Genomic DNA, 117,075 nt, shown 5'->3' on the forward strand with positions numbered 1-117,075 from the left:
ACCCTATGATGGCTGGCTGAATGTCTCCTTCAGTTTGATGACAGGGCTGAACCATGAGATCAGAGTTCCAGTTTTGGTGACACGGGCAACTTCTGGAGTCCCCATAATTGGGTACAACGTCATAGAAGAAATCGTTCAAAGAGATACTCTCCATTCAACCCCTACTCAAGCCGTGAGAGCGGCATTCCCATCAATGACGAGAAGAGCAGTGACAGCCCTTGCAAACATTATTCAAGAAGAGCCACCAGAAGACATCTGCCGTGTCCATGTAGGTAGAAAAGGAGTCACCGTACCCGGCGGAAGCGTCATCGAGGTAGCCTGCAGAGCGACATCATATCTACTGAATCAAGACACTACCGCTGTCTTTGAGCCTGATGTGGACACCCAGTGGCCAGAAGATCTTCATCCTCAACCATCAGTTGTTCGGTTGAAAAGGGGGCCATCCAGCAAAGTCTTCATCTTGGTGCAAAACTCATCCAATCATGATATCGTCCTGCGGAAACAAACCCAATTAGGAACACTGCAGTCCCCCCTTTCAATTGAAACCATTCCCGAGAGGCCTATACCAGCGTCACAAGATAAACGTACATTTGTAATAAATGAAGTCTCCACTGCACACTCTGCCGAAGAAACCCCCCAGTTTGACCTCAGTCACTTAACAGAGGCTCAACGCCGAGATGTTAACAAGATGTTGCGGGAAGAGGCAGGAGCATTTTCAAAAGATGATAGTGACATGGGTTGCATCAAAGACTTGAAAATGCATATACGTCTGAAGGATGACCAGCCAGTGCAAAAATCGTACATGTCCGTGCCCCCGCCACTCTACACTGAAGTGAAAAACTACCTGAAGGACTTGATTGGCCGAGGCTGGATCGAGAAGTCAGAGTCTCCCTACTCGTCGCCGGTAGTTTGTGTCCGGAAAAAGGATGGCTCTCTCCGTCTCTGCATAGATTACCGCGAGCTGAACCGTAAGACAATTCCCGATAGACAACCGATCCCACGAATTCAAGATGTTCTAGATAGTCTCGGTGGAAATAAGTGGTTTACGACACTAGACCAGGGTAAAGCTTATCACCAGGGTTTCATGGCAGAAGAGAGTAAACATAAGACGGCCTTCGTCACCCCTTGGGGTTTGTATGAGTGGAATCGGATTCCATTTGGTTTGACTAATGCGCCTGCAGTGTTTCAACGGTGTATGGAATCCTGTCTTGATGGTCTAGTTGGAGAAATCGCCGTAGTCTACCTTGATGATATACTGGTCTACGGAAAAACATTTGAGTCACATGTTGAACACATACGTCAAGTCCTCAGACGCCTCCAGGACCGTGGTATCAAACTCAAGCCAAGTAAGTGCAACTTATTCCAGAAAGAAGTGCGGTACTTGGGGAGAGTTATCAGTAGTGAAGGCTACAAGATGGATCCTGCAGACATCAAAGCAGTTGAGGCACTCCGTGAAAAACAACCGAGTACCGTGGGTGAAGTGAGGAAAATCTTGGGTCTACTGGGCTACTATCGTCAGTATATCCAGAACTTTTCTACCATCGCTAAACCATTGTATGAACTGCTGAAGAAACCCAGTCCGTGCAGTGATGACCAACCTAGCAAAACTAACCCAATGAAAACATCGTCAAAGTCACGAGGAAAAGCTGCTGTAGGTAAAGGTGCAGGACAAGTGTCGTCAAGACAACGCATTACATGGGAAGCTTCTCATCAGAAAGTACTGGAACACTTGCTGAGTTTTCTCACTTGCCCCCCAGTGATGGCCTTCCCTAATCATCAGCAGCCTTTCATTCTGCATACAGATGCTTCAAATGAAGGACTGGGCGCTGTCTTGTACCAGCAGCAGGATGGAAAGATGAGAGTGATCGGCTATGGCTCGCGAACGCTAAGCCCTGCTGAGAATAACTACAATTTGCATTCGGGAAAGCTAGAATTTCTTGCGCTGAAGTGGGCCATCACAGAAAAGTTCAAGGATTATTTGTACTATGCTCCCTCCTTCACTGTGTATACAGACAATAATCCTTTGACCTACATCTTGACATCAGCCAAACTCAATGCAACAGGACATCGCTGGGTTGCTGAATTAGCTGATTTTCATTTCACGATTAAGTATCGTCCTGGAAAGTCAAATGCAGATGCTGACGCCCTTTCTCGTATGCCCCTTGACATAGACAGCTTTAGAACCCAGTGCACAAGCGAGATCAGTCCAACTCATCTTAGTGCCACCATCGATGCAATCAAGGCTGATAATTCTGATCACTGCCCATGGATTGGTGCCCTGACTGCGTCTACATCAAGCCCAGATGACAGTGTTACAAGCTCCCACCACATCACCAAAGAACAACTGAGGGCAGCACAGCGAGATGATGCAACTGTGGGTCCTGTTATTCAGTTTCTTGAAAAAGGTCACCGCCCGAGTAGACAAACCAAGATGACCGAACAGCCTAACACTGTTGCTCTTCTTCGGGAGTGGGATAAGCTGGAGTTGAATAGTGAAGGGATTCTCCATCGTGAGTCTGGTGATAGGAAACAGCTTATCCTCCCTCTAAAGTATCACAGACTTGTCTACAAAGAACTACACGAAGATATGGGTCACTTAGGTGCAGAGCGGGTAGTTCACCTTGCCAGGGAGAGGTTCTTTTGGCCTCACATGCAAAGGGACATCGAGCACTATGTAACCAGCGTTTGTAGATGTTTGCAGCAGAGGAAACCAAACCGAATAACCAGAGAGCCCCTTCACAGTATAGTCACAACAGCCCCGTTTGAGATAGTCTCCATCGATTTTCTTCATCTCGAGAGAAGTGTTGGAGGGTACGAGTACATCTTGGTTGTGATGGATCATTTTACCAGGTTTGCCCAAGCATATCCAACAACAAACAAATCCGGAAAAACAGTTGCAGACAAGATTTTCAACGACTTTGTTCTACGGTTTGGATTTCCCCATAAACTCCATCATGACCAAGGGAGGGAATTTGAGAACCAATTATTTCGACGACTACAACAGCTATCTGGCATCACTCCATCTCGGACCACTCCATACCACCCACAGGGGAACGGTCAGGTGGAGCGATTTAATCGAACTCTCCTGGGTATGCTGCGGACTCTACCTGAGAAAGAGAAGTCTCGTTGGAAGGAATCTCTGGGCAAAGTGGTGCACGCTTACAATTGCACTCGCTCAGAAGCCACAGGTTTTTCTCCGTTCTATCTTCTTTATGGACGCCCACCTCGACTTCCAATTGATCTGGTTTTTGGTTTGGCAGGGAAGCAGGAGCCCCCAAAGAACCATCAAGAGTACAGCCAGCGATGGAAAATACAAATGGAAGAGGCTTACGGGATAGCAAGGAAAAACGCCAACAAATCATCAGCACGAGGAAAACAACAGCATGATAAGAAAGCACACAGCACAGTACTTCAGCCAGGTGACAGAGTATTGATAAGAAACCTGAATGAAACTGGAGGGCCAGGCAAGCTCCGAGCATACTGGGAGAAGGAAGTTCACACGATTGTGAAACGGCTTGGTGACGACTCTCCCGTGTACCAGCTACGCCCTGAGAGTGGAAAGGGAAGACGTCGAACTCTTCACAGGAACCTATTGTTACCCTGTAGCAACCTCATAAGTGAAGAGCAGACCGAACATAGGAAGCCCCCACCAGCACCAATACCCCAGACCAGGAGGAGGACAGCACAGAATGTTAACAGGGATAGCAGTGACAGTTCGGAAGACGAATATCTCCTTCACACACCGACTCACACACGACCCTCCTTGAAACCACACCCCCCTACAGTAACTACTCCAGCATGGAACCAGGAAGCTTCAGTCTTCATCCCAGATGAACTAGTTACTGCTCAGGACCGTAATGAACCAGTTCTCATTCCAGATAACGCCACTCAGGGAGAACCAGACCACAACCCAGACCACGCCTGTGTTCCTGATGCAGTAATCATCCCTGAGGCAGCCGCCGCTCCTGAACTGGTAATCGAGGCCGACCCAATTCCACATCCGGAACAGCCCATTGCTTCAGAACCTGTGGTACCTCAAGATGTTGTTGAACCAGTCCCAGATGTTCACCAGCAAGCCCCGCCCCCTGCCACTAATGCAGATGAAGCCCCTGCACCCGGTCTTCTTCAGGATACCCAACATTACCCCCAGAGAGACAGGCAACCCCCACAGCGGTTTGCTTATGATCAGTTGGGCCATCCACAGCACAGCCCAGGTGGAGTTTATGCAATGTCAGCTGCAAATTCACATCTCTACCAACATCCATCAGCACCCTGGCCATACTCCATGATGCCACCACAGGGACCACCGCCGATGATGTGGCCTCAACCCTCCACTCCTTGGACCAACCCCGTGATGATGCCCTGGCCCCCGATGCAGGCACAACCATGGCAACAGTGGTATCCAACGGCAACCTACCCACAGCAACCAGTGAGGATCTAGTGATTCAAGTGACTGTTTGGTATATCTTTGAACTTTGAAGTATTATAGTGGTTTTTTTTTTTTTTTTCAATGTACACACATATTGTGAGTGGTCAGTGTGACAGCTGAAAGATATCCAAATTTAGTTGCACCTTATGTCATTGACGATTTGTTTGATTTTTTTTTTTTTGAAATTCTGAAATGTTGAGGACAACATTTAATTTTCAAGGGGAGAGTGTAGAGGTCGCTTATGCCCCCTCCTAAATTTTCAAGTCTTATGCCCCCTCTAATTTTTCAATAGCTGCTTCATAACCCCCTTGTTTCAACAGCCGGTTTAGACCAATCAAAAGGTTGGAAATACTTCAGTGAGTGGGTATGGGTCTCACCCCCACAGATGTCCCCCCATACTGGATGATGTGATGGTGAGATAAAGACACATGATTAAAAGTACTTAAGCACCCAACTCACTGTGATCCCTTATTCCATCCTTTTATACAGGTATGTGGATTTTAATTTGTTTAATATAATAAGTTCATAAACTTGTGATTGACATGGTATTATTATAAACTTGTTTTGACTCAAGGATAGGAGAGCATTATCTCCTCAAACTTAGCTACTTTCACCATGAACCACGATGTGTGTAGGCCTATGCTTTACTATTGGGTTGAAACATGGTTAAGCTCAAGAGTGTACTGAATTGATTTAGACTTTTATTCCATTTCCTTATTATGTTTTGATTAATTAACTTGAGTTTCTGATAGCTCATATTCTATAGAACTGTTTGATGCTAAGAATTGTGTTTTATGACTTTTCCAACTTTGCATATTTCTAGAGGAAAAGCAGGGGTAGTTGCCCATCTTTTATAAGTTCAGTTGTACAGTACTTAATGTATGTGATACACGTGTACAAAAGACCACCCTGGTCTGAGACAGTAACTCTTAGTGGAGACTGAAAGCCTGGTAGGGTCATTAACTTAAACCCCTGAGGGCTTGGTCAGCAGTAGCTCTTTAATAGCCAAGATAGCCTGGGATAGCCTTGCTGCCTGAACAACCTTCTTTGTTTTATTTGTTAAGAGGCAAGTGCCAGGTTAGAAAGTGACCTTGCCTAGTTTTAGCCAAGTTGATTTTGTTTATACCAGATCCAAGACTTTGCTTATGTTCCAGTAGGGTTTTGTTTACGTGTTTCTTTATCCTTTAAAATTAATGTGTTTCTTTGTTTTGACTATTTGGCAAAACCACTGGGATTGCTTTACTTGTTGAGTTTAGTTTCAGTAGTGAACAGATGGAGTCAGTATTAATAGATTCTGACCTACTGTATATTATGTTTATTGACACTCAGAGTATTTGTTTATTGCAAATGATACTAGGATTGAATTGAGGCAGAGAAAGTAATTAGTGCCAAAACAATGACAAGCTTCGAAGTAAATGTTTAAGTGTTATTATTATTATTGTTTAAGTGTTATTATTATTATTGTTAAAGATCTATACTGGATGATGTGATGGTGAGATAAAGACACATGATTAAAAGTACTTAAGCACCCAACTCACTGTGATCCCTTATTCCATCCTTTTATACAGAATCTTCATTAATGTACACCGTGGAGTGAACGTTTAATTCACGACGGGTGCAACACATGCACTAAATCCAAATACACACTGAATACAACCTGTACTTACATTACATTGGCAGAAAGGTTTTATAGGATCTCCTTGCACAAGGTCAGCCCATTACACAGTAGTCTATCATCAAAATGCCTTGTCCCTACACAGTACACAGCTATGAATTCCATTCACTTTCATGTTCGTTTCACCAAGTAAGTTTCATCCCAATGCCACAAATCTGCCCAGAAATCGTTAGGCCTATCTTTTGGCTGGCGAAAGGCAATCAATGAAGATGCAGAAGTAGCATCTGAGATGCTACACATGTCATCCACAAACAAGGAGATGGGATGTATTAGTGTGAACTATACACGCTGCCCCCTGCATTGATGTACAGTAGCATGTTCTTTTATCTACACAAACCCCCTCTTATGAATAGTGGTTAGACCACAGGCTAGACAGAATGAATTCATCTGATATTGTCATATAGGTATCAATATTGGACTGTACCATTATCAATAGATAGGGGTGCAATTTGATACCCAACTCAATACTGTAAACAGTACATGTATTTACTTTGAATACAACATTGTGGTGTCTGCTGGGAACAATAGGCATCAGTTCTTGTAGCTGTGTTGTCAGATTATGGGTTCAAATCCTGGCCCAGCCAGTCACAACACAAGCCTGGGTCAATGACCCCTTGTTATCAATTTTAAAACTGTCTTGCTGCACCCAAATGGGTAATCTACTAGTGTAGAAGTGTATTGCAATCGATACCCAGTTTCACCCATTTCAACTTCAGGGTTTTATATTCCAGTATCATTGGGAACACTTTCAGGCCTGGAATTTCCTGGAGGCCACGGCCTGCATTGAACTGGTCTTGGCCTTGGTGGCTCTTTTAATGTATCCCATAGACTGTAAGATTTTAAAATAAAAGTTTTGCCCTTTTCAAAATGAAAATGGCCTTGCCCTCTCAATAGATGAAATTACAGGACTGCACTTTGGTTTGATGAACAGCCATACATTGTGTGACTGTGTCCATATCAAATGCCTAGACACTAGGCAACTTGCTCCCTGAGATGCTTGTCATTGTCTTGGTGCCTCTTGAACAGGATTTTCTAGTTTTTTCATTTAAGAGCACTTTACCACAGATAAACAGCCGTGCCTTTTTGAGTATGAAGTATCAGGCCTGCACATTGTATGTAACAGCATACGTTGCAAGAAATACACTTGGAGACAATCGTGTATTTGTTAGCCCTCTTTCTATGTTTAGACAGCGGAGTGCAAGGAAGTAGTTTTATACGACCTGATCTGAAGTAGACAGCCACTTTAGTTTGAGTGCATGTATCCTGCCCTAGATGCATGTCAAACAGGTGCAAGTAAACAGTTTATAGGCCTAGAGCTATCCAACAAAATATGGACTCTATGTATCCAGGACACGATCACTGTCACCAAGATCCCTGTCAAACTGGAATACCTTGTGTACTTCATGTACAATTGGAGTCCTATTCTCCCACTTGAAGATTTACAGTAAATTGTTCCCGTATGGGCAACCCTTCAACGATATCCACATGTCCCTTCTGCCTGATTGGAATCCTCTCATCCCAAATCGAGGTATCAGTGGTCTTCAATCGGGAATTCCTTAACAGTAGTGGTCTGCTGGCCAATAGCCACTTACACCACATTCGGACTCGGTCAAAATGCCGTGGTCCTGCTGGCCATTTCACTTTTGAATAGCATCACATAACTACATGGATATGGACTTGTGAGAAAGCGTTCAGACTAGTGAAATGACAAGCTAACTATAGTCCAGCTGCAAGTCCTTGACATAAAGTCAAGTGGAAACCCTTGAAACGCTTGAATTTGAAAACAGCTTCCATTGTGAGTGCCTGTATAAATGGTGCCCAACAATCAGGGAAACCTACATTACCATGACAACCCTCTGTGTCTATAATCATACACTAGTCGCTGTTTTCCATGCTCTATGCTGTGTGAGTGTGCGTTCAGTAGATCATGAACATTGCATTAATACAGACTTAGTTAATGTAAACAACCTTTTCAGCTGGAGAAATCTTGTCAAATGGTGGCGCTATACTACTTTTAAGAAGCACCACAAAGTGAAGCTGTGTACGTTCCTGTCCATCATGATACATGTACAGGTAAATATTTCAGAATGAAAACTGGCTACAGCAAGATTTGATAGCACTATAGAAAGATTTACAATTCATGCCAATTTACTCATTCATCACAACATGTGAGGTACAAAACAGTTTATAACAAGTTACTGAAGTACACTAGCCCAGAAAAATAAATATGTACTTATGCTGTACATATATACAACATTTTGTTGTGACATTAAATACACCTGTATGGGTACAGGCATATAATTGATGGTAGCATTTGAATTGAGCAACTTCTCATTAAACCTTGCTCTCGATGTATAATCCTTCTCTTGTGTTTATTGATTGTTCACATAATTTTTGGTCAGCCCACTCTGCAGGTAGTGGGGTTTGTTTGTCTAGTTGTACAATTTGCATGACAAGACTGACCAGGGGTGGATTTCACAAAGGTAGTCCTAACTTTGGACTAGTCCTAGGCAATGCTAAGAGATAGGACCAGTCCTAAGTTAGGACCAGTAACTCATTCCAACTTAGGACCAGTCCTATCTCTTAGCATTGCCCAGGACTAGTCCTAAGTTAGGACTACCTTTGTGAAATCCACCCCAGATCCCACAGGACTTGAAGGTCATCACCAATTGTCCTCAGTCAGTTTCACCTTTACTGTAGTGTAAGAATTGCTCTACAGTACTTAATGTATGTATCTTGGTTCTTGGATGGTTTTCCTTCAAAATACTCCATAAAAGAGTTTTCACTAGACGGAGGTGGCGGATAACAGGAGAGTAGTTTTTGATGAGAACAGCAGCTTTGTGTTGTTGTGAACAGGATCTGTTAAAGGTTGACAGCTTAAGTTATTCTTAGTCTTAAAGGCAGGCTATACCTTTGGTAACTACTCCAAAAAGACTTTACTTGGTTTACCATTTAATTCCACACATGGAGGAAAGAATAACGTGTAACCTACAAGGTAGTAGGCCTTTAGTAATACTCAGGCCTTTTTCTAATGGCTGTGGAAAGAACTAATGGTTGGCTCATTTTTTATGGCCACAGATCTTTTTCTTACGCCACACCGTTTCTTTGGAATAGTCTTCCTGTGCATATTCACCACGCTAATTCTTTACAATGTTTTAAGTCCCTGTTGAAAACTCATTTGTTTAAAGCTGCTTTTTTGTAATTTGCTTATTTGTATCTTGTATCTTTCCCTCATTGTTTATGTTATTGTTTCTCTTTATGCACTTAAAGGATTTTTGCATTAGGCGCTTTACAAATGTCTTATTATTATTTTTACAATCAAGACAATATACCCTGTAGGGTACATTACTTTTGTTCCCCTGAGCTGTAATGCGTCTTTGTAGCACATCACCTGGTTCTTGACCAATACAGTTCACAATCTGTTACTTGGATACAACCAGGAGTTTTGAGCCCTGTGTGCTAAACTTTACATCACAATTTACATTACGCACAAGTTTTAAATTGTCAAACTGTATCCTGCACACAAACCAAGTACTCCCCGAGATACCATGTCTTGCACTGTACAATATTTAAAAGCAAAATGGTGATAAATGGCAATTGTACTACCATAATACACTGTCGGAGGAAACAAGTAGCTGACTACATTTGTGCTGCACTGTCTGATTAAATTTAATTCCAGTGATGGCCCTACATCAATGTAATGTACACCCAATGCATCTTTTATTGAGTACATTGTGTGTACATAGCCTACATATACGACACAACAGTTGTTAGTTTTACCACAGAAAACCAGGACGCCAAGTATCACAATTTGATTATAAATCGATCATTTCCGTAGTAAACAAACATCGCCAACCTTCCCCACTGCATACATAAACAGTGTACACACCACCAGCTGCCGCTGGGTGTGGGAAGATTCAGGCCAATGAGCCGATAGGGACCATGGACTTACTGACTGCTCCACCAACTCAATTCAATTTAGTTTCAACATACAGAATATGTCAGGATGATATTGAAGTTTTTAATTTGGCTTTGCGGCAATGTGCACAGTGAGCTTATAAATAATATTAATAATAATAAAGACGCAGACAAAGCGCCGAATGCAAAAGCCTCTTGTGGCATTGATAATAACTGAGAGTTCTAATACATGTAATACAAACAAATGCTGGCCCAAAATGTTGGATGAGGAGATCATTCGAGTCAGTGATATGTATATTGTAGCATGCTCCTTAAAGGCAGTGGACACTATTGGTAATTGTCAAAGACTAGCCTTCACATTTGGTGTATCTCAACATACTGCTTACCCCAAAAAAACTGAGAAAATTTGAGCTCAATCGGTCATCGAACTTGCGAGATAATAATGAAAGAAAAAAACAACCTTGTCACACGAAGTTGTGTGCGTTTAGATGGTTGATTTTGAGACCTCAAGTTCTAAATTTGAGGTTTGAAATCAAATTCATGGAAAATTACTTCTTTTTCGAAAACTATGGCACTTCAGAGGGAGCCGTTTCTCACAATGTTTCATACTAACCTCTCCCCATTACTCGTAACCAAGAAAGGTTTTATGCTAATAATTATTTTGAGTAATTACCAATAGTGTCCACTGCCTTTAAAGGTGCTCTCTACCAAGGAAAGATGCTTCAAAAAAAAACAAAGCATCAGGCCTGTTCAACACTTTAAATCGGTTGATTCAGTTTGGTAAGGAAGATTGCTGCAATTCTGCGTCACATGTTGCGTGGGAAAACGGTAACAGCTGGTATGCAAGTATGGTAACAGCTGGAGGCATTATTTTGCAGCTAATTGTATGAATTGTAATAAAATATAATTTTTTACTAAAAATATTCAGCGGCTCAAGTGCTATTTTCGACTGAAAAGATACTTTAAAAATAGTGAAATTGGCTCAAAAATAATGTTATACCAAATTAATCAAAGTTTTTACCCTGGTTAAATACATGTAGTGTTTGTTTTGGTTTTGTAGTATGTACCTGTTTGAAGTTTGCTCCTGCTTACTAATCTCTACATTTTGTAAATCCTGTTTCATTTTTTAATCGACATACATTTTCCTAAACTTTTCAATTCACTATAATTTTCCGGAAATTAATTGTTTAGACTGTGCTGGACTGGACATAAAGCTTGCTCGACATTGTACTGATGAAGTGGTTGTTTCTACAAAAAGTAATTATTTTACCGGTAAAGTGCGGAGATAGACTACATACAACAAGTAGCTTAATGAGAATATGTAGCTATAACTGTAGGCCTATTGGACGGGCCCTATTTGAGGTTAACATCCCACTCTTGTTGCTATGGATCGACCAATCATAAAATGATGTTTGCTTGTAGGTAACAAACGGCTCTACTGGCTCGGGTCAGCTGATTCCTTCAGTTTTGTCTAAATTGTTCGAAAAAGTATATTGGTCTTAAATGATTGTACATACCAAAATAATATTTGGATTAGGATGGAATCCCATGGAAGCACACAATAATTATGTTATTTTTATTCAGAAAACTTTATTGATCAACAATAAATTAACCAAAGCAATCCTGGTAATATTGATTATTTGGTATAGTATACAAAGTACATCACACAGCATAATATCAATCAATCTGAAGATCTAGCTAATCAGGCCACTACTGACTATGCTACATCGCACAGCATCAATAATTGAAATAGAAATATATTCCAACTGCTGCCTAGAGGTACCAATCTCATTAAGGTCTGCTGTATGAGTTCACAGCTACCAGGTACATTACATCAAAGTAGCCCGTATTATCTTTTCAGATCGGACTAGGGATTTATCTTAGCTCAGACTCTAACACACTGGAGTTGACTGTAAATAATATCCAAACCTTTTCTCAGATTTCAGCCTTTAAAGTTGTTCATCCATATTTCAATACAAAGCTGGTATGATAGTATGATTTGAGGCCAGCTTCGATGTGCATCATTACTTTGTAATCACTTTTCCACTTATTGCATCCATCATTCTTTTTTTGTCTGCATCAATAGGCATCTTTGTCTGTATGCATACTGCGCATGATACATGTACCTACACGTATGTGAGCACATTTGCAGACCAGCAATGGTAGAAAACAGTGACCAGGTTCAAGTCCCACTCTACATGTACCTACATCCATGTACAGTCAATTTTTCTTTTTTTGTAGGGAAGGTAGGCCTACACTTGGTAATCACTCTTTAAATTAATGCCAATAACAACTTTCTTGGTTTAGAAGTACAGCAGCTTTCAATAGTATGTACTTAAAAGCGCTTTGAGAAACGTTTCACTTCGAAGTAATTTGGTTTAAAACAAAAAAAATGTAAAATATAAACAAGTTTTTATGCCCCCAAATTTGAATCTGAGATAAACGTTTCTCAAATTGTAAATTTCTAATAAGGGATTACAATACATGTACATGTATTCTTCTTGTGTAGACATAGGCCTACTCTCCGGATTTGTTGGCAATATCTCTCGTTCAACCCAAAACTAATGTATTGTTAAGTTTCCCTTGTGGTTTATTTTTTAATCAAGAACATCGAACCCATAAATTTTTAGCAAGCTTGTTTTCATCCTATTCTCAAAACACAATCAACACTCAGCAGACCATTCAGTTTCACGTTTGATGACTCAAATTACCCAAGGCAAGCTACAGTAGTAAAGAGCAAGTAGAATTAATTAGCTCAATGTGATTGATTGTACAGCTCATTTTGTATGCAGCGAGAATTCAAGGCAAGAATTGTACTGTGCTAAATATTTTAAGGGAAAGTGAGGTGAGATTATATCATAAGATAAATTGCCTACACAATGTGTTATTAAAGACACTGGCCAGTCTTCTCACTTGGTGTATCTCAACAAATTGAACATGCACAAAATAACAAACCTGTAAATTTGAACTCAATTGGTTGTCGAAGTTGCGAGATAATAATGGAAGAAAAAACACACTTGTCACAAGAAGTTGTGTGCTTTCAGAATTCAGATGCTTGATTTCGGGACCTCAAAATCTAATTCTGAGGTCTCGAAATCAAAGTCAAATATTTTAATGGAAAATTACTTCTTTCTCGAAAACTGTGTTACTTCAGAGGGAGCCGTTTTGTCACAATGTTTTATACTATCAACAGCTCTCCATTGCTTGTTACCAAGTAAGTTTTTATGCTAACATTGTTTTGAGTAATTACCAATAGTGTCCAGCGCTTTAAACCTTAAAATTAAACCTTCTTTCAGTTCAATAATCAATGTTAAAAAATCCAGGTTTATTTTTGAAATTGTTTTGACACACCCACCCACCCCAAGGGTGATTTTAAAATAATGAATGGCTTTATATTATAATCTATACTGTAAAGAACAAAGTAATGGCTCAAATGAACCAGGTGTTTTTTTTTTTTAGATCAAAGGTCTCCAACATCAGTAGTTTTCAACAGTTCTTCCTGGACGATCTTGGCAGCCCACAACTGGGTATTTTGTCTTATTTTTTTCAGGGGTTTGATGTATCATTGTCCAATGAAGCTGGTTTCCCCAAGTTTGGAGTTTTCCTCCCACATCTAAAAACTGAATTTTAAGTTATTACTTTTGACCCCCCCCCCCCCCAACTCTCAACTTCGAAGATTTTTTTTTTTTAAACATTGAAAACTCTGAAGGCCCCCGATTTACATACTGATAGATGTTTCGTGGGTGGGATAAATGCCCTTAAATATTACGCTTGAATTGCACTCAGTGGTTTAAGTGGAGAAATGAGTAATTTAACTATCTTACAAGTCCAAACTGTCATGTTTGAAGAAACAGGGTTCAATTTTGGGGTGAAATCTACAACACCACAGGGCTTAGTACATTAGCTCAAAATGAGTACTAGACCAGAACTCTTTTAACAAGACAAGAATCGAAATGAGAAGAACAAAAACCTAATTTTTATTCTTCTCATTTCGAATCTACAACAGTTTACAACTTTGTAAACTGTTTTTATTAAAAAGAAGCACTTGTAGAAGATTTCTCTCATTTGTGCTACGGGTAAATTACACTTTAAATCATCAACAGAATTGAAGGATATTACACAGTAATGTACATACAGTTCTGTTCTAAAGGTTTTTAACGCAAGTTTACCGGCCCAATGCTAGAATCACTGGCCTGTGGCCCCAACTTCGAGCCCGAAACAGTGGAAACACATTGGGTCACGGGGAGGATTTAACAGTTTTCTTTTGACTCTGAATGAGTGATTGAGCTTAAAATTGCACAGGGTTGTTATTTTGAATGTTAGATGCAATAAAGTGCAGTATTAGTATTTGAAAATTACAGTAGCTACATGTATGTGATCCATGTGATTTCATCATTGTATTTTTAATGTTTTTGTTGTATTTGAAAAAAAAAATTCTAAAATAATTTCAATTTATCCAAAATATAATATTTGATTTTGTTTTACATTTATAAATATTTGCTACATTATTGTACTACCAGGCGTGTTTCTATTTCTGATATAAAGTAATGTTTCATGTATGATGATCATGCCCATTATACTATACAAATTTTCCCTGTTGTCGTTTTTGGAAGTTAAATCAGATAAAAATAAATTGTTATTTAGTGTTGGGTTAATTTGTTTTGTACAAAACTTTATACAATTTTAAAAGTGTTTCATTAGAAATCACTTATGAATGTGTAAATTAGATTACAAAGAGTCGCTGCCTTATACCAAAGACAGCAAATAAAGTAACGCAGCTGTTGTAATAACAGCACCTATAATTTAAGAAATTGTTACTCATATTCTACAAATGAAATACCAGGAGACGGACAATTTAATTACGGTAATTTTGACAACTTGTTTGTTACAATCGGTAACGGTATGTGCTTACAGGTGAAAAGTGCCAATTACCATTGTTGCAGTATAACTCCTATTGACATGATTGATCTCTCCTCTGATTCCGCGTGAAGCTTATAGCGGGAATTTTGAAAAGCTGCTCTTGTCAATAGGAATTACTGCAACAATGGAAATTGGCACTTTTCACATGTAAGCACTTACCGCGACAACAATACTCGACCGATTGTTACAAACAAGGTGTCAAAATCACCATTATTAAATTGTCCGTCTCCTGGTATTTTCATTTTTAGAATACGAGTAACAATTTTAAAATTATAGGTGCTGTTACAACAGCTGCGTTACTTTTTTTGCTGTCTTACATACATGTACATTGTAGTGTAAGAATGTACTGGGGGGGGGGGTTGATTCATGGGTTCCAAGGATCTTCTAAACATTAAGGGTGAAACATCATTACACAAAAATATATCATTGTTTGCTGACTCTTTCACTCAGTTTTAGCGTCATCAATTATCAAAGTTTCAGCAACAAAAGTTCAAAACTTTGTAAAAGTACTGAATCAAAAACCTATTCACAGCAAACGACGCCAAAGCATGTGCAAAAGCTCGTCCCAACACAAATTTGAAATGTAAAACATTTTTTTAAAACCTCTAGTTGGGCATTCGACAGAATTAAATCAAAAATTGTGGGGATCTCGGTGGTGCGCACACACACCTACCAAGTCTCACGCATTAGGCCTCTGTCTCACGCTCACCAGACAGCAACCATTTTCTCACGCATTGGGGCCAGACCGAGAAAAAAATAAAAATTAACGACAATGCATTGCCAAATCGAGCCTGGTGTACAAAAAACGCAATCTACAATGTTTGCACAATCTTCAGATTGCATGCAGTTTATTAGAATCATCAAATTGAGCTGCCGTACAAACAGGAGCGCAAATTTGCAGATTGTGCATGCTTTCTCACTCCCAGCAGGTTCAGCTAAAATTCGGCAGAGCGCAAAACGCTTATTGCGCACAAGTTTTTCCCGATTCGTTCAGCAAATTCGTTAAATGCGCTCCACAAGCGAAGACACAACAGGCAGAAGAAGTGAGCGGAGGATTTTAGACATAATTTTTAGTCGATTTTTTTTTTATTTTCAAGGGGGAAAATAATCTGACACAATCGTACCTCCACATTAACCATCAACATCTCCTGTGTACCTCATGTGAGTTTTAATTATTCTGAAGAGGTTTTTGATGCATTTTGGAACACTTTTTTGTCCACAATTAAATTTATGGGTTTTTTTTTTGGGCAGCGATTTTGAAAGGCCTTCTAAAACTGTCAATTTTTTTTCTTCCGGGGGGGGGGGGGGGGGGGGGGGGGGGCGGCGGTGAGCTTTGAAAAATCTCACGCATCTGGCCTCTGGACTTGGCATCTTTGCGCACATGACGAATTAACAATAACATGGACATGTGTAGGAATGTTCAAGGATAACATTGTTACACATTGATATGTTGATTCATGGAGAAATACCATGGGCCATGGTTGATTGAAGAAACTGCCCAAGCATGAGCAAGTACTACTTGTACTTAAAAGTTAAAGTTTAGATTAGTTTAGTTAGTCATCTATTCAAAATCAAATTCAAAATCAAATCTAAAGATGTGGTGAAAAACACTCACAGTGATTTATTGTATTGTATTTGGCATCTGTGACTATGCACCTATGAAAGCACCGTATTGAGGTACGACTATATGACCCCGAGACGACTTTAGAATACCATGAATACACGAGTACAATCAAATTCATCTTTACACACTCACTCAACTGTCACTGTGCACAAAATACATACCAAGCGTTTTCCGACCTCCACTCTTTTTTTTTGAACTGGAAGACACCTGTACTTTGGTATTTTGGTCAGTCACGTCACTCAAACGTTTCCCAGCTGTTGGCTTATGAGCCATCTTTTCACTCCAAACAATCCTCCACTTGAAATTGCACAGATTCCTCGCAGCAACAAGAGCGATTTGGTGAAGATATTTGACACAATTGTGACCCCATTATTCTCAAAGCAATCGATTCTTCAAAATGTTTTAATGCCTCAACCTCTGACCCCGCCCTCAATCGTTAGCCGCACCATGTCTAGTCATGGACACATTATCCGTATCTTTTGAAGCTTTGTCTAGTTCGTGCATCAGACTAAAAAAATATAAACATAAACTTTACCTAGTTCACTGCAGCTATTATTGAGCACACCATAGCATCGCTACGCAGTCCCTGCAACTAAAATAACGGCTCGACTTGTTTTGAAATAAAAGTTGAATAAACTGAATATTCATTTTTAAAGTTCAATATGCATGAGGGTCAAACAACTTTTCTGTCACAAACATTTGTTTTTTACTGCTAGATATGTATCGTTATTAAACAATTGTTACATTGAATATAATTTATAAACAAAATTATGCGAACTTACTTTTTTTAAATGTACGATTTTGAAAAACAAATGATGTTTGTATAAAATAAAACTTTATGAATAAGAAATATCTAGTAGCCGGCAATCACATGACACTAACATCATTTTTTGGACAGCAAGCATGCAAGTACAAAATGGTAAGATAATTGTCAAAAAATACCACTTGTGTTTCAGTGTTTTTTGGTCAGTTGGTACTCAATAATGAAGTGTATTTTAGTTAACATAATAGTGTATTTGCAACCAAATTGAAGGAATAGATTGTAGACAAACACACTTTCTGGCGACACGGATATTTTGTGAGGCGGTCATGTCACCCGTACGGACGTACCACCACTAGCACTACTACCAGCTGATTCGCCATTTCGGCACGTACAAACAAAAAGTGTCATACTCAGTCATACTGTCAAGTGAATACAATTTGCATTTATGCGCATTTCAAAATTTGCAGCCGGAATAGACACCAGTATTCTATTACCTTTGATTTTAGGACATTCATCGATTGGAAAATAACATGAAGTTAGTTTTACTTTCCACTTTCTTATTAAATAAAACAAACTGTCTGACTGAGACTCTGCTGAACTGATTAAAATTTTGTTGAAAGTGTCTGAAAAAGTGAAACTGAAGAAATAGTGCATTTAACCTGGCGTGATTCGTGACTTGAGTTTAGTTGAGCTTCATCCCATTATTATCGGATTAACTTTGTTAAATTTTAAAACTAAGGCCGACCTATATATATTATCAAAAGACGGATAGTATTAAAATATTTGTTTACCTTTTTAATTTAGTTTTACAGGAATTACGGGGTACAACTTCCCACCAGACATCAGATAGATGGACAAACTATATATTTTTTAGGCATTTTAATTACATAGCAACAAATTTATGGTGATAACAGAGGATGTAGCATGTTAATGTGCACAATCGCCTGCTCCAAGTTTTTTTTTTCAGGTGCAAGGAAGTCTATAACTTGTGGGAGTTTTTACTTTGTGTTTACATACATAATGAGAGTGGACGCCCTTTACAAAATTGCTGAATTTGTTAGTGTTTGTTTTTAGTTTCCTACCCTTTTGGGACGCCAGACATCTTGATTCTTGTTTATATGTGGTTGAAATGCATAATTTTTTAAAAGGTAACACACTAAATTTTATAATTTCTGATTTATATTTTTTAGTCTTTTGAAGACGACGAGTTCTCCGGCGCTTACAGCGCCCTGGTTGGTTCATTTCCTAAGGACTTTGGTTATGGACCAGATGATCATAATGCTGATGTGGGAGCTTCTGCATCAGATACCAAGCCAAGAATCTTGCTCATGGGACTAAGGAGGTATCGTAAAGCTGCTATCTCATCCAACTCTACACTAATGCTAAAAATGAAAACCAAGGAACCCGGATCTCAAACAAACATGTTAAAGGAACATTACAGAATTGGTTTTGCTAGCAAAACAAAAGCTGGCAGTGTAAGCACTTAATGTAATCTACCTTAAACATAAACTAACAAACCTGTAGAAGTTTGAGATCGATCAGTCATCTGGGTCACGTGAAAATAGTAAAAAAAAACGATTACACTTTTTGCATTGCATCGATGCCAAAATAAAAATGAATAAAATGCTCACTGAGCGATAAACGTCAAATGCAAAGTTAGATTATTTTATTCTTATAAAATGTGACATTTTAGGCAGAAATATTTCAAGGGATGTTTTCAGCTATCATCATCAATAGATCGTGTAAGTTTTATGTAAATCTGTGATCTTCACGATTTTGTTTTCTTACCAATTCTGTAACATTCCTTTAAATTTCACTAACATGCTATCTCTTTAGAACTCCACACTACAAGGTCTTTGCCTTGGCGCCTTTTCAAGGTATCTCATTACTTTATTATTTACCAATGAAAGTGCCCTTTGCAAAATGAAAATGGTCTCTCAAAGCACCCAAAGATGAAATTCAAGGCCTGACACTAATGCTAAAAAAAAAAACAGTACCGGATCTCAGAAAAATAAGTCAAATTTTATGGTAATTAAGCTAAAAGTTAAATAAATAATTAACTGATTGTCTTTTATGACATTTTTTTTCCCCTAGGAGTGGCAAGTCATCAATACAGAAGGTTGTATTTCATAAGATGTCACCAAATGAAACACTTTTCTTAGAGAGCACAAATAAAATAATCAAAGATGGTAAGATATCAATTCATTTCTTGAACCTTTTAAAAAGGTATTACACAGGATTCTTAGAGATTACAAAAAAAGTTGCAGAAAGTGTTAATGTTTTGGGTACTAAAAAAAGCTGTCCTGCTACTTAAGTACTATGAGGGGGGAAGGCGGGAGTAGAAATCGCCTGGGACTAGTATTTCTTGAAGTTGATCTACTTCACTGCTGCTAATGTGACTTATTATTGGCCTCAGGGTTACTGTTGTCCTCAATAAATTAATGGATGTTTTCCCCAACTTTTATTTTCCTTCCTTGGGTTTTGTTTCAAATTGAGTCCTGTTCCTGACTTCCTCTACATCTTTCCATCATGCACTAATTTCATCTTATTTTAAACATTTATTCCAATACAGATGTCAACAATAGCTCATTTGTGCAATTCCAAATTTGGGACTTTCCTGGTCAGATTGACTTCTTTGACCCAACATTTGACTCGGAGACAATATTCGGCGGATGCGGTGCCCTGGTCTTTGTAATTGATGCTCAGGTTTGTACAAATCTTCTTTACATTCGTGTATTGCCATTACAACAGCCTATCTTTCTCACACAAATATTGGTTGAACATCTATGATGAACGTTCAAAGAATTTCGATTCAGTAACTAAATTCAGTCAAGTTGTGAAATCGGCAGTTAGCTTGACCAGATTTGATCCCAAAACCTTGAAATTGCAAGTCCTGCAGTCTAACCACTGAAAAATGTCAGGTAGAAATTAAGAGTATTTTCAGTTGGTCACCAAAAGTATTTCATTTAACAATGCCATCAGCAAAGTTCGTAAGTGTTTGTGGTATTGATTTTTGCATTATTTGTCATGGAAAAATGAGTAGCCCAGCTGTAAATCTGGTAGTCACGGGCTAGCTGGCCTAGTGGCAATTTCGACACCTGCCACGTTGACCATGTATATATATGTTTTCTGTAGAAACTTCCTTCGTCTCAATCCACTGTAACTCTTTCCCTTTTAGGATGATTATATGGATGCTCTTGCCAAGCTTCATATGACAGTCACCAGAGCGCATAAGGTCAACCCTAGCATCAAGTTTGAAGTCTTTATACATAAAGTAGACGGCTTATCAGACGATCATAAGATTGAGACTCAAAGAGACATCCATCAGAGAGCTAACGATGATCTTGCTGATGCTGGACTAGACTGCATACATCTCAGGTATTAAAGATAGTCCTTGAACTTTTAAACTCCAGTAAAGTAGCTCACTGGGCTAGTGAACCTGCTGAAACATCCTGCTTGCTAGTCACTGAAAAAGTTATGGGCAAACCCTGCATGTATTGTCAAAACTTTATCTTTCTCATTGGGAGTGATAACACCAGGTAATTGGTCAAACTATTAAAAGGTTGTTGACAATCTATTGTCCACATTTATGACCGTTATAAACAACTTTTTTCTAACAGTTATGTGTTGCTCACAGGGAAAGATGAGAAGTGGTGTTTACTAGACCACAGCAGTTCTTCAGACAATGTACACCAAGCTAGTTTCAAGGGCTAGGCCTAAATGACAATAAATGCAAAATTTAAAAAAATTAATCATGACATTTCTTTTCTTTGTGATATTAGTTTCTACCTGACAAGTATTTATGATCACTCCATCTTCGAAGCTTTCAGTAAAGTGGTCCAGAAACTCATTCCACAGCTGCCTACGCTGGAGAATCTCCTCAACATCTTAATATCGGTAAGTTGTTAAACAAAACTTCCACCTTACAAGTGCCATTTTCCCCCGAGGGTGTACAAAACCCATGAACCCCAAATCACAGAGTGCAACAGTTGTTTTGTTATACCTTGGTAACATGATTATTCCTCTTCTCAAAGTTATGTTGTCATCTTCAAACATTATAACGACGGAGTATGCATAGTTTAATAAGCAGACGAACAGTTGCTCAAATAGGAAACCATTCTTCACTGTTCCCTCGAACCCGCGGCCGTTTCGTACTAAGCGTTGGAAATCGACCAACGCTGGGAACGATCAAGGTGATGTACACCGGTTAGCATCACTTATGTTACCCGCTGCGCTGTACAGCCGTGGTACCATGCGTATTTGTTGCACGGCATGTGATTGGTTCTCGACAAATCAAACTTCACAGTTTGTTACCGAGGTATAACAATCATAGATGATACATGGCGCTGCTTAAACACAAAACATTTCTGCTTACCAGAATAAGGTTACCATCCCAAATACGACCATCTTACATGTATCCTTTATGACTGGCATTCTGCTTATTTTTGCTTAGCAGAAATCTGTTAAGCAATTTCTTCTGCTTAGGCAGCTCTAAATCCCATCTCACATGTACCCTCTGTGATGGGTATTCTGCTTATATTTGTTAAGCAGAAATTTGTTGAGCAAAACCTTTTACTTAAGCAGCTTATGAAATTTGGCCTTGGTTCATTCCTCTAAAATATTATCAGCGCCCGCATGAGTTGGACCAACAGCAAACATTTTGTCTCTAGTCTATTCTGCTTATTTTTGCTCAGCAGAATTATGTTAAGCAAAACTTTCTGCCTAAGCTGTTCTTTGAAATGGAGCCTTGGTTTGTTCCTCTAACATTATGATCAGCGCCCTCTAGAGTCCAATAGTAGCAGTAAACATTTTGTGCTGTCTATTTTCAGAACTCTGGTATCGAGAAGGCCTTTCTGTTTGACGTTGTGAGTAAGATCTACATCGCTACAGACAGTTCCCCTGTTGATATGCAGTCATATGAGCTATGCTGTGATATGATCGATGTCGTCATTGATGTATCATGTATATATGGGTAAGCAGATGTTTTCTTGTACCACTGAAAGCAAGTTCAAGTGTGCACCATGGTTAACTAAAGGTTGACTCTTTTGCACTCAATCCGAGGCTGGTCGACCATTGGTTGACTACTGTGTTCGACCATCTGGAACCAGCCTCAGGACTGTGGTTTCTTCCTTGGTCCCAATAGCCGGTTCCATGGCTAACATGTGTGAAGCACAGAGGGGAACCAGTGACACTATAACGAAAAGGTGGAAGGCAATGGAGTGTTGTTTTAGTGGTACTGATGGTTGAGTTGTTGGAGTGAGTGGGTCACTGCGCATGTATGGTGGCTGGTCAGTGGTCAATCATGGGTCTACCCGAACTTGCTGTAAGTGCAACAGGCAGGGTTTTAGGCAGTCATTGGTGCAGCATTCACAATGAAGATTACTTGTGATATTGCTTTTGCTATAACATCTATTGAGTTGTTGCGGTACCCGCTGCTAAAATATAGGATTCAAACTGCCTCTAGCCACCGGGCAAGCTCGGTGGTTTAGTGGTAAGACATCTGCTCTAGCAATGCAAAGTCTCTAGTTGCGCTGGTTGTATTTCCAGAGGCAAATCACTGCTCACAAATTACAACACACTGTAGGTGTTTTAGTGCATGAACAACTTTTTAAAAAAAAGATGAGGAGCAATTCCAAACAGCAAATCGTTGAGAGGTTTAAAGGCAATGTGCCCTTTTAATGGTTTGATTTTCTCCAATGCTAGGTTACCAGACGATGGTGAAGTAGCCTACGACACTGACTCCAGCTCCATCATCAGACTCAACAATGCAACAATCTTATACCTCAAGGAAGTTAATAGATATCTAGCTCTCGTCTGCATCCTTAGAGAAGATAACTTTGATAGGCAAGGTGAGTCTTAAACCAAGAGTTAAGTGATTATTGTCTGTAACCAAGAATTAAGTGATGATGACCAAGTGGTTGGGTACACTGGATTCAAGTGTAGATTCAAGTCCCGTTTTTGACACTTGTGTTCTTAAGGCACTAGACACATTTGGTAATTGTCAAAGACCAGTATTCTCACTTAATGTATCCAAACATATATGCATAAAATAACAAACCTGTGATAATTTTGGCTCAATCGGTCATCAAATTTGCAAGAGAATAATGAAAGACAAAACACCCTTGTCGCGTTACTTTGCTTTCAGATGCATAACTAAAGGCTTCAGCTGAAGTACTTAATTTTTGAGTGAGAAGTTACCTCTTTCTCAAAAACTATGCATCTGCACAGAGATTTTTTTTTTTTTCATGATTGTTAATAATCACCTCTCTGGAGTAAAGTCTTAACCAGGGTGTCTTCTTCTACCACAGGTCTGATTGACTACAATTTCTTGTGCTTCAAGAAAGCAATAGAAGAGATCTTTGAGGTACGACAGAAGGCCCAGGGGCTAGGAGGCTCTGGTCCAAGCGGAGCGGCGGGAATGAAGGCGTTACGCTCACTCAGCAGTGATTCCACCGAGAGCCCTCACATGAACGGACTAGTGACGACAAAGTCATGATAGCTTTGAAGTCGAGAAGTGTGAGCTACTCCACTAAACACTTATGAGTCGTGACAATGTGTTTGGATGAGTGATTTTTTCTTCGGTAATAATGATTCTGAGGAAATGAAGAGGCAATCCACCAACTATGTCTACTTGTACTTTTTTGAAAGGGTATCAAGTGAATGTCGTCTCGCGAACACTCTGTGCTCCGAAGAACATGTATATACAGGAATGCATCTTTGATTGAGATGCATTGATAGTGGAAACAAGTATTTTCCTCACAAGTTGAAGGTAAGATTTATAAGAAAAAATAGTTTTAATGTTGTGGATCGTCAAGACAGGACTCGTGGGTGAGCAGGCAGGAGTTTTGGTTGCTGCGGCCAGGAGGAAAATGTTTAACATAATGGGCGGCAGACTGTGGCATTCTACAATGGTCATTCTACAAGTATAGAGAAATATATCACTGCTGCATCCAACGCGCAAGTCGATGATGTTGAATTGAAACATAGTTCCTTGATAGCCTGTGCAGTTAACTCGGCCAGCAGACTTGATACATTTTGTTATAATGGGAAAAACAACACAAGGCACAAGTTAAGGTAGCTGCTTTAGAATGGGGTGGGGTTCTGGATTCGAACCCCATTCCAGTCGAGTAATGTTCCTGTGGAATTGTTAATTTGCAGTACTCGGAAGAGCACTTAGTACTTGTCGCACTTTGGTAGCTTACATCAAAAACATTACTAAGTGATGTTTGAACTTAATGTTTGCAGAAAACAATGCTTGACAGATTGCTAAGCAGCAATTTAGAGGAGTGACAGTTCATGAAGATTTTTCTCATCAAGAGTTTTTCTGGCTTAAAAAATTGGTCTCCCTTTATGTACTTGTTTTTTTAACACGGACCAACTTCGCAAAGCATGGCTTAACTTCATGTAGCTGCTTAAACTGAAAATGCCCGAAACAATTCTGCCAAGCAACAATTAGCAGAAAACCAGCCACAGACGATTGTGTTATGGTTGTTTTGTTCTTGGCTGCATTTTGTGCTTATGTGGGGCTCACCCAGGGCCCAATTTCATAAAGATGGTAAGCAGAAAATTCTACCTAGCAAATTTCTTTGCTTACCAAGAAATTAGTGAGATACCAGTCTTAGCAGTGCAAACTGGTATTTAGCTGGTAAATTTTTTTCAGCTAAGCAAGATTTGTCTGTTCATGGCACGTTTTTGTGCTTACAGGCTTTATAAAATTAGACCTTGGTGAGCACAGAAGCATGCGTACATTTGTAGCACACACATCTTGCTCATAGCACAGACAGATTACCAGTCAAAAATGATGTGCATTTTATGACATTGGACTGGTGCTCCATAGTATTTCTTTACAACAATTTACATCAGTTACGGCAGTTTTTCTCAATCTAGAAAATGCTCAAGTCATAATGTACATACAATTTGACATGGTACATGTAGTATTTTTATACAGGCAGTTTACATGTATGTTTACATTGTTAAGAAGTGTAGAGGACTAACATTGGGTTGCGTAATAAGTGTTTCAATTTAAAATGTCTTGTAAGAATCTGCTAATATCAGGAATTTACAGAAAGCCAAACAAGAAGCATTAATATCCTCAATATTCTTGCGCATCTACATTATCTTATCAATTTGAATCAATTTACCTTGCTGCGAACAAAGCTTCTGCGAAATTCTGCTCTGATAAATAGTAGTGCATAAGCTAAATCAATCACAAGAACCATCTCTGCCCTCACAGTTCCCATTTAAACAAACCCTTGGGTAAAGTAGGAGCAAGTATAGTTAAGTGTCTTGCTCAAGGGCAGGCGGGGATTCAAACCCATACATAGTTTGGCCATAACGAACCACACCTTACGCTTTCCAAGATAAATCGGTAGATACAACTGTAACTGCCAGGAGCTAGAATTGAATCTATAAGCAAAACATTGTTTTTGTTTTCCTTTCTCCTTTCCTGTGTTCTAAGTAAAATGATATTTATAGAAATCTAGCGAGGGTATTATTTAGACACCTAGACATGGTCTTGAGTAGAAGATGTGGATTATTATAGAGAGTCGAGGCAGGATACTATGACGTCCTTGTAGCTGGCTTTTCCAAGCTATTGATACCTACATACGAAGGCCCAGTTTCATGGAGCTGCTTTTATTTATAAGCACAAAAACTAGATAAGCAAGACTAAATTATATTTACCAGAATAAAGGAACACGGTGCCTTGGATCGATCGAGTTGGTCTTTGAAAAGCGTTTGTTATGAAATGCATATGGGTAGAAAGATGTTGTAAAAGTAGAATACAGTGATCCACACTTGTAAAGCATAATGTTGTTGTGCTTGGCTACTTTTCATGCTGAAGCAGTTCTATGAAATTTGGACCAGGCATAGGTAAGGCTCTAATCTGAGTCTAATTTCTTGAAAGTGTTGGTTTCTCACACATGTACAGGTACATAATGTGTATAAGATCATTTCTGGGTAAATTAAGGGTGTTCTTTCTATTTCAAAGTTTCAAAGGCATACTATGTTTGGATGTTAATAGAACATGTCCTATCTCTGCCTCTTTTTACACTTTCTATCATCCCTCTTTATGGCAAAACAGCTTTTCTCTCGGGCCTTATATACTTTTTTGGAGGCAACAAAGGTCGTCTCAATGCTCCTGGTCATTGCCTTGGTGCCCTTGAATTTCCTCATAGGGTGCCCTTTACCGAGGAGAAAATGCCCTGGTGTCCTTGCCCTTTCAAAAACAAAGCATACAGGCCTGATCTCTGTACTTTTTTTTCTCAAATTGTCATTTTTCGAGTTAGGCTGTTTGCTATGGAAGGGGCATCATAGAATCATGCGCTTCACCGGTTTCAGTAAAATGGGCATTATTTCTGTGGTAAGCAGTGCCATGAAATTGGGCTGCCGTTGCCTGATGTAAAAGTAAAACACTAGTCAAGAGTCCTACAGGCTATTCTGAAGCCAGTAGGCTCGTCAAAAAATCAGCAGCCAGCCTGTATGAGAAAGTACAGTTGACCATTGGCAAGGCCTGCACCCAATTTCATGGCTCTGCTAGACAGAAATCCGTGTATGTACAACCCACAGGATTATACTTTAAGGACCCTCTAAGCACAGATTGTTTGTGGTAAAGCGTAAGCAGCAGTGCGTGAAATTGGGTCATGCTTTTGGTCTTTAGTGTGCCAATCCATAAGACTACTGAGTACTTAATGAACGCCTGTGAGGGTAAAGTCGGTTATGTGGTACACTCATTTTCCAATAGCAGGCATGATATTTTTCCTACTTGAGTCTGATTTCTAGCTGGGTTTTTTTTTCGATGGAAAAATCAATTAAAAATTTAACCAGTCAGTTTCCCTTGTGTTTTATATGGAAAATTAAAAGATCACAAAATTGACTTTTGACTTTAACCTTGCAGACACTCCTGGGGTGGATTTCACAAAGAGTTAAGACTAGTCTTCTCTCCACTTACGACAAGTTACTCGTCCTAACTTAGGACTACCCATACGCTTTTAATATGTCCTAGGACTAGTCCTAACTCTTTGTGAAATCGACCCCTGAACACTAAATTAAAATTTGTCAAAAGTAGTTTGCTGCCCTCTTGTGTTGCTTTTGGTGTTTAAAGCCTGGTTCTTACTTCCTGTGATTGCTAAGTAAAGTTTTGACGCTATATGGCTTTTTTCCTGTTGAATGTTTCACACATGAACTATTTCCACGAAGACTTTGAACTGCCTGTAAAATGCTCAGAAATGTTTTATTTATAGATGCTAAAATCATGTAATTTCAAATAAATAACAAATTTGTAAAATAATGTTTTCTAATGTTGTTTGAGAAACTAATTTCCAAGGTAAAATTGTCTGTACAATTTTTTTTTTTTTAATCTTGTTTTGATCCGCCAAGAGTTGTGTGTAGTATTATGGGTACAATAAGCTATAAGTTATTTATGAAAATCAGTTAAATAGTCACAAGAAAATCAGTGTATAGTCACAAGCTTTTCCATTTGAAAATCTCCTCCATGCAATATGAATATTCTCATTTTAATTTTTTTCCCATGACACTAACTTACTGGACAATATGTTTAGTTTATTAAGCGAACTGAAAATGTGCTTAGCGCGAACGAATCTTGCTTATTACAGGCAACCTGAATGCTTTTTGATATTTATGTCTCTATAAAAGGTTCTCAGTAATATTTTGCTAAGCAGAGAAATGTTATCCTTTTTTGCATCTGATCCTAGCTTCGTGTAGTCCAGTCTGACCAAAAAAATCTTTGGGCAATATATTTTGAATATTATTGTATATATATGTATCTGTGATTGTAAACTTCTTTTTAAGAATTAACAATACATCTTAATATTAAAAGAAGAGACGTTCATTAAGCCCCGCCCATTTAGCCCCGCCCATCATTTAGCCCCGCCCATCATTAGTCTATCATTGGTGCCCAAATTACGCATACCAGAGTAAGGTTACCACCACAGATATCATGTCAAATTTAATATTTGTGACTTGTGTGCCTATTTATTTTTTGCTGACCAGAATAATGTAAAGTACCTGCTTTTAAGCATTTTTTGCCTGGAATTTCGAAAGCAACAGCTTAAAATGTCAGAAACTTGTTATTATGTTTTACTAAGTTTTGTTCATGGGAACGATATACCATGGCCAATATGGGGCAGGGGTATACCCCCCCCCCCCCTTCCCCAGGTTCCCATAATTGAAAAAAACACTACATGTATTGTCCTCTTGCACCAAAGTACCCTCCCCTAAATGTAAAATGCTTAACCACGCCCCCTATTGAGCACCAAAGTGACTGCGCGTTTCGCAGTTGCTGATTGGTCAAAGTATTAATAAGAGGCGGATCTCAATAGATCGTCTGTTTTGTTGTGATAACAAATTATGCTGCGTTTTTTAGATGGGAAAGAACATTAAAACAATACAACATCTTCCACAATTCGTCTAGCTGTGCAAGTGTTTCTTAGGCATTAATTAGAAAAAAAGAATTGACATTTATTACAAACTATTTTTGTTTTTACTGTATGGTAACAAGCTTTGATACATGAATTGACATGATAATTGACTGTAGGTTCGACATTAACAGCGAACTGTCGACGGGTGGTGTTTGTACTTAAAAACATCACTGTTTTAATTCAATAAGTAACTCATTGCTGTTGAAGTTGGCGTAATTAAAGGCAGTGGACACTATTGGTAATAACTAAAAATATTTGTTGTCATAAAACCTTTCTTGATTACGAGTAATTGGGAGAGGTTAATAGTACAAAGCATTGTGAGAAACAGCTTTCTCTGAAGTGACGTAGTTTTTGAGAAAGAAGTAATTTTCCATGAATTTGATTTCGAGACCTCAGATTCAGAATTTGAGGTCTCGAAATCAAGCATCTGAAAGCGCGCAACTTCGTGTGACTATGGTGCGACAAGGGTGTTTTTCCTTTCATTAATATCTTGCAACTTCGACGACCGATTGAGCTCAAACTTTCACAGGTTTGTTATTTTATGCATATGTTGAGATACACCGACTTTGAAGACTAGTCTTTGACAATTAGCAATAGTGTCCAGTGTCTTTAAAGTCTGGACTCCTTTTGACGAAAAGTCAAATAAGCAAGATGTCCATGCTAGTGTCATTACTGTTTGCACAGAGAAATTTCTCGCTTAGCATAACGAGTTACTAATCAAAATAACATGAAATTTATTATTTGTAGCTGGTTTCCCTGCTATTTTATGCTTAGCAGTAAATGTCTCGAGCACAATTTTCTGCTAAATGGCCTATTTGACTTGGGCCTCTAGCTCCCACTAACACATTGCTGTATGTACACATCACAGGATTTTTATATAATTTCAACCTTTTCGATGAATGTCTCTTATTTTATTTTTGTTGTTGCAGCTGTTCACTGACCGACTAACATTCAAAAAAGATAATATTTCATCGAATCTTACTTTCAAAATGTGACGTTCCAAGTGCATCCCAAGCATAAAAAAAAAAATTCATAACAAACCCATCAGGTTAACTATCACATTGTACGTGACAGCTGCAAATCTGGGCATTTCAGAGCCAAATAAAGGCCAACGATTCTTTGCCTTCAAATATTTTTACTGCAATGTTTTCCCCCAAGCTTGTGAAGGAAATTGCATCAGCCCCTCGGGGCCAGGTCGAAAACCTTTCCCGCTAAGATTTCTTTCATCAGCAAGGAAACTTTATCCCACATAATAACTGGTTGTCTGTCCTCGAGCTTGTTAATTGTATATGGGGAACGGAAGACCCAGTTGCCAAATCCTTATAGTAACTGTCTCACCTTGCCTTGCTTTATTGCCCGCCCGTCTTATTGCTTCCATTTTCGGCAACCATGACCCAATTGCATAGAGCTGCTCATAAGCACAAACAGTAGCTAAACACAACAAAAATGTGCTTACCAAAATAAGTTAACCAGAATAAATACTACTCTACATGCGCTATCTGTGACTGGTGTTTTGCTTAGCAGGATCTTGCAATATTTGCTATATTTAGCAGCTTTATAAATTGGACACAGGACCCAATATCATAGACAATATTGCTTAACAATTGCTTGGTTGACAGAAATGAGCAGGATACCAGACAACAAAAGAGACATGGTGTTGTAGCTGGTAACTTATTCTAGTAAGCAAAATTTTGTTGTGCTTAGCTACTATTTTGTTTTCGTTCCACAGTAATGTTCTGCGTTTGTACGGTCAAATTGTACAGACACTAAATTGTATTGTAGCAATACCTGTCTATAATAAAAGTGTCTTGTTTGCTTTTTACTAGTGGTGATTATCTGCCACCACGGGGAGTGATACCGTCTTATTACGTGCCATCTTGTCACTTCCTCTCATACTGCCCTAGCTCATGTTATCACAACAAAACATAACTTGAACAACAAGTAGCATTGCAATGCCGTGCAACACACAAGTTCAAGAAAACGAAAGATGCAACGTCCCTTGAGGTGCAGTATTTAATATTATGTTCAAATTACCCGAGTTGTGTTCTGGCTAACTCAATTCTGACAGTGCATCGCCAATGATTGTGTATGTTGTAAAAATCACATGAACATGGTTTGCTGGAAACCTAATCAAATCAATGTTCATCTTGGGGGCTTCCGTCAACCTCTAAAGAAGCTTTCAAAAGGGACCTATAGATAATGTGACAGACGGGGGAACGCGTCAAGTTTGCGCTTTAAAGGCATGGACACGTTTGGTAATGGTCAAAGACCAGTATTCTCACTCGTTGTATCTCACAATGTTTTATACTATCAACATCTCTCCATTGCTCGTTAACAAGTACGTTTTTATGCTAACAATTATTTTGAGTAATTACCGATTATGTATGCCTTTAAAGAGAGTGCCCTTTTACAAAGAAAAGTATCAAAATGGAAATATCATATTATGCTTTAATTTTTTGAGTCTTTGAAAGGAATGGGCTTACTGGAGTCATCATGGTCAAAATAATGTTTGAAGATTATTTCAACGTTTTTTTTTTTGGTTTTTTTTTGGGGGGGGGGAGGGTGGGGGAATGCTAGCTTTTAACAAATAGGCCTATAATGGGTTACTGTTTTCATTAGGTTGGCCATATAACCATGAACTTTAAAATCAGATTACGTCTTAAACCAAGGTACACCTAACTATGGCACGTAGGTCTTACATACACATAATGCTTAATAGATAAGTGTAGCCCTCACTTTGATATAGCCGTCTGGCCTTGTGAATTGTGATGTTTAGACGATTTCTCGTTTCAGAAGGAAAAATTATGAAGTAGGCCTACTTATTAATACTTGCTGAATATGATAACACCTCAAGGCCGGACGGCCACTTCAAGGCGATGGTACACTCAACTGATTTGGGATGTTGACCCAAATTAAGTGTCACCATGGGCACATTGCCAACAAACTCATACATACAGAGCTGAAACATGGTTACCCCTTCACAGGGTCCAATTTCATAAGCTGTTAGCTGCTAAGCACATTTCTTTGCTAAGCAAAAATGAGTGGGGCACCTTGGCAGCAATGGAATTTTGGCTTGTACCCAGTTCGGAAGATTTTTTTCTGTGCTTAGCACATTTTTGTGCTATCAGTGGTTATGATTAGGATCATTCTTGACTGACGTTTTGAATGCTCTGAACATAGAGTAAGGACAGAGAAGGAGTTACAACTGCAGGGACTTCAAAAGGTACTATCTGTGTTACCGCGGTCGTAAAACAGCTGCTCTATGCTCTGAAACACTTTTTTTTGTACTGATTTGATTTATTCTACACTAAATATGACCCAGTGTTAAAATGAGCTAATCCACAACAACTATGTATTTTTTTGACTCCGAAATACTTAAAGTTTGAGTTTTGTGCACACAACTCTATATACCACCCGCGGAGCAGACGAAACTGAGAAAACTGGAAAATTCGAAGTTGTCACGTGGCTGGTCTTGACCAATGACATTCCAGTAATTTATGCAGGTACTTTACAATGTGTTGCTTCTTTCATCCCAACGCGTGCAGCCACTTAAAGTCTAATTTACATTTCAATTATGGAGGTGGAATTTGGTTTGGCCATTGTGCACTGTTAGCTCTTCATTTTGTGTAAATACAGGAGAGTTTTTAAGGCTGGTAATCTCGGAAGATTGGAGTTGCAGTTGGAACTTGGAGGTCAGAATGTGTGTGCATTCATTCATGCAGAACGCACATGGAGAATTAACTTGTGCAGCGGACATGACGTGAGTATTTTCTATCTCACTATTTATACCACGTTGATGTGTGAACTTCCCCTGGATAAATTGACAGTTCAACGGCAGCTAATTCTGCCTGACATACGACAAGTTCGCCGGGGGTAAGTAAATAAGTTGACAATTGATTTTAGACGAGAGTGGAGATGTCACATTGACTGCTCCTCCTTGGTTCAAATGGTTCAATTACATTTTACAGTCCACATGTGTTCCATATCGCTTACTGGTTAACGTGACTACGTTGTGTATAAAAGCGCCGTCAGCTGCTGCTCTTACTACATGAATTATTTCTTTTCTCCACAAAACCACGATAAGATTGAGAAGGAAAACTAACAATAATGTGACAGGCGTGGAATTATATGGTGTTCATTGTCTATGGTTTGCCCTTTGTCTAGGCTTTGGTCTACCCATCAAAATCTTGCCGTAAACTTTGTCAATAATTTTGATGTGGTCTTTGCCGTTTGCATTTCGCCCGCCGGGTAGCGTGACATTTGGACGCCGGGGCAAGTTTACTCTCCCGGGCATGTGCCCGTAGTCCTGCCTCCAGTGCCGAGACTACTATCAATACTTGTTGAACAAATATTTGTATGTTTCCTGTAGCCCTTTATTATTGCTAAGGATAAATGGAGGATTCAGGATTATTGTTAAAAAGAAAATGAACTGAAAGTACACTTGTACTATACAAACCCTAGGTCGACAATTGTAATAGTAGAGTGTGATTGCTCAAGTTCAACAAGTTATATAGGCCTACTGAAAACTTTATGTGCAGTAAACATTAATATTGTTTGTCAATAGGTAGGAACATAGGATATTGTTTACTATAGTTATTATCAGGACAATTTGTGAACAGCTTTTGCATTAATCACAGTTCAAAAATCTCCTCTGCAATAAAACTTTAACGTGATGTTACACCGTAGTCCTATACCATTGAGCGAGGGTCATACAAATACAGTGAACGGTATATGCCAAACTTACATACACCGAATTGTTTGCACCCGAACCGCAAACCATGTTGTCTATTATGTATTTAATCCCTCAAGACTGGTTAGTCAGTAACCATGGTAACGATTTGTTGTATTGGCTAACAGACAGGTGTTGTGATGTTATTTTTGGAAATGACCATGGTCTTTTGTTGTCTGGGGGAAATGTGACAATACATCTGGTGACGTCATGGACAATAGATTCATGAATTGTTCGCCTAATCTTGTTATAGAGTTACTGCCATCGCTGACTGCCACGGCTTCTAAAAACCTAGGGATAAGTGAATTTGACATTAGTATGGCATTTTCTTTTGTAAAGTGAAACGAAATAAGTAATCCCAGCTGTGTTGCACGAACGAACAGAAAAATGACCCATGCCCCATGGCCTAATTATAATTCAGGAATGTACGTTAAACTTTTTGTAAAATTTAATTTTGTCAGATGACAATGTAACCAAAACAACAATAAAGTGGAAGTATACATTGAGCAATTTTTTTTTTATCCCAGGCTTTTTTTTTTTTTTTGGGCTTTTAATAATGTCTTTTTTATCGAATTTCTTTAACGATCCATGACATTTTGACATAAATAAACCTTAAACCAAAAAAACTTGCTCTTCGATCTACTTCTAGTGCTCAGGACATGTTCCCACAAGCTCATTGAAATATTTAAAGGAACACGTTGCCTTGGATCGGTCGAGTTGGTCTTTGAAAAGCGTTTGTAACCGTTTGTTATAAAATGCATATGATTAGAAAGATATTGTAAAAGTAGAATACAATGGTCCACACAGTTATGTTGCACGGTTTTTCTTTTACCTCGACGACTAACACGGTCGGCCATTTATGGGAGTCAAACTTTTGACTCCCAAAAATGGCCGACCGTGTTAGTTCGCACAGTAAATGGCCGACCGTGTTAGTTCGCACAGTAAAAGGAAAACCACGCAATTTCGAGGCAAATGTGACGGATCATTGTATTCTACTTTTAAAACACCTTTCCAACCATATGCATTTTATAAAAAAAAAGGTTACAAACGCTTTTTATAGACCAACTCGTCCAATCCAGGGCAACGTGTTCCTTTAACTCCAGAGATTACTAACAGGTGAAAATACCTTAATGTCAACATGCCTCTACAATTTTGAGCATAGTTTTAGACCCTTTTGTCAGCCAAACTATAGCTGAGTCATGATATTGGGCCGTGGCCAGTGTTCACGGTGATAAATAGTCATGACCACTCGGTCCTGGATGGTCGCTGTGTTATCTGGAATTATAAACTTTTGCCATCTCACAAGGGCACTCTCTAAATTGATAGAGGGCGCTCGTGTGCTGTAACCGGATGGGAGTAAATAATTTCATGTACAGCCACATGCATGTTTTGATCATGACGACGCAGCCCTTTTAACAGTTTTCCAACACGTCAAATAAGCCCGTGTCCGAATAGGTAGCAACGGCTACGGCTTTTGCTAAGGGTACTGGGGTGGATTTCACAAAGGTAGTCCTAACTTAGGACTAGTCCTAGGCAATGCTAAGAGATAGGACTGGTCCTAAACTCATCCTAACTAAGGACTGGTCATATCTCTTAGCATTGCCTACGACTAGTCCTTTGTGAAATCCACCCCAGGTATGGACACCAGCGTCTTCAATACAAGGTCACGTCTAGTTAAGCCACAACCGATTATCCGGACTATAAATGGCATTTTGCAAAATTTGACCTCCTTGCCCCATTCTTAAACTACAAATATTGGTAGACGTTGTCATGGATCTCTCGAAAACAGTCTTTGCTTGAGCTGTACCGTAATTGTTCAGTAAAGCATAACGCATAATACGATTGTCATGATTTTGTGGTATTTTCTAAAAATCCTTTTGTACTCAATTTCGCACAACCCCTTTGTTTCCAGTTTATTTGTACTCATATCGATTCCACTTTAAGCATAATCTGTTAATGTAATTTTTTAAGTTTAATTAATTGTTGTACGTTCTGCTCACTTTCGGTTTACTGTTGTAATGTTTTTCAATGCATATCCACCACACAAGCCCTGCTCGTTGCCCCCCGTCCCCCCCCCCCACCCCCACCCCACACACACACCTGACATTGTATTTCCCATTAAGATTGTTTGGCTAATATACACTATTTATTTGTTTGGAAAGAAATTTTATGTGAATTTGAGTTGAGTACGTTCTGCGATCGACGAAATTAGAAACATTATTGAGAAGATTCTCTAAGTTTTTGTATGGCTTATTTGATCTGTAAAATTTAGCGTTTAGCGTAACCCAAACCGAGTTAAAGCCGTAAGAACTTTATCAGCCAACGTTTTCATATCATCAACATAATGAAATCAACAGATTGATATTTTTCTATGATACTATTTATAGACTATAAATATCATTAAAAAAACACCTGTTGTTGTTACCTAAACAACAAAGCCATTTATGACAAAAGGCGTCCAATCGGTCCTATTTTTAACTTAAACAAATTAAGGACATGAATTAATTTAAATAATGGTGTGTATTTAACGCCGGTTCATTAAAAGGCTGCCTAGCAGCAGTTACTCTTGATTAAATTAAGTTACATTCACAAACTCAAAAATAAATTAATACGGTTTTGAAAAGTATTATTGTTTATTTCACATCTGACAAGGAAGAAATATTAGTATTATAAACAAGCTTGCGCAGTTCGTTGCCCAAGGCAGTCTGAGAAGTTGACTAGCCCGCACCCTTTTACGTACACGTACGTCGTGCTTGTGTTGCCCTGGTTACAAAAACAAATTGACTCGTGACTTTGCCAATACAGTTTTCTTCTCTCGTTTTGAACGATTGTACAAAATCACTACATTCTCCTGAAGACGAGCAGAGTATACTGTTCGAAACGTCGAGACCACACCGGCTGTTTTCAGAGCAAACATTCTCACACAAGAAATTTACGCATGGATTTACCCACACGTTTGCTATTATTTTATTGATGGTTTCTTCCTATAAAACACATCGTCACGTCACCCACCCCACGTCACACATCACGTCACATTTATTGTTTTGCAGATTCGTTGCGATTATTTAACAAACGCATATCATTTATGTTTGGAAATAAAAAAGATCTATAAATAGACTGCACTATATACATTACATAAATCACTCACGTGACACACACCTGCGGAATTAAAAATTAATAACAAAACATGTTCAAAAACAAATCTACGCCTCCTTTAGAATTAATAAACTTACCATAACAAACGTGGTTGTTCGTTGAACCCTGCAGAGAATTGCCATGTTTTATAAATCAAACAAAGACTTTTGATTGAATTCTGTTTACAGTTACGGGCAGCTGTTTGGTAATCAGTTATTAACGTAGAATGTCAGGCTTTGCACGTGGGTTTTGATATTAACTAACTCTTTTGAGTTGACCATGTCACAGTTTGTGAAGAGGTGTTGTAGAATCTGAAAGAGTCGGCTGTGTGTCCTCACGTTTCGAAAGGATGATGTGGTAGTCGTCAGGGGACTCGATTGCAACACACTTAAAAAGCTACTGGGGCCAAATTTCATTTAGAGCTGCTCGAGCAGAAAACATTGACTAGAAATTTAATGCTAAGCAGAAATGAGCATGAAACCAGTTAGCCATTGCACCAGTTAAAAAATGTACATATGACGAAAAATATGGTAGCTTGGATGGTAACCTTATTCTGGTAAGTATGACTGTTGTTTTGTTCTTAACTGCTTGTTGTGCTTAACATGAAATTGGGCTCTCGTTCTGAATCCTTGGGTCAGACTCATAGCTGGATCAGGCTGAATGGAAAACTTGTTTCAACTTGCTATTTCAAATAGTGATTTTTAAACCACATTTCTGAACACTTAAATAAAAGTGTTCAGAAATGCGTTTGTCACTGATTCCGAGTCACACTGACCCAGATATGGTCAGGAATGCCACAAATTTTATTGTTTTATAGACACTGGACACTATTGGTAATTACTCAAAATAATTGTACGCTTAAAAACTAACTCAGTAACGATGGATAGAGCTGCTGGTAGTATAAAACATTGTGAGAAACGGCTCGCTCTGAAAAAACATAAGAGGTAATTTTCATTCAAATAATAAAATACTTCAGCTGAAGCCTTTATTAGGCATCTGAAAGCACATAAAGTTGTGCAACAAGGGTGTTTTGTCTTTAATTATTTGCAACTTCGATAACCAATCTTGAGCCATCATTTTCACAGGTTTGTTATTTTATGCATGTGTTGGGATACACCAAGTGAGAATACTGTTCTTTGACAATCATCCAAGGTGTCCAGGGCCTTTATACTGCATACTTGTCTTAACACATAATATTTGGATTTGGGGCAAAGATTGTCTTGTTTTAATGGAACTTTAATTAAATATTTGCTAGTTGGCTGTTGACGTCAGTAACTACATTTCTCAATTATTTTAGTCTAAGCCATTGCTGAAAACAAAAACAGGGCATTTGTCAAACTTAACGTGATTGAAAGATGAGATCTGAGATGTTATGGAGTAATTCTGAGACACAAAGTTTTGATAAGAAAAAGGTAACAAAACTGATCTGGGTTTTTTGTTCTTTGCTTTAAAGACACCGGACACTATTGTTAATTGTCAAATACTATAGGCTTCTCAGTTGGTGTATCTCAACATAATGCACAAAATAACAAACCTGTGAAAATTTGAGCTTACTATTGGTCGTTGAAGTTTCGAGATAATAATGAAAGAAAAACACCCTTGTCGCACGAAGTTGAGTGAGTGCTTTCAGTTGCTCGATTTCGGGCCTCAAAATCCAATTCTGAGGTCTCGAAATCACATTCAAATATTTTAGTGGAAAATTACCTCTTTCTCGAAAACTACGTTACTTCAGAGGGAGCCGTTTCTAACAATATTTTATACTATCAACAGCTCTCCATTGCTTGTTACCAAGTAGGCCTAAGTTTTAAAGGAACGCGTTGTCTTTAAAAAGCGTTTGTAACCGTTTGTTATAAAATGCATATGGTTTGAAAGATATTTAAAAGTATCCACACACATTTGCCTCGAAATTGTGTGGTTTTCCTTTTACTTTGCGAACAAAAACGGTCGGCAATTTATGGGAGTCAAAAATTTGACTCTCATAACTGGCCGACCGTGTTTGTCGACGAGGTAAAAGGAAAACCACGCAATTTCGAGTGATACTTGTATGGATCATTATATTCTACTTTTAAAATATCTTTCTAATCATATGCATTTTATAACAAATGAATACAAACACTTTTCAAAGACCAACTCGACCGATCCAAGGCCACGTGTTCCTTTAATGCTAACAATTATTTTGAGTAATCACCAATAGTGCCCAACGCCTTTAAGGAACTTAAAATCATCAACAGAATGACGTCACACAAAATTTAGCTTAGATTTTTTAAATAGGGCTCAAAACCCCATCAATCGCACAGGCCTCTTTCCAAATAATCTTTCAGATCTACACAAGTAATATCAGGCCTATTTTCAGGTGCAGTTCCAGACCCTCTCTTATATAAAAAAAAAAAGAATCCACATTTAATTTTAAGGTATGCCTCATTGGGACCAACTTGGTCCCAAAGTTCGAATACGCGCGAGACTTGTACGGTCTATTAATTGGCTAGACGGTGTATTGGCTTTAACTCAGACTCCGACTTGAGTCAAGTCTAACCGACAAGACACATGTTTGCACTATATGGTAATGGTATGCCCGAGTATGTTCTAATGTCTCATTTGATGAGCCGTTTCTCGTGAGATTTCCCAGGGGCAAGGCAAAATTTTCCTCACACCACTTCTTGTCGTCGTTTTCCTCCTTATTCCACGTCTTGTTAATTCAACTTGCGGAATGAAGTGATGAATAAGTAATGATAAAACATCAACACTGTGCAATTTGCGGCATACATGTATAATGTCTTCTATTTGGGCGTGTGTTTAACACTATATGGAGCACTCTAAACACTCCTGGGTCAGAATTGACCCTGATCCTGGCTCTCATGGGGCCCTGACTCATTTCCGGGTCAGCATTTCCGGGTCAGCCTGACCCGGAAAGTGTTTTACAAGTGATGTTAACTCGGATTCTGCGCCAATTGACCCAGAAATGGTTCATTTTGAAACAGATTCTGGTTGACGGTGACCAAGAAGTAGGTTGCTCCAGAGTGTGTGGTTTCGAACCCAAGACATATGGATTCTAGAGCAGAGTATCAGACATCGATGTAAGGGTTGAGCCAACATTAATACCCCCATTGTTCAGAAAAGTAAAAGAGGCTAAATTCGTTGATGTTTTATCACTAACGTGATGATGGGATTGGGTGTGTGAGGTCTGTAAAGAACTTTAGACTCATCCCCCCCTCCAGCAACCGCAGTGTATGGTGTCCATGGTTTTGATGAGTTGTATAGAAATACTCACATAGCCATTTGTGAAAGTCCAGTTTACAGTTTTAGCATAAACATCCCGCAACCCTTGAAATATAACGGGATATGCAGTCTATGATGTTTTTCCATGATGATTTGCAAAATACTTACGAGTCGAATTTTTTCAGATCAATCACCTCTCGTGTAAAAGTTTGTTGTTGAAATAAATCACTTCGGTAGAAGTGGTAATCTACAAGACCCATGAGCATTGTCAAGATTCTCTTCAAATCTGAGCATGATGGGTACGTTATTTTGACAGTGTACATCTATCAAACAGTTTAGTCTACAACAAAACGTGATTGGTTTGGGAGTAAGGAATACATTCAGTAAATTTTATGGCTTCAATAAAATGCAGGTTAATTGAAACTACCTGTTTTCAAGAAACGTAACTTCTCAAACCTGACAATAAAAATTGTTTATTTGGGACAGGTGCAGACGTATTCCTTGAAACAGTGTGAGATTGTCTTACACCTTAAATCATCAAAGTAATAGTCGTTTTGAATGCAAGTTTCTAAGAATGTTTACTTGTGGCAATTTCATCGCAGATGATTTGATTTCAATGTTAGACTCTAAGAAGGTCTTGCTTGTCTTACCAATAACAGCGCATCTATACATCAAACGAATAGTTTGTTTTTCTGGAGTCACGGGACTCTTGAATTTGAAGCTCAAAACGTGGTGAATTGGTTATTCCATGTTATATAACACCCAAGCAGATCCTTGCCATTTGATTGGAGGATTGTCCGTCACGTGATAGCAAATAAAAGTACCATTGCACGCTGAGTCACTCGCCGTGCTTTTTCGTTCCATCCGAAAAGTACCATTGCACGCTGGCACGCTGCCAGCGTGCAATGGTACTTTTCGGATGGAACGAAAAAGCTGAGTAAAAACATCACTGCGTGCGCGTGTCTTTGGTAACGCAGCAGGTGTTACTGCAAGAAGGCATAGTAAAATTACTAGCATTCGGCTTCTACAGTTGAAATTGTTTGTTTTGAAAGTTGTTTCTTTCAATAAAAATGACAAAGTTCTACTTGGATGTTATATAAAACAAATAATGAATGTTATTCATTCGTGCAATGGTGCGAATATGTTCATTCGTTGAAAGCTGGAATGTTCCATTCAACTCGGCTCCGCCTCGTTGAATAGAACATTCCATCTTTCAACTCATGAACATATTCGCACCATTGCACTCATAAACATTCATTATGTGTATAGTAATGTATGTCCGGGTAATGGGTGCAGCTGGGGGTCTGGCCTGCGCGTGGCACCTCACGTTGTTTGAACCTAACGGTCAAAATGACGCAGGCCACCCTGCGGCCATTCAACTCACGTATATGTAGTTCTCTAAAGTTTTCTGTGTCGGGTCAGAGCATTGCTGGGCAACATTTTTGATTGATACAAGTAAATCGCAGATGCCGCGTCTGGCTGGCGCGTGGCTCACATAAACTGCGATACAACTCACTGGACACAGCTCTCTGAAGTTTTCTGTGTCATTTGAAATATGGTCAGATCCAAATATTTTGTGGTTACACTCGGTTTAGGGCGTAATTTATGTATCCATAAGCAAATTAATCATTGTTGGTTTTGTAAGAGTGTGTACATTCCAGTCTGCTTCAGTTTTCTATAAAATCCATTATTCAGACCTTACATTAATACCAGTCACGTACAAGTAAAACAACACAGAAGAAGAGCGATTCATGTTGGGGCGGAGGTTGAGTGATGTTGAAGTACACGAGCAATAAGACATTTAGCATGAAGAATGTAAGACGAAAACATTCCCCCGAAAAAAAATCGGAACTAGAAGTGAAATAAATTTACATCAATATACTTCGTGGGGCGTTCCTGACTTCAGAAGAAAACACTCTGAAGTTAAACAAAATACATCAACCCAAGATTGAGTTTGCTTATTCTATGGCTGTTATTTGCGGAAGCGCATTGCCGCCACATGAATCATCTCCATCTTATCTAGTACAAATACATCCAAACTTATCGCGTACGCACATGTAGGTTAGCGTGTACGTTCACCATACATTCGAACTCCTTTTGCACGTATACACTAATACTTGCACGTACACGCTAAGTTGGAACTTGTCGTGTACGTACGCGATAAGTTTGGACTGATTTGTCGTGTATACGTACACGATACATCACAACTTAGTGTGTACGTACACTATCATTTGCACTTACACAATAAGTTTGGACTTATCGTGTACTTTATTGAGGTTGTTGTTCACGAAGACAGAAAAAGACCATTCCAGCAATTAATATTACTGTTATATCTCAATTTTGTTGAACTGCTAATTCCTGCTGCTGTGCTGCATGCTACTGCTTCTTCGTTTGCTGCATAATTCTGTTGCTGTTCCTGCTGCTGTCGTTGTTGTTGTTGACATCGTCATCGTCGTATCTGTTGTTGTCTTTGTCGTTGTCTCTGTCGTTGTCTCTGTTGTGTTGGGAACTGTTTAATTGATGACGTTCAGATGAATCACGGTACCGGTATCTAAACAGTTCACAATGAACTTGACAGACTATTCTACTTTTCTCGGAAACTCTTGAATCTATGCCTCATCAAGCTAGCGATTTTCACATGGCACAGTTTTTAAATTCTAATGCATGCTCATTAATAGTGTTCAAGCATGGATAAAAGCCTATTACAAAATATTACCAAATCATATCTCAAAAGATTACCAAATCATAGTCGAGTTGGGATGGGAATTCCTTTTCCCCTGCCTCCCTCGCCCGCCACATAAAACCGACTACAAAAGTTCATGACTCGATGTTAAATAAACTCACCACCCTCCAAAAATAAAAATTGCACTGTCCCTTGCCTCGCCGGCTCCCCTTTTGTTTTACGTGGTCACAATTTATAATTCTCGGAAATTATGCAAGCTCATAGTTAGTGTTCATGTTCAGGCACGTGTTAAGACTTTACGGAAGAGGGTTAGGAAATGATAAGACGTGCCACATGAAGCAAATATCGGGCATCCTCTCAGGCATTCTCCAAGAAGGAATTTAAGCTCAATGTCCAAATACTTGTTGATAGGGGATAGCGATACACACTGTATGGAATGCATGTTTCGTGTACTGCGGCATTATGAAAACTACCGGGTCAGAATTGTCCCGGATTGAGTCAACTGACAAGTATTCAGTACATTTATTTCAATGCTGTCATACAAAACAATAATACAATAGCGTACATTTGTGTCCAAATTAAAACAAGCAATATAGTATGAGGTATGATTAGGTACACAATACTTCAAAAAAGTAACCAAGTAGTAATTTAAAGACAACATTTAGGTGTAAGGTTAAGCAAAATGCTTTTGTGCACTAACCTATTGACAGACAAACATGATACTAAGGAACACAAACAAAGACAAAGACAAGGGACAACATGGTCAGACGATAGGTGTAGGCCTACAAACAACACAAAGGCGAGTCATCATTAAATGGACTCGTACTATTAAAGTCATGAATTATAGGGTTATAAGGAATATGCATTTGAGTAGCAGTTTTTGTAGTTTTTTCGAAAATACAGGTAGAGTGATTGCCGATTAAATTGTACATAAATTTGCCTAATATCAATGATGATAAAAATCAGAGAACAAAATAATGCAACAGTATGAAAAAAAACTGTAGGCCTGAATGTGTCAGTATGACCGGAATCTGTGCCAAAAGGGCACCAACATTTGGCAAAATACGCAGAATGCTGGTTAAAACTCCAAATTTGTAACCACTTTCCGGGTCGCTATTTTTTTCCCAAACGACGTTGTAATGGTTTGGTAAACGAGCAGGCCAATTTAATTATGACGTAAATTGATGGAAAGAGCCAATCACAGCGCCAGGGGAAAACATATTTCAATGTCGTTTGGGGGGGGGGGGATTGCCTCCGGGTCATGCCTAATCCGGAAACACATCCCAATGTACCTCATACACATCCCAATGTACCTCATACACATCCCAATGTACCTCATACACATCAACACCTCAACACCTCACTCCATCCCCTCATCTTATACCTCCCTCCATGTTGTTTCATCCATCCCGAGGTTACTAACCTCACCTAATGTGAATACAATATGAAGTTATTATTACTCTGAGTGGTACAATTATTTCCATGATCATTATTAGTGTATGATTGTGATTTATCAACCTGTGTTTATGTCACACTCTTTCAGTGGTGCAGCAGCTGAAATTATTGGTTTCATCAACTCGTAATCCAGTTATCCCTGGTAAACACTGGCAATCTGAGATAGATAATGCTTATTGCGTGACAACCCAGGCAACCCTCCTCCCCCAGTGGATTATACAGATTACCAGCGATGCTCGTCGGCATCAAATTGCTTCAAATGGAGACATTGCTAAGAGCGAGACATTGGCATTAGTACACGTTCACTCCTTATGAATAGTCAATCACCAATGAGCAAATGGACCCCACTTCAATTTCAATGGATTTAACTCATCACGAGTGAATGGTATGGGTGTTCTTGGGTGGATCTGTGGTAATAGAAACTCCTTCTTGAAACAGTAATTCAGTCGTTGATATTCCCCATCAGTGTATCGTTACTTGCACTTTGTATGCATTCATCCAATTCTATTGGCTCTACTTTGCGTAAGGCCACCCTTTGAAAAACAATTTAAACTCTTTTTTGAAACAACAGCAAAATGCATTAATTGATATTCCCATTCAGTGTTCCTGACCCTGCACTTTGTATCCAATCAGTAAACTGTATGTGATCTTACCTTGCGTAATGACAACTTTTTAAAAAAAAAAACCTCCTGAAACAGCAGCAATGCATTTATTGATATTTCCCGTCAGGATATCCATCTTTGCACTTTGCATGCCATCATCCAACTCTATTGGCTCTACCTTGCGTTAGGCCACTTTTGAAAAACAATTTAACTTTAACAACTCATTAGAATTGCACTCTTAACAGTAAACCCCGTAAAAAGTCAATTTAGTCTTTAATTGGAAATAACTTTCCTGCCACTGAGTTTAATTCAACCTCTTGAAGTAAGTTTCTATTCAAAGTCACTAAAACTACGTATTGGGAAAACCGTGGAATTTCGAGGCATATTTGTGTGGATAATTCTATTCTACTTTTAAAACATCTTTCTATACCACATGCATTTCATAACAAACAGGGGACGTACGCTTTTGTAAAGACCAACTCGTCCTATCCAAGGCAACGTTTCCCTTAAAACCTCCAGGCCGTATTTGATGTGTTGGGTCACATGAAGTGTCGATAACTTCAGTTATCGTAGAACGCAATGCAATCCTATGAAACCTTCATGAAATACGAGAGGTATAAACTCCTCCCCTTGAGTTATTTGAGCTCAGCTCTTTGCTCTACTCAGACTCAAACATATTCTTCCTCCATGGTCTAACAAGTGCAATCTAACACGATTGTTCTGACTATCCACGACTGTTCTGACTATCCACGATTGTTCTGACTATCCACGATTGTTCTTACTGTTCTTAATAGACCTTTAACATGGTGCAGCCATCTTGAATTTCTCCCATTGATCAATGTTACTAAACCGAGGCTGGAAGACCAAATTAGTTTGGTTCCTATTTGCAAAATGATTATTAGCATTCATTGTAGTTATTCGATACGAGGAACACGACAGTATGGAGACAGTATGATAAAGTCATGTATCTATTTGAAGCCAGTATGTACCTCTGATGATAGCTTGTGGTGATGGATGAGATTTGTGGTTTATTCGTCAAATAAAAGCCACATCAGTAGTTAATTTCCTCTTGTGCCGGGTCCTTTGGTTTCCACCAAACATTTCAAAGGCAGTGGACACTATTGGTAATTACTCAAAATAATTATTAGCATAAAACCTTTCTTGGTGACGAGTAATGAGGTATAAGTCAAGTTTTCGATGACCGATTGAGCTCAAATTTTCACAGGTTTGTTATTTTATGCATATGTTTAGATACACCAACTGTGAAGGCTAGTCTTTGACAATTACCAAAAGTGTCCACTGCCTTTAAAGACCAAGTTAACGAGTACAGAAAAGAGCGATTTCACTCCTTCTTATTTTATTGAAGGCCCGACCTTTGTATCTGTTTGAAGCGACAACCGCGCCTAGCCGAGACGGTGTCAAATATTTATGTTTTCAATGAAACAAAACAGCTGCGCTACATTCGCAGTTTTAATTAGGCCTAACTATCAAACTGTTTGTTATTTTCACTAAGACATGCAGTGTCTACCTACCAACGATGGTGACGGGTTAGGAACCATTAAGCCTCGCTCACGACGCCTTAACCATTAACCGAAATTCCGGACACTGAAAAACTCCGGTGTTCAATTTATTCTTTCAGGTATATTCATAAGGCTTATGTGACAGTATACGTAGTGTTAATTTAACCGAAGATGCGCTAAACTCCATTTTGGTCTACAATCTAACCAAATTAACTCATGGGGACTAAGGTAAACAAAATAACAAGAAAGATTTATAGTTGTCGAAGTAATTCATTTTTCTATAATAAAAAAAAAACATTTAACATGAGAATTTGTGCATATACCGTTCTAATTATCTGATAACTTTGGTGAGGCAATTCAGCAAAAATTACAACACTTAGCGCCAATATAAGAGCTGTTTTTTTGTATAACATGTTTTCGTAATTATGAGTCATTCCAAACGTATACATTACGACATTAGCGTGTTTTGTTTCCCCAAGTATGAATCCTTTGTGTGTTGAAGGTTGAAGGAGTGGGTATTGTTTTGATGAGGGCTACCGTAATTACTTTCAGTCTATTTCTGTAGTTGAAAAGGCTAGCACAGTGCTCTCGTTTCCGAAGAACCTCATTTTATGTAACCGATCTAACTCTTGGCTATTTGTTTCGTGCAAATCTACGAACATTATATGTTTACTAATACCAATGCTGTATAAACCCTTGAAAAAACACTATAACAGTGTCGTTCAATCTTAACTCATGGGGGACATATGAGAACAGAAGGAGTATAGTTTGCAGTTCTAAGTAATTTGTTTATCACTAAAATTAACAATTTTGTCATCAAACACCATAAAAGGGTGTTATTCCGTTAATTAATGACCATCCTTCCGAGAACCAACGCTGAACAGCTTTAATGTGGATTACTTCGTTTGCAGACAAGCAAAACAATTGTACATCACAGTTTCCACAAAATAATTTGGGTAGTATTCACAAGCATCAAGTGAAATCGCTTCGCCATGTGTTGGTTTGCGAAGCAATGATCGGCCGACCATCAATTAGTGAGCTTTTATATCTGCCTGTCACTTATTCAATCGTCACCATTTGCTCTCGTGTTTCTCGGCAGTCACGGACGCACAAATGTAAACGGGTACGACATTTCATATTAAATCCTACCGCTCAAATCCACATTTTCACTGAAACAAAAATACAGCAGTGATATAGTTTCCCTTCATCGAACATAATTATTTTTCTGATGTTACTGTATACTCTTGATAATTACACTTTCTTATGCTTCACATCGTTTCTCCTTTTGATTTGTAGAATCAACTGAAGATGTTTGACGTTCTTCTTTAAGCTGCCAAGCCCACTCTGGATTAAACCTGGAACGCACGTCAAGGAGGAGGTAAAGTGCAGCTTTGGTTTATAAAGTGCATCATTTATATACACATCGTTCAAAACTGTTAGCTTCAGAAATATTTGCCTGTATGTATGTCTTTCAAAGTGTTGCACATTAATTTGTGATTTCTCCGTGTGATGGCGTTCTTCTCTACTTGTGGGTTCACTTCCGGCCAAGTTATGATTTCACAATGACTCTCGTCTAGTAATACTATATCACTATTTTATTTCCTGAATGAGAGAGGTGGGCTGTTGCCAGCTTGGCGTTAGTAAGCTTTGCCGACCCATGTTCAAAAATTACACAGCCCTTAAATTTAAAAAAAAAACATACAAATTTCTGGAGGGGCTTATCCCCTGGAGTCGAATTTCCTAGAATGTTAAAAAAGAAATTTGAGTAAACAGTCATATTGATGGGACATCCCTGCGCCGTGTTCAAACAAATAATTCGTGGCGAGGTTTAGGATCAGCAGCTGCCATTTTAATTACCAAATCTAACTATGGTAACAATTACGCACTTGGTTGGTGGAGAGGGAGTGACCCAAACCACCCGAGAGGTACAATGTACCATTCCAACACAAAATTGCAAACAAGTTGCAGCATGAGCATCATAAGTAATTCTGCAAGCATCAACGGGGATAACTGTACAAAAAGAAAGTTTCGAAAGATGTGTTTCTGTCAAATCAGGATGCAACGTGTAAAAAATAATCCAATTAAAGATCCCCATCCTACTCAGAAAGAATAGAATTCCCAACTCGCGGTGCTCGTTTTTTGGGGGCATGGTATCCTATAATTGTGTCTTTATTGTGAGCTTGGATTCTCAGGAAATCTTTAGAGGATTGTATAGGGAAGGGGTGTACATTTGTACGAGAGGAATGTAGTGTGTTTAAAGTAGTAGGACATTTGGGGATACCCTCTATCCCAAAAGGGCATGATATAGAATAAACATGTAGAACATATCTATAATTGGTACACTCTCAATCGTAAACTTAATAACCAAGAGTTGACTGTCCGGAAAATAAACAACTTTCTTAGAGCAAACCGCATTTTTGTAGCATACAAAAATGCAAACAATTTTTGATTTTGCATCATTATATCAGTACGTTTTTGGATAATAATTGTATATACCTTTATCGGTATTATTATACAGGATTGGTTGAGCTGGGACAAAACGGTCACAGAGAGTGTTTACCTTTTTTTCTAATTTTGTTGTTTAACACTATACAGACAATGCTTCCAGTTGGACATGGGCTAAACCAAGGTTATTTAAAAGTTGTTGTGTACAACCAGACCTCTGCTGACCATACATAATAACAAAACTCACTGTTAAAATGTGGGCTTATTCCATTGTTTGAGTCAGGAGAAAATAATGAAAAACCATGCACAATGTTCAGCATGTAAACACATCGGTGATAACAACCGAAATCATGCGACTGTTGCATTTTTTGACTGTTGCAGGTTTTTCAGATTGAAACAATTTTCTTGATTATTTATTTATTTCATGTCGCTAGTTGAACAATATAATATTAGTAATAATAAACAACGCTTATAAAGCGCCTTACACCCACGACTAGACCCCGAGGCGCTGTACACATTAAAAATAGCTGCAAACAAGAGCAAAAACTACCAAAGAGCATAAACGATTTCTAAAGATACAAACCACAAAAATGGACCAGCCAATAATTAAAACCACAAACCCGCGAAATTTAAAAAGTTATGGAAAAGCACTACTAACTATAAAAAGATTAGTTAAACTTACAATACTTTAAAAAGGTGTCCATAGGAAATACACTTACAATTAACAAAGTAATGAATATTTTAATTAATTGTTTTCATAAATATAAATATCGCTGAGATAATACATCAATACGTTATATTTTTACATATTTTTGTTTACCCTTTGTTGTACAAAGACGCCGGATGATCTCAAAGGTGCAGGGCAAAGATATTTTGTTTTATTTTATTGAACTCGTTTTAACTTTTGTTCAAATTAATTACAAATTTTTTCAATTTGTTTCCAAATAAAAGCCAGGTTTAAGAGTCTGAAATGAATACCAATTAGTGAAACCTTTATAAATAAATCGACTACTTGCCGAGTAGTTTCGCGGTAAAGGGGCAGTCAAGTTAATTAAGTGGAAACAATCTAAACAAAAAGTCAATTCCTCGCGTGATTTATTATTGAATTACTGCCCCTCTTTGTCTCTATTTACATTGTTATTTGATAAAAACTTAAGCAAATGGGAGACTTTTAGGCGCTAGGTGGCAGCAGACTTACCAGGTTATTTATTGTTTACGTAGTTCTGAGCATGCGCACATGACCGAGAGCAATGGATTTTACCTGGTAAGTCTGCTGCTACCAAGCGTCCTGGAAGTCTCCTATTGTCCTTCATTTTGGTGACAACCGATATCAGCTGTTGCAGTTTTTCAGAAACAATTTATGACTGATTTCAGAGGGAAATATTTCACATGATTATAAAGCCGTTGGACACTTTCTGAACATGAAAAAAAAAAAAAAATTACAAATAACTTACAGGGTTTACAGAAAGTAATAGTGAAAGACTTCCATTTTAATATTATTCAATGAAATGCTTTACTTTTTGAGAAAACATTAAAACAATTATAAATTCTCAATATCGAGAATAACTGATTTATTTTGAAACCATGTCATGACACGGCGAACCGATTGAGCCTGAATTTTTACATGTTTGTTCATTTATATATAAGTTGTGATACACTAAGTGTGAGCTTTTGGACAATACTGTTTACCGATGTTGTGCGATTGCTTTAAAATGGTTCTGGTATGAACTTCGTACGTGGTAAAGCTTTCAAATTAAACACATCGGTGCAGTGATAAACACGAAGTTGTATCACTTGAACAATAAAACAAAACGTTATTTTAAACTATTTTTCGGTATATTATGTATGTTCGTTGTACACAGACGCTGGTACGAACACAAAAGTGAAGGACAAAGGACTATATAAAGCCTTTTTGTTTAGCGATATATTTTGTTCCGGGTACATAAATTACAGACATAAAAAGTCTCAATTTAATGTAGGACATTTTTATAACAAGTTCAATTATTTGCTGAGTAACTTCACACACGCATGTTAGTCAAATTCATTTATTGGAAACAATCTAACAAAAACGTCAATTGTGCACTAGATGTATTATTGAATTAAATACCTGTCCTTCACTATCTCTATATTTACAATATTTATTTGATAAAAATGTAAGCAATTTGGGAGGGTTCAAGGAAAGACCGATGTGTTGGTTTTAAAACAATGGAGGTCAAAATAATCTCAATTGGTCTTTTAATGGGTCCAATAACCTTGTAACAGAGTATTTTTAGCACTTGACCGAATACCTACCAGCATTAAAACTTAAAAGCGAACAAGTAGTTAAATACGAGTAAATTCCAAATTGCTTGGGTGCAACCCAAGCATAATGTTAAACGTCAGCTTCAGAATTAATCCATACATCTGAAGACAATTAGGAACTTCTGAGCGAAACGTCTAGTGTTAACAGAGAAATTATCACTATCCAAAATACCAGCAATAAAAACTAAAACCAAACAAGAGAGTTGAAAGAAGTGCCATGTGAATTCGTTCCGAATGGTTTTGAGAATCCCTGATGATTAGAAGCCACGTGTCGGCGTCTACAGAAATCCATACTTCTGAAGACATTCTGTAACTTCTGATCGAAACGTCTATTTGTTATATCACTGGATCCCCGGTTTCAGGATACAATTCTCATCCAAATTGCTTGGTGAATCCCATACTTTTTTTAGAAGCGACACAACGTACAGCTTCAGTATAAATCCATATACTTCTGAACACAATCTGATCTGGAGTCTAGATCAAAATCTGTGTCAAAGTGACCCAGAATGGGTCAATATCTGATAATGACGCATAATCCGTGATAACAATTCAACTTTTGAAACTATTTTCTTGGTCAGGCTGACCTTGAAATGGTCCAGCCGTCAATTTCACCAAACTCTTCCTAACCTACTCTTAGGGCTTAGCACTGTAAATTATTGTAAACCTTAAGATTAATCTCAAGTTAGGACTAGTTAAAACTCGTCGTAACTCGAGATAGGATTACGTGAAATTGGCTCATGCCACTCTGGAACTGAATCCGTGTCATCCGGAACTTGTTTAGAGTTTTCGGAAAGTCCATACGCCCAGTAATGGAATATTGCTGTGACATCTGGTCCGGTGCCCCAACATGTCACTTATCCTTGCGTAATAGGATTCAGCACCGAGCTATTTAATCTGGTAGGACATGGATGTGGCATCATCCTCATAAATCTCTTCCTGTTAGTGTCAGACGTTATATGTCTCCTTATTAAAACTCTTTTTATTATTAGTATGTCCGTACTAATAATGTCGTTCACTCTATGGCCCTTCTTTGCGCACCTTCACTCGCGTGCAACACACACTTTGCCGTATCGTCTCACACTTCTATGTCTGTTCAAAAGGTTACAATATTGTGAGATATACGGTACCCTTTTTTAAACGTATCTCCTGCATTTTGGAACTCTCGCTGTGGCTTAACTTGTTTCGCAATCCTGGCAACTATTTTAGTTTTAGGTGAATGTCAATAGATACCAGACCTGCTCTTTCTCTAAATTTTCTTATTTTGCCGTATCATCTCATCCCTCTCTGCGTATCTGTTCCAAGGTCAGGATTGTGAGAATTTTGTTTTACCATACTTCTGCACTTTGGAACTCCCTTTAGCTTAAATTGTTTTCCACCGTCTGGAAAACTATTCTAATTTTAGAGGAATGTCTTAGTTTGCCTTGAGCTTTCCACACCCGCCAGTCTCTGTATAATTTAAGATCCACTTCAGCTGTTGTATTGAATGCCCCACGATCACGTACCAATGTAGGATCTAAAGCTTTTGCTGCAACTGGGCCAAAATGCTGGAATCGTCTCCCTCAATCTGTTCGTTTAGCCAATTCCCTGAGTTCCTTCAAATCCCAATTAAAAACCCACCTCTATCCGAAGTTAAGATTGTATCATTGTTAATTGTATTGTTTTGTCTGTAAAGCATGTAGTTTATCTTTTGTTTTGTTGCTATTGTATTTCGTTAGCACTTTGTATCGCTTTTGTAAAAAGCGCTTTATTATTATTATTATTATTATTATTATTATTATTATTATTATTATTATTATTATTATTATTATTATTATTATTATTATTATTATTATTATTATTATTATTATTATTATTATTATTATTATTATTATTATTATTATTATTTCATTTTATCACAGCATGCAAAAGAAAGATCTCATTTTCCTTTGTGCCGGTAACTCCTCGAGTCGGGCTACGTCCCGTAGCCTTAGATCTCAAGGGTCTTTCTCAGGATCCTCGCTGTTCCCAAAAGCGCTGCCTTCTGTAACAGATCTACCCTCACATTTGTCCCTATTTCATCTAGATGTTTCCCCAGTGCTTTGGGAATGGTGCCAAGTGCTCCAACCACCACGGGGACTACTTTTACCTTTACCTGCCAAATCTTACGAAGTTCCCTGGCCAGGTCCTGGTACTTCTCGATCTTTTCCATCTCCTTCGAAGCTACCCTTGTATCACCTGGCACAGCTATGTCAATGAGATGACACATCTTCTTCGTCTTATCTAATAGCACAACATCCGGACGCCTATGTTGTATAACATGATCGGTCTGAATGTTAAAGTCCCATAGGATCTTGACCTGGTCGGTCTCTACAACTTTCTCCGGAACATGGTTGTACCATTTCGCAAGCACTTTGACACCATACTTCTTACACAGATCCCAGTGAATCACCTTGGTCAGCTTGTCATGTCTTCCTTTGTACTCCGTCTGGGCCATCTTACTGCATTCGCTAACAATATGAAATACAGTCTCCTCTGCTTTATTGCACATTCTACACATAGGAGAGACGTTTGCTTTCTCTATCCTTGCCTTCATTACATTTGTCCTTAGAGACTGGTCTTGCGCCGCAGTAATCAAGCCCTCTGTTTCCTTCTTTAGTTCTCCACTCTTTAACCAATTCCATGACTTGCTGCTGGCCACTTCCTCAGTACACCTCAAGAACCGGCCATGAAGTGGTTTGTTCCTCCAATCTTGATGTCTTTCCTCCTTCCTTTCCCTCTTGTACTCCTTCGGCCCAACTTCGTCTGCCCTCGTGTACCTTTGTGCAACTTTCAACAAGCTCTCCTCGGTCCTTCTGACATGACAATGCAAGCTTCTGCGCTCGATGTTAACACTGTCCGCCACGCTAAGCAACCCCCTTCCGCCCTCTGACCTCGGAAGATAGAGTCTACTAACATTTGACCGCGGGTGTAGCATGCCATGCATGGTCATTAGTTTTCTTGTCCTCCTGTCAGTGACATCTAGATCTTCCTTAGTCCACTCGACAATACCCGCACTGTACCTCATCAAAGACACGGCCCATGTGTTAATCGCCTTAATCATGTTCCCCCCGTTTAGTTTAGACTTCAAACATTTCTTTACACGCCTGATGTATTCTGCCTTCAGCCTTACCTTTGATTCCTTGTGAAGGACATGGTCCGATTCAAGTACACCAAGATACCGATAACTCTCCTCCTCACCCAAAGCCCTCAACTGTGTACCATCTGGCAGAGCAATGCCATCGGAATGTACCCTCTTCCCCCTCTTCATGGTCATTGAAGCACATTTCTCCAGACCGAACTGCATCCCAATGTCATCACTGAAAATCCTGACGGTCTGCACCAAAGAGTCGATCTCGGCCTCATTCTTCGCAAACAACTTCAAATCGTCCATAAAAAGCAGATGGTTGATCTTACATCCGTCCTTCTTCATTACATAACCTGCACTCACCTTCCTTAGAATCATCGACAGGGGCATCAGTGCAAGAACAAACAGCAGCGGAGACAGAGAGTCACCTTGGAAAATACCTCTTCTTATGCATACCTTGCCCAGATTATCATCGTTGGCTGTCAGATTTGTTCGCCACGTCTTCATGCTCTCACCTAAAAGACGTTTTACTGCATCAGCCACTCCAACCATATCCAGACATTCCATTATCCATGTGTGCGATACCATGTCATACGCCTTCTTGTAGTCAATCCACGCCATTGCCAAATTAGTCTTTCTGCTCCTGCAGTCCTTCAGTACAGCCTTATCGATGATAAGTTGATCCTTCGTACCTCTGGACCGCTTCTTACAGCCTTTCTGCTCCTCCGGAAACAACTGCTGGTCATCCATATGGCGATATAGGTCTTCTGCAATCATACTGGTCAAGAGTTTATACATCACAGGTAAGCACGTGATTGGTCTATAATTACTGGCAACGTTACCTTTCTTGACATCCTTCATGATCAGCACTGTTTTTGCCTCAGTCATCCAAGATGGGACCTTACCCTGTACTAGACAGTCTTGCAATTGTAGGGCCATTCGCTCATGCAAACTACGGAAGTTCTTCAACCAGTACCCATGCACATGGTCCATACCCGGGGCTTTCCAATTTGGCACCTTCTTTATCTGTCTCCTAACCTTGTCCACGTCAATCTGGAACCCTTCTTGCTGTTGTACCCCTCTCAATTCATCTTTCACATCTGTTAGCCATTCCGCTTGTCGGTTGTGTTTTACTGGTTTGTCCCAAACACCACCCCAGAAAGTTTTTGCCTCTGTTGGTCTCGGGCTCGCTTGCGTGCTGTCAGCCTCCCCATCCAATTCCTTAAACAACTGACGCTGATTGGTATTAAATAATCTATTCTGGTGAAATTGCCTAACCCTGTCGTCATACCTCTTCACTTTTGCAGCCTTAGCCTTAACCCTTTGCTTAATCTCCTCTATTACAACACTCACACCCTTACGTTTGACGTTGTACTTTGTCATAATTGTATTCCTTAAGTCTGAACTATTCAATAAACCCTTATTCATTTGTTCTATTCTACTGAGATCTCTTCGCAAATCTTTAATTTGACCCTCCAGGCGACGTTTCCACCATGGTGTACTGTTCCCTTGTTGAGACACCTCTACCCCTAACTTTTCCCCTACTACAACTGCCCCTGCAAAAATAAGACGGTTAGTTTCCGATAAATTATCCGTACTTACCGACCCAAGGACTTTACTTACCACGGCTGACATTTCTGTCAGCCTTTTCCTTGGGACCCGGCGCAAAGCTGGAATACTCCACCCGTTTGACCCCTTCGCCGCTTCCATCACCTCTTGAAGCCTATGCTTAATCTGCACTTCCTCCTCCGTGAACTCTACGCCCTCCTCATCGTCGATGCCATCATCATCCTGACCATTTCGCAACCCTGGCTGGTTCACCTCATCTTCACTCTGTGAGCTAGCAGCAGCCGCCTCCTCCGGATCCGGTACTTGGTGGTTAACAATATCTGTTCCATCACTTTCAGCTTGTACTATCCTCCTCATCTCCTCAATTTCCACATTGGTTAACCACTGGTTCCGTTTGATAGTACTTATCTGGTCTGCAAGACGCTGCTCACTAATCTCAAACATTCCTTTATCTTGCCATAGGCTTATCATTCTCCTTCTGTATCCTCTCTTGTCCGGTTCACTCTTAATATAACAGTCCATCGCAATTTTGTTATCGTTCTTACTCCATTTTCTCCTGGTTCCACCACGAATCCCGTTGTGAGCAGTTTGGATACGATCTGGTAGCACCTGCTCAGGCATACCAACCAGATCGGGTGAAGGACTTCCTCTCTGGGAGTTTGTCACTCTTTCACCGTTGAATTGATGCTCCATAGCACTCATTATTAACATCACAAAATTGTGAGAAAGTTTATAGTTTCAGGGAGAATTACATACAGCAACGCTATAGAATATCCAACCCTACGAAGACTTAACACTGGTTGTAATCAAGATGTTCCAAAGGACGCGGATGATGCGCGCGTCCGTTCACTGATTCAATGCACACGGTGCGGTCTACGTTGTAGAAAGTTTTCCGAATACGAAAAAAATCCAACCTTTTTGCACCAAAAATAGCAACAAGGTGTTGACTAGTTGCCTTCAAACTTACCCTGTGGTGTCTACCAAGTAGTACCAACAAGGAGTTAACTTTTGGTGCAAAACAAACAGCGGGAAACAATATTTATCTTCTATAGAATCGAGAGCCGATCTGAAGCAGTGTTCCTTGTCTCGTCGCCATTACCTTGTTATTTATTATTATTATTATTATTATTATTATTATTATTATTATTATTATTATTATTATTATTATTATTATTATTATTATTTGTCCTTGTGTTGAGCGATTGGTCACTACAAAAAATACCGTTCAAGTCTTGAACGCGGTTGAACTTGTTATTACTCACCATGATGAATATAGCAAACAAGAAGAAAAGGTTCCGTTTTAGTTGTGGGTCGAAAACCAACTGTCCATTTGGCTGTCCATGTACACTGCTGCTGTCGCAAAGAAACAAAACCGCACACTTTCACGGGTCTCGAATCACGAACATGCGCGAGAGCCATTATAGTGATAAAGCCATTATAGTCTGTGACGTCAAACTATTTAGTTGAAAAGTTCACTGCACGCGCCACGCATAACTCTCAACCAATGATAGGACTTCCTTTTGGGACGGGTGCCGTTTGAGCGTGTGATTTCCAATTATATTCATTCGATTTCCTGAGATAATTGAATACTTGAAGGGAATGCATCTTTCATCGTCTTGGCTAATAAGTTTTTTAATGTACTGGTAATTGCACCATATGGCCGATGGATACCACTTGTCACATAATATAATTAGTGCAAGAAGTCATTAAAGCAAATAACATCAAGTACAAATAGAATAATGCCAGCCCAATAAGAATTAACCATCTGAGGTAAACGTTTATGTCTTCAACATTATGGCTCCTTTCTACATTCAAAAGTTATTTGCTACATGCCCAATTCTCTATAAAATGTAAAACTTTACATTTTCTTACATTAAGCTGTGTGTAAATGCAAACTGTGATAGTGGGAAAGTTAAGACAAGTCTTATCTCGAGTAAGTACTATAGTCCTAAGTTAGGACTATCTTCGTGAAATTCGACCCCGCGTGTAATGTCACAGATAACATGGTCATACTTTGACCGATAGTTTACCCATAGGCGTCTCCTAAAGAATACATCACTTTTGCCTGTTTGTGTTTACCTTTAACACATGAATTAAGTATCCATAATTGGCACTTTGCAAAGTATCGAAAATGCTGTGGCACTATGTTTTTGTAATAGCGTTTTTAAAAGCAAATGGCTTTTGACAGGTTTCGAAAGGTTGAAGTTCTGAATGTGTGTTTACTTTTGTACGTGATGAGTAGAAGGTTTTGAGGCTTAGCGTTTACCATTTGAAGGCAACAGTGACACGGGTTACACTTTTAAGAGAACCTGTTGGATAATACTTAAACAGATTATCATCTTAGTTTTTGGGGGAAGGGTATTAGCCTTAATCCACGAATTTCTATAGTGTTTTAACAAAGAAACACCGTCCACATAAGCTACCGTCCAATTTGACAACTTGGTAGTTTCATAAAACGTCTCGACAGGCGAACAAACATGCAGGCCCATTGAACACAATTATTTTGAGTTCATTTAATAGATGTTAAATTTGCATCGGAGGTCAAGACTATTCCATTTGGTTTTACCCTTAAAACACTCTGGAATTGAAGAGTTTGTGGTTCGAATCCCGTCCTAGTAATATGCCCGTAATATTCATTTATGATCATCTACCTTTAATAAAATAAAACGCATCATAATAAGTACATGTCGTTTGATATTAATACAAATAATGCAGTACTTTGTACTTCGAAGTGAAACGATGCGAAATGCTTTATGCTTCTGTAGGCTAGGCGTCCACCCCAAGTAAATTTGACTGACATATTTAGAGTGTTTACCAAACACCTCCCCCTTTATTATTGAACACTGAACTGAGGTGCGTTTTCGCAACTGTAACCCGATAACTCTTTCAGTCATTGGCCAGTGATTATCTAATGGTTAGTTCAGCCGAAATGAGTTATTGATGACTTTAAAGGAACACGTTGCCTTGGATCGGTCGAGTTGGTCTTTGAAAAGCGTTTGTTATAAAATGCATATGTGTAAAAAAAATGCTGTAAAAGTAGAATACAATGATCCACACAAACATGCTTCGAAATTGCACGGTTTTCCTTTTACCTCGTCGACTAACACAGTCCGCCATTTATGGGAGTCAAATTTTTGACTCCCATAAATGGCCGATCGTGTTAGTTCGCACAGTAAAAGGAAAACCACGCAATTTCGAGGCAAACTTGTGTGGATCATTGTATTATACTTTTAACACATCTTTCCAACCATATACATTTAATAACAAACGGTTACAAACGCTTTTTTATAGACCAACTCGTCCGATCCAAGGCAACGTGTTCCTTTAAGTTTGTTCGTTTTGTACAACCTCTGAATACACTGCTCAGACGTGACGGTAGAAAAACAAATAATAGTTCACTTGTTTCTTGTATTGTTTTATGATCGATAATTTTATGAACTGAGCCCATAAAATTGCCCATTTTATGGCGTATACCTGCACAATGTCATTAACACAAACACTTATTGGAATACTGTCGTCATAAACGGGGGTGCCATGTGGGTGCCATGACGCAGATCAGCCTAAAACACATATTACTGACTTTGCTATTATAACGTTGGCAGGTATTAGTTAATGATATCTCAACGCCTATATGGACGGTTTTCAGTTATAACAATACTACATAATTAGCACATTCACCCATTCAATGTTCACACTCTAAAAACTCACCGGTCTGAATCGACCGGTTCAAGGTCCCGTGTGTCCTGACCCAAATTTACCAGGCCTACTTCACAGAGAAAACGAAGGAGATTGCCTCCATGCCCCTGTCATTGTCTTGGTGCCCCTGTCATTATCTTGATGCCCTTAAAATGCTACAGTAGAAATTGACAATTTCCTCATAGGGTGCCTTTTACCAAAAATAAAATGCCTTGGTGCCCTTGCCCTTTCAAGCATACAGGCCCGATCTGAAAACCAAACAACAATTCAATACCATGGCGTCTCATACCTTGAATTGGGCCATTGGAAAAGGGCCATTGGAAAATCCAAGGGGCACCAAGGCGAAGACCTGGGCGGCAGAGACAGTGCCTTCGTTGTCCCATGTTATTCCAGGCTTGATTGGGTGGATTTCACAAAGAGTAAGTCAAGCCTAATCTCGAGTTACTAGTCCTAACTTAGGACGAGTCTTAAGGCTTTTAATCCTATAGAGTCCTATATGACTATTCGCAAGTATAGGACTATCATAGTGAAATCGACCACGGTGTCTCAAAGAAATCATTATGACGCACGAACAGTTGAGTAGATTTTAAATTTATTTGTTTATTGTTTACATTATTAAATGTTTTTGTTTAATTTCGAAATAATCTGTTTCATGCTGACGGTTTTGTTTCATTCCAATTACTTAATATGGCCTTGAATAGCTTTTAAAATGCCATCAAACAGGAAACTTGATCTTGACATCAGTGAGTAAAGATCTAATCAAATGCAATTTGGATTTTTAATTTGCTCTAAACCTGTTTTAAAGGTTAATAGTACTTGCATAAAGTAATAAGCCAGTTAATAAAAAATATAAAAACTTTCATTAAAACATTGCTACCTGATATGATGGCGCCAGGACTTATACAGAAATGCCATTACCACTTAAGACAGTGAGGTAATTTATTTCGCCGAGTAAATTAAAATCCAAGTTGCCTTGGTCATTTATCTTGCTAATTAGTGTCGGTGTTCTTTCCCAAATCGATTTATTCCATATAATCTTATCGGGGAGATCAAGTTTCTCGCTACCACGCATTTCAAATTAATCTTTCAAAAACAAAATTGGAATAGTCTAGACTGTTCTATTTCAAGAATGTTCTCTTGTTTTTAATAATTATTCAGTTTGTATACAGGGCTTTATACACCATGTCTCAAAGCGCTTCCAACATTATTATCCTGAACCCTTAGGCCATTTCATTCCTTAAACTATCTCAGCTCCCTGGGATACAGCCTGTGCCGCCAAATAAAGCGCACTATTAGCTGAACCAACCACAAGAACCATCTCTGCACTCACAGGTCCCATTTACAACTGGGTGGAGAGAAACAAGCAGTAAAGTGTCTTGCTCAGGGCATAGAGCACCCAGGGACACAAGTGTCACGACCGCGATTCGAACCCACACTCTGCTGATCAGAAACACGTAGGTTGAGTTCGGTGCTTTTTTCGCTCGACCAGAACAGAGAGTTCAACACACACATTACAACATCACTCACATTTTGCTCTCACTCAGAGCATTGACAGCTGCTTGAAATCAACAAGCCATTTCGAAGTAAAGTTCAGGCACGCTTAAGGGCCCCGGGAAAATTGTATGTCGTAGATGCCCTCTGGTGCAACTACATCATTCTAAAAACTTACGGGAATGACTTTGTCTTTAATTTTTAATGCATGAACTTTACGTTTTAAATAGGTCTTAATATCTTAAATTGATGCATTGCGACCAAATTATGTATGTAGGGGGCGTCTTAGTGCACAAGGGTGTCGTACAGTTACGATGGCACTTGACTTTGGAGTGTCTGTTGTACATTTTAGCCAGACCGTTGGTTTCAGTATTATGGTCAGTAATATAACAGGCTATGGCTTGCAAACCCTCAGTCTTGTTTGTTGAGGGAAAACTGACATATAGGAGCTTTTTGTTCAGTCACGATTGGCCTGCGACTGCCTAATTCCTAATGGATTGAAACAGCATGACTTGAGTCCCGTCTTCATGGTTCGGTTGTAGTTATCTGCCAACATTATGGCCATCGGTCAACGCAGCTATATGGGGATTTCCCTCATGGTTGTGAAATGTTATTCAAACCAGAATACAATACGTTACCCCAGAGCTTAAAGGCAGTGGACACTATTGGTAATTACTCAAAATAATTATCACCATAAAACCTCACTTGGTAACGAGTAATGGGGAGCTGTTGATGGTATAAAACACTGTGAGAAACGGCTCCCTCTGAAGTGACATAGTTTTCGAGAAAGAAGTAATTTTCCACGAATTTAATTTCGAGACCGTAAGTTTAGAATTTGAGGTCTCGAAATCAAGCATCTGAAAGCACACAAGTTCGTGTGACAAGGGTGTTTTTTTCTTTCTTTCATAGTTATCTCGCAACTCCGACGACCAATCGAGCTCAAATTTCCACAGGTTTGTTATTTTATGCATATGTTGAGATACACCAAGTGAGAAGACTGGTCTTTGACAATTACCAATAGTGTCCGTTGTCTTTAACCACTGCTTTAAAGTAAAGTAAAACATCAAAAACAATAGCGACAACGACGACGACAACAACAAAAGAAGCAACACTAACTTCAACAAATACAAAAACAGCAACAGCAGCAGCAACACTGCAGCAGCAACAACAACGACGACGACAACAGCAACAACACCACCAACAACTGCAACATCACCAACAACTGCAACACCAACAACGGCAAAGACACCGACAACTACAGCGACAGTGACAGAGACAGTGACAGTGACAACGACAGTGACATGACAATGACAATGACAACGACATGACAATGACAACGACAATGAAAACGACAACAACACCACCAACAACACCAACACCAACACCAACACCACCAACATTAACAACGACGGTTGTGCGGCACCATAATGTAGCCCGAGCCCTAAATGTAGCCCGGACCTAAATGTAGCCCCAAACATACCCTAAATGTAGCCCGGACATGTAGCCCCAAACATGTACCTAAATGTAGCCCAGACCTAAATGTAGCCCCAAACATGTACCTAAATGTAGCAGACGGTCGATTACGTGAGATGAAAGATCAACAGAGCCAACCTTTAAAAAGTTAATTTACATCAAACATTCGCGGAATTAAACAATTTTCAGTCAGGCCGTAAACAACTATGGTTCGGTTAACGAGTTAACATTGGCAATACTTTAGTAAGTGATAATCATTTACTATATAACAAAAAACGAAGATCACCGAAGGCATTTCATTAATACAAACAGAGTGTAACATCAGAGCAACCAGTGAACGAAACAATTATGTCCGATCACGAACTTAATTAAGTGTTTCAATGTTTGTTTTTAATTACAATTTTCTTCGCCTATTACACACTGGTGGTTTATCTTAGGTTCTGCCATGTCGTGAACCATCATCACGCGAGATAATGACCATCGACCAATAACACAGACATTAAATTCACAAACGCGATCAAATCTCGAGAGACTTCATGTCTTAAGGTGTGAATATGCCACAACTAAACATTGTTAAAATTGTATACAGTTTGCCACCTGCGCGCTGCAGATGCATTTTTGGCACATTGTGTGGCATTTGTAACAACTTGTTTCAAATCAATAATTCAGTAAAGGTATGAATGAATACCTTCACCATTAAAGGCAGCGGACACTATTGGTAATTGTCAAAGACTAGCCGTCACACTTGGTGTATCTCAACATATGCATAAAATAACAAACCTGTAAAAATTTGAGCTAAATCGGTCATCGAAGTTGCGAGATAATAATGAAAGAAAAAAAAAACATTGTCACACAAAGTTATAGATGGTTGATTTCGAGACCTCAAGTTCTAAATTTGAGGTCTCGAAATCAAATTCGTGGAAAATTACTTCTTTCTCGAAAACTATGGCACTTCAGAGGGAGCCTTTTCTCACAGTGTTTTATACCATCAACCTCTCCTCATTACTCGCCACCAAGAAAGGTTTTATGATAATAATTATTTTGAGTAATTACAAATAGTGTCCACTGCCTTTAAAGCTGCCTATGACGTCTTGTTCCTTGTGTCCACTGTTTGGGTTGTGAATTTGATTCGCATAAGAGAGGAGTCTGACTATATTGTGACCCGCAGGCCTCGGTTTGGATACATAAACTGGATTTTTCAAAAAATCAGATGCGTGTGGGCTTTCCCTGAAAATGTAAACCCGCAAACTGGAAAACAAAATTTTGTCAAGGTTGGTTAAATGGTGTTTTTCTTGAAAGCTATAGAGGATTGGAATGAATGTACTTCTTAAAAAAATCAACTGTGTGGCATTCACTAAAGATTCTTGTATTGAAACTGTAGAGGATTGAAAGAATATTTTCTTTAAAAAACCGGTTTTACCATCCCTTTATGATGTGTTTTTGAAAACTAGATTATTCGAACAATGTATGTATACTCTTCCAAAAAACAATAACGTAGCATTCCTTTATGATCTTTTTAAAAACTATAGACGAGTTGAAAAACCAATGATGTACCATCCCTTTATGACATGTTTCTTGAGACTAGAGGATTTGAATAAAATGTAGTCTTCTAAAAACACAGTGATGTGCCTTAATTGCTCAATCCGTAGTCAGTTCATTTAATATTATGTATAGCTCTTACAACATTAATTACAACATCCCTTTACAATCCCGTCAGATAAAAGGGAAAACATTTTATTAAAAGAATGTCAGGTCAAACATGTTCAAGCAACCATCAAACCATCGGTTTCCAAAATAATTATGTTAACTTTTAGACCGTAGCAAGCACGTAATGGAATTTGAGACCCAGTATGTTATTACAACGTGTGCGTGCATAGTAACATGATTTTGAATGAGGGCTTATTTTCCCGGTTATATTGTGCACTCTTGTCAAGTTCGGGCATAACTTGAGAAGCATGTTTGCTTTGATGTTGTCCCCGCGTGTTCCTCCCCATTGACCGATAGTAGACTCTAGACAGACGATTAGTGCATATATAGGTGCTAGACAATGAAGGCATGATTCAAGATTCGAAAAATATTGGTTTAAGACACTGAACACCTTTGGTAATTGTCAAAGACATGTATTATCACTTGGTGTATCCCAACGTATGCATAAAATAACACATTTTTGAATAAATTGGTCAACGAATGTGCAAAAGAATAATGAAAGCAAAAACACACTTGGTGCACAAGTGCGGCTTCCAGATGCCTAAAAGGGACGAGGTCCGAATTATTTTAATATTTGAGTGAGAAATTACCTCTTTAAAAAAATACGCTGATTCAGAGGGACGCGTTTCTCATAATGATTTGTACTATCAATAACTATTATAATATTTTTCATTTATCATGGCACCGTGCAACATGCCACAAGTTGTGCGAAGCAATTTTGGTATGTTCTAATCTCGCACATGAGCTAGAAATATTATGAGGGGGCACGGAAATCACTTGCCCATGTTGTGATGCCATTTAAAACCATCTTCCGTTTAGACCAAACTGTCAACATATATCACTACCTTCCATTTCCAGTATACGAACAACTCATTAGGTCTGGAATGTAACGGCCCTGTGCTTAAAACACTCTGGCGCGAAAAAGCTTTTAGCACATACGCTGCGCACTTGACAACCTCGCCTTTATTGTTGTTGCTCACAATGTCAAAATTAATTTACATTTCTCAGTGTAACTCTCCTTTCACACCTAAACGCAACCCTCACCATTCCAGAAACGAGAGGGCCTGGGCCTGGACCTGGACACAAATATAACTATAGAGACAAACTGGAAGTGGAAGTTAGGAACAAATTACAAGATCTGGAATGTAACGGCCCTATTGCTTGAAACACCTGGACACATAATTATAGAGACAAACTAGAACTAGAAGTGGAAATTGAAACATGAATTAGAAATGAACGGTTATTAGAATGATAACACCCATAATTAATACTAATCAATTAGGAACTAAACATTGAGGGTTTGTAAACAAACTGTAGGTGTTCGGTTTCCGGGAGTAAAAGCCCGGTGTAAAAAACAAATATTGCACATTGCTTTGTGCTTAAGATTTGTAGTAAATCATAAAAATTGCAATTTTTTTCAAAACAACACAATGACATCATTGAAACATGAATTAGAAATGAACGGCCATTAGAATGATAACATCCATAATTAATACCAATCAATTGAGAAAAAAACTAAAGACAGCGATAGCTTTACAGACGGTGTCATCTAAATGACAGTTTTTAGGCATTAAATGATGAAACACAGGCTTCGTATATGAAGGGCAGTGTAGTTTTGCTTTCATACATTCTTAATTCTTTTTTTCTCACTATTTTGGAAACGAAAGAGCCCGGAAGCATATCACTGTAGATACAAATTTAAAGTGGAAATTGAAACGTGAATTAGAAATGATCTACAATCATAACTACTCCTTGGGATTCGAACCCACGACCCGTTTTTCACAGGGCTCGGGAAAGTACTAAGTATACATTGCTTAGAAACCTCGTTGTATGAATACAAACCAAAATTAATATTCTTTATCCCCGATGTAAATTTATCATCCATTAATACAATCAGAACGTTAGAAATCCATCTAATCAACTAAAAAAAACCTGAAGGCAGTGATTGTTTTACTTTGGTCTCATCAAAGGGACATCTATCAATCCTTGGAAGATGAATCAAAGGGTTCATATTAAGGGAAACCGGAAACTTATTTCAAGTTGCGTATTAAAGCTTTCTTATTATTAAGTTCAAAACAATACTAATTCCCAAGAAAATGTCGCCTCATTTAATACTCTGTTAAAAAGCAAGATCGACACGTGGAATACAACTAAACACACCATCTGCCTGCCGAGTGCCGAATGGTTCTGCTCAGCGGGGCAGGGCACCCCCTCCTCCCACTCCTACGTGAGAATCACCTCCATGAGACAAATTCAATTATTTGATTGTTTTGTAATACTAAAAGGCAATTAAGAGGCAACAAGACGCTCTCCAAGTAAAAACGCAGTCAATATTGTATCCATGTCTTCTCTAATTCATTCTAACATGGGTTTCTATTTTTACGTTTAGTTTCGTTTAGGTTCGTTTCGGTCGCCCAATTTCTTTTATAGACATTCATTCTATACAATTTCATTTAATTTACAGTTGAATTTACAGTTGATGACATTGAATGGTTGACCAGCTTTTTGCTGATGCTGATTTTTAATTTGAAAGATGTGTGCGTGTTAAAGACTCTGACGGATATTATTTTGTAATAATACTCATTTATTGTTAGCATAAAAGCTAACTTGGTAATGAGCAATGGAAAGCTGTTGATGATATAAAATGGCTCCGTCTGAACTAACATAGTTTTTCAGAAAGAGGTAATTTCTCACTAAAATATTAACAGACTTCAGCTGAAGCCTTTTTATGCATCTGAAAGCACACACAGTTGTTCAACAAGTGTGTCTTTTATTTTGTTATTCTCCTGCAACTTCGATGACCAATTGAACCCAAATTGTAACAGGTCTGTTATTTTTTGCATATTATGTTTGGATACACCAAGTGAGAAGATGGTCTCTGACAAATTATTACCAAACGTGCCCAGTGCCTTTAAACTGTTTGAATTCAATTGCTTCGCTTGACTGTTTAATGCTGATTCAACAGAGCATTAATTTTCAACGTGTATGAGCCAGGTGTTAAATCGAATAAATTTTTGTTGAACTCGGCCGGTACATTCAGAATCGTTGTCGTTAAAACACATGCCAGGTCTCATTAACATTAAAATTGGGAATGTTATTTTAATAATTTGTTTATTAATTATAAATGTAATTTTGACATGTTTACACTTCCGATTTGTTGTAACAATCGACCACAAAATCAGGCCTGAACCTCAAGGTTTTGAAAAGCTAGAAACACTTCTGCCGTTGCCGTTTCTGAAAAGCACCGTATCGAAAACGAAGGTTTCCAAAACGGTTGTTTTTACATAATTAAATTTCTGTTTAATCCCATGTGAACTCAATTTCCGTATAGATTTAACAGATTTTAAATGATTTTAAACCAAAAATCACCTGTTGTCGTTTTCATTTAAGTAGGTCGACAAAAAAACACAATGTTTACAGATTTACACTTGCACGGTTTGAATATAATAATAGTAGAAAGCTTCCCTTAAATTATTACTCCCTTAGGTAAATGAGAAATTAGTAAATCAATAGTATACTTTTTCACTCTCAGGAGACTAAAGTTATTTTAGCATGAACAACGTATTTACCAGTACTGGTATTTACGCGAATTTCCTGAAATCATCGCTCTGTGATTATTTTGCACTTTTTTTCTCTCAAAAACTTAACGACTTTAAAGGCCTGAAACTTCTACAGGTAAGTTACCTGAGATAACATACTTCATTCACAGTGCATGAGTAGGGATTCATGTCATGGCCAAACACAACTTTGACATACAAAAGGTATCGAAACCCTTTAGTGTGAAACTGTGTCAAATTTTACTATTCATAATACAAAATTATTGTTGTCAAAACCGAAACCTCAAAACAAATTCTTACCTGGTTTGGATCTATTTTAAATAATAATGGTTAAAACATTTCTATTTAGCGAACCACCGAAAGTCTTACTCACAACCATATTTAAATATATAGAGCACTAAAAGCTTTGTGAGATAACCATCATCAAAATAAATATTCTCATCAAACCACCCTGACCAACTAAAGATTATGAAACCTGTCCGCTCTACTCTCCAGTCTCCTAATGACGACTTTTATAGAGCGCACAATAGTCGAAACGTTGAAAACAAACCAACATTGCCCAATTTCATGGCTCTGCTTACCGCGGAATTCTGCGCTTTACAGCCACTAGAATTGCGCGCTTTGTAAATCGATGTAACGAATTCATCAAACAAATCACTATTGCAACACTGTAGTTTACCTTCATGCCACAGGCGACAACTAAACACAAAATCTATTAAATTATGAGAACAAATCATCTTGAAACATTCAATATAGTTTAGAACAGAACTTGTTCTTCCTTACAGAATAAGTGAGAAAAAACTCGTCTAAGATCAACAGATGTACACAAAATCTACATGGTCTAATGATGATAATGATTGAAAACATTCAGAAATATTTTTGTCTGAAATGTCATAATTGGGTGAGAAATATCTAAAACTAATTTCCCGTTTGGAATTTATCGCTTAATGACCATCGATGTCTTTAAAAATGTGTAACCTTTTTTCAGAATGTTGTGCTCAGGATGGCCGATTGATCTCAAACTTCTACCGGTTTGCCAGTAAATGTAAAGGGTGGATTACATCATAAAGAGCTTCCACTGTCAGCAACTGTTTTGTTGGGAAAAAAAATTCTGAAATGTTTCTTTAAGCTATTACAAACAAACCATTTTGATGGATTGATAACTCCTCCTTTGGCAATGAAGACCCTTCTGAATTACCCGATGCCCTTCGCTCTGCAATCCTCAATCGGCACCAACGAGCTTTAAGATTGGTACGCCTCTCCCAGTGATACGCAATTGATATCTGAGTATAGTCTTATGCCCTTTGGTGTAACAAGACATTCTCATTTGGAGAGGGATTGCAAGCTGGTGCAAGGCAGTGGCGTATTACTATGGAGGTAGAAATAACATGGTACTAAGGGAGAATACATGGGGAAGGGGTTGAGGTAGCACCTGTCCCCTAATTGCCCGTGCATCCCATCCCTAAATTTTCGTAATAAATAAATAAATACGTTAGTCAATAAATTAAACATAACCAGCCAAAGTAAAATGTTACATTGGTGATAATTTTAATGTTTTGACAATCTATGTTTCTATTTACACGTAAACATTGTTTTTTGTTGAAACTCATGTGAGATTATAAAATATTAATGGCATTTAATATGTGTTCAAAAGGCGGGCTTGTTGAAGAGAAATGCATTAGTTTTAATTGGGTAAAAGTGCTCCTCCTTGTTTCCCCATAAACGTTTACGCTATCGGTGCTGGGGCAAAGACATAATTTAAGTATTATTGTATCCTTTTTTAATCGATTTAGAAAAACAAATTCCCAATGAAAAGCCCTACGATAATGGCAATTTTGACGTACAGTACAAAAGATTTGCAGCCTAACACACGGGCATGGCTCTAATAACCGACTTTTGAAACTGACTTCAAAACATGGCGTTTACCTGAGACTGTTGTGGTGATGACGTCATGTGAACTGGGTCGATACAATCGTGTCGTGAACACAATCCCTGATGATTTGGACTCGTTCTCAGTGTCATCGCATGAGAACGTGACTTCCTATCTTGAAGTTATTTCCAGATGTTGGTGTTTAGTACCATGTGTGCTTCAGTCATTTCTGGCAAGGGTTTTGCATAGTTAACAACCCTCTTCTAACCACGCAGGGCCCAGTTTCTGGGAGCTGCTTCATCAGCTTAAAAAGTAGCTCAGCGCAAACTTGCTGCTTCATCAGCTTAAAAAGTAGCTCAGCGCAAACTTGCTGCTTCATCAGCTTAAAAAGTAGCTCAGCGCAAACTTGCTGCTTCATCAGCTTAAAAAGTAGCTCAGCGCAAACTTGCCCTTACCAATGTAGGCTACCAGCCAAAACACCATGTCATACGTACCATTTGTGAACGGTATCACGCTGATTGTTCTTAGCAGAAATTTGTTAAGCTTTAGAATATTGACCCGGTTCCGGGTTATGAGGCCTGATCAATTCTAGGTCAGTTTGACCCGGAACCTTTGTTAAAAACTGGCCTGACCTAGAAATTAGTTTGTTTAGTTTTTAGAGTGCGTAAATGACTGTCCTCTTCCTTAAACAACTGTGTCCCCCCCCCCCCCATACCGGAAAATGGGTACCAAGTATTAAAATAGACGCCCAACATTATGGTTACATCAGTACAGCGCCAGATTTTGCATCTGGAGGTTGCGGGTTCAAGTCCCGCTCGAGCCATTTTTCTTTGTCTAGCCCAAAATGTTGAAAATGTATCCATACAAATTTATCTGGATTTATTCGGAACTATCCAGAACCCAGACGGTCATGAGAATACGTCATGCGTAGCAAATGTCAAGTCGGGAACTTTGCTGAATTCCACTTAAAATGTTTTCGATGAATAAGGAAATCGAGTCATATGATTATAAATAGGTTTCAATTGTGTAAAAAAACAATCATTTTGTATGACCTTGTCCAGAGCTTTTCTGCGAGATTTGCGAAAAGCCCCGTAACGTAATCACTCTCAAAACGTCATAAGTAGATAAAGCCGCTTTGTTGCAGCGTGGATGTATAACAAAGCAAGCTCGCACAAATGACGTCAGCGGCATTGTCCTTTGACGCCCGCTCTCAACGGCAGAAGTGTTTTTAGTTTTTCAAAAAACCTTTAGGTAGGGGCCTGATTTTTTACTCGATAATTACGAAAAGTTCAGAAGTGTACACGTATCAAAATTACATTAAAATGGTGAACAAGTGCATTATAAACAAGTACAAATACAATTTCTGTTGAAAACATTCCGCTCAGGTAGCTGTTTAAACAAATGGGGAGTTGGGAGCCAGACAGGCTACGTACGCCCGATAAGAATGAGTTGTTTTCCTAATTTACGCTAAGTACGCTCCAACAAGGTGCTTAGCATGAAATTGGAGCTGGAATGTAAAGTTTAGTCTCCTTTCAGTTGTTGCTTGGTACAATGTTCCCTGCTCGTATAATTTCCCTGTAGAGTGCATGGATCGCTTCCAGCGTCTAGAGTTGCAATCTCGACAAAATGTTTGTGAATTGAAAGGAAACAATTTTTATGAATTTGAAACCCCCGCTGGATTATTATGATGAATGTGATTTGGGAGCAGGAAGACATTTTGGTTTTAAATGTGGGGTAAATACTCGAGTAGAGTCACTTCGTGAGTACAGTGACGGCACGTTAACGTTTTCATGATTAATTCATGAACAGGGCCCAATTTCATAGAGCTGCTAAGCACACAAATTTGCTAAGCATGAAATTTCTTCCTTGATAAAAATAGGATTACCATCCAAATTTCTATTTGTTGCATATTGCTTGATACTGGTATTCAGCTGTTGTTTGCTTATCCTGAAAATCACGTGGAAATCTGGCTGGTAATTCTGTTTTTATCAAGGAAGAAATTTCATGCTTAGCAAATTTCTGTGCTTAGCAGCTCTATGAAATTGGGCCCTGAAAGCAAAAAAGAAAAAACGCAGGGAAACTCACAAACAACAAGGTTCTCATCATGGACGAATATAAAATGTGTACAGATCTAAAGGTAGATTTCCAATGACATTTTGTAATTCAAAAAAGGACGTACACCCATCACTGTCAGCTCCTGAAAGGGCATTGAAACGTGTGATGTATTATGCTAATTGGACTGAGGTCTCCTTCCCGTTGTTGCCACACGCACGCACAGTTTAAAAGCTAGCTCAATTTTCTACCTTTTTCATTACAGGTGTGGAGTCAGTTGCGTTAACATCTTTGTAAATTGGATTGGGTAAGTCAACTTTTAATTTTATCCAAGTTACGTTTGAGAATATAACCACATTGGGTTTCAATGAAAGCCCTGTGTGCACTGGGTAGCATTTTTTTGTATGTACATCAAAGTTGCCACTGTCGTAGTGATTTTTATTTGCAACATTTTTTTCTTCTTCTAAATCAATCAAAAAAGGGAGTCCTTTCAAAAATCAGAGGATGTCAGTTCTAAACTACAGGACAAAACATCCAACAAGGCCTAATCGTGTGATCACGACGTGTATGATTTGCTCGTAAGAATCCACAGGCATACATGAAAGTTCTTGCTCTAGGTTTCATCAAAACCTCGTGTTGTTTACATTGCATTTAAAATGTGAGGGGGAAACCCCGTTTTGTAGCAACCATGATTAAAAAAGCCTATTGATAGCTCACGCAACTGACATTTTGTTTACTTCGTTTTAAAATCAATAAACGACGTTAGTTTTGCTCCCTCACTGGATCGATCATGTCTGTTTGACAACCTCCTTACCAGAGCAACTTGTTGATTGTTGAACTATAAAGTATTCTGAGAAAAAATAAAAATCCAATCTCAACAAATTACAGGGTAAAATATATCCCGTTTTAAAGATTAAACGATGTTTTCAATAAATAGTATGACACTACCAACCAGTAATATATTAATTTAATTTGTATGTCATCTTTATGTTGAAACAACGGGGAAATATACGACAGTAAAGTTAGTTTGATATTGGATGTTGGACATTCACATAGGTTTGTACAGTGAATATCAATGTTGCTTTCGCGATATTGGATATTGGACATTCCCGTAGGTTTGTACAGTGGAAGTCAATCCTGTACATCGCTATTGGATATTGGACATTCCCGTATAGTTCTCTGTACAATATGAAAATCAAACTAACTGTGTGAAACGTGGACGGTTGGTCAGGTATTTCGTCAACGTTAGTCACGGCTAGTTTCGATTGCGGCAATCATAAGAAGAAAGCGAATTCGTAAGTTCTACAACATAATTTATTCTTGAGTTTGAAAGTTCTTTTAAATAGAGTCAATTCTCTTGAGGACTGGCACTGATAAGAAATCTATAATCGTTTACTTTTTGGGTAAATCCTGATTGGTTATACAGTTGTGTAGTTTGTCCTTAAATTAAAACTAACGTCAATTACGAAAATTTGTTTTAGTACTTAACCTCAGGGGAAGCTGACAGGGCAGCTTTTTTATAATTTGGGGTTGAGACCAAATTGACTAGAAAAATGTTATTGTAATATAGTGATACCGCCAATATATGGATTGATAGCTCAGTTTAAGAGCGCTGGCACGTTAATCCGGAGCTCAGGCTCAGGTCCGCTCTTTATATTATTATATCTTTGTTCAATCCAAGAGAGTTTGAAAAAATATTTGATATAAAACCAACGCAAACATTTCTCCTTCAGTTGTCCCGAACATTTGTTGTGACAGACATGATGTTGGTTTTTAAATTATGTATTCGTTTGGTTCTCAATAAAGCGCGCTATTTTTAGTTTCAATAATTAATTTAATAATAATGATTATTACTACTCGTGTTTTTTATCTTTATTTCATATTAATCATCACGTACACAAATACACTCCATAGACAGAGGATATAAAATCACTGTTGCCCCCGGGCAAGTAGACAACGAAATATAATACAATCAATTAAATTCAATGAAATTCAATATTTGTTGTCCATAAGATGGAGCTTTGGTTTGTCGAACATGCTCAAAACAGTAGAAATACTTTTTTTCCAAACGCAGAATAGCAAATTATGCTGAAGTAAAACAATATTTACACTATGACAGTTAACACTGCATTGACGTAAGGGCATATCCAGTAATTACTCTAGAGGCCTACAACAAGAAAGAACAAGCGAGAAATACTCCTTGGAATAGTGTTCAATCCCTTAAAGTAATAATTCGTTCCCACGAAAATGTGTTTTATTTCGTTCACTCGCGGTAATAGTTTGGGGCAACGCAATATTGTTTTTAGGAACGAAATTATATTTACAGGGAACAAAATATTATATTTCGAGGGAATGAAAAAAAGGTAAGCACGCAGCTCATAAATCATTCATGCAATTTTCCAGAATAGTAAGTGTTTCAATTCGCATGCCACCTCATTAATAGCTTTAAAAGGTAACCACTACAGATAAATCACCCCCAAAGTAGTGACAGTTTCTGTCGAAGTTGACGGCTTGTGATGAATGTCCTTTGTCATTGACTTGTGTCGCGTGTACTGTTTCAGTTAAAACTACTAATTAATTAGTGCATCAATCTCTCAAAATTGACTGATTTACCTCTACTCTTCTATAGAGAGTCCTAATCTATTGCATTTTCAGGGCTCGAAATTAACGCAACCTTTAACGGTGGACAAGTCCTGTCGTATTGTGTTTTTCAATTGACTAATAACAGTAATAACTCATTGTCTATAGACTAAAGACAATGAGGTATTACTGAAGTCAACTGAAAAACGCAAGACCACCGGGCTTGTCCAGTACGTATTTTTGTGAACAATGTTGACGACAAATCTGATATCTTTCAAATATGTTGAGGATCGAAGTAGCAAATGAGATAGATCTTCTCTTTGTGCTTGTTCAACTCATTTTGAATCTGGTCTTGTCAAATAAATTGTGGCCCAACAAAAATATTGAGCTTAATTACAAGCGCTGTAGTCTTGTAGATTTCAGCCCTGATTTTTTATACCAGTTAATTTTAAACAAAACAAAACTCCACATTTTGTGAAGCCAACATATCAATAATTTGCTTAATCAATAACCTGTTTCAGGCTGATGTCCCTGAGTTGTTCCGATTTATATGCCATGCGGCAATTTACAGCCAACAGGTTCCATTGTCAATTACCCAACAAAAAAGAGAACCACAATAAAATATCAATTACTGTTAGAAATAGTGCGAGACTCTATATTAAAATGCATATTGTGTTACTGAAAATGATCCTTTTGAAATCAGTGCAGATTGTTGGCTTTTAGAAAAAGCTCTATTATAAGAAACAACTTGTATCGTGTGTGACAGGTTTACGATGCTTGGTCAAAAAGGTGGCTGATATTACATGACAAATTAGATTTAAATTACAATAAGCTCTTTGAGGGTATACTTTTTTGGGAGTAGAGAACAATTCTTCACTTAATTTCGTAGGTCCAACTATTAGGTCAGATTTTTCACGGTTTCATTGTATCCCATTGTCTCCAAAAGTAACAAATCCAGAATTTGTAGCACATCACTCATTTATGAAACCACAACTTGGATGAGGCTTATTTGACAACGGCTTTGTGATTTGAGTCACGTCAGTATTACACTTTGACGATGTGTGCGTTAAAGGGTTTATGTACCTTTTCTTACACAAAACACAGTGTCCACAGATTTACATCAAACTTATCCAGATCGAAGAGTATGATAGTAGAAAGCTACCCTTGAAATTTTACTTACCGAGGTGCTGTAGTTTTTGAGAAATGAGTAAAACAAATAATGTCATGGTCTCAGTTTTGGCATGTAAAAACGTGTTAACCAAATATGCTATGGTTTTGGTATAATATCATAACTGGTTTATGGGATTTTTTAGTGCTAAACGGTGTTCATCTTCCTTAGACGAACATTATTTTTGACTTGTTTTACTCATTTCTCAAAAACTACACAACCTCATTTAGTAATATTTGAAGGGAAGCTATAACATTATCTTCGAACCCTGTAAGTTTAAAGCCATTGGACACTTTCGGTCAACAGTATTGTCCAAAGGACCACACTTCGTGTATCACAACTTATATATAAAATAACAAACCTGTGAAAATTTTGGCTCAATCGGTCATCGGAGTCGGGCGAAAATAACGGGAAAACCCACCCTTGTATCCGCATGTTTCGCCGTGTCATGACATGTGTTTATAAATCAGTGATTCTCGATATCGAGAATTGATCTTGTTTTACTGTTTTCTCAAAAAGTAAAGCATTTCATGGAATAATATTTCAAGAGAAGTCTTTCACCACTACCTTCTGTAAACCCTGTAAGTTATTTGTAAATCTGTGAACTTTTATTTTTGTTTCTGAACCGAGAGGGTCCAATGGCTTTAATGTAAATCTATTAGTAAAACATTCAGACAATCATAGTGGAGCCTACAAGTCGGAGCAAAACAAATTTAATTTCTTTCTCCCAGACAAACAGTACATACAGAGAGATAAACACTTAAAATAAGACTTTATGGAGAACAAGGCTGCGAATAACTTAAAAGCGAAAATGATCACTATCAAAGGCAATCCAGATGAAAACAAGATTACAAAGGCACATAAAAGTAAAAGAGAACACACGTCTTTTTTTTTATTTTTTTTTTTTTATTATTACATAGAAAATATACTAACTACAATTATATAATCTATAAAAAGTACAATTATATAATCTATAAAATTTGTTTTACCAATACCTCTAATAAACCATAAAAGAAGGGAAGTATGCACAAATAACATCAAAATAATAATGAAGAGTGTGTTTGTGAATAACAGATTTATGTTAATGGCAGTTGGCAGCTTTTTTCTCTAATGGGCATGGGTAAACTATTCCACACAAGGGAAACACAACTCGAAGCTGTGATTTTATGAATGGTCTAGTTTCCTAGAACGAATGAAGAAATAAACCATTCAAACGTAGAGGAAATAATGGTACCACATCCGTTGAATGGCTGATTAGAATTCAAAGGAATCGTTAAAGGGCATTGTGATTCAAGTTCGGCAAACTTCAAGTTCATGGGTGAATAGAAAGAAAGAAAAGAACACAAATTTAAAGGTTAGGATCATTGGTTGTTGTCAACGCAATGATGATTGATAAGAAAGATCAGTACAAGTCACAGTCAGCTGAACACAGATAGTTGCTGATAACACCAGCAGCAAAACTGTCACGTTATTTCACACAAATATCGATCCACGTGTAGCGTAGAGGCTCAGAAATATGAGAAACGATTTCTCATATTCAAATATTTTGGATTAAGAATTATCCAAATCTATTGTATTACTTCGAAGGGAATCCTTATTCAAATTACTATATCAACAGCTGCAGTGCTCTTTGCCAAGTATTGTTCTGGTCATGAATCTTTGGAGTCGCCTATTGTAGTTTACCAATCTATGACCCACCTTTAATAAAGTTTAGGCTCGTTAACAATCATGTTTGTGGGAAGATAAACCATATCAATAATTGTCAATGGCAATAGACTTGATGCGATTCTCACTTTTACCTAAAACAACTGTCATCGTAGCGAGCGAAGAGGCAAGTTGGATTCTAGTTCTTTAATACGTTGTGGAGCTATAGAAAAACACTGAATCTGACTTGAGCCAATTGGACAGAATAGTCCCTACACTTGTGTCCTTAAGCAATACACTTAACCATTGCTTCGTCCTTCGGATGGGACGTAAAGCCGTTGGCCCCATGTGTTGTGTTACACATGTAAAAGAACCCAAATGAAGCACTTATCAAAAAGAGAAGGGGTTCGCCCCGGTGTTCCTGGCTGTGGCTGCTGTATGCGCCGTAGCACCTTGTAAACCCTTATAAGGTGCGTAATAATTGGGTCTCAAAATCCATTCACTGCAATTCCCTATCTTTCTGAAAGTTTGTATATACTCAGCGCCTTGAGTACCTTGTTTGGTAGATACGTGCGCTATATAAGACTTCGATATTATATTATTATTATTGTCAAGTCGAACAATGTTGTGAGCTTTTAGTGCACCTTAAATTTTTGAACTGGATTTCTTTGTAAAAAAAACACACCATGAGGTTAGGCCCAGGTTTTAAACAGTCGTTTACTGTAACATTGCTTTACCAGGTGCCAATGTCAAATTTGCGCTCTGTAGAATATTGGGTCGTATGAATAAAAAGTAGTATTTACTGACAAGTACTAGCAACAAGTAAAAGCATAAACTTCCAAGTAGAAGCATTCAGTAAAAGCATCTTCTGATTTTCGTATGAATAAACCTATTCTTTTACTGCAAAGTATTCACTTAATGCTTTGGAGTAAATACTTCTGATATTGGCTGAATGGCTCTTTAACAAAAGGTTTCCTTTGTATTACAACTCCCATTCACATCTACGTACGCGCCCACACACACAGCTTAAGCAGCATTTGATTAAATAGACACATAGAAATCTTCAAGTCAGCCATGAGGTTTTTATTCTGACAACATTTTGATGAAGACGACTCATCTGGACACCCAGAATCAAAACGTTTTTGTTAAGGTTTTGAAACTTACAGTGCTATATAGAGAAGATGAGAGCTGGATATGAGCATAGCTATTTAATTTAAACTTAGAAGTTTTAATAGTAACACGAACAACATTATATTGAAATGCATTTAACGGTTTAACTGAGCCGAAAAATTGCTTTATATCTTTAAAAAAGCTTGCTTTACTGATACAAAACGTGTTTTTACAAACGGTTTTATTTTATTCTCAGCAAAAAAATATAAACAAACTTGTTGTAAAGCAGTTTGAGTTTGTGTGCATTGTTTCTGTTGTGAAACACTGTGCATGTGTCTATTTAATATTTCAGTGATGTCTTTCATTTGGACTAAAACATTTATCCTGCGAGGAACATTCATAAACACCGTCATTTCTTCAGATAAGCCTTTTACTTCTGTGTCCAAGGTAGCTCTGGAGCTACCTTGAAAAATTACCAGTACTTACTAGCATTTTGTAGTATTTTCTCCTTTTTATTCATGTGAAAGTAAGTAAGTGCTAAAAAGAAAAGGATTTACTTGTCATTAAAAGTAGATACTTTTAGCATTTTAGTAAATACTTTCCAGTAAAGGCTTTTACTTCCTTTAGTTCATATGGATGGTAGTAAACACTTGAAACTTTCAAGTAAAAGAAAACACTAGTTTTTATGCATATGACCCATTGATTTAAGTAAATAAATAGTTTATCAGGCATGAATTTACGGTCCATAAGTCTATATGTGAAAGTACATCCATTGATATTATTAACATAAGCTGTTGATAAAAACCCCACTCTTGACCTAAAGTGTTTTTGTGGTGAGCAGTAGTGCGGGTAGGCCTTGGTGTAAACATTGATGAACTTGTGTTGTGCTTTAACCGTAGAAAAGCCAGTGATGGCTTCTTTTCCCCAAATCATCTTAGAATGCAAGCTGACAATCTGTCAATGTCACCCTCATTAGGTTACTGGGTTCAAAAAGTGTGAGTTGATCTACTATACGAAAAGGTAAGGATAAGGTTCATTTTAGTGTAGTTAAGTGCGACAATGTCCTCAGAAATAAATTTAACAAACTCGCAGTTTGAATTCACTTCAAGTGATTCTTTGGTGGATTTTTAACAGTGAAAAGCCAGTGATGTTTTTACTTCTTCTCCCAAATCATCTTAGAATGCAAGCTGACAATATGTCGTGCTATCTTCAACAGGTTACTGTGGGCTCAGAAGTTACTATCAGTTCTGTTGGTGTCATACTGTAAACCTTTGGCTATTTTGTTTTTTGTGCTATAACCGTGGAAATGCCAGAGATGTTTTCGAATGTCCAAATCATCTTAAAACGCAAGCTGACAATCTGTCATGTAATCCTCAATAGGTTAATGGGTTCAGAAAGTGCGAGTCGATATGACCCATTGATTTAAGTAAATAAATAGTTTATCAGGCATGAATTTACGGTCCATAAGTCTATATATGAAAGTACATCCATTGATATTATTAACATAAGCTGTTGATAAAAACCCCACTCTTGACCTAAAGTGTTTGTGTGGTGAGCAGTAGTGCGGGTAGGCCTTGGTGTAAACATTGATGAACTTGTGTTGTGCTTTAACCGTAGAAAAGCCAGTGATGGCTTCTTTTCCCCAAATCATCTTAGAATGCAAGCTGACAATCTGTCAATGTCACCCTCATTAGGTTACTGGGTTCAAAAAGTGTGAGTTGATCTACTATACGAAAAGGTAAGGATAAGGTTCATTTTAGTGTAGTTAAGTGCGACAATGTCCTCAGAAATAAATTTAACAAACTCGCAGTTTGAATTCACTTCAAGTGATTCTTTGGTGGATTTTTAACAGTGAAAAGCCAGTGATGTTTTTACTTCTTCTCCCAAATCATCTTAGAATGCAAGCTGACAATATGTCGTGCTATCTTCAACAGGTTACTGTGGGCTCAGAAGTTACTATCAGTTCTGTTGGTGTCATACTGTAAACCTTTGACTATTTTGTTTTTGTGCTATAACCGTGGAAAAGCCAGAGATGTTTTCGAATGTCCAAATCATCTTAAAACGCAAGCTGACAATCTGTCATGTAATCCTCAATAGGTTAATGGGTTCAGAAAGTGCGAGTTGATCTACAAAGGGCAAGGATAAGGTTGATTCCAGTATAGTGTGGCAATGTCCTCAGAAATTAAAAACCTCAATTTGAATTCACTTCAAGTGTACCGTTGGTGGGGTTTTTGACAGTGAAAAGCCAGTGATGTTCTTTTTTTCTTCTCCCAGGTCATCTTAGAACGCAAACTGACAAATTGTCATGTCATCTTCAATTAGGTTATGGGGTTGTGTGAGTTGATCTACAAAAGGGCAAGGATAAGGTTCAACCCAGTATAGTGTGACAATGTCCTCAGATTGAATTCACTTGGAAGATATACCGTTTGTGTTCTCATCGCTGGCTGAACGTTGCCATTTGATTGTATACGGTGATGGACAATCGGGCTGTACCAGCCAACGCGTTCATAAAGAATTTAACCCAATCAAGAAAAATAGCTGTTATTTGCCGTCAACTTGAGTCATCTCTAGACAGCAATGGCACCGTGGAGAATTGGAGCTAGATGTAGACTTGGATGAATTCCCCACTTGGGAAGGTGGTGGGTTGATGAGTAACTGTACTGTGGGTGGGTGTTTAACAGCAACCAATTATTTAAATTAGGCTAGATTGTCATTACATTGCCGATAAAGCAAACATGAGAGAGACCTATTCTAATATAGTCTGCCCATCCGAACGCGTAGGCGCGCCTGCCGAGACAGGTTGCCAGGCAGTGGTACTGACTGTCCCTTGTCACTTGTTCTTGTACTTGTTCAATGCGCGGTAACAGTGAGTACCGGTTTTTAGTATTGTTATTTATATAAATGCCTGGCAATGAAACCAAGAATGCATCATAAGTCAACTTAATTACTGTATCTCGTCAGCCTAAAGAAAAATGTAGGCCTAAACGAGGGTAGTTTGCTATTTTTATATGAACCAGAAACATTCAATTACGATAAGTGTTATTGGGTTCTTTTAATGTGCACTACCGATCTCAGTACGGATTTACGTCCAATCAGAAGGACAAAGCAATAATGGTGAAGTGTCTCACTCAAGGACTCGGGTGTCAAGACCGGGATTCGAACCCACTTTGCTGTGCAAAAACACTGTATTTTTGTTAACAAAACGCTCACTGAGCGATAAATTCCAAACGGGGAAATAAGTTTTATTTTCATTTTTCATCAAATGACATTTCAGACAGAAATATTTAACGACATGTTTGCTACTATCGTCATCACTGTAGACCGTTTAACTTTTGTGATCTTCACGACTTTCTTTTCTTAACAATAATCTGTAATGCTCCTTTAATTGATTTGGTACAGCTGAAAACCCACATAAAACTGAAAACTGATTCTGTTTGAACTGAATGCTCCAACAATAGTTAATTTACGAACAACATTAGTTCTCAGGGTGAATAATGTGTGCTGTCTTTTGGACATTTGGAAATTGTGGGGAAGCCCTTTCAAAACAGTATAATGGATCACAATCATAAGGAAATATACACAAACAAAAATCATTCGAATAATTGCCCGCAAACCGTTACTCTCAGAGTTGTGTTATACACAATCAAACCATGCCAATGCCACTCTAACAGAATACAATTCAACGCGGTGTTTAGCTTGAAATACACCAACGCTCTAAAAAGACAGAATCGAATAAAGAAAATTGCCCCAAAAGAGTTCGGTTAAACAGCTATATCACGGACACTATAAGGATCAATCGTATTATCATGTAGGTAGAATCGAATAACGAAATGGACACAAATAAAGATCATTCGAATAATTTCGCCCACGAACAGTCTCAGAGTTGTGGACTGCATAATTAAATAAGGATATTGCCACACTGACAGAACTAGTTCAACGCTGTTTTGGGTTAGCATTAAACCAATATAAAGACAAGAATCGAATAAAGGAAATGGCCACACAAAAATAACCCGGTTAAAAAGCAACCACGGACACTCTAAGTTAACGGTATATGTACACAAAATCAAATAAGGACACTGATAAACTAATTTTGAAACTAGTTCAAATAATTTCGGATTTTAACAAATTTCCCAAATGGATTATCAAAACGAATTGCTCCGATTTGTTTCGTTGGAAATTTGATAAGACTATTATACTTGGGTATAATTGGGTTAACAGTCTAAAATTTAGCAAACAATGTGCTATTTGTTTGATGGCACCTTTGACAAATTGTTGTTACAGAGGCATTTATACAACAAATACAACACACAGACAAAAAAACCCAAACATATCCCCCCCCAAAAAAAAGATGATGTTTCGAGCTTTTCTCCGAACACCATCAGTGTGATACAAACGGTTTCTTGATGGTTGGTCGTAACTTTGAGGGCAATTTTTGGTTCATTTGCAGTCACAAAGACCGTAGTTTTGAAGACGCAACGTTTGACATTTTTTACAGAGCGTAGAATAAAAAATAAATAAATGGGAACATATATTCCAGCAATTCTGATAATTTATCAGCAATTACCTGAGCATGATTTGGGCCTGGAGCGTGTTATTTTAAAGGAAATGTTCTCATTGAGATAGGGAAGTTTGTCTTGCGGCGAGGAGTAATTGAAAAGCGACTGAAGCCTCGTATTGAGATAGTAGACTGGTCAACAAGTCATTACAGGTTTGCAGCGTAATTGCTCCCCTAACTCTCGTGTGACTACACTCTCGCGGGACTTCTGCTACCGCGTGACTTTTACTCTATACGGCCTTATTAAGTTTATAGCAGGAAGCACCACTCCAATGCTCCCATATAACAACCAATCCCTAATTGCATGTAAAACAAACACACAACTTTCAAAGTCTCTCAGCCTCTTGAAAACTAATCAAGGATATGTCGGAAAACTTACTTCAGATTTCTTTTTGACAGCTAGGGCAGCCGTTAGGGATTGACGCTCATTATACCTAAAAGATTAGCACCCCCGAAAATGTGTTTATTTCCCAAACCGACTTGCTGTCAGTTTTCATGAAACATGCCATTCCACTTCCAGCGTTGGACAGGACAAACTTAAAAGCCAAACGTCAGGCGGACATTATTACCAATTTTCGATTTGTTGCCTTGTAAAAATCGGAAACTTTGTGATGAAATTGCTTGACAAGTCTGTAGGAGCCTATTCTATGTGTACATGAAGGTCAGCCCTCGTACTCAATCCAATAATCTTACTTGTTTCCAAGAAACAAATATCATGCATGCAAATATTCAGGACCAACTTAAAAAGCCAACATTTATCTTGTCACTTAAAAACTTGAAGCACCCGGCGGTGGTGATAACTTGTCAACATTATACACAATGGTATATTTAATGCATGATATCGAAAAATGGTATTCCAAAAAGTTGTATGGTTTTGAAACTTTGATCAGTTTGGCGAGCCAATTATAGCCTATGGTGCATTCAGGGGCAACTTTCATAAAGCTGTATAGTAGAAAATTCTGCTTAAACTATTAATTTGCTCAGCAAAAAAGTGAGTGGGGCACTAGTTGCAACAATGTAGCTTTTATTGAATTTTGGCTGGTAATATGTTTTTGCGGTACTTTGCAGGTTTTGTTTTGCTTACATGCTTTATGAAATTGGGCTCAGGGCAGTGTTCGGAGCCAGAAACATATAGTGAGAACAAAAAAGCCGTTTTAGCGACATACATTAAATTAAATTAATGACTTGTTCCCGAGTCTAATTACTGGGACAAAACCCATTCTTATTTCACATTGTCTGGGGACGTGCGATTTATCGTAACTATGATGTGTAAACAATTGGCGCATTCACTGCAAATGAAATACTGCTGTAATTAAATGTACTGATAATAGATTGGTCAACAAATTAATTACCTTAAAAACTTTTGTGACAAGCACTGCAGCTGTTGAAAGTATTAACTATTATTTCTGAGAATGGATTCCTGAGTAAATGGTTTGGATAATGTCTGCCTTTGTATTCTACTGACTGTGGATTTTAGAGTTTTTACAGTCAACAAAAGACAATTATTAATTACTGAAAATGCAAATACGTTTACGGAAGACAGTCTGAAGAAGCAAAATGAAAAGTGGAAATAGATTGCATTATTAAAGACCTATCTTGAACGACCACGACAACAAGTGATCTTTACTGAAATTCATGTAATGTTTTCAATCAAAAGGAAAATTGAGTTCACATGAGATTAAGCAGATTTGAATTGTGTAAGAAAACAGCCATTTTGAATACCCTTCCCCGGTGCTTCGATCCTCAAAAAGCCCTGTTACGTCTTCACTGTTACGTCATAAAGACGTTTCCACGGGTTTTCAAACTCCATGCACTATGTTAATCTTCAAATAGAACCATCCTCGACGATAATAATGTTGTGCCTATACAACATCAGAGACGAGAGTAATAGACACTTCTCGTCCTACTGTACTCTTGTCCCAAATAAATATTTCTTCCTGTGTCATTGTGTTGTAACATTCTCTTTTTAATATTTCACATATGGTATCTCAACAGATAACTGTGTTTATGGACAACTGACTCTATCTGAGTTTGACTAACCACGAACTAACTGAGCTTCCTCGGATAGGTGATGAAACGTTGGTTATCTACGTGAACAAAACATGGTTTATTGGGCACTGTTAATCTTAGTTGGTCGTGACAATATCTACCTAAAAGGCAACGTGGTTAACGAGGCCATCTAAGTAAAAGTGGTTTACTAAGCCATTTTTGTAAAAAGCAACGTAGCTTTCGCCATCTTCGTAAAAATCAACTTGGTTAACCGTTGCCATCTTTGAAAAAAAGCAACGTGGTTCACAACGCCAAAAAGCAACATGGTTTATAACGCGATCTTCTCAGAAAGCAACGTGGTTTACACGCCATCTTCGTAAAAGCAACGTGGTTTACACGCCATATTCGTAAAGCAACATGGTTTACACGCCATCTTCGTAAAAGCAACTGGTTTAGATGCCATCTTCATAAAACCAACATAGTTTACACGGTAAAGGCAACGTGGTTTACATGCCATCTTCGTAAAATCAACATGGTTTATTACACGCCATCTTCGTAAAGGCAGCATGGTTTACACGCCGTTTTGTAAAATCAACGTGGTTTACATGTCATCTTCGTAAAGCAACGTGGTTTACACGTCATCTTAGTAAAAGTAGCGTGGTTTACACAGCATCTTCGTAAAAGAAGCATGGTTTACACGCCAAGTTCGTAAAAGCAACGTGGTTTACACGCCACCTTCGTAAAAGCAACATGGTTTACACGCCACCTTCGTAAAAGCAACATGGTTTACACGCCATCTTCGTAAAAGCAACGTGGTTTATAAAACATTCGTAAAAAAACCACGTTGTATACTACATTCACTACTAAGGGTTCACAATGGATGACACTCTATTGTACACCTATTACTACAGCAGTGTAAATGGGACACAAACATCAATACCTAGCTCCAAAACTCTCGCTGTGCCGATTTTTCTGGCTTTGCTCAGTTTCATCGGTTTCGTTGGAAATATGTGTATGATGTACGCCATTTTGGGATTCAAACACATGAGAACTGCGCCCAACATCCTCATCTTTAACCTGGCACTTGGTGACTTGCTCTATATTCTCATCCCAACACCGATCTACATCGAGCATGAGATTAACCCACTTTCGGATTTGTCATCACTCGGTTGTAAACTCAAAGCCTATGTTGGTTTTGTTGGGCAGTATGCGAGTGTTTTTGCTCTTGCGGCGTTAAGCCACGAGCGCTTCACTGCCATCGTACGGGGGATGGAGGCGCGTCGACACGGGAGGGACTCGTTTATGTCTAGTAGTATGTGTGTCGTCATCTTCGTGTGGCTTGCATCCATTGTGTTACCCGCCCCAACTCTATTTTTCGCCAATGTCAGTAACGCACAACAGTGTCGGTCAACATCGGAAAATACCGAAGTGGCGATTGCTTACGAATTCTTCCGAGCTCTGACTGGTTACGTCATTCCACTGGTTACGGTTGGGTTCTACTACATGAAGATTGCGATTTCCCTCTTCAAGAGTACAAAGAGGTCCGTATTAAAATCAACTAAATATCGAAGTTAAATTCCATCTTTTGACCGTTTAACGAGTTTTCATACTAAGGGAACTAAAAACCCATGAGATGCTGTCATTTTTTCATTGGGAAGCTATATGCATCTGGAGTTACACTTCAACAACTGTTTTTATAAGACGTGACGTTTCGGGGCCTAGCGGTTAAGAGCATTGCACTCAAGCAGTTTGTCCTTACCTCAAGCAAGATACTTTGACCCTGATGCGTTTGTCCTTCGGTGGGACGTAAAGCCGTTGTCCCCGTGTGTTGTGTAACGCACGTAAAGGAACCGAGTGCACTGGTTTTATACTATTACATGTATACCATAGCACCTTGTAAACCATTACATGGTGCTATAGGTCTCATAATTCAAACCAAGTCCTAGTATAACAATTGCAGGAAATACTGAATGTTGAACCCATGAGGGTCACTTTGCGCCATGTTATTAAAGGAAGACGTTGCCTTGGATCGGTCGAGTTGGTCTTTGAAAAGCATACTGTAACCGTTTGTTATAAAATCGGTATGGTTAGAAAGATGTTGTAAAAGTAGAATACAATAATCTACACAAATATGCCTCGAAATTGCGTGGTTTTCATTTTACCCTGTCGACAAACACGGTCGGCCATTTATGGGGGTCAGAAATTTGACTCCCATAAGTATGGCCGACCGTGTTAGTTCGCGATTTAAAATGAAAACCGTGCAATTTTGAGTGATACTTGTGTGGAGCACTATATTTTACATTTAAAGGAAGTGAACACTATTGGTAATTGTCAAAGACTAGCCTTCACAGTTGGTGTATCTCAACATATGCATAAAATAACAAACCTGTGAAAATTTGAGCCCAATCGGTCATCGAACTTGCGAGATAATAATGAAAGAAGAAAACACCCTTGTCACACGAAGTTGTGTGTAATTAGATGGTTGATTTCGAGACCTCAAGTTGTAAACTTGAGGTCTCGAAATCAAATTCATGGAAAATTACTTCTTTCTCGAAAACTATGGCACTTCAGAGGGAGCCGTTTCTTACAGTGTGTTATACCATCAACCTCTCCCCATTGCTCGTCACCAAGAAAGGTTTTATGATAATAATTATTTTGAGTAATTACCAATAGTGTCCACTGCCTTTAAAACATCTTTCTAACCATATGCATTTTATAACAAACGGTTTCAAACGCTTTTCATAGACCAACTCGTCCGATCCAAGGCAACGTGTTCCTTTAAGAAGCCATTTGTGTTGTTATTATTACGATTAGTGATATGGACTGCATACACTAAATGCCTCGTTTCTGTCATTCCCACAGCTTTCAAAATGACTTTGAGACTGCAGCTATGGCTCACCAGGTCAAAGTTCGCAGGCGCCTGGCTGCCTCAGTACTGGTCATCACCATCTTCTTCGCTGTGTGCTGGTTCCCGTACTTCTTCTATAACATCTGGAGTTTATGTCTCAGTGCAGATTCACTGTTCGGGGAGTCAAATACGGCAACAGACTATCTGAGACACGCAGGGATTGTAATGCCTGTTATCAACACGTGTATGGATCCCTGGCTTCTCTTCATCATCAGTTCGAAACACAGAGCGTGTCTGTTCCAATGCCTCAGATGCAAAGGTGATACTCGGGCTTCGGATAGTCAGAGCTCTAGAAAGTCTGCCATAACGGGAAGAACGCGAACGAGTCAGGGAACTAGTTTTTCTCGTGTGTCGCGCTTGTAATGCTCTAGGCTTGTCCCATGATAAGGACAGATATTGGGTGTGTTCGATTAGCTTTCCTGCTGGGTCGACCCCGGTCTGCCCCCGGTACGTTCGACTCACCCGGGTCAGCCCCAAGTGCCCTGCTTGTGAATGTGGAGTGGGTCCCTAAGGTGCTGGGCCCTTGTGCATGTCGTCATCACCACGAGAGGGTGAGTGATCACTCGATTAGCTCTTGTCAGGGGCTCACCCGAGTGGCACCGTGGGATCGACACAGGGAAGCTAATCGAACGCACCCACCATTATACGTCGGATTTAACTGCGAATCACCAGAACCATGAAGGACTTGTGAAATGAAATGTTGCGAGGTCAAAGGTGATTGTGGACGTGGGCTCAAGCGCAGATCTCTGGCGTAATTTACGACTCTCGAGACGAAGTGTGATGTCAGATGTTCAGACGTGCTCAACAAATATTTAAACTTGCCTCGTTCCCAGAATTATGAACCTAAAACACGTGTACCCATTAGACTCGTTGAGATGTTTTCAACATTAGGCCACAATGTTTGGATTTCCAAATGGATTTTATGTTTTCCGTAGTGAAGTGAAAACATCGGAATGGGTTGCATTGAATGACTTCAATTTGATGGACGAGGAAAACACATTTGTTCCTCGCAATAATTAGGCATGAACATTTTTGATTAAATTTGATGGACTTTCAATAAGTTTGGTGACTTTGAAGTTGACTGAGATGCAAGTTTGCATCCTTCCATGTGGATATAGGATAACTTGTAATTATTTACCTCTATGAGGTTTGTGTTAAATTTGAGTAATTGAGAAGTGGATCAATATAGTGGATGGAGTGAATGGTGGATTAATCTGCAGATCTTCAGATTTTAAAAAGGATGTTCGCACTCGTCCTAACTTTATACTAGCCTTAAGTTTTTAATAGCTCCTTGGACTAGTCCTAACTCTTTGTGAAATCGACCCCCTGGTCACGAAAGCAGTAAAGCTGGTGTTTTATTGCTGTGAATGGGCTTTAGCGGAGTGTAACGCCCCATTTTGTCTCGTACCTTACTCGGTTCATAGACAGGTATAACAGTGGTTTCATTTTCGGTTTGCTTTTCTTCTTACGTTCATAGAATGCAAACCAAACGATATTACCTTTAAGTGGGATTTGAAACTATTTTAAATGGTGTGAGTACTGTGTGAGGTTTGCAGTAGCACTACACGTTTCTATTTTGAGTAGTGTTGGTTCTGGAAAGAACAGCGGTTAGGTCCACGCAGGAAGAAAATTATTAAATGCCGTGGACACTATTGGTAATTGTCAAAGACTAGCCTTCACAGTTGGTGTATCTCAACATATGCATAAAATAACAAACCTGTGAAAATTTGAGCTCAATCGGTCATCGAAGTTTCAAGAAAATAATGAAAGAAAAAACACCCTTGTCACACGAAGTTGTGTGCGTTTAGATGATTGATTTCTAGACCTCAAATTATAAACTTGAGGTCTCGAAATCAAATTCATGGACAAATTACTTCTTTCTCGAAAACTACCTCACTTCAGAGGGCGCCGTTTCTTATACTGTCAACCTTTCCCCCATTACTTGTTACCAAGTGAGGTTTTATGCTGATAATTATTTTGAGAAATTACCAATAGTGTCCACTGCCTTTAATAAAGGCGTCATCATGGAATACCACCTGTACGTAATGTGATACCAAACCAAATGAACATTGCGGTTTGTGTGTGTCCCCCCCCCTCCCACCCCCACCCCCACCCCCATCCCCCCCCCAAAAAAAAAAAAAACTTCGGAATTATAGCAACACACAAGTTTAAAGAGCAAAATGGTGGATTACTCTCGTTCTACCCCTAAATCGGGTTCGTTAATGTTATTGTAAGCACGACATTGCTGTTAAATTTACAAAAAGAGCTTTACAAATAAAAAATATCGATAACACATACATGGTAAGATAAAATGAGATCAAGTTTTTGACATTTGAAAATCTTAATGCGGCAAACAGTTTCTATACACGCCTCAGGCAATCATCGTGTACATTGTATTAAAGCTATGTCCCGTAGCTCTCTGTGTGACGTGACAATAAGGGGTTCTGTGTTTTCTGAAATACCAAATTCTAAGATAAACATAAACAAATATAAAAAGACGTTTTTCTCACGGGAAGTTTGTATTAACAATATTGACTGGTCTGTGCACCACATTCAAGTAAATTTGAGCCGGAGGGGCAGGAGATTCTGTCCCCAGGAGATAATGTCCCTCATTTGGCGAACTGCGTATACAAACTTCTCCCGAAAGCGCCCTCTTTTTTATCATCCTCCATACAGCCCATGTTAATTTCCAATGAGGGGGGAAAGAATCTCTGGCGGACGATGGTTCCCTGGGGCACCGGCAGGTTAGGCCTACGTAGAATTAGCTGGCATTCAAAGGCACAGATACCTTTGGTTTTTGAACTGTTGAAATGTGTTAATCCTATATATAAATGTATATAAAACAATTAACTATTATGTGAAAATTTCATTTCAAACATGGTGTGGTTGTTTATACATTGCCGAAAATCGATTCGAACAATATTCCCAATAATAGGAATACAAAATCTGAGGAGCATTATAACTCAAATTCTAACATTGGGCCATTAAAACCTATATTACGCAACCACTTTACTTCGAAGTTAAATGTTTGCCCCCCCCCCCCCCAAACCCCAACCCCAATTAAAAAAACAAATATTTATACTGTCGAAAGCTGTTTGTATTAAGAACGAATACCAAACGATCCCTTTAAACGAAATTACATTTTCCAAACCTCGTGGCTGCAGCTGTCTGGCTCCGGCTTTCCGGTTTTCCGACCCTCCGGTTTCCGGCTTGGGCTAAGCCAGCAATGGTATATGGGCTTCGAGTTAGGGAAAAGGGTTTAGCCGAAGTTTGGGGAAAGCCTCGTGTAAATTAAATTTAGCCTCGGTGTGGAGTCGGGCTGACCCCAAAACATAGGCGTGACTCCTGGGACCTGACCCTAGGTAAATTTTTCAGGGAAGTCTGTCGTTCCGTCTGACAAAGTCCAATCGCTGAATATGCACTATATTTCATAATTTATTTTGACTTCTCTCGGCAGTCGGGGCATGTGTATTTATTGCATGACGTCATCAACACAATAATCTTTGGTTGCCCCTGTTTTGGAGTCAATGTCCTTGATGTTCAGTTAAATACGTCGAACTGAATACAAACTGCTTCTGATATAACGCCCTCTTTTGAATCAACGTCCTCCAGCCCATGCTAATTTCCCAAAATGGGGTACAGCATTTCTGAGGGTTAGAAAAAGTCAATTGACGATTACATAGTGTACATGAATAGGACTAGAACGCCCTCATTGGAAGTTGCAATACCCAATCCCGATTTCACCCAATCCCGATTTCACCACAAGTAGACTCGCACAGCAAAACTACCAATAAAACTACCATCTCACATGTATCTGTGGCTGATATCCTGCTAATTAATATTTTGCTAAGCAGAATTCTAAGCAGTACTTTCTGCTTAAGCAGCACAGTGAAATTTGTCCCATTGGCTTGTATAGACCCTTATCATGGTGCAGCCATCTTAAAGGCAGTGGACACTATTGGTAAGTACTCAAAATAATTATTAGCATAAAACCGTATTTTGGTAACCAGTAATGGGGAGCTGTTGATAGTATAAAACATTGTGAGAAACGGCTCCCTCTGAAATAACGTAGTTTTCGAGAAAGAAGTAATTTTCCATGAATTTGATTTCGATACCTCAGATTTAGAATTTGAAGTCTCGAAATCAAGCATCTGAAAGTACACAACTTCGTGTGACAAGGTTGTTTTTTTTTCGTTCATTATTACCTCGCAACTTCGACGACCGATTGAGCTCAAATTTTCACTGGTTTGTTATTTTATGCATATGTTGAGATACACCAAGTGAGAAGACTGGTCTTTGACAATTTCCAATAGTGTCCAGTGTCTTTAATATTTCCCATTGATGTCAATGTAACCATTCCGAGGCTGGTAGAACAAAATAGTCTGATTCCTATTTGCAAAACGATCATTAGCACTCGTTATAGTTATTCAATACAAGGAACGTGACCAAGATGGAGGCAGTATGATAACGGTCTATTTGGCTTCCAGCTCCATGGTAACTTTTGGCAATCATTGTGTGTATTTTGCTCGCAGTTACTTATCGAACTGTGCCTGGAGCCGGGACTGGAACCTCAGACAGGAGGAAATCCTTATTATATGCATGTATCTTATAGTTAAATGTATATATATATATAAAATTGTCCTTCAGAATTTTAAGTAAAAGTATATATTTTCTTGATTTAAAATATAACTTTAAAAATTGTACTATTAAATTGCTGTACTTTTTAATCGAGTTGGCAAATATTACTGTACAGTTTAAGATATTGTCTTCATACCTGCACATGTTACTTTATCAAATAAATTACAATTAAATTACACTATGGCTTTGGGCCGATACATTGCATATTTAAATTAGAAATCTGTTTAAAGGCAGTGGACACTATTGGTAATTACTCAAAATAATTATTAGCATAAAGCCTTTCATGGCGACGAGTAATGGGTAGAGGTTGATGGTATAAAACATTGTGAGAAACGGCTCCCTCTGAAGTGCCATAGTTTTCGAGAAAGAAGTAATTTTCCACAAATTTGATTTCGAGACCTCAGATTTAGAACTTGAGGTCTCGAAATCAACCATCTAAACGCACACTAAACGCACACTACATCATTATTATTTTGCAAGTTCGATGACCGATTGAGCTCAAATTTACACAGGTTTGTTATTTTATGCATATGTTGAGATACACCAACTGTGAAGGCTAGTCTTTGACAATTACCAATAGTGTCCACTGCCTTTAATATAGAGTGATTTATTGTGAAAGTGAAATTCTAAATAAAATAAAAAACACAATGATTAAAATAATATTAATCAACGTTGTAATTATCCATTTATGAAATTCTAAATAAAATAAAAAACACAATGATTGAAATAATATTATTCAACGTTGTAATTATCCATTTATTGTTCATACAACAACAAAAGCCATCAAATTAATGGTTTAAAGCAAATATCTTAAATCATTATTCATATATCGCGGACATCGTTGATATAGTTGCCAAAACAGGAATAATTATGACCAACAATATGGTTGGTTAGCTCAATGTAGTGCAGGCGATTATGCCCCCTATTATGGTAAACTGTGTACAAACTTCTTCTGATAGCGCCCTCTGTTGAATCTTCCTCCAGCCCATGTTAATTTCCCATATATGGGGGACAGACTCTTCAAGGCCAGATTTCCCTGGGACACCGGTACGTTAACCAGGAGGTCGTTGGTTAAGATCCCGCTCAAATATTTTGTCTTTGTTCAAACCTAATTCATTTAAAGTTTAGTCAAAACTCTTTCTGGTTGATTATAGTTTGATAATTATTTTAAATAAAAAGTCGCATCCCCTTCAAGGCGACCCCTGGCTGTCACTTCCCAGGTTGTATCCCACAATGAATGTTACTTAAACTCGGTTGAGTTATGCATATTTTCCCTATCAGTATTTGTTACGTGGTGGCAGACGCCCCTGTAAACGGATCGCCTTCTGTCACACTGAGTGCGCTGCCTGAAGCATTTAAAGCACCCGATCAAACCAGCCCTGTGTTTAGAGCTAATGATAAAAAGAAGCCAGGGGTCTAAACACGTGTTCACGACTGGCATGACGATTCCTGCGTATCTCAGGAAGTCTGTTGCTGTTAGGGATACTGAGTAGACTACATCATCACTGGCGGATAGGATCCAGATGTTATAGAAGAAGTACGGGAACCAGCACACAGCGAAGAAGATGGTGATGACGAGCACAGAGGCAGCCAGGCGCTTGCGGGCCCACACTTGGCGATTCAATGCGGGGTTCGTCTGCAGCTCGCTCGGAAATCTGTTCGGACGTGGGAAGAGAACAAACAATCATTTTGGGCAGTCAGTTTGGCTCAATAATTTGTTCTTCTTCTTAAAAAATCTACTAAAAAATGTGGGTCAGTATAATCCGAAATTTATGTCAAAATGTGGGTCAGTATGATCTGGGATCTTTGTCAAAATGTGGGTCAGTATAATATGGGATCTTTGTCAAAATGTGGGTCAGTATGATCCGGAATCTTCGTCAAAATGAGGGTCAGTATCATCCGGAATCTTTGTCAAAATGTGGACCAGTATGATCCGAAATCTATGTCGAAATGTGGGTCAGTATGATCCGAAATCTATGTCTAAATGTGGGTCAGTATGATCCGAAATCTAAGTTTAATTGCGGGTCAGAGATGATTGAAGGACGGTGTAGTTACTAATCACAAGTTATTACATCTTAAGGTACTGAAATGCTGAGTTGACTTACCTCTTTGTACTCTTGAAGAGTGACACTGCTATTCTCAGATAATAACACCAAACTGTCACTAGCGGAATGACGTAACCAGTCAAGCCTCGGAAAGATTCGTAAAACATCGCCACTTTGGCATTATCCGACGTCGACCGACACTGTTGTTCGTTGTTGACAGCAAAATAAAGAGTTGGGGTCGGGAGCAAAATGGCTGCTACCCAAACGAAAATGACGACGCAGAAACTCCTAGACATGCACGAGTCCTTCTCGTGTCGACGCGCCTCCATCCCCCGTACGATGGCAGTGAAGCGCTCCCGGCTTAACGCAACCAGGGCAAAAACGCTCGCGTACTGCCCAACGAAACCAAAGTAGGCTTTGAGTTTACAACCGGGTGATGACAGATCCGAAAGTGGGTTTATCTCATGCTCGATGTAGATCGGTGTTGGGATGAGAATATAGAGCAAGTCACCAAGTGCCAGGTTAAAGATGAGGATATTGGGCGCAGTTCTCATGTGTTTGAATCCCAAAATGGCGAACATCATACACATGTTCCCAATTAAGCCTATACACAAAAGAACGGCCAGAAAAATCGGCACTGCAATCTTGAGAACGGCGTCAAGTGGATCCAATGCGATGCCATTGTCCCCGGTTGTAAAGTTGAAGTCGTAACTCTCCTCGAACATCCCTTTTAAGGGTTTTGGTATCTTTTGCACGACACAAAATGTCCATAGGTTTACGTTAAACTATACAGTTTGAAGTTAGTGATGTTATAGAAAGGTTTGCGGTAACACCATGTAATGACTATCTCTAATGAGTTAGGGTGGTTCTGAAAAGAACTGTTGGTTTCAACTCCACGTTTCGATCAGTATGCTCTGATCGTCTTCTGGAGAAAGCTGGAGAAAGATAGTGATGGTAGAAAGCTTCCGTTGAAATGTTACTTGGTGGTGTAGTTTTTGAGAAATGAGAAAATCAACTTGGGCATGTTCAACTTTTCTGAAAACATTGCTCGGTGACTTTCACCCCCTTTTTTAAAACGTTATGATTAAATCAAGATGACACATCTACAGGTAAATTGTATTACATACATCTTCATTCATAGTGAGTGTAGGGACTCATGTCGTGGCCAAACACTTGGATCTACAAAAAAACCTTTAAAGGTGTCAGAGATCTGCTTCAAGTAGAAAATTTCTCAATGCATGGTGAAACAAGACCTAAAGGTCTCTTTTCCCTTTCTGGATTCAAGCGTTCGAGTTGAGACAATTGGAAAATGAACTGACGTCCAAGTTGTATCACATATGTTTTTGGCGCGAGAATTCTACCAGCTGTCTTTCTTAAGAAGAGTTTTTTGTCGCAGATGGCGCCATCACTTCACGGTTGTCCATTTACGACCCTCGATGAATCTGTGGAAAGATCAATATAGTTGAAAGTTAGCTAACTAAAATGATAAATATTTTAGTTTGGTCTCGTCAATTATTATCTACGTGACACAATTTCTAAGGAAACAAGTATAATTTTGGGAAGAGTGTTTAGCAGAAAGTATTGTGGAACAGGCATGTCGTCATCATCTTTAAAACATATTGCTGGTAAAGAACCCAATGATAGCATGTCTCATACGTGAACTTACACTGTAGCTCATAATTGATAATGTTTGCAGTCGTGACTGGTCTATTTTGTGATAGCCCTATATTTCCATAGCACAACAGAATATCTGCACTGAAGTCAAAATAATGATTCATGGTTTGAAATCTGTCACCTGACACACAATGTCGTACATTTAATATGTTCCTATAATGGAATACACTTGTCTCCAATCGACCCTTAGTTGATTCGATATTACCCATAATGAAAATGTGATTAATTTGTATTGGATGAGTTGTTTACTAATTGTTTCATACCCAGCATTGACCTCACAATAATTTATGCAGTCGTTAATTGAGTTATTTTAACCCATGTTGTCTTTTGCAGCAGTCCTTTGATGGGGAAAACACGTGAGGAATAATCAACTGCTTGCGTTCACACTGACTGACCTACAGACTTAAGAAGGCCCAAACAAATTGAGCGGTAAGTTTCTATAATAGATGTTTTTCTTTTCACATCCATGAATTCCAATAATTATTGTCGGTTATTTTTGTAAAGCTGTTCGCACTGACTTCTAAACTAAAACAAACTGATATGGTTAGTTTTTGAAAGCTGTTTTTGCGCTCACACTGAATTCCGAGAAAACCAAGAAATTGTATGTATACACCCAAACCAAATATTAGATTCCTATGGTGGTCGCCATAAATCTCAAAAGGCAAATTGACACGGTTTGTTAACACTGTCGACTTACACTAGCACCCTATATAACCCTATTTGTGTTTCTAGAAAGTTTCGCCCCATTTACTATACACATTGAAAGTCAATGACCAAAATATCGCCACACAGTTTACATTAACTTATAATCACGATTCATTTAATACATTTCTACAACAATATGGAACGAGTAAATTCATCTAAAATTGCAAATACCTGCTGTCGATCAAAGGTCGTGAGAAATTAAGAATTGCGTGCGTGACGAAAGAATTAGATTGTTACCGGACACAAGTAGCAGTAAAAAAAACACTAGGCCAAGTCTTATTTCTGAGTTTAAAATGCTGTGTATGGTAAACCAAAACAGTGTTCTTTGTCACTGAAGCGATTATCACATCTATCTTACGCGTGACGTCACACTCTCAAATATCGCCTTCAGCATATCATTGGAAAACTGTAGACTGGTCCCCTGTCCTATCCGCAATGATAAGGCCAGTGAGCAAATCTTGTTCTGTAAAAGGGGACCTAGTGTTGACATCCTCCTAAAAAAGTCAAGATTTGTTTTGAAGGGCCCTTTTGAATCGGCTTAGAATAAAATAAAAATCCCATTGAGAAGCGCTACGGCAGTGGCAATTGTTGATGCACGGAAGCAAATGGCGGACAGTTACATTGGTTTGATAATATTCACATGTACGTCGGATTTAACTGCGAATCTTTACAACCATGAATACCTGGTAAAATGATTCAAGGTTAAATGTGATTATTGATTCAAGTCCCGTTCACGTGATGCGAGAGGTCCCAAGGCATGCACGCAGTCATGAAAAACAATAGTTTTTCTGGCGATGGCACGGGGTTGGGACTTGAGTCAAGTCTAACAAAACTGCTGCTCTTGTTGCATAAAAAGTGCGCTAACCTCAGAGTACCAGCAGCACTGCACGTTAAAAAGGCACTTGACACCTTTGGGAATTGTCAAAGACCAGTATTCTCACTTGGTGTATCCTAACATCATGCATAAAAATACCAAATCTTTTAAAATTCAGACTCAATTTGTCGTTGAAGTTCCAAGAGGATAACGAACGAAAAACACCCTTGTTGCATTATACTCTGTGTGCTTTGAGATGCATATTTTATTATTTGAGTGAAAATTACCTCTCTCTCAGAAACTACATTTTCAGGGAGCCGTTTCTCACAATAATATGAAATAGTATACACATAATGAATGTTTATGAGTGCAATGGTGCGAATATGTTCATGAGTTGAAAGATGGAATGTTCTATTCAACGAGGCGGAGCCAAAGACACGCGCACGCAGTGATGTTTTTACTCAGCTTTTTCGTTCCATCCGAAAAGTACCATTGCACGCTGGCAGCGTGCAATGGTACTTTTCGGATGGAACGAAAAAGCACGGTGAGTGACTCAGCGTGCAATGGTACTTTTATTTGTTATCACGTGACGGACAATCCTCCAATCAAATGGCAAGGATATGCTTGGGTGTTATATAATAACAAATACTATGAACAGCTCTCTATTGCTCGTTACCAAGTAATTTGTTACGACAATTACTTTGAGCAATTAACATTAGTGTCTATAGTGCCTTTAAAGGATCCGGATACTTTTTCAAAATGTCCACAGATTTACATTAAACTTACAGGGTTTCAAGATAATGATATTGGAAAGCTTCCCTTCAAATATTACTAACTAAGATTGTGTAGTTTTTGAGAAATGAGTAAAAGAAGTCACAAAATAGTTTTGGTCTCATGATATTATACCAAAACCATAGCATAACTGGTTAATACGTTTTTACATGCTAAAACTGAGACGAAAATTATTACTTTTACTCATTTCTCAAAAACTACAGTACCTCAGTAAGTAAAATTTCAAGGGAAGCTTTCTACTATCATAATCTTCAAACTGTGTAAGTTTAATGTAATACTGTTGACATTGTGTTTTTTGTTAGGAAAAAGTACATATATACCCTTTAAGCAAGGTGTTAAAAAGTTACCCGTCATCACTCGTCAAAAGGTTTGCCAGTTTGTGTATGTTTTAATTATCAAAAATGTGTCAATGGTCACAATTGTTGCCAACAGTCCATTTAATATTATATAGTCAATTCAACAACAGTTATTCTCAGACAAGGGATAGACCGCAACAGATGCTCTAAGAATAAAATTAATCAGTCCAAATTGTCAATCGGTTGGAGTAAGTTCTAATAAAACGTAATAGCAGACAGCATGATATCAGAAATATTTGACTCTGTGACAGAAAACACTGTGATAACCAATAAGATTGTATTATTTCGATATGTCATAGATGAAGTTAACGACTTACCTTATTCGAGTTAAGCGTGGACACTGGTAGGGAAATCATTCAAAATGTTGGTGCTTTTGGTCTCAATGGCGTTACAGATGTGATATGTTCGCTCTCTCCAAAGTAAACCGTACTTAGTTGTATACCAAAGTTCACGATCCCATGCACTCAGTCGTGCGTGTCATCTTATAATGGATACGTATAGCCAGCGGACATGCTCAGTATAAAAACAGCAATAGTGTACTGCTGGGCACCACCTGACAATGGAATTAAAGTAGTAGTCCCAGCCGATTTTCTACCTTCCGCCCAGGTAGTAGTTAAAAAGCATGACAGTTCTTTTCAGAACTGAGAAGTCCCGAAAAATCCGAAAAAAATCTACTCCACGGTAGTAGAATATTTAGCTAGCAAGACAGTTCTCTAAAAAACAAACTCTTATACCTGGCAAGGTAGATACACGGGTGTTAACGCTAACAAAATATAAAGGCCTTATTAATAATGGAATGCTCCACGAAAATGGCCAGGCTGAGAATCAAAACTAACAAAAGTATAATTCCCGGAACTTGGCCGATCCATGGCCGGTCGGACAATTTGGCGAAGTGCTATTAAGTGTTGAATATTGAACTAAAGTAGTAATGCGCTGCATGCGGTTCTGGGGAATTTGTGACGTAGGATGCTGTAGGATTTGCATAGACATTGTAAGTGGATACCATAAAGCTGTGTTTCTACAGGTACAGTGGTGGCATATCCCTGGCGGCTACACTCATGTTCAAACAATGTTGTGGCGTTATTCTTAGCTGAGTACTCTCTAAAATGTAAAAGAGTGAAAAACACTCGTTTTGTACCACTCTTGCAAAGAGCCATACTTTTATGGCGGACAACTCTTTTTAAGAGTGAAAGACGGGTACATTCAACTCGATTTAGAGTGAAAATCGTTCCAATGTCGCTCAAAAAGATTGAGACAGATTGACTTTCACTCTCAAAAGAGTGAAACTGACACCACTCGGGACAAGAGAGTGAAACGCTCACTTTTTTTCACATAGAGAGTATATTTAGTGACGTATAGACAATATGCTGCAGGATTTGCATAGACATTGTAAGTGGATACCATAGAGCTGTATTTCTAGGTAGTGGTGGCATCCCTAGTGGGGGGGGGGGGGGGGGGGTAATACGTCTAGTATTCACAAAGCTGCTGTGAGGTTATTTTTAGCAGAGTACGGACGTCATGCCTAATTGAATCACGTTATGGTAAACATCGCTGGTTCCATACTGATTGATACACAATCCCCAAATAGATTCCATTTGGAAACTACAAGATTGATCAGCGATGAGTATCGCTTCTTCAAACAATAAGCCTGGAAGCTACTATCTTTCAAGGTACTCGACACATTTGGTAAATTGTCAAAGACGATTATATTCTCACTTGGTCTATCCCAACATGCAAAACAAATCTTTAAAGGCAGTGGACACTATTGGTAATTACTCAAAACAGTTATTGGCATAAAACCTTTCTTGGTGACGAGTAATGGGGAGAGGTTGATGGTATAAAACATTATGAGAAACAGCCCCTCTGAAGTGCCATAGTTTTCGAAAAAGAAGTAATTTTCCACGAATTTGATTTTGAGACCTTAGATTTAGAACTTGAGGTCTCGAAATCAACCATCTGAACGCACACAACTTCGTGTGACAAGGGTTATTTTTCTTTCATTATTATCTCGCAACTTCGATGACCGATTGAGCTCAAATTTTCAAAGGTTTGTTATTTTATGCATATGTTTTGATACACCAACTGTGAGACGGCTAGTCTTTGACAATTACCAATAGAGTCCACTGTCTTTGTACATATCAACATAGTCCCAATAGACCACCAGAATCCTTTAGAAAATATAATGTGCCAAGTCAGTATCAGTAAAGATTGATTTGGCGCATTACAAATACATACTATATTATAATTATTACTATTAGAATCCTTTTTGTTTTGCCCTTGGTCCCCATAAGGTACCGAATAAATAATATTATGAGCACTTGTTTATAAAACAACACTATAATGTATAAGCAAGGTCGGGCACACACTGCATGCAGACGATGAAAAGTGCAAGCTGACACTATATCACATCGGACAAATAATAACACATTCGATAGTGTGTGGCGGTTTTTTTCCCAGGACAAGTGTGTGCAGATAATTACCCACGTTTGTCCTGGTAAAAAAAAAACGCCACGCACCGGGGTCGACCCAGGGGAGCTAAACGAGCGCACCCATTATGGAAAGCTTACGTCACCGCACGTTTATCCAATGAAATCATTTGGCCTGTTAGACCAGTGCCCGTCATGCGGTTAAAGACAGTGACCAGTCTAATTTAATCTTTGTTAACTAGGCCACCGTGTGAATGTCCTCTGTACACCGTGTCGACTGATTTAATTTTCCTCCTTTCATTCTCGGATGATCGCACCTATCAGTGTTTTCTCATTAGAACACTAAGTACCATGCATCAATAGACAAAATCAAAATGTAATGATGGACACAATCATGCAAGTGTTTTGGTCTCAACTAAGGAGTGCGTTTTGGCGGTCGTAACCAATAACTGTTTCGGTTGAATTGACCATTGGATAATCACTTGCCAACGACTGAAAGAGTTATCGGGTTACAGTTGCGAAAACGCACCTCAGTTGAGTGTCCAATTTTAAGGGGGAAGGTATTTGGTAACCACCCTTAAAATGAATGGCGGTCAAATTTACTTGGGGTGGACGCCTAGCCTACATAAGCATGTTTAAACCATTTTGCATGGTTTCACTTGAAGTATATTGTACTGCATTATTTGCATTTGTATCAAACCATTTCAGATGAATTTAAAGTGTCAAAAGATGTCTGTGAAAAGACTTTACTTGCACCAGTGAGCATCTACGACCTAATATTTCCCCGGGGCCCTAAAACGGGCCCGGACCCCATGCCGTAAAGACAGGTTGACGCTCATCATCACAAGAAAGCCAAACGTCTCACAAAAATGACCCGCAGCGAGTTTTAGATGTGTAAGAGAACGTTCCAATCTCATCATGTCAATGAAGTTGTTATAAAAAAAACTTACCACAGAGACGATCCTCTACGAGTCCCGTGAAGCACGAACTCGCTTGGCCATGCATTTTAACAGCTGAAGGCATGCTGTCGGGGTGCCTAGAGGTTATGACACAAGGTGTGGTTGTTAACAACACGCTAATGTATACACCACATCGATGGACATCAGACAACCCGAATAGTTATGTTCAACATGTCTGAAATTCCAGACATGGGGAAAACATAAGAGATTGTTTCACCCAAAGATTCATACCCAGCGGGTGAAGGAAAGCTTAGCTCATGTTATATCCTTTTAAGTGCATTAGGGTGTTCGTGAGCCAAACATCAATAGCCCAGGTTGAGTGTACAGATTTAAACACATAAGGGAAAGATGGAAGGTACGAACTACCAAGACGGATTGAAGTGTCCGAGAGCCTAAATTAAAGACACTGGACACTAATGGTATAGTATGTCAAAGACCAGTCTTCTCACTTGGTGTATCTCAAAATTATGCATACAATAAAGCTGTGAAAGTTTGAGCTCAACTGGTCGTCGAAGTTGCGAGATAATAATGAAAGAAAAAAACACCCTTGTCACAGGAAGTTTTGTGCGTTTAGATGCTTGATTTCGAGACCTCAAGTTCTAAATCTGAGGTCTCGAAATCAAATTCTTGGAGAATTATTCTTTCTCCAAAACTACGTCTCTTCAGAGGAAGCTGTTTCTCACAATGTTTTATACCACCAACCCGTCTCCCCATTACTCGTAGGTTTTATGCTAACCATTATTTTGAGTAACTACCAATAGTGTCCACTGGCTTTAAAGGCAGTGCTCTAATAGTAGAGCAGAAGTGTGGCTAATTTATTACGAACTTGATTACTACTCTATCAAACACAATGATCCAACTATGTGTAACTCTTTGGTCAAGGCGGCCGCTACCCTAGCCCTATATAGGACTCTTCCTCTAGTACACAGTACAATACGAAAGTGTAAGGCCGCCAGGGTTACCGCTACCCATGCTTTGAATATTAAATACTTATGAAATCAGATTGATGTGTCATTGTTATTATTATGTCGTCCGATAGAGAAAAAGTATTTTTCATGCGTATACGCAAAGCGAAGGAACATAAAATGACGGGTTTTATTTTGTTTCTTGCAAATTTTCCCGCATGTTTCCATCCCCAAGGCAAACACTAATTGACAATCATGTGTAGATGGGGGACCCTGTAGTTGTGTCGGTTTCTATAACTAATTTTGGTGGTTTTTGTGGGTCAGATTTGTTTCAGTGCATAGAGATGGGTTCCCGGTTTATCATCTTCAATATCATCTGATGCTGTGGGTTTTTCTTTCTTGAGTTTTCCCGTGTGTTTTCACGGTTACCACATGGTTACCAACAGGCAAAACACACATACACCGCAAGAAACAGAAGAAAAATGCCCGCGGCATCCGAATTCTACTCTACATTTTATGGGAAGTAGAGTCGGGCAGCGCGCAGTAGTCGCGCAACCAGCAGAGAGCACCCGCTGCAACTCGACTATCTCACTGCGTGGGACTATAAACGACTTGTCCACAAGTCTACGATTAGCGCAGAATTTGGCGATAAACAGAGCTATGAAGTTGTGCCCTGTGGTCTTGAAAGAATTTTGTACGCAGAACGTGTAGGGAACCATGGGGGAATGGGTTATCACTTGCGGGCGCCTTTTCCCGCCGCCGATGCTTCATTCGACGGCGGGGTTTCAAGACAAGTGCGAACGTCATACATCTTGTGGAGGATTCAATCGTCATATTTCCGGATACTGAAATGGAATATAAGTATGTTTAAACCTTAATATTCACTTATATTGTATACATGTACGTGCTTACTATGGTGTTGTAGATAGGGATATGCGAATGTCAGTGAAGACGTTCGATTTCAATCGTTGGTTTCAATTTGTAAATTAGCACGACATATACGTATACATGTATCTGACATGACATAGCACGACTAAGTATAGTGACATTTTTAATTATGGTGATTTTACAGGCAATCTAATAACCTGGCATGCTCGGCCCGGTGTTCCTCTTGCTATATAAATACTAAGGACCAATTGTGAGGTATTTCATAGGGACCCCAACGGAAATAAGCCAAAGATAAAAATTGGCTTTATTGGGTTATCCTTGTTTTGTATATTTTTGTGTCCTATTTTTATTGTGTTCGAAATTAATTTATCTTATTTCATCGTCTGTTTCCGATTGCTGTCTATGTATTTTTGACATGTTTTTATCCAAATAAATTCAAATCAAATCAAATCAAGTTCTGTCAATGATAGTAAACCTGGCATGCTCTGCGCGGTGTCTTTGTGCTGTGTGTACTTTATTAAGCACCAAGTTGGGTATTTCATAGAAGCCCAACGGAAATAAGCCAAAGATATTGGCTTACTATTGGGTTATCCTTGTTTATTTTTGTGTCCTATTTTTATTGTGTTCAAAATTAATTTATATATTTCATTGTCTGTTTCCGATTGCTGTGTATGTATTTTTGACATGTTTTTATCCAAATAAATTGAAATCAAATCAAAGTCAATGATAGTAAACCTGGCAATTGTGACCAATTGTGAGGTATTTCATAGGGACCCCAACGGAAATAAGCCAAAGATAAAAATTGGCTTTATTGGGTTATCCTTGTTTTGTATATTTTTGTGTCCTATTTTTATTGTGTTCAAAATTAATTTATCTAAATTTCATCGTCTGTTTCCGATTGCTGTGTATGTATTTTTGACATGTTTTTATCCAAATAAATTGAAATCAAATCAAATCAAGTCAATGATAGTAAACCTGGCATGCTCTGCGCGGTCTCCCTCTGTGCTGTGTGTACTTTATTAAACACCAAGTTGGGTATTTCATAGGAGCCCAAGATATTGGCTTAGGGTTATCCTTGGATATTTTTGTGTCCTTTTTTAATTTTTTTTTAAATGAAACTTAAGTGTATTCTTATATACTTATGAACTTGTGGTAAACATATTTACCATGGTGTTGTAGAAAGGGATGTCAATGAAAATTATTGCTGGATGTCGGTGAAGACATTCGGTTCCAAACGTTGGTTCAATTTGTAAATATAACACGACTATCTCATTTTTAATGAAAGTAATTTTATAGGCAACTTACTAATAGCCTGGCATGCTCTGCGCGGTGTCTCTCTTTGAGCCGTGTGTACGTTAAGGACCAAGATGGGTAGTCAGAGACATCCCAATGGTTTATTCGGTTATCCTAGGATATTTTTTTACGTGTTCTTAGTTAATTTATTTTATTCCATCGTCTTTTCTCCTATTGTGTATGTATTGTTAACATTCAAATAAATTCAAAGTGTTGTTCGTGGCGGGGTATGACATTAATATTGTGAGAGTTTTTAAGGAACTGTAATCAGTGGATAATGAATTTGTTCTACCACGGTCATTGGTGCAAACATGTACTTGTATGTCTACAAGTGAAGTTAAAGTCGCTGTTAATATTTATAAATTTATAACTTTTTTTAATCAATTTGTAAACAAAAATCCCCTTTGAAAAGCACTACATCAGAGGCAATTTGTATGTACATAAAAAAGGTTGAACGGCTATAAGCGCAGAATTTGGCGATAAGCAAAATAGGGTATGCTTGCGGCGTCTTTTCCCGCCGGCGATATGCTACGGCTGCGTCCGATGTCGGGGCTCGAGTGTGACATCGTGTTGAGGTTTCAATCGTCATAATTCTGGGTACTGAAATGAAACTAATTATATTTTTATAAACCTTACCATTCACTTAATGCGAGTGTCAGTGAAGACGTTCGGTTCCAATCGCCGTTTTCATTTTGTAAATATAACACGACTATAGGGCCTTCTGACATTTTAATGATAATAATTTTATAGGCAACTTGATAGTAGCCTGGCATGCTCTGCTCGGTGTCCTTCTGTGTTGTGTGTTATTTAAGCACCAAGTTGGGTGTTTCATAGGGGCCCAACGGAAATAAGCCACAGATGTTGGCTTTATTGGGTTATCCTTGTATTTTTTTGTGTCCTATTTTTGTTGTGTTTCAAAACTAATTTATCTTATTTCGTCGTCTTTTCTCCTATTGTTGTGTTTGTATTTTGAAATGTTTTTTATCTGAATAAATTCAAATCAAAGTGTTGTTCTCGGCAAGGTATGTAATTGTAGTATATACACTAATTGTACAAAGACTGTGGTGTCGATAATTGTTATAATTGATTAGTCTGGTCCGAGTCATTTTTTTTCTTTCTTTTTTCTTTTTTTCTTTCTGTTTTTGGTTGCTTTTGTTTTTTGTCCTTGTTGTCAAAGTCCTTGTCTGTCTGTTGAAATCACGTTCATTTCTGTAGTTTTTCTCTTCAAATTCTATACATTGCATCCGTCCTTCATTTTTATGTTCATCAACATTTGTTTTCTAGTGTATGCTTAAATTGTTATTGTCGAAGTGAAAAATATTAAGTGTTCATTAATTGATTGATTGATATTGTGGGATGTTTTTAAGGAACTGTTATCAGTGGATAATAAATTTGTTCTACCACGGTCATTGGTGCAAACATGTTCTTGTTGGTCTACATATCTTATTTAATAAATAAAAGTCGCTGTTAATATTTATAAGCGTAAATTGGTTTGTTTGAGTCAGTTTGCTAGATGTCAGTGAAGACATTTGGTTCCAATCGTCTGTTTCAATTTGTAAATATAAAACGACTATAGGCCCTGTTTATATTTTTAATGATAGTAATTTTATAGACAACTTGATAGTAGCCTGCTGCTCTGCGCGGTGTACCTCTGTGCTGTGTGTACGTTAAGGACCACATTAGGTATTTCATTGGGACCCCAATGGAAATAAGCTTTATTGGGTCACCTTGGATATTTTTATAACCTTGGGATGTCAAGAGATGTTTGGACTGAACACCTAGTCAGTAGGGAATGCCAGTCTTTTATTGGCTCAATATTCATGTAAATGTTAACGTTTTGATAAAATAGCTTTATAAACCAACCCTCTGCATTGATGAAATTGTAAACTGTACACGGGGCAGTGTACTGTAGTATGCACAGACACACGTTGTGCGTGGCGGTGTATGGCGTGGCCATCTGCGGGACACACTCACACCGCACAAACCAGCGCACTGACCAATCGACGTGCCTACGATTGGCGTCAATTGGTGTTTTTTTTTTTTTGAATAAGATTATCTTAAGAAATATTAAGATGTGTATTATACTTAAAAACAAACAGGGTTGTCAGCAAACCTTTGTTTCTTTTTAAAAGCTCAATATAAAGTAAGGGGGGACCAAATTGACACTTTTCAAATGTGGTGGGGGGGGGCAACGGCCCCCTTATGTCACCGCCGTTCATCCTTCGCACTTATTGTTAGACGTATTTTTTTTTTTAACAATGAGAAAAAGACGTGATTACCATAACACTATTTTTGCACAGTCTGGCTCTGTAGTGTTGTTATTGTTCGATGTATAAGGAAATTGAGTGGGAACCAGACGCGTAAAAGGTCCCATTATGCAACTAGGACACATTTCTCCTCGTTTAGCATACCTTCTACACTATTTTCTGCTCAGTCTGGCTCCTGTATTTTTTATTGCCTTTTTGTATTTATAAGGTTATGCTGGGGGAGCCAGACAAACGGTTAGCTTAAGTACACACAACCCATGGGAAAACAAATTCCGCTGAAGATTCGCATGCCTGGTTTTCGCTTAATCAAAATTGTCGATAATATTGAACAAATTGTGATATATTGACATCCGCGGTATTTATCTCAAAAAAATGTTGTGTATTAAGTGTTAACGATATATCGACGGACGTTATCTAGCTGAACAGTAAAAAATGTAAATATTTACGCAGATGGTGGTCAGTTAACTTTGCAACCTTGTAACTGTCACTCTTCAATGGTCTCTACTGGTCATTTTTTGTGGGTTGGTTCTGACAGAGTGAAATCAAATTTTGAACTCGCATTTCAGACAAATTTTAACATTGTTAATGTCCATGTATTTTTAAATTGTCTTCGCTTTGCGTTTTTTTTTATCCACTGTTTTATCTTTTAAATAAACATTTTATTTGGTTCTAAAACAGTATATTTATGTCATCAGCAAATTGAACAATAAAAAACACATTGTGCCAATCTCTTTTATATATGACCCTGGGTTATTTCTTCATTTTTATACAACTGCTTAAATATTTGCTTACTGATTTGTTGGTATTCCTGTAATCTTGTGAATGTAAAGCGTTGTGAGATTTCATGTAACACCTTATAACATTAAGAATAAATTATTTTTAATTTGATTTATTTGTCGAGTTCTACGTGGTGATGACGTTGTTAGAGAACTGTTTTCTGATCATCAACTAACTTTCTATGGATTGCAGTCATCTGTTTTCTCAGCATCAACTCACTCTCTATGGATCGCAGTCATCTGTTTTCATAGCATCAACTAACTTTCTATGGATCGTTCTCCTCTCCAACCACGACACTTTGGGAATGCCGAAGTCACCCACCTCATCTATTAATGGCCATGGCAAATGAACTTAGACCACTGATAACCATTTTCTTAGTGGTGTCAACCATTAGGCCCCTCGTATATGAACGCTCTACGCGGCCAAGGATATTGATCGGTTCTAGTTATAGGTGTAGGTAGGCATTTAATATGTTATACACTGTTACCTTTGTTATCATATTTGTAATGTTAACAAAACTTTAGTCCCTAAACAGGTTGCCTGGTTACTAACTGTATTCTTTTTGTTGTCAATCAGGACGAGGCCCTTTGATGTATGGAGCGCTCTGCGCGGCAAAGCGAATTGGTCGGTTCTAGTTAGGTGGGCATTAAATATGTTATACACTGTTAGCTATGTTATCATTGTAATATTAACAAAACTTTAGTCCCTAAACAGGTTGCCTGGTTACTAACTATTCTTTTTGTTGTCAAGCAGGACGAGGCCCTTTGATGTATGGAGCGCTCTGCGCGGCAAAGCGAATTGGTCGGTTCTAGTTAGGTGGGCATTAAATATCTTATACACTGTTACCCATGTTATCATATATGTAATGTTAACAAAACTTTATTTCCAAAACAGGTTGTTCCAACTCGATCCTTTAAGAGAACCTACTCTGCGGTAGTAGACGTAGACTGGCACTCTACGTAACAAGTTTCTATGATACTTGTGAATATGGGAATATATTGAAGGGATACAAACTCTTTATGAGGGGGTGACGTTAATAGCGAATTGGAAGTAGGTAGACTGGCACTCTACCTTCCAAGTTTCTATGATACTTGCGAATATGGGAATATATTGAAGGGATACAAACTCTTTATGAGTCAGTGACGTTAATAGCGAATTGGAAGTAGGTAGACTGGCACTCTACCTAACAAGTTTCTATGATACTTGCGAATATGGGAATATATTGAAGGGATACAAACTCTTTATGAGTCAGTGACGTTAATAGCGAATTGGAAGTAGGTAGACTGGCACTCTACCTAACAAGTTTCTATGATACTTGCGAATATGGGAATATATTGAAGGGATACAAACTCTTTATGAGTCAGTGACGTTAATAGCGAATTGGAAGTAGGTAGACTGGCACTCTACCTATCAAGTTTTTATGATACTTGCGAATATGGGAATATATTGAAGGGATACAAACTCTTTATGAGTCAGTGACGTTAATAGCGAATTGGAAGTAGGTAGACTGGCACTCTACCTATCAAGTTTTTATGATACTTGCAAATATGGGAATATATTGAAGGGATACAAACTCTTTATGAGTCAGTGACATTAATAGCGAATTGGAAGTAGGTAGACTGGCACTCTACCTAACAAGTTTCTATGATACTTGCGAATATGGGAATATATTGAAGGGATACAAACTCTTTATGAGTCAGTGACGTTAATAGCGAGAAGTCCACTGGATCCAATAAGAGAACCTACGGTGCGGAAGTAGGTAGACTGGCACTCTAACTAACAAGTTTCTATGATACTTGCGAATATGGGAATATATTGAAGGGATACAAACTCTTTATGAGTCAGTGACGTTAATAGCTAATTGGAAGTAGGTAGACTGGCACCTCTACCTAACAAGTTTCTATGATACTTGCGAATATGGGAATATATTGAAGGGATACAAACTCTTTATGAGTCAGTGACGTTAATAGCGAATTGGAAGTAGGTAGACTGGCACTCTACCTATCAAGTTTCTATGATACTTGCGAATATGGGAATATATTGAAGGGATACAAACTCTTTATGGTGCAGTTACCTTAATAGCGAGAAGTCCACTCGATCCAATAAGAGAACCTACGGTGCGGAAGTAGGTAGACTGGCACTCTACCTAACAAGTTTCTATGATACTTGCGAATATGGGAATATATTGAAGGGATACAAACTCTTTATGAGGCGGTGACGTTAATAGCAAATTGGAAGTGGGTAGACTGGCACTCTACCTTACAAGTTTCTATGATACTTGCGAATATGGGAATATATTGAAGGGATACAAACTCTTTATGAGTCAGTGACGTTAATAGCGAGAAGTCCACTCAATCCAATAAGAGAACTTACTCTGCGGTAGTAGGTAGACTGGCACTCTACGTAACAATTTCCTATGATACTTGCGAATATGGGATTGTATTGAAGGAATAAGAACTCACTCCGGTGCAGTGACGTTCTGAGCGAGAAGTCCATGCGATCCAATAAGAGAACCTACTCTGCGGTAGTAGGTAGACTGGCACTCTTTGTAACAAATTCCTATGATACTTGCGAATATGGGAATATGTTGAAGGAATAAGAACTCACTCCAGGGAAGTGACGTTCTGAGCGAGAAGTCCGATCGATCCACTAAGAGAACCTACTCTGCGGTAGTAGGTAGACTGGCACTCTACGTAACGACTTCCTATGATACTTGCGAATATGGGATTGTATTGAAGGAATAAGAACTCACTCCAGGGAAGTGACGTTCTGAGCAAGAAGTCCGATCGATCCACTAAGAGAACCTACTCTGCGGTAGTAGGTAGACTGGCACTCTAAGTAACGATTTCCTATGATATTTGCGAATATGGGAATATGTTGAAGGAATAAGAACTCACTCCAGGGAAGTGACGTTCTGAGCGAGAAGTCCATGCGATCCACTAAGAGAACCTACTCTGCGGTAGTAGGTAGACTGGCACTCTACGTAACAAATTCCTATGATACTTGCGAATATGGGAATATGTTGAAGGAATAAGAACTCACTCCAGGGAAGTGACGTTCTGAGCGAGAAGTCCATGCGATCCACTAAGAGAACCTACTCTGCGGTAGTAGGTAGACTGGCACTCTACGTAACAACTTCCTATGATACTTGCGAATATGGGAATATGTTGAAGGAATAAGAACTCACTCCAGGGAAGTGACGTTCTGAGCGAGAAGTCCGATCGATCCACTAAGAGAACCTACTCTGCGGTAGTAGGTAGACTGGCACTCTATGTAACAAATTCCTATGATACTTGCGAATATGGGAATATGTTGAAGGAATATAAACTCACTCCAGGGAAGTGACGTTCTGAGCGAGAAGTCCATGCGATCCAATAAGAGAACCTACTCTGCGGTAGTAGGTAGACTGGCACTCTACGTAACAATTTCCTATGATACTTGCGAATATGGGAATATGTTGAAGGAATAAGAACTCACTCCGGTGCAGTGACGTTCTGAGCGAGAAGTCCGATCGATCCACTAAGAGAACCTACTCTGCGGTAGTAGGTAGACTGGCACTCTTTGTAACAAATTCCTATGATACTTGCGAATATGGGAATATGTTGAAGGAATAAGAACTCACTCCATGGAAGTGACGTTCTGAGCGAGAAGTCCGATCGATCCACTAAGAGAACCTACTCTGCGGTAGTAGGTAGACTGGCACTCTACGTAACGATTTCCTGTGATACTTGCGAATATGGGATTGTATTGAAGGAATAAGAACTCACTCCAGGGAAGTGACGTTCTGAGCGAGAAGTCCATGCGATCCAATAAGAGAACCTACTCTGCGGTAGTAGGTAGACTGGCACTCTACGTAACAATTTCCTATGATACTTGCGAATATGGGATTGTATTGAAGGAATAAGAACTCACTCCGGTGCAGTGACGTTCTGAGCGAGAAGTCCGATCGATCCACTAAGAGAACCTACTCTGCGGTAGTAGGTAGACTGGCACTCTACGTAACAATTTCCTATGATACTTGCGAATATGGGAATATGTCGAAGGAATAAGAACTCACTCCGGTGCAGTGACGTTCTGAGCGAGAAGTCCATGCGATCCACTAAGAGAACCTACTCTGCGGTAGTAGGTAGACTGGCACTCTACGTAACAATTTCCTATGATACTTGCGAATATGGGAATATGTTGAAGGAATAAGAACTCACTCCGGTGCAGTGACGTTCTGAGCGAGAAGTCCGATCGATCCACTAAGAGAACCTACTCTGCGGTAGTAGGTAGACTGGCACTCTTTGTAACAAATTCCTATGATACTTGCGAATATGGGAATATGTTGAAGGAATAAGAACTCACTCCAGGGAAGTGACGTTCTGAGCGAGAAGTCCATGCAATCCACTAAGAGAACCTACTCTGCGGTAGTAGGTAGACTGGCACTCTACGTAACAAATTCCTATGATACTTGCGAATATGGAAATATGTTGAAGGAATAAGAACTCACTCCAGGGAAGTGACGTTCTGAGCGAGAAGTCCGATCGATCCAATAAGAGAACCTACTCTGCGGTAGTAGGTAGACTGGCACTCTACGTAACAAATTCCTATGATACTTGCGAATATGGGATTGTATTGAAGGAATAAGAACTCACTCCAGGGAAGTGACGTTCTGAGCGAGAAGTCCATGCGATCCACTAAGAGAACCTACTCTGCGGTAGTAGGTAGACTGGCACTCTACGTAACAAATTCCTATGATACTTGCGAATATGGGAATATGTTGAAGGAATAAGAACTCACTCCAGGGAAGTGACGTTCTGAGCGAAAAGTCCGATCGATCCACTAAGAGAACCTACTCTGCGGTAGTAGGTAGACTGGCACTCTACGTAACGATTTCCTATGATACTTGCGAATATGGGATTGTATTGAAGGAATAAGAACTCACTCCGGTGCAGTGACGTTCTGAGCGAGAAGTCCATGCGATCCAATAAGAGAACCTACTCTGCGGTAGTAGGTAGACTGGCACTCTACGTAACAAATTCCTATGATACGTGCGAATGTGGGATTGTATTGAAGGAATAAGAACTCACTCCGGTGCAGTGACGTTCTGAGCGAGAAGTCCATGCGATCCACTAAGAGAACCTACTCTGCGGTAGTAGGTAGACTGTCACTCTACGTAACAAATTCCTATGATACTTGCGAATATGGGAATATGTTGAAGGAATAAGAACTCACTACAGGGAAGTGACGTTCTGACCAAGAAGTCCATGCGATCCAATAAGAGAACCTACTCTGCGGTAGTAGGTAGACTGGCACTCTACATAACAAATTCCTATGATACTTGCGAATATGGGATCGAATATGTTGAAGGAATAAGAACTCACTACAGGGAAGTGACGTTCTGACCAAGAAGTCCATGCGATCCACTAAGAGAACCTACTCTGCGGTAGTAGGTAGACTGGCACTCTACGTAACAAATTCCTATGATACTTGCGAATATGGGAATATGTTGAAGGAATAAGAACTCACTCCAGGGAAGTGACGTTCTGAGCGAGAAGTCCGATCGATCCAATAAGAGAACCTACTCTGCGGTAGTAGGTAGACTGGCACTCTACGTAACAATTTCCTATGATACTTGCGAATATGGGATTGTATTGAAGGAATAAGAACTCACTCCGGTGCAGTGACGTTCTGAGCGAGAAGTCCATGCGATCCAATAAGAGAACCTACGGTGCGGTAGTAGGTAGACTGGCACTCTACGTAACGATTTCCTATGATAGTTGCGAATATGGGATTGTAATGAAGGAATAAGAACTCACTCCGGTGCAGTGACGTTCTGAGCGAGAAGTCCATGCGATCCAATAAGAGAACCTACTCTGCGGTAGTAGGTAGACTGGCACTCTACGTAACGATTTCCTATGATATTTGCGAATATGGGATTGTACTGAAGGAATAAGAACTCACTCCAGGGAAGTGTTGTCTGAGCGAGAAGTCCGATCGATCCAATAAGAGAACCTACTCTGCGGTAGTAGGTAGACTGGCACTCTACGTAACAAATTCCTATGATACTTGCGAATATGGGAATATATTGAAGGAATAAGATCTCACTCCGGTGCAGTAACCTCAATAGCGTGAAGTCCATTCGATCCACCAAGAGAACCTACAGTGGGTAGTAGGTAGACTGGCAATCTCTTTATTTTTTTTGGTTTTTTTTTTAAGAATCTTGTTTGTTTTTTCAATGACATGTTTTTACCATTTTTTGCCTTTTTTTTATTTCCCTTAACAACAATTTTTTTTGTGTGTGTACAGATGGTGCCGGTTAATTGTTCATTCCACTTATCTTAACTCTGTAAAGTTAAGAACGAGAAGTCCACTCGATCCACTAAGAGAACCTACTCTGCGGTAGTAGGTAGACTGGCACTCTACGTAACAATTTCCTATGATAGTTGCGATTATGGGAATATATTGAAGGAATAAGAACTCACTCGGAGGCAGTGATGTTAATAGCGAGAAGTCCACTGGATCCATTAGAGAACCTACTCTGCGGTAGTAGCTGGTAGACTGGCACTCTACCTAACAAAACCCTATGATGCGAGGGCTTGAGAATATGGGATTACAATGAAAAATAAAAACTCACTCCGAGTTAGCGACGTTAATAGCGAGAAGTCCCCTCGATCCACCAAGAGAACCTACAGTGGTTAGTAGGTAGACTGGCACTCTCTTGCTTTTTTTTTTTTAAGAAACTTTTTTCAATTACTTGATTTAACACGGTTACTTTTATCGTGGGGGTCAAAGGGCTAGGAACGGCCAGGAATGTTTGAAGTATTTAGCAACTTCTCACCCATGAAACATTCCATATGGCCAGCGTCTCAAATAGCCTCTCCTAGTCAAACTCCTACTGCCCGGCTTCCCGTGCCGATCCCTGTTTAGAACAGTGGGCAGAGGTGTGTTTTGAGTTAAGCAAATGACAGTACGTGCCAAGAAAAAACATTGATCAAATTAGCAGTTTGTCACTAACGAGAGGGTTTTTAATGAGAAGTATTGTTTCTTTGTTACTTTCAGGTCACATTTCAAGGTTCAACATATCCAGTTACTAGGAAGGAAGAAGACAACGGGAAAAGGATTCTGTTTTGACATTCCTGCTATTTATCTGCTCATAGAGAAAATAGAGGTGAGACAACATTCTCATTGAACTTCAAAATGTTACTGATCTTATGAAAAGCGCTTGTAACCGTTTATAAAATGCATAGTGATGAAAGCAGAATATAACTAAGCAAATTTTATACTCCACAAAATAATTGACCATGTTAGTTTGCGAAGTAAAAGAAAAACTACACAATTTTGGGGCATATTCTTGTGGCTCATTGTATTCTACTTCTAAAACATCTTTCTTGACATATGCATATTATAAAAAAAAAATTAATAAAACGATTTTAAACACCAACTTGTCCAATCCCAGGCAACGTGTCCCTTTAAAGTAAATTTGAAACACTTTATTGTTATGATCAATTGATAGCAACAAGAATATGATAATAACCTATATATTGTTTGCCGCAATTCACTTTTATGCCATCATCATTGTAACCTAAAACGACGCTACAGGCAAGGCTTTATGCTTATGTGGCTGTGTATGGTCAATGAAAAAATGGGCCAGGGCTTACTTCCCTCACAAAATACTCTATAACAAACTTATAAGAAACCTATAGGAATCTTATAAGAACCTGTATTGAGCAGTCTTATAAGAATCTTATTAGAGTCTATTGAGCAGTCTTATAAGAATCTTATCAGAGTCTTATGTGATTCTTACTAGTATTTAATATGTAAATTAGTGAGATCTTAAAAGAAATACACCAAGATCTTTTGAGAAACTTGCGTATGTTTATTTTCTTCTTCAGAATCTCGTAAGAAGTGTATAACAATCTTATGAGAATGCGATTTTTAAATGAAAAGTTTCATCTACTGTGAGGTCCAATCGTTGTGACGTTGAGGCAAGGTCATGCTCAGTAAGACAATTATCAGACTTAATAGTATGCATGAGCTAGATAAGCATAAAGCAAACCAAATCAAATCATAAGTCACGTTGCTGTGACTGGTGCCCTACTTACACTGCATTATTTTTTCCCAGCAAAGATGTTTGTCTAAGAAAGCAGTATTTTTTGCTTATTAACAGCTTACTGATATTCGACCCATGTCCTCATCTGTAAGGCCAACTATAAAATAATGTGTCCTCCATCCTCGCACTATGCACAGTGCTGGGCCAAGTTTCATAAAGCTACTTAAGCACAAAAACTACCTATAAGCACAACAAAATTGTGATACCAGAAAAAGGTTACCAGCCTAAAGACCATGTCAAAAGTAAAATTTGTACAATTAAAGTACACACCTTTTTTTCAGAAGACACTGAGCTTTGGCTGTGGTGGATAACCCTCGTTTTGTGGCATGAGCGATATGTTGTATATGTTTGAAGTTAAGCACATGACGGTACTTGCCCAAAAAACATTGACCATAATCCACAGTTTGTCACTAACGAGAGGGTTCTTAATGAGTAGTATTGTTTGTTTATTACTTTCAGGTCACATTTCAAGGTTCAGCATCACCGAGTTACTAGGAAGGAAGAAGACAATGGGAAAAGGGTTCTGTTTTGACATTCCTGCTATTTTTCTGCTCATAGAGAAAATAGAGGTGAGACAACATTCTCATTGAACTTCACAATATAACTGATCTTGTGAAAAGCGCTTGTAACCGTTTATAAAATGCATATGGTTGAAAGTAGAATATAACAATGCACATTATGCCCCGCGACTAACGGGACTAGCAAGCTTGTGGGGTCAAATTTTGTACTCCACAAAATGGTTGAACATGTAATTTTGCAAAGTTAAAGGAAACCACACGATTTGGAGCCATATTCTTGTGGCTCATAATATTCTACATATAAAATATCTTTCTTACCATATGCGTTTCATAAAAAAAAAAAAAAAAACGCTTTTTATGCACCAAGTTGCCTTACCCAAGCAGCGTGTCCCTTTAAAGTAAACTTGAAACGCTTTTTTTTTTATGGTCAATTGATAGCAACAGTTGAGTGTGATATTAAAGGCAGTGGACACTATTGGTTATTGTCAAAGACTAGCCTTCACAGTTGGTGCATCTCAACATATGCATAAAATAACTAACCTGTGAAAATTTGAGCTCAAGCGGTCATCGTAGTTGCGAGATAATGTAGAAAGAAAAA

At 38.6% G+C, this 117,075-nt stretch overlaps 3 protein-coding genes and 1 long non-coding RNA gene across 7 annotated transcripts; 3 read left to right on the forward strand and 1 right to left on the reverse strand.

Moving 5' to 3' along the window:
* Nucleotides 1-17,449: 17,449 nt before the first annotated feature.
* LOC117300717 (ras-related GTP-binding protein C-like) lies at nt 17,450-25,398 on the forward strand. Its single transcript, XM_033784473.1, has 9 exons — nt 17,450-17,485; nt 18,520-18,671; nt 19,424-19,518; nt 19,902-20,035; nt 20,508-20,707; nt 21,112-21,226; nt 22,159-22,301; nt 23,033-23,178; nt 23,638-25,398. The coding sequence occupies exons 1-9, from the start codon at nt 17,483-17,485 to the stop codon at nt 23,823-23,825; spliced, it is 1,176 nt and encodes a 391-aa protein (XP_033640364.1). The 5' UTR covers nt 17,450-17,482; the 3' UTR covers nt 23,826-25,398.
* Nucleotides 25,399-32,331: 6,933 nt separating this feature from the next.
* Nucleotides 32,332-88,943, forward strand: LOC117300712 (bombesin receptor subtype-3-like). 4 transcript variants are annotated; one of them, XM_033784465.1, is made up of 5 exons: nt 32,332-32,640; nt 47,404-47,485; nt 71,637-71,678; nt 84,424-85,958; nt 87,280-88,943. In XM_033784465.1, the coding sequence occupies exons 4-5, from the start codon at nt 85,294-85,296 to the stop codon at nt 87,686-87,688; spliced, it is 1,074 nt and encodes a 357-aa protein (XP_033640356.1). In that variant the 5' UTR covers nt 32,332-32,640; nt 47,404-47,485; nt 71,637-71,678; nt 84,424-85,293; the 3' UTR covers nt 87,689-88,943. The 4 variants fall into 4 exon arrangements, 3 of the variants coding, with proteins under 3 accessions (XP_033640356.1, XP_033640358.1, XP_033640357.1); XR_004520208.1 differs by lacking the exon at nt 84,424-85,958 and having other exon boundaries at nt 87,280-87,360; XM_033784467.1 differs by lacking the exons at nt 32,332-32,640; nt 47,404-47,485; nt 71,637-71,678 and adding an exon at nt 78,864-78,893.
* Nucleotides 88,944-92,487: 3,544 nt separating this feature from the next.
* LOC117300711 (bombesin receptor subtype-3-like) lies at nt 92,488-94,870 on the reverse strand. The gene is made up of 2 exons (XM_033784464.1): nt 94,069-94,870; nt 92,488-93,618 (listed from the first exon to the last, which is right to left on the reverse strand). Exons 1-2 carry the CDS (start codon nt 94,731-94,733, stop codon nt 93,204-93,206), a joined length of 1,080 nt encoding a protein of 359 aa, XP_033640355.1. The 5' UTR covers nt 94,734-94,870; the 3' UTR covers nt 92,488-93,203.
* Nucleotides 94,871-103,417: 8,547 nt separating this feature from the next.
* On the forward strand, nt 103,418-116,514 carry LOC117301176. The gene is made up of 3 exons (XR_004520267.1): nt 103,418-103,500; nt 114,909-115,017; nt 116,419-116,514. It is a non-coding gene; the product is annotated as an uncharacterized LOC117301176 (long non-coding RNA).
* The last annotated feature ends 561 nt before the right edge of the window (nt 116,515-117,075 follow it).

The sequence above is a fragment of the Asterias rubens genome, chromosome 16 (genome assembly GCF_902459465.1).
Source record: "Asterias rubens chromosome 16, eAstRub1.3, whole genome shotgun sequence".
NCBI lineage: Eukaryota > Metazoa > Echinodermata > Asteroidea > Forcipulatida > Asteriidae > Asterias > Asterias rubens.

What these genes read in the sequence shown, in the direction of transcription:
- LOC117300712 (XM_033784465.1), top strand. Translation starts at nt 85,294, where the DNA reads ATGGATGACACTCTATTGTACACCTATTACTACAGCAGTGTAAATGGG. An exon ending in CTCTTCAAGAGTACAAAGAG is followed by an intron (nt 85,959 to 87,279) that starts GTCCGTATTAAA and finishes TCATTCCCACAG; the next exon opens with CTTTCAAAATGACTTTGAGA.
- LOC117300711 (XM_033784464.1), bottom strand. Translation starts at nt 94,733, where the DNA reads ATGTTCGAGGAGAGTTACGACTTCAACTTTACAACCGGGGACAATGGC. An exon ending in CTCTTCAAGAGTACAAAGAG is followed by an intron (nt 93,619 to 94,068) that starts GTAAGTCAACTC and finishes ACGTCCGAACAG; the next exon opens with ATTTCCGAGCGAGCTGCAGA.
- LOC117300717 (XM_033784473.1), top strand. An exon ending in CTAGACTGCATACATCTCAG is followed by an intron (nt 20,708 to 21,111) that starts GTATTAAAGATA and finishes TTGTGATATTAG; the next exon opens with TTTCTACCTGACAAGTATTT. An exon ending in TCCTCAACATCTTAATATCG is followed by an intron (nt 21,227 to 22,158) that starts GTAAGTTGTTAA and finishes GTCTATTTTCAG; the next exon opens with AACTCTGGTATCGAGAAGGC.